General features: G+C 38.3%; 1 protein-coding gene across 8 annotated transcripts; it reads left to right on the forward strand.

Annotated features, from left to right (window-relative positions):
* Window positions 1-9,017: 9,017 nt before the first annotated feature.
* On the forward strand, window positions 9,018-110,323 carry SYBU (syntabulin). 8 transcript variants are annotated; one of them, XM_043980945.1, is made up of 8 exons: window positions 9,018-9,169; window positions 13,157-13,238; window positions 15,304-15,508; window positions 42,627-42,824; window positions 91,062-91,170; window positions 102,472-102,672; window positions 104,689-104,838; window positions 107,883-110,323. In XM_043980945.1, exons 2-8 carry the CDS (start codon window positions 13,215-13,217, stop codon window positions 108,994-108,996), a joined length of 2,001 nt encoding a protein of 666 aa, XP_043836880.1. In that variant the 5' UTR covers window positions 9,018-9,169; window positions 13,157-13,214; the 3' UTR covers window positions 108,997-110,323. The 8 variants fall into 8 exon arrangements, with proteins under 8 accessions (XP_043836880.1, XP_043836893.1, XP_043836889.1 ...); XM_043980958.1 differs by having other exon boundaries at window positions 15,307-15,508; XM_043980954.1 differs by lacking the exon at window positions 9,018-9,169 and adding an exon at window positions 12,485-12,823.
* The last annotated feature ends 12,165 nt before the right edge of the window (window positions 110,324-122,488 follow it).

Consider the following 122,488-nt stretch of genomic DNA (forward strand, 5'->3'; position numbering starts at 1 on the left):
ATGGATACTATCCAGCCTATTGCCAATAGGACACCATGCAATAGATTGCAAGAGTTTATTTAGAGTTTAAACAAAGACAGGTAAGGAATTGGGAGGAAAAGTGGGCTTATAAAGGCCTACCCCCAAAGGAAGTGTGTGAGTAATTCCAGGGGTGGAGGATGTGGCCTTTGATACACAAATCAGAAGGCATTCTTGGTTATTGGCAGTTCAGTTCAAGGTCTTGAAAAGGAGATATCTTCAAAAAGAAAAAGTACTATAGCTGAAGATAAGGTCCATATCCATAGGCATATGCTGCAGTCAGATAAGTCTTTGATTGGCTTCAGAGTTATTGAATGTCCAGCTAGGTTTACTCTTCTTCACTTGTTGGTGTGTTAGCCAAAGAAGCCAGTACTTATACAGTTGTTCTGCTTACTGGGATAACTAGGGGCAGGGGGCTCACGCAAATCAAGGTACCCATTTTCACAATGTACATCCCATAGCTTATACTATCAAAGTTGATTTTTTGAAAGCCATTTTGACTAGTTATTTATTATTAAATTTCATCTTTTTAAATCAAATGACCATGAGACAGAATTTGTAAAAAGCTTAGCACAGTGCATGGTACATAGTAGTTGCTTAATAAACATTTGTCCCTTTTCCTCTTCCCTTCCTTTTTCCCTTATATTACTAAGCCCAAGGTTCTAATCTGTTGAGATCTGGGGGCAAGTTTTTTGGGAGACCCTTACTCCATTCAATTCAATACAACATATATTTGTCAAGTACTTTCTATGAGTAACATGCTATGCTAGGCACTGGAGATACAAAGACAAAAAGAAAAGTACCTACCCTCTGGGAGCTTATATTTTACTAGAGGAATGAGATATTTAAAAAAAAAAAAGTAGGGGCAGCTGGGTGGCACAGTAGATAAAGCACCATCCCTGGATTCAGGAGGATCTGAGTTCAAATCCAGCCTCAGACACTTGACTAGTCATGTGACCCTGGGCAAGACACTTAACCCTGACTGCCTCATCAAAAAAAGAAAAAAGTAACTATGAAGTAATATCACTAATGATTTTACAACAGTACTACAAATACTTATTCCTGTCAGTGATGGACAATTTAGTCTCTTATGTATGTATCTTCTTTTTTTCACAGAAGCCAAGGGAAGACAGAATTTGAGGTGGGATTGAAAGCAACAAAAACTGCTGAGAAGTTGCATAGACTGAATTTAGAGAATGTATGTTGGATTTTGCAGTTAAGAGATTGTTGGTATAAATGGCATAAAGCAGTTTCAGTGTATAAGTGGAAAGGGTTGAGAAGTGAAGAAATGGAAGTAATAAATGTTGACAAACAACCCTTTCTCAGGTATTGGTTGTGAAAGGGGGAAGAGTTACATGACAATAGCCTAAGGAGAAGGGGTACCTCTTCCTTATAGCCTAGAGGAAAAAAGAAAGGAACAGGAGAATGAATACATGGCTTTTGGGATAGAGGGCATGAGAGGATTTATAATGAATAACCTTTTTCTCAATAAAGAATGACTTGCAGTCCTTTACTGAGAGGGAGGAGGTGAGTGCAATATACAGAGCTTAAGGGGGAAAAGAATTGGAAGAGCAGCCATGAAGAATGTGATAATCAAACATTGAATAAAAAAGTGCTATTCAAGAGTGGGAGCTAGTCTCCATAATTATATAACTTTTCTACTAGCACACAAGTAGGAGAGAGAAAGCAAATGGTAAGATATTCCAGGGATGGAATTTTGTAGGGTGTGACAGACATGAGGATAAGGGACACGGTATTCAAAGAAATAAAGGGTGTATAGGGTTAAATTGGGCCCCACCTGAGAAGGAAGAAAAGTGAGGCCAGAAGAATAGTGACTGAATGTGGGAACAAGGAGGAGTAGAGACACAATAGGTAGCAATAAAGATGTAGAATAGTGTAGTACTCCTTCCAAGGCTACTTCCCCAATTGCCACTCAAATTGGTGATTTGGGTTCCCCAAAGTGGCTGACTACCTCTAGAGGTACCCCTGAGAGGATGAATTTTCTAGTACTTTTGCTCCTGGGCCCCATCAATATGCTTCCCATTGATTATCAGTTAGAGACTTAATTAGGTTTTAGAAAAGATATTTGCTAAGCAAGTATAGGAAGGACAATTGTTATAACAATCCCCACAAACCAGAGATATACTCTCTCTTTTCACACAGAAGGTCCCTGGGCTCAAATTTGTGGGGAAATGGGGAGAAACACATGTAGGGAACCATCAAACAGAGGGGTAACAGTTCCTGGAAATTATTTTCACTCTTCTTAGAGTCCTCAGGAAGTTCTCTTTAAAAGTCACTCTATTCTGTTCCAAGGATTGTGCCTGTGTAGAATCCATACCCTGGACTTCTCTCTGTCCCAAAGGGTCATACTACATGAAGCTGCCATCACCGTGTCTAGTTTTAATCTGTTCCCAACACAGATGCTGCCAGGAGCCAGCATCCATTTTGAGGGCATTGTTACCTACCAATAGGAACTGCAATTGTTATAACCCTTTGAAGGTTAGCACCTTCAGATTAGTATGGGTGGAGAAGAGAAAGAAGTTATTTCCTTTCCCCCAGCCTTCCCACAAAAGAAATTCCTTTGTAGGAGTCCTTCACTGCTGCTTTTGACCATGACCATGTTTCCAAACTATCTGTTTTTTTCTGGTTGACAGTGCAAATCACTGGCTGATTCTTTCACATTTCATCCTTAGTGCTGGGTGGGGGGGATGTTTTTAAAAATTATTATTACTATTGTATTTTATAAATTGCTTGTTATTTGTATATTAATTGCTGTTACACCAAGTTTTGGTAGTAAACACTTATTATTAATTAATATTGTATATCAGTAAAGTATTGACAGCATGTCTCCCTAACATCTCATGATCTCAGGCCTTCAGACCTACATTGTCCTATGAGGAAAAATGCACACCAAGCCAGAGAGAGGGGCAAGAGGGGGCAAAGAGGGGGATGATCCTGGCATGGATGGTCATTATACATTGATCACAGCTAATTGGTTAGCATCATTCAGTTCTATTGGTTGGCATGACTTGAGGGTGGTCTAAATTAAAATGAACTCTACTGATGAGGGAAGAGTATGTAAAAGTCCAACATCTAAGTGTGGTTTGATCCCATCAGTTCACTGAGATAGACAAAAGAATCAAACTCCATTTTTTTGTTCCCTTAGAAAATAATTATTAATAATGAATTTCTTGGCAGGACCCAGAGATCAGTTTCAGTCCTTTTCTCACAGGGGGAAGAGGGAGAAAGGGAGGAAGTATAGAGTACTTTATTTTTTTCAAATTGATTAAGGACTTATTCACATCCAGTTCACACTTTTGACTGGTTCAATCTAATTGCTGGGGTATTCTCTGATTAATGGCATTGGGGTAGAAACAGAAACATACATAAAAATTTAGAAGTAAGGTAGAGGGAGAGATGGAAGGTCAGGGAAAGGAATTTCCGAAATCTGGACCTAAGAGTACTGAATTTAAAGTTAGAGAATTTGGATTCAAGTTCTAGCTCTACTTGCTCCCTGTGTGACCTTGAGACAAAACTCCATGAACCTCAGTTTTCTCATTTGAAATATATGGAGGTTGGATTAGATGACCTCTAAGGTACCCTCCAGTTTTATGCTTCTGATTATATTATCTTATAAAGTAGTTGTTATGAGTGATGGTCATCTCAATGCCTTGACTATTCCTATGGATTGACTAAAGTGGAGTGAAGATGTCAGTTTCAGAATTGACTTTAATGAATTGGGAGGTAAGGTAGTTCAAGGGAACACCAATATGACTGCTGAACTCCTTGACAAGGAAAGAACTAGCTGGAAGCTGAAATGAGACTCTGACGAGGCTATGAACCATCAAAGACTAATGGAGTAAACCTTAAAAACAGAGAGGTTGCTGAGAAGTGGCTGTAAAGAAATGGTCTAGAAGTGGCAGTGAGGAACAAGAACCATGCATATTTCATCATCCTAGTCCAATGTATCAGGGAGCAAAATAGCAGGACCCAGTACTGGTGAGGGTGTCTACATATTCAGTGTCTTCCAGAGAAACAGATACTTATTAATGCAAATACACACACATATGTATGTGTGTATGTATACACACGTACACACACACATCCATACAAATACACACATATACATGCATGTGTGTATATGTATAGTCAAGTGAAAAAAATCCAAGATGTCATGTTGAGGGAGAGGGGGGATGTTACTAAAAAGAGTTAACTGGTTCCAGAGGAAACAGTGGAGTAGGAAGTTAATGGAAGATATGGATTGTAGAGCAGTAGGGCCATACTTGATACAGTTGAGATTATGGAAGAGGTAGCAATGGAGAAAGGATTTTTGTAGGGTTAAGGTGAGCAGGATCTAAGCATTTGAACATCATTGCATGGGAGAATAACTGTAAAGAATTAATTGTTATTTGAGGTTTTTATGCCTTGGCGCGCACTGGCCTGGTGCTCCACAAACCGCAAGGTGCTCCACCCACTGGTTGTAGCTGTTGCCAGGGCTCTGGCACCTCAAGTCATCACCACTTGCCAAGGCCTACATGGGCCTGGCAAAATTATGATGATTGGAAGCCTAGTGAGGGCAGTCATGTGACTGGCAGAGCAGCCATCCCATTGGCTGGGGCTTTGTGGGGTGTTTCTAGGTTTGGGGGAGGAGAATTGAGCATTCTAGGTGGAAGCTGGAAAGCAACGGGCATTCTGCTGCATATTTTCAGCTGATTCCTGGGCGGTGGTATCTTTTCAGGTATTATAATTTCCCTTTCCCCATTTTATTTCCTTTCCCTTGATCCTACTGATCCTGTTTGTGTTTTGTTTTGTTTTTTAAGTTCGTTCTTGTTAAAATAAATCTTGTTCTGTTTTGAGGAAGGCTGCCGGTCTCCTTCCTTGCCCCAATATTGTGGCGAGCCACTTAGCTAGCAGTCCCCAATTAAAAATTGGTCCCCACATAACCAAACGATGAGGGTCCTTACCTTCAAAGTACTGTGGTGACTGAGAAAAAAAGTCTCTGATTGAGTAACCACTTCCTCACAAGATTGCCAATATTTCTATCCCAATAATCAATGATTCATGATTGGTGAGAATCATATCTGATACAAAAAATTCCATCGTGCTTCAAAAAAAAATTTGTGTTATTCTGAACTTAAGAAATAAAATAAGCATTTCCATAACACAGAATAAAGAATATGATTGTATGTGAAACTGCAAATCTATTGTGTACAATTTGCTATTTCTTTTAAATATATATTAAAATTACCATGTAACTTTCTCTTTCCCTTTTTTTCTTCCCTCCCCAAAATGGCTACCATTAAATACAAATATGTGTCTATGTGTCTATACACACACGTGTGTATATATATATGCGTATACACACGTGTGTGTATGTATATATATACATATACACACATGTATATGTAAACTCATTTTATACATACTTATATTTATCAGATCTTTATCTGGATGCAGATAGCATCTTCCTGGTCCTTTGTAGTTAATTTGGGTATTTATAATATTCAAAATGACTAAGTCTCTCAAAGTTGTTCTTTTTTTTTTTTTGGCAGGGCAATGAAGGTTAAGTTGCTTGCCCAGGGTCACACAGCTAGTGTCAAGTGTCAGAGGTCGCATTTGAACTCAGGTCCTCCTGAATGCAGGGGCAGTGCTTTATCCACTGTGCCACCTAGCTGCCCACAAAGTTGTTCTTAAAACAATATTACTCTCACTATCACCCTAACAAGAGCTACCCTTCTTCGTTGGCAGTATTGTCCAATCAACTGTCCAATTGTCAATTAAGTGTGAAGTACCCCAATTCTCCCAATGAGAAATGCTATCTAAAACTGATCATCTACAAAGATGTAGGGCTCATTCTTAAAGATCAATTAATAATGAAAAAAAATTTTCCTGAATGATAAAGGTGCTTACAGAATAAGGGGAGTAGCACTGCTGATTTGCTGCTGGAAGAACCATTGTATTCATCTGTAAAGGTCATTCTAGATGCCACATTACAAGGACAGTTCTTATAATTGTTACCCCAACCTAGAATACCTTTCCACGGGTAAGTAGAAAAGGGGGAAGAGAACATTATCAACACTTATGTCTTTGCTATAATTTATGAGAAAGATTCTCATCGCTAGACTAAGTTCAAGTGTGAAGGATCATATGTGTGACCCTACAGGATTTATCATTTTCCTTTTAGTTATACATTGATTTCTTGCTTCCAAACAGTACAAGGACTTGGGTAAAAAAGATAGACAAGGAAATATAAAAACACCTCATAAGATGGTCCCCTGACTACCTTCCTTGGGAAGTTGGCAGTCAAGTCCATTCATCACAACACTGTGGGATGTGGTAAAGCAAACCCCAATTTATCACAGTCAACCTCACTCAATTCTTTGCAATATGACTTCTCTACCATTCTATTTAAATTGTTCTGTTAAAAGTCACCAATGCTCTACTAAATGATCCCATCTAATGGCATTTTCCAAGCCCTCGTTCTTTTTATCTCTTTGTAAGAGATGATACTGCTGACCACCTCTTTCTTCTGGTTATTCTCTCTTCTCTTGGCTTTTACTCCCACATTTCTCCTCTTAAGAATCTCACCACACCTCTATTTCCTTTGCCAGTACCTTTGTCTTCTTCCCTAACCCCTTAAGGTAGGTGTTTTTAAAATTCTGTCTATGCTTTTTTTCTCTCCTCCATACTTTCTTTCACAGCAATCTTATTCACTCCCACAGTTTCAACTCTCACAAGTATGTATCTATATCTCACCAATAGCCTTTCTTTCAGTCACTAGATCCTTATCTTCAAATTTCTGTGGATATACTACATGACATCAGACACAACAAGAGGTCCTAAACTGAATTAGGTTTTTTTTCCTTCAAACCTGCTCTTCTGTCTAGTCTAATCTTACTATTTCTCTGTGTGATACTACCACCATTCATTTGATTTCCCATTTTTCAAAACAAAACAAAAAAACAACTTGGCATTTATCTTTGATTCTGCTCTCTCTCACACCTCTTAGGCCCACATACTACAACAGCTTGGGAGATAAGAAATAAAATCCCCATTCACCAAAATGTAGCCATAGCAAGCTCATCTGAGCCTAGGCAGCTATTTTGCTATTTTTTCCCACATTATATGCATGTTAAGAAGTCCTCTGGATTCCACCTGCATGTCTTGCATTCATCTACTCATCTCTGTTCCTACTACCACCACCCCTAATGTTCACCCACCTGGACTATTGAAATAGATTCCATAAAAGTCTTTTTGACTGGACGTCCTTCTTGCTCCAAACCATCCTTCACACTGCTGCCAGATCTAACATTCTTACATGTAAATCTAGTTATTTTGTGTATTTTCTAGTGTTGTGGGCATGCAGGAAGAGAAGAAAGATGAGCTTTTCTTACTCATGAATGGAAGATTCCTTGGCACTGATGAAATATAGAGTTGCTACCATATAACAGAGAACTTCAATAGAGCAGGATTTCAGGCAGACAAAGAATGAGCTGTTGGAAAACAATGTCTCTGCCCCAACATGGACCTGAAAAATGGCCTGCAAACATGTATCAACCTAGTCCTCTGACAGAGCTGGGATTGCTGACTCCAAAGCCCATGCTCTTTCCACTGTACCCTATTGTCCCTCTTTTAACAGATGAGGAAACTGAGACCCAGAGCGGTTGAAAGATTTTCCTAATGCAATAAAAGAGCAGAGCTGGAATTAAAACCCAGCCTTCTGATTCCCAAGAAATGTCTTTTATTTATTTATTTATTTTTGTGGGGCAATGGGGAAGAAATGTCTTTTAAAATGACCTTTCCATTCATCCACATTGTAACTCCATGGTACAATTTACTTTTCAGTTGCATCCTGTACTTCTCCCTTCTATGAGCCCTGTGCTCCAGCCACATAGAAGTTTGTGCCCACTTCTAATGCACTTTTTCTTCTTTATTCAAGATGGTCTAGCTATAGCAAGTAAAATTATATGCGGTCGCCTTATTTTTGTCCCAAGTTTGGGAAAAATTAACTGGGGCTTCTAATATATTTGCCACTTATAAATTAGAAGCTTTAGCACCAGTTTTGGGCATTAAGCATTTCTTAAAACATACCAAGTATTAGTAAAAAGAGAACACCTGGTCAGAAAGTTAAGAAAAGGCCTATCTAACCTAGAGCTCAGCCTGGTCTTCTTCTTCCTCCAAGTCCTCCTGACAGTAGAAGCTTCCTCTGGATCCGGAGGAGAGGCAGGCCTTACACACTGCTCAAAGCTAATTGGCTAGCATCATTTAAGTCTATAGGTTTACTAAACTTGAGGGTGGTCCAAGAGCAGAACTGTGCTGAGGTCAGAGTTCATAGAACACACCCCCAAAGGGGGAGGCCCTCTGGGCATCTCAAAACCCATTATTTTCTCAGAAATCTATGTATCTAGAATTCCCCCCCCCCATTCACTTGTTGAATACCTATATATTCTTTTTTTCTTGTTTTGGTTTTTTTTTTTTTTTTGGCAGAGCAGTGAGGGTTAAGTGACTTCCCCAGGGTCACACAGCTAGTAAGTGTCAAGTATCTGAGGTCCAATTTGAACTCAGGTCCTCCTGAATCCAGGGCTGGTGCTTTATCCATTGTGCCACCTAGCTGCCCCCACCTATGTATTCTTTAAAGCCCAATTCAAATAGTGCCATTTCCTCCAAGATTCCCCCCTTATCCTCTCAATCTTAGCAGCTTCATACCCTTCTTGTATCACTGCCTGTTTGCACTTCTCTTACATTTATGGATTGTATTTTGTAATAGCCACTGTATCTATTCCTAGCTGTAGCTCCAAAGGAATAGGGACTATATCTTATCTAAACCACAACCACTATGGCCCCCAAGACTCTGCATACAGTTGGTGATTAATAAATATTTATTGCACTGACTAGCAAAAGAGCGACACTTATGAAGAGCCTAGTAAGAAAGTAGGAAAAACTCAAATCTATGACAAAGAAAAAAAAATCTAGCATGGCTTAGATTGCAATACTTTTCATGTCGATGATGTAAGCCCTGTCAGCTGATCTGTGCTGCTGTGCCAACAGCAGGTTAAATACAGAGACAGTACACACACACACACACACACACACACAGTGCCAGTGTTTCATCAGGGTCTGAGAGAGTCCAGGAAGAGACCAGCATAAGCAGGTAAGATTTGATGGGGAAATATTTGTGCTTGGGTGGGGCAGGGAGGAAGAAGGGGGAGGAAGGATACAGTTAAGTTTTATGATGTGCAGGTTTTATCTTTGTTTTATGGCACATTTTGTATTCTTTATTCTAGAAAGTCAGGGTTCTGAAGGTATTTTATCAATAATAGCCTTGCCTAACTCAATTGGCTTCAAGATGCCTTAAAACGGAGTTATTGTAAAGATTAAATAAAATGCTGAATATAAAAAAAGTGCTATGTATATACAAGGGATGTGCTATTAAGATTGATTGACTGACAGATCGACTGCTATCTACAAATGCAATACAGATGATCCTAGGATCTAGAGCTGCATTTTATTTGTCACGCCCAAGTCCCAAGATTCTACATCCCCTAAACCTTCCCAGGATTTGATTTTACCTATTTTTTCTCTTTTGCAAAATTTATGGGAGCTATTCTGCTGCAGCAGCTGCTCTTTTGTATTTCTTAAGATGAGAAATTAATCTGGTTTAAAAGTGATTCTTAAAATCATAACTTGTACTGTAAAAACAACCATTGCAGAAAGAACAATTCTAGACAAGATTCTTCTTAAAGACTTACAGAAAAGATGAATCTGATATTCAATAATAGATTATACTTTTTATGATTATAGTTCTAATGACTGTTGGACATTTTATCTAGTGACATAAGGAATACATGAATGAGGACAAAGACCAAAATGCTATTATCATTTGTCCAATTTATACTTTAGGAAAAGCAGGTATAGGTTCCCAAACTACAGCAGTAAGAATCCTCTGACTACTGAATCATGTCCCTTTTCCTTGGCAGTGTTGCTATGGTGACAAACCCGCTGCTGCAAAGCTTCTCTGATGCCTGCACTTCTGCAGTAAAAGCTTCCACTGAACATGATATTTACTAGGCACACACGCCCCATCGTCAAATAGAAAGGCATATATGATTCATCTTCAAAATGGAAATTAAGCCTGTGTGCTTTACCATGCCAATAGTGTCCTCGGTTCTTCCTTCTTAGATTTTTTACATTTAGAGGATTTACTATATTTAACCTCTGGGGAAATTTCACATTTCTAAATTTTTACATTTTGTTTTAAAACTCTCCAAATAGTCAAAGTAACTGTTAATGTCTCTCTCCATAGATTATTAGAATTAGAAGTGACCTTAGTGATCATCTATCCTATTCTCTGCCCTGACACTGTTCTCCCCATTTCACAGATAAATAAACTGAGAATATTCTGATAAGGTAGAAAGAACACCATATTTAGGGTCTGATGACTTGGATTTGAATCCTGGGTCTGCTTCTTACTATCTGTGTGACCTTAAATAAGTCACTGTATATACATGACCTCTAAGGTCCCTTCCAACCCTAAATCTAATATCCCATTATTATTGTTGTTACTTTTAATTCCAGTTCCCTAGTACCTCTCAACTTCAGATGCTATTTTGATATTCCTCAAAAATGTTTATGTCACTGTTCTCACTAACTCCACCTTGGAGACTTCTCAATTTTATAGTAATTAACTCCAGGATAGGTAGAAGCACTATTGTATAGTAGATAGAGTCAGTCTTGGAAGGAAGGAAATAAGAATTTAAGTGCCTACTATGTTCCAGGAACTGCACTATGCATTTTACAAAAACTACTGTACATCATTTTATTCTTGGGAGATAGGTGCTCTTATCATCCCCATTTTGCAGTAGAAGAAACTGACACAGAAGTTAAATGACTTGCCCAAATTCACACAGTTAGTAAGTTTCTGATGATGGATTTGAACTCAGTCTGGGACTATAAATTATAGAGTTGTTATCTGAATTAGTGATGAAATCATAGTAAAAAAAACAAAAATGTATAGGTTATCATTTTTGGAAATACTGAATTATATGATTCATAATGGGCCACCATTTTTCTTAAATCATTTTCTGAGATAGCATTGTTATACCAAGCATGTACTATACCAATGAGAAAAATCCTAGATCACTAGTAAGTCATAGATTTAGATTTCAAAGAGTGTTTAAAGATTATTTAATCTGATGCCTTCTTTTTACAGATGAGCAATGAGGCCTCAAAAGATTAGCTGTGCCACTATCTTTGTAACTGTCCAAATCTCTAACTTCTCAGGGTCTCGGTTTCCTATTCCATAAAATAAGGAGATGGGACTGGATAATCACTAAAGTCCAAATAAAAGGGACAGTAGAAACACATTGAAGAGGGTTTGTGGGAAGAATTGGACAGGGGAGTTCCCTTTCATTAGCTTTATTATTTTTCTCTCCTTTCCCTTTTCCTTCTCTGTTTTTCCCACAACAAATCTATTGTCCTAGTTGGACACTTAACTGAAAGTGGGGAGAAACATAATTTTTCCTGGGACATATAGAAAAGCTGCAATACTTCCATGGACAAAAGGAAGTTAAAGACCAGATAACATGTCTGTCCACCGATCACTAACAAAAGTCACCTGAAACTCCCAAACTATACACCAAAACAAGAATAACCAAGCCCATCCAAAAATAATGATGATGATGATGATTAAGGAGTTTGGTAAGAGTAGAACATGTGACACCTTTCTCCTGCACACCTCACACACATCTCCCCCTCCCCTATCCCACTGTCATTTCTGGGAAAGAATTCATTAACAAAAATCTACCACAACCAAACCATTAAAGGATCCACAGAACTTCATCCAGTATCTCATACCTCCCTTGTACTTCTGACCTCAGGACACTGGCTTGGAAAGGGAAATGATGGTCTTATGCTTACCTCTACTTTACCCACTTTAAAAAAATAACAGCTAAACCAAAGTTCCTGGAGTACAATTTAACAGCTACATTGATGTAGAAAAGGTCTAGGCCTTGCTACTGGTAATGTAGATGGACCACATAGCTGTACATTTCAAAGGAAAAAGCCACCTAACCTGCCCCTTCTTCTAGCCTTGCTTTCTCATTCCTAGAAATTACTAGCATTTTTTCAGGACATAATGCCAAGAAACTAAGAGCCACTTGGTTCAAAAGGGATTTGTGGAGATAAGGGAATTGAGCTGTGGTCAAGTATGCAGCACAGATTTGGATGGGAGGAGGCTCTGGACAGGGAGAAAGATTGCTTACCCTCTCTTGGATGAAGAGATCAGAGTAGATAAACAGCAAAAGTAGGGGGTGGGGGAGTTAGAAAAAAGAAGGGAGAAAAGAGGGAAGAGATTGGAAAAAAGATAGAAATGGCAAAGGAGGAGAAAGAGGAAAGAGCAGAGAACAGAGGAGGAGGGAGAAAAGGACAGAGTGGAGAACAGACCATTTGAATCTCTCCCTTTCTACAGTAGAACTGAGTATTGCTGCAGCATTTATCTGCCCCTCCTACTTTCACCCATCTTTCTCCTTCTCCCCCCAAAAGAAGCACTGAGAGATGGTAGCGAGTGAGAATAATGCCTCTTCTTAAGAGCTATCCTTAGCCATCACACCTCCCATTTCCACTTCGGCACCGACCCCAGAGGGAGAGGGAGAGAGAGAGAGAGAGAGAGAGAGAGAGAGAGAGAGGGCAGCTCGAGTAGCCTGGCGGTGCCAAATCCCCGAATCTGGCAGCGGTGCTGGGAGGGGGAGCGAGAAAGTTCCCTCGCCCTGTAAGCAGCTTTACGGAGGAGCGCCAAGCGCCCAGCCAGGTGGGGAAGATGCTCCGCGCTGCCCTGGGAGCTGCTCAGTCCTGGGTCCCCAGGCGGCAGTGGTGACGAAAGCTGCAGCTGCGGCTCACGAGGAGCCGCGGTGCCTTCGATGGGTGACGGTGGCGGCCTCCGGCAGTGGCAACGGCGGCACCACGTGTCCGAGCCGGGGCGGGCTGGCGGGGGTGGGAACGGGCAGGGCTCTCACTCACTCGCAGGGTGAGCTAGAAGAGCGGCGGGCACCCGCCGCCGAGTCGTCTGCCGCAGCCTCAGTCGCCGTACCCCGTGCCCCTTGCCAGTCTCAGCGTGGCGTCTTCTCTTCTCTGATGTCCGCAGGTGTCTTCTCCTTGGCCGCAGAGATATAAGAGCCAGGTCAGGCAGTGACGGCGGCGGGATGGGGCCCCTTCGGGAGACCAAGGTAGGAGACATCCGAGAGAGGGGGGTTCCGGGGGGAGGGGAGTGGGCGCTGAGCCTGGGGCCACCTGGCAGGACAGGTGGGCGGAGGCCCAGGTGGGGCTCTGCAGAGTAAGGGGCGGGGTTTGGGGGAAGGGGCGGATAGGGAAGGTTGAGAGGCAGTGAGGAATGGTCCGAGGCAGTAGGGTTAAAGTGGAATTAAAAGAGATTGTTCAGGTGATGAAACTTAAGGAGGTGTGGTAGAGACTGATAATATTAAGGAAGATTTATTGGTGGTCCAAAAACAGGGATTTTCGAAGCCAGTAGATATTCATTTCTAATGGATTTTTCGGAAGATCTTTCTGTATCTGAATAAAAGAAATGAGATAGATAAATTTCTGGGGAATCGGGATTTAGAACATTATTGACATTTCACGTTTATTGAGTAAACTAGGCATCCTGCAGAAAGCAAAAACACTAATTGTTAAGGTGATTTGGAGCACTGATCCAGAGACTACAGAGTCTCAGGAATGGGTGCTTTGGCACAGTATAGGATGGCATGGGTGGGAGGGGTCAGGAGCTTATTGAGGCCTGGGACTTTCCTTTGAATTCTGACTTTGTATAAAGCTCCCAAGGCTGCCCCTTGTTTATCTTGGCATTGACCCTAGTTAGCCCATGTTGGAAATAAGCAGGAGGTCATGTTGTGAAATGCTGTTGATTTCCTAATCTGATTTGTTTTGTTTTAGGGTGGTTGGTTTTTTTGTTTGTTTTGTTTTGTTCTGGGTTTTTTGTTGTTGTTTTTGGCCTTTCAATGGAATGATTGAAGGAAATCAGTGGAGTTCCCTTAACAAAAAATCTTTATAGGACCATTGGGCCAGAGATGGTTGCAGGAATTTTGTCCAAATGAGGCCTCAGAAATATGGTGCACATAAAAATGGGCTATCTCACAAGTAACTGGGGGAGAATCCAGCTGGTGCCTCAGCAACCCCAAATGGGGACAGTGCTCCCAAATACCCCAGTCTAGTTATGGTCCTGTTTAAGGTATTTGTAAAGAAATTCAGCTTTTAGAATTAATGTTTTTGAGTGATCTGTAGCTATGTATTTGATCCTGTAAAGAAAGCAGTGGAGAAATTCACTCCTCATGAGCATAATATGAAGAAAATCCAAAAATCTAAGATGAAAAGCTAAAGTAATCTCCCTGGGTATTGGATTTTTGTTTTATTTTGTTTTCGTCTTGGCCCAGAGCCTTGAATACTAGCGTATCATGTATAACTTATTTTGAATTGCTCGAGTTCTTGTGGGTGGGGGGTGGGAATGGAGGGAGGAAGAGAAGTTGGAACACAAAGTTTTAAAAAATTGATGTTAAAATGTGTTTTTACATATATTTTGGAAAATAAAATTATATTCAAAGCAAAAAAAAAAAAATCGAAAGGCTAGCCAGAAGAAAGGGGATTTGAAAGCTAATGTTGCATTATAGATCAGGTGAGGGAGGTAAGTGGAGGGGGTACAGTTCTGGAAAATATGTACAGAGAAAATTGAGAAGGGAGAAAGCAGATGACCCAACTAAGGCAAGGAAAGCAAAATGAGAGGAAACTGAAATGATAAATCAATGTAAAGAGTCTAAGAAGAGGGAAAAGCTTGCATTGCATATAAAAAGCCAAAATGGGAAGAGGAAGAAGGCCTTCTTAGCAAGATGAAACAATGGAATCCTTGAAGTTAGGAGGGATGGCTGGTTGTTGGTGCTGGAGTAAGTAGAAGTGGATGTTTTTCTTGAGTAACTAATATAAGAAGGAATGACCACCTTTTTCAGATGATTCCTTATTCAGAAATGCCACTTCTAAAAAGGGACAAGAGGGGCAGCTAGGTGGCACAATGGATAAAGCACTGGCCCTGGATTCAGGAAGACCTGAGTTCAAATTTGACTTTAGGCACTTGACACTTAGTAGCAGTGTGACACTGGGCAAGTCACTTAACCCCAATTGCCTCACCAAAAAAAAAAAAAGAATCCCCAAATCAAAAGGGACAAAAACTGTGTGGGGGGAGGGGAGGACTGTCTTCTTTTTGTTTTCATTCTTATGTCCAATTTTGAGAAGGTGCACAGAGCGCAGCATCATGAGAAGGAGATTTCCCGAAGTCGAATTCCCCGTTTGATTCTTCGGCCTCACCTGCCCCAGCAGCAGCAAAAAGTGTCTCCAGCATCTGAATCTCCCTTCTCTGAGGAGGAGAGCAGAGAATTCAATCCCAGCAGCTCTGGGCGTTCAGGAAGGACCATTAGCAGCAACAGCTTCTGCTCAGGTACCCATTTGATTTTCCCTCACACCCTACCAAAGCAGATATGTGTGCAATAAACACAGACTAAATGGGCTATGAATTAGCTTGAGATATTATTAACTCCCTTTTTTTCTTCAAACTAATTTTCCACCTGAATTCTGCTTTTGCTTTAGTATGATTTTCTATCCATGACAACATACTTTGGAATTTTAGAGTTATTTTATTGTTTCTTCTATAAATACTTGAATAAATGCTTTGCAGGAGTTTCCCTTCGCTATGCCTTGGGAATGACGTTAGCCAGAAATCCCTATAATTTTGTGTGCTCCAAAAATTGAGGAAAACCCTAAATCAAGGAATCCACGTTCATTGAGGTCAAGATTCTGGAAGGAGACATTATGACATGTGTTAATGTTAAACCTGATGAAGAAAATTGGTTTTTTAATAATTATGAAAACCACTTGAAGTTATTTTATTGTAGTTCCCTGATACAGGGGAAAGATTGTCGGATGTGGGGTCAGTGTCCCTTTTTTCAGATCTTGGCTCTGTGACTTACAACCTGTATAATCTTAGGCAAATTAATCTCTCTGGGCCTCACTTTCCTCATTTGTAAAATGAACAAGTTAGTATAGGTGACCTCTGAGGTCCCTTATGACTTTAAGTCTGTGATTCCATGATTTGATTTTTACCCATGAAGTATCTTAAGGACTATAACATCTTTGTAGAGAAACACTGTACTGTGTAAGAATCAAAGAAGTGACTTCTATATGATCCATCTCTTATCTAAGAGGAATGTTTCATTGTAATTCATTTATTAGGACTTATTTGGGGGAAACCAAATTGAGAAGATGGGCCTCTGTTGAGAAGTCATGTGAATCAATACTGTATATCAAGTGTACAGCCTTAATCCTTTTAACAGGATTCAAAAACGACTTCAAAGAAGCATTTATTAAGCACCTGTTAAACATTCAAGGCACCATACTAGTCTTCCAAATTACAAGAATGAATGAGACCTAGTCCCTGACCAATAGAAACTTAAAATAAGTTAAATAACTATCACACAAATTAGAGCATAATAAATGTATAGAAAAGAGGCAAACCAAGTGATAGGAAGATCCAGAGGAGGGAGAATGTAAAATTATATTCCACTTGGGGCAGCTAAGTGGCACAGTGGATAAAGCAGCAGCCCTGGATTCAGGAGGACTTGAGTTCAAATCCAGCCTCAGACACTTGACACTTACTAGCTGCATGACCTTGAACAAGTCACTTAACCCTCATTGCCTCGTTAAAAAGGTTTTTTTTAATTAAAAAAATTTTTTTAATTCTATTCACAGTAATGTTTGGCATCCATTTGGATTTGGCAAAATGCTTTATAGAATTGCTCTCATATGATCCTCACAACAATCCTATGGGGTAGATACTAATATTTATCACCATTTTACTATTCATAAAATAATAATATCATAGAGCTTTAATGAACTTCATAATATATATAATTTATAATATAATATATAATATTTATAATAATGTATAGATAAAGTAACTGAGGCTCGGAGAGCTTTAGAGACTTGCCCAGTGTTATGGAGTTAGTACGGATCTGAAGAATGGTAGGAACCCAGGTCTTCCTAACTCCAAGTTCAGTATTCTGTCCCATGTAGCAGGTTAGCTTTGTCTCTCCTGATGTGTCCCTCCTTCAACTCTACCCTCCTATATTCATATAATGAAAATCATTTAAAAGAAGTTTGGGTGGGAGATTTTGCTGATATAGCATTCAGTTGATAACAGAATCATCTGAAATCTTTCTCTGCTCTTCATAAAAAATGCTATATGCTTTATTTTCCTTATTATTTAAAGTATGTTACTGAACATATTCAGATTCTTGGCTTCATTCTAAAAATATTTACTTTCTGAAGATTGCTTTTCTTACTTGAATATGTCTGAATTGAGATCAAAAGGAAAACCTCCTGCTCAATTGACATGATGTCCCCACAGTGGGAAGGAGAAAACAAGTTTCCTGGGGCCTGGGTTGTATTTGTAGAATGTTAGTGTTTACTTTAACTGTGTTTTGGTCTTCAGCATTCTGACTGTGTGTGAAAGAACTCTGGAATCATCGCTCCAAATTGGCAGAATGAGCCCTCTTTTACTATGACTTTGTTTATATGACTAAAGCATTGGAGTGAAATTCTAAATTTATTCATGATATATACTCCAAATAAGTCACTTCCACTAGACTAGACTTCAGACCTACCTTCAGCTTGAAAAGTCAGCTACATTTGCAAAAATTTTTAAAAAGGCAAACCCATAAAATAGTGAATATCATTTATGAATCATTCTACCCAAGACCCATTTCCAGAAGTACCACTCCCTCTGTAGGCATTTGTCTTCCACTAACATTGCAATCTTGTAGAGAAAAGCCAAAAGGAGTTGATCCTTCTGCTATTAACTAGCTGAGAATGGAATGACAGGAGCTTATAATTATTAGCCTTGGCAAACCCATTTCTCTATCTTTAGCCTTGTCTCTGTCTTCTTTATCAGATTTTGTCTAATGTCTCCAAGTAGAATTACTTCCCATCTCCAGGCCCCAATATGTCTGGATCTCTCACATTGATTCCCCAAGGTTTGAGTCTTATGCATTTTTCTTGTTCTCCTTGCCTATCCCCTCTTCTGATATGACCCAAGAAGGCTATCAGTGCCTTTCTTATGAAAACTGTCAGGAACATCACATATTGGAGAATTGTTAATAATGCTTAAGGAGGTCAGATGGTGCAGAGAAAGTAAATAGGTTGATTGCAATGAGGAGCTGCAGGCAGTGAAGTAGAGAATATAAAATATATCCACAGCAAAGGGAAAAACAGTAGCTTAAAAACAATCCTTCTACCTCAACATAGAGAAGGTAGATAATGTCCTCTTCACTCAATCATGATAATTCAGTCAGAAAACATGGTACATAAAAATGAGTATAGGAAGCAGCTAGGTGGTGCAGTGGATAAAGCACTGGCCCTGGTTCAGGAGGACCTGAGTTTGAATCCGGTCTCAGACACTTGACACTAACTAGCTGCGTGACCATGGGCAAGTCACTTAACCCTCACTGCCCTGCAAAAACAAAAAAACACAAACACAAACTTGGGTATAGCAGTCACTACTTATGAAACAACAACATTACAATTTACAAATCACATTGCCTCATCACTTAGTCTACTTTTTATGTTGCAACATGAACGTTCTGCACTGACAAATTATTGAATTCACTTAAAAAAAAGTGACTTGGCTATGTTGGGGGCTGTTTGGGGGCATTACAGAGCTCTTTTTCTACCCGATTTTTCCTCTGTTCTAGGTCCTATTTGATTTGGGCCACAGGCTCCAGAATCATACTGTATGACATCTAGCATCATAGTTTGCTCCTTAAATATCCCTTGGCCATATGTTTGTGGTTTTAACTAAGTGTATGCTAGCATGCGCTTGTGTGTGGGTGCTGAGCTCACAGTGAACTTCCACACTGGTGGAAGGCACCATTCCCAAATGTTAACCTACAGAAATATATTGCTTAACAATAAGGGTTCCCAGGGGACAGCTAGGTGGTGCAGTGGATAAAGCACCAGCCCTGGATTCAGGAGGACCTGAGTTTGAATCTGGTCTCAGACCCTTGACACTTACTAGCTGTGTGACCCTGGGAAAGTCACTTAATCCTCATTGCCCCACAAAAAAAAGAAAAGAAAAGAAAAGAAAAGAAGAGAAAAAGAAAAGAAGAGAAGAGAAGAGAAGAGAAGAGAAAAGAAAAGAAAAAAAAAGAAAAACAATAAGGGTTCTGGAAGAGTAGCTGGTTGAATACTTTCTTGTATTTGCATCTAAGATAGTCACTGTCAAGCATATGATAGCATATGACCCATAGAGCTTTTTTTTTTTTTTAGGTTTATTGATATATCCTATACCATATTGATTTCTTTGTTTTCTCTGTGGTACCCACTACTTATTCTATTTTTCTTCTTTCCCCATTGCTTTCTTCAGGCTTAAAAGAGGTTGTCTTGTTATTATATTCTTTTCTGAGTTCTGTATCATTCTCAGCTTTATTTTTTGCTTTTTTTTTCTAAAGCACTTTCTAAGCTATTTCTAAGCTCATTTTGTGTGCATCCCTGAAGAGTTTTCTTTTAAAAGCTTTCAATGTACCAAGGAGGTCCTTGTTCATTCCATTAATTTATTTGGTGTCTTTTGCACTTTGGCCTCATTCCATCTTGAAATGATTTTGTCCTTTACAATGTATATTCTGCATGCAATTACTGAGATACTAACGGCAGTGCAGAAATAATGATTATCTGCTCAGAAAGAGACATTTAAATTTGTGTTGATTTGGAGGCCTTTGTTGTGCGACTCAGAAAGTGTGCACATAGCACCTAATGCATTGTCAGCACTTAGCACGTGACAAATAAATGCTTTGGGGACCAAAGATTCTCAATGATTAATAAAAAGAGGAACAACTGCCTCAGTACTAAGTGGTTTTACAGGTTTGGGTGTTTTTTTTTTTATTTTAATGTATTCATGCTTTTAAAATTCCAATTTTTCTGGATAAAGTATTTTTACTCTTTAAAAAAAATATTCCTGCATTTAATATATCTGTGAGAAGTGATGATATTATTTTGGGGGTTGACTTTATAACCTATAGTATATGGGGTTCTGACCCTCATTTATTAAGGGGCATTTTCTGTTTAAATTTCTTTATTGCCCTGTCTTTAGGATAGCTACACATTATGGAAGCTGATGACCTGTTTGCATTTGGAGGATATATGTCATCATTCATCTGATACAATTTACAGCACGCTGTGCATTCCTCTCTCCTTAGTGTGGAGAATAATTATACCTTAGAACAATGAGGCATGTGGATTGTTGGGTATTAGCTAGTTCTCCTTGGGGGTGCTTTGTAAACATGGCAGGTGAAACAAATCTATAATGGACATTGGTTTTCTTGTGAGAGATGAGTTGAAAGGAATATTTAGGCTTTATTGGTAAATTCTTGTCTTTCACAGATTAATTTGTTTTACTTTCAGGACCTTAATGGCAAAAGAGATAAAGATGCTAAGTATCCTTACATTCCTGACAGGTCCATACAGGGGTCTAACGTCACTGTTGTTGTTGTTATTATTGTTATTGTTGTTGTTGTGTTAGGTTCTTCTTGACCGCATTTAGAGTTTTCTTGGCAAAGATACTGAAGTAGTTTGCCATTTCTTTCTTCAGGTCATTTTACAGATGAAGAGACTGAGGCAAATAGAGTTAAGTGACTTGCCTAGGGTCACACAGCTAATGTGTCTGAGGCCAAATTTGAACTCAGGAAGACAAGTCTACCTGACTTCAGGCCTGGCATTCTATTCACTGCACCACCCTGCTGCCCCCAAGATCACCAGATTGGGAGTTTGAGAACCAGGTTCTAATACTGGCTCTGCCACTAAATAGCTGTGTGACCTTGAGCTTAACCTCTCCAACCCTCAGTTTCCTCTTCTGTAAAATGGAGATAATAATGCCGCCTCACCTACCTCATAGTGTTTATATGAGGAACAAATGAGATAATGTACATGAAAGCACTCTGTAAGCAAATAAAGAATAGTGCAAATGGAAGCTCTTAGTATTCTGGCAATATTGAATGCTTTTAAAAATGGCACCAAATCAATAAAGAGAATCTAAAGCAGTTGAGATTCCTTGAGGTTAGTCTCATCAAAGGCTTGATGTGGCATGATTTCAGGGAGTATTTTGATTTTTATATTGTATGTTTAATGTCAGGAAAGAATTGTTTTTCCCCCTTCTGTTTGTGCCAGCACCCAGGAGGGAAGGCCAATTAAAGGAAATTAAAACTTGATTGGTGACCTGCCATGACATGATGATGCTTACAAAATTTTGCCATGCACATACCCACCAAAAGTATTCCTGGTATGCTTTTCCTTTTTCCAGTTGAGGAAGTTGGACATTGGATTGTAGTAAGCATCTGGATGTAATGTTAGAATTGAGCTAAACAACTAAAAGTGAACTACATGGCAGGATTCCACTGTAATTAAAAGAATGGAAGGGGTGGGTAGGCAAAGAATTGTTTTTGCTACATACAGCTTTTGTACTATTTTTAGACAATGATATCTATACACTATTACCAAATGTCTAATGTGTATGTGTGTGTGAACAGATATCACAATCATAGAAATATCTATTTAACGAAAAAAGTCATAAATAAATAAGACCTGTGAAAACAAGTAGGATGTGCATGCAGAATATTTGTAGAAATGTGGCAACAACAGAGAGACAAGAATAATTTTAATTAAGGTCATTTTTTTTACCTGATCTATGATTTCATCCCCATAAGAAATATCCTCATAACCCTTTCTGCAACTTAATTGTCTAAGATAGTTGTCTAGAAGTAATCATCTTCTTAGATCCACGTCACAGACAGAAAAGGTGGTTAAAATAAGATGTGGCCATATCATAGCTGACATTTCCTTTGGTCTGTAAGTAGCGAGATTGTGTGTTCATATTTGTGTGTAAAGAGATAAGATAGAGATGTAAAACATAATCCCTTCACTCAAGAAGCTTACATTTTATTGAGGAGGATACCACATTCCTTAGATAAGTAAATACAAGACATATACAAAATTAAGTTATTTGAGAGTGGTGACTCTCAACTTGGGAAATAAGGAAAACCCTCATGAAGGAAGTGGTACTTAAGCTGGACCTTGAGGAAAAAGAAATGAGGAGTTCCAAAAGATGGAAGAGAGGAAAGAGAGCATTCTAAACAAGGAAGACAGCTTGTTCAAAGAAATAGGATGGTGTTTGAGGAATAACAAGTAGGCCAGTTTGGTTATGAGCAATCAGCCTAGAGATGTAGGCCAGAACCAGATTGTGAAGATTTCTAAATGTCAGAAGAAGTGTATTTTATCTTAAAAGCAAAAGGGAGCAAGTGAAGTTTCTTGAGTAAGAGAGTGACATGGTCAGATCTGTGCCTTAAGAATATCAATTTGGCAGCTATTTGGAGGATAAATGAAAGAGGAGAAGGATTGCTATTCCAATTTACCACTCCAGTTAAGAGGTGATGACAGTCTGAAGTGTAGGATAACTATAATGTGGGTAGAAAAGAGATAGATACGAGAGATGTTAAGAAATAGGAATCAACAATACTTAGCAAATAATTGATTGTGGAGGTAAGGGTGATTGAGAGAGAAGAATGAATCCTAGATTCTGAACCTCAGTGGCTTGAAGAATAGTGATGCCTTTAACAGAAATAGAGACATTAGGAGGAGGGGTAAAAGGTGATTTGATCTTTGGGCATTTTAAATTTGAGATGCCTATGGGATATCCAGGTGGAGATGTCCAGTAGGCAATCAGAATGCAGGATTAGGTCTCAGTAGAGATTTGAAAGCTTTCTATGTAGATTCTTAAATCATCTGCACAACCGTGATAATTGAATCCATGGGAGAGAATGTAGTATAGAGACAGGAGAGAAAAAGGTACAGTAGGGACCCCCTGAGTATGCTCATGGATGGGGTTGGGACATGGCTGGTGATCCTGCAAAAGAGATTAGAAAGGATCAGTCAGACAGGTAGGAGGACCAGAAGAAATGAGTGTCATGAAAACCCATGAAGGAGAGGAGAGAATTGTAGAGGGAGAGGATTATCAACGGGGTCAAATAGTTCAGAGAGGTCAGAAAAGAAAGAGGAATGAGAAGAGTGATTGGATTTTTCATTGTTCATTGTTGACTTTGGAAAGAGAAGATTAATGGAGGAGTGAAAACAAGTCACATTTCAAGGGGCTGAGAAGTGAGTGGCTGATGTTGGAGTGAAGGCAACAATAAAGACAAGCTTTTTTTCTATGAGTTGTGCTATGAAAGGAATAAAAGATAACAGTATTTGTTGGGTACTTACTATGTACCAGGTACTAAGATAAGTGCTAAGGATATTAAAACAAGCAAAAAGAAAGAAAGCCTCTGCCCTCAAGGAACTTACATTCTAATAGAGGAAGGTGACAAATAGGCAGCATACATTCTAATAGAGGAAGGCAGTTTGTAGGAAGGGAGCGGAAAAAGGCGGAACTACTCAGGGGGATAGTGGCAAAGTCAATCTGGGCTGATGTCCAAAATGGAGGAATTCACCCATGGGAAGAGAGGACCAACATGAGGGAAGGATATTGCATGGTTAAAAGGCCCCACATGCTGAGGGAAGTTCCAGGGTGAGAGGGCAGGTAAATCTAAAGAAACATAGGATAATAAATTAAGGACATAGTAAAATCAGGTCATGGGCATGTTTATATGTGGCAGGAAAGCAACTAGTAGATAAAGAGAGATTGAACATTACAGAGTTGTTTTTCCTCAGTCCCTTTTCTTTTCTAATTTCCCTTTCCATGGTGCCCTCTGGAGTCGCCACACATTTAATAAACTACCCCTTCATCCTTGATCTCTTTTCACAAACTCTTTGTACCTTCCACTCATGAAGACCTAACTTTCTTCAGAAGATAGTGCCTCTCTAGATACCTTTCCCATTGTTAGTTGTGCTTTCTCTCATGTCTTCTAAAACACTGGTCTAAAAGACAGAGTAGACATTTGTACTTCCTCATGGCCACCTCCTGTTCCTTTCCTGGCTACTATCAGTCTGCAACCTCTTCTCTCTTTATGGGTTCTCTCAGTCTTTCTATTTCATTCAATCTTTATCTTTGTTGCATGATCTACCAGGCTGCCGGCCATTTTCATTTCTTTTCTGTTAGTTCTTTCCTTTCTGCCTACAAACATACTTAGTTCCACTCAGTCCTTAAATCTTCAATTTACCCTGCCATCTGCTCAAGTTTTCCTTCAATATGTACCCTTTTTTTTTAATGTCAAACTCGTAAAAAGATCCGGCTGAACTCACTGCCCCACTTCCTCAACATCCACTCCTCAAGCCCTTGCAATCTTACTTCTAACTTAAGCACTTAATGGAAACTCTTCTTCTGTTCAAGGTAACCTAGGAGGTCACTACAAAATTCTATGACCTTTCCTCAATTCTCAGCCTCTTTGGCTTTTCTGCACATTTTGATACCAATGACTAGTCCTTCCCTCCTAAATACTCTGCCCTCCCTGGCTTCTATGACAGCTCTTTCCTAGTTTTCTTCTTAGCTGTCTGACTAGTCCTCAGCCTCCTTTACTGTATCATTTTCTACCTCCTGCCCCTAATCCTGGGTGTCTAAAGGCTCTATTGTGGGCTCTCTCCTCCTATCCTCTACCCTTCTTTTCCATCTTTTATCCTCTCTCCCTTTATTTCTCAGGTTCAAATATTTTCATTGTATAGATGATTCATAAATCTGTAGGATAGCCCTAATCTCTCTTTAACTCCAGCCTCATGTGACCAACTGCCCAATGGCTCAGCTCCACCTGGATGGATGTCCTATAGGCATCTCATTCAACATATTCAAAAACAGAACTTATCTTCCCCACAAAGCCCATCCTTCCTCCAAACTTCCTTATTCCTGTTGAGTGGTATACCATTCTTCCATTAATCTAGTTGTATAACCTCAGAATAAAATTTAGCCCTTTTTTTTCTTTCACTTGTCATATCTAATTAAGCACCATAGGGCCACCATGCTAGCAGGCCTTTATCATGTCTCACCTGCACTACTGTAATACCCTTCTAATTCATCTCCTTGTTTCCAGTCCAATCTTTCCCCTATCCAATCCTTCCACCACTTGGCTGCCAAAGCCATCTTCCTTGGGCATGACTGACCACATCACTTCCCTGCTCAAAAACCATCACTCCAGGTTGCATAGAGAACAAAAATGTAAATTCCTGCAGTATTTCTGGCCCTCCTCAATCTGGCTCCCAATTAATTATCTTTACAATTTTATTTTGTATTTCTTCCCCTTGTGAGTGTTGTATACTGTTGCTTTTCATTCCAGTCAAAATGCACTACTAGTTATTACCTGGATTTGACATTCTAACTTGTGCTATCACACAAGCCTTCCATGCTTGGAATTTATTCTTTCCTCCTTGATGTGTCTTAGAATCCTTACTTTCCTTCAAAGTTGTATCCCAGGGCTAGCACATAATAATATCCCAGGCCTTACATATAATAGGTCCTTTTTTTTAACTTGTAAAATTGAAAACAAGGAAATAATAAATCAGCATAAAAAGGTAGGACAACTAATCAGTATAGTATGAGTGAGTCTATTAGGTGTTTGTTTTAGCTTAATGTTTTACTTGTAGCCTTTGGCACCTGTCTTTAATGCCAGATTCTCCTTAATTTTACTTTCCTTTCTCTAAAGCACTTCCTTGCCTTTTACTGGCTGGCACTATAAGCAGTGATACAAGGGAAAACTCTCCCTTTTTTAGTAGGGAAGGGATATTTTCTCATTTGTTTCATGGTTGTTAAAAATGGTTATCACTTTTCATACTAGTTTTAAAAGACAGGGCTTTGTGTTCTAAGAAAAAGCATTGGACTTTGGTAATTTCTTCTACATATTTATGGGGTTTTTTCAAAGACCCCAAATTTTAAGTCATGTTTTCATGTTGATATAGTACTATTTCCTGCAAAGAACCAAAATTTTGATATAACATTAAAAGAGCAATAATGCATATGTGTTATTTATATAAATACATATTCACATACATAAGCATTTTCAGGGATTTACAGTTACAAGGTATTTTATATATATTGTAATATAATTTTTGGAACTGGTCAATGCTTATGTAACTACAGCTCATAAATGGTGGAGCTAGGATTTGAACCCAAGCCACTTCAGTCCATTGATCACATGATTCACATTCTTAGTTGTTTTCTTACCTTTATTCACCTTTTATCTTAATTCTATCCTCACCTTCTTCAGATGTTGAGTTTAAGGAAAAAGGAAGCAATGTATCCATATGGGATGTCACTATGTGATAGATATCAAGGACAATGAAAATAGAACTGACCTTGGCTAAGAAGAACTCGGTTCAAAATCCATCTTTTTTGCTTACTCTGTGTGTGACCTAAGGAAAGTCACTTCCACTTTCTGGACCATAAGTTAATTACTGTAAAATGAGAAGTTTGGATTACGTTCCCTAAGGTCCCTTCCTGCCCTAGTTCCTGTGGTGCTATGTACATTTTCCAGAGGAAGAAATAAGGCAAATGAGGACTTGGAGACTTATCTAACCTCACTTACAATTTTTTTTTTATTGAATCTTAGCTTAATGACATGAAACCAAGCATAGAAAGCCTAGAATAAAATTCAGAAAGTACAAGTATGTATATGGAGATGATTATCTCTTCTTCAAGGACCAAGTTAGTCATCCACCAAAAAATTGTTTAATTATACATCACTGGTGTAAACACACCTCAGAATTTAGAATAATGAGAATTAAGTCCCCATACTTCAGTTTTGTTTATTGTTTTCATAATTCTATAATTATAACTGCTATAGGGCCTTGTCAGAGGACCAAAGATTTAGAGCAGGAAATGATCTCAGAGACCACCAAGGTCAACACCCTCATTTTGCATTTGATGGCACTGAGACCCTAGAGCTTAAATGTTTAAGGACACACAGGGAGTATGTAGCAAAGCTAAGATTCAAATCCAAGTCCTCCATCCCTAGATCCACCTCACTTTCCACTATGATTATCAGTTTGTGACTTTTCATTGTTGAAAACATAGATGATGCATTTGGGTGGGAAGGCATTAGCTAAGAATTTTTCCAGTAATGTGCAAGAATCCAAAGGTGTCAGAATGGTGAACATTTTATAACTACAGATGTTGACTTAGGAGTATGAATGGATAAAGAAAGGGCTGGAAACTAAATTGCTGAAAGATTTTCCTCTTTCAAAATGTTTATAATTTCCTCAAGGGCTTCTTTTGATGGTTTTAAATTTTGGAGTTTCAAAATGGTTTCTGCTTCCTGTTTTGTTGAGCAACTAGCCAAGATATTTTAGGAGGTTTGTAGTGGTGCTCTAGGAGTTAGAAAGGAGCCCCATACATCAGATTAACCTTTTCATTTGGCTGCTGGGTCTTTTCCTTTTCCCAGTGGATGGCAGCCATCATTAGCCTCCAGGGTGCATATATCTAGGGTAGCATGAGTATAGTCCTCATGCAGCAACTGTCTGCACTGAATGTTCCAACAACAGCTCAGCTGACATAAATGAGAGCCAGTGAACTTCAAATGAAGCATGGTTTTTGCACATGTACATACATGCCAAGTTATGCTTTTGCTAAAATGGTTTTGAATGTTCAGCCCTGGTTTGTTTTGGGGGTTTTTTAACCAAGTATTCAAGATAAAGCCATAACTGAGTGTTTCAAGATTTTCTAGAAGAGAAAAAAAAAGTCTTTTTCCTCATATCTATGTGCTATGGAGCATTGAGAGTGAATTCTGTTGTTATTACCTTGTTCCCATCCTTAATATGATCTTATGAAAAACCAGCTAAACTCTTAGGGTTGGCATGTGAGTTTTATTTATCTGTATACGTAGGTTTCTGGAGAAATGTGAAGCAATTTTTTTTTTAAAAGTCTAATATATTATTAAATGGCTACATAGGTAGACAAAAAGAGCATCACATTATAAAACTAACTAAAAGAAACAGGGTCCACTGTTACTATAGGACAGTTTGGTACCCAGGAAGTTCAACAAATGTATATCATTTCAAACAACTTTCATGTTTATTTGATAGCTAGAATTTATATAGCAATTTAAGGTTTGCAAAGGGCTTTACATATTACTATCTCATTTGATGAGGAAATAGATCCATGGAGATTTAATGACTTGCCCCAGGTTTAGTAACCATCTGCACACCATGTGATACACCATGTGTATAATAACTATACTACCAAGCAGAGTACAAACATGCAGTAATAGAGAGACCCAGTGCAAAGGGAGCTCTGAAGAGGAAGGAGGTAATTCTTGTCTTGAATCAAGGAAGGCTTCACAGAGGAAATGCTGTTTGAATTGGAACCTGAAAAATGGGTAAGAGTTGGAAAAGTGTGGGGAGGTCAGAGGAAGGAGGATTTTTTTTTTATGGCAGAAATAGCTGAAGCAGAAAAGCCCAGGGTGTGTCCTGGAAACAGCAAGTAATCTGTTTGGGCTAAAGCTTAATGTTTATAAAGGGCAGTAGTGGAAGATAATGCTAGAAATGTAAGTTGGGACCAAATTATAAAGTGCCTTAAATGACAGAGGAGAGAGTTTAGCTTTAATTCCAAATATAAAAACAAATTTTTTGTTTTGATTTGTTTTTTTTTTAATAAGAGAGTGACATAATCTTTCTTTAAAAAGATTAAACTATCTAGGGTAGATTGAAAACTGGTCAGAGTAGGAAACAGACCAGTTGGGGAACTATTACAATAGTCCAAGTGAGGGGTCGAAAGATTAGGACATATGGGACAACTATTTTAGAGGAAGGAGCAACACTACTTAGAGACTTGTTAAATGTAGCATGGGGTGGGGTGGGGAAAGAGTAGTCAAAGTTGATTATGAAGCTTCAAGGAAGGGAAAGTGAGAAGGAAAGAGTGGTGTTATGGCCAGAAACAAGTTGATTTTTTTTTTTTGGTGGGGCAATGAGGGTTAAATGACTTGCCCAGGGTCACACAGCTACTAAGTGTCAAGTGTTAGAGGTCGGATTTGAACTCAGGTCCTCCTGAATCCAGGGCTCGTGATTTATCTACTGTGCCACCTAGCTGCCCCCAACAATTTTTGAGGGAAAATAATAATAAATTCAGTTTTGAAAATGGTGATCTTGATGATAGTGGAGGCATCCATGTAGACATAAAAAGGGATAATTGAAATAGCTAGCTTTCAGGAGAGTGGTCAGTGCTAAAGATTTAAATTTGATATAGAAATCCAAGTTCAAGCTATGGGAATAGATGAGTTCCACAAAGAAAAAAACAGAGAAAGGAAGGAAAAAACAACATTTGCAAAGTTGAAAGAGTAGCCAGTTAGGGAGATCTAATGGGGCAATGGGGAAAGGGGTGGGGGGAGCTTTTCTAAGGGGATAAGCAAATAACTACATAACTATATTAGTTCTAAATATTTGTAATAGATTTAAGTACAGTAAAATAAAATGATTTATTAAAAGGATGATTCTTTACTTTTAAAAAATATTTGTTGTGAAGCAGTAGAGATATTTGTGGAGAAACTGTCACTGAACCACTATTGACAAAGCTATTTTGTGGTCTCCAGTATTAAGGGCATCCAGGGAAAGCAGGAGTAGAACAAGCATATCCTGGTATTCTGGAAGCCAAGAGAAGAGAAAGTCTAGGAAAAGAAGGGTGGGAGTAGGTTGCTCAGCACTTTAGATACTGAAGGGGGGTCATGTAGAATAAGGGATAAGAAAAGGCCACTAAATTTAGAGGTCATTGATGACCATTTGAGAAACCATTTTCAATGGACTTAAAAGATCTGAAATCAGTTGGCAAAGGAGTGACCGAATAGAAGGAAAATAGATGCAATGAATTCATAGAACTTTTAGGAAGTTTAGCAATAGGTAAGATAGAGAAAGACAATAGTGGTGTAAGGGAAAAACAATTTTAGTGTAGGTGAGACCTGAGCATGTTTTTTTGTAGGCAGAAGGTCAAAGGTCAGTCAAAACTTGGAGATGCAAGAGAGGACAATAGTTTCTCTTCACTGATCTAGCTATGGGAGGGTCCTTAAGGTTTCTGGGCTTTGTGTGGGGGAAGCCCATAGGTATGTCTGTTATATATACATTATATATATATATACGTGTGTGTTTATATGTATCTACATATGTCTATATATGCACACATACAAACATTTATTGAGAGATAGAGAGTGAAAGAAAGACAGAGAGGGACAGAAGCAGAGAGAAACAGCAAAGTGTAATCAGTAAATAGCTGGCCTGGGCATCAGAAAGAGTTAATTTCAAGTTCAGTCTCCTTCAAATACTGGCCATGTGACAATGGGCAAGTCTGTTAACCTCTCAATGCCTCAGGCAACTCTCAAAGCAGATGCAGTTTTCTTTGGTTAAGAAGGTTTCCTCACTAGAACCCTGAGCAAGTGAACCTCTCAGGCAACTGCCCTGAATTGTCTAAGTAAATTTCCTCACCCAGCCGATCTCCATACCAATGAAATCACAGGTTCAGGCCTTGACTGTGTCTAAAGTAGACCAAGGCCTCTGGAGACACTCTTACACACACCATCCCCCTACCCCAGTCTATTCTAGCCTTTGTTCTTTTTTTCTTTTCTGTAATCTCATTTAATTTATGACTGATTTTATAAACCTAGAATAATAAAAATCAGAGACTATTAGAGGTGAAAGGTTCTTAGAGCTATCACCTAGTTCAATTCTCCCATTTTATAGATGAGGAAACTGAGGCCCAAAGCAGTGATATGATTTGCCATAGGTCACATATCCAGTTAGTGGCCAAAATGAACCTTGGACTCAAATCCGTCCTGACTCTGGTCCTTTTTACAGCTCTTCTGCTATCTATGCCAAACTTTACTGATTACCAAGAAGGAAGAGAAAAATTCCTGAAAGGAGATAGAAAGGCTGATTTATAGAAGGTAGTGAATATCAAACCTCTCACCTACAAGAGTTGACCTTTGGGAAAAGGTTATTTTTTAAATGAATTTTGTTATAACCTAGCTCTTGCTGGGTGCTGGCCTCATTGCAACTACCCAGGGCTAGAAAGAAGAAAGGATTCTAATATGGTCAGAGCATCAAATCCTTGGCCCAGGAAGGAGCACATGCTTACTTTCAAGTGGATTGCACCAAGCAACATTCTTCAAAACATTTAGAGGTTGGGAATGTAACCAGCCACAGAATCAGTTAGCTTGTTTGATGGGGGTAGGGAAGGGGAAGGTGGAGAGAAGGACCCAATTGCTTTTGTTTTATTTTGTTTTAATCCCACCGTTTCTCCTAAGAATAAAATGAAATCAGTCTGTAGCAAACCACTTAGTGCCCTTGCCAGAAGAAAAAGAGCTATAAATATAACTTTTATGGCAGGAAAATCCTTAGTTTTGTGAGTTTTTTTTTTAAAGAAACTACCCTCCCTTTCCTTTATACTGACAAGTCCCACACGCCCTTTTCCTTACATCTTGGAAACTCTCCTTATGTCAAATTCAGCCTGAAATTTATGTTTCCAAGAATTCCTCTAGAAATTAGAAGTATCACACCCATTTTTTGTTCTTTAAACTAAAACTTTCCAAGTTCCTATGGCATTTTGGTATCTCTGCCATTTTCTGATTAGGTTTCCTCACAGTGCCATTAAAATGATGTCTTCTTGGCATTTGTTCAAAACATGACCTGTTAAAAACTAGAATTGCACGAATTGGGGTAATAAATCTGACAGGGTTTTGCAGGTTTTTATTTTTTTAATGTTATGAAGTTCTTCAATCCAGTCAAAACTAATTCTTGTGGAGGGAAATAAATCACAAAATATCACAGCAGTGAGCAGAATGTTTTCATGAATGGTGTGTGCTGCATGGGTTTTAGGACCACAAGGTTTAAGGTCTCCCTGGATAATTTTTTCAGGTGACAAGTTATGCAGAATGATGCAGCTTCATAAAGAATTGTTGGCATTTAAATCTCACACCTGCATGTTTAAGATTCTGTGAATAGACCATATATATATATATATATATATATATATATATATATATATATATATATATATATATATATATATATATATATATATAAAACATTATATTATTATATAATGTTATGTATACTATATTACTACTATATACTACTATACTATATACTACTATATTATATACTACTATATTAGACAGATATATAATATGTCTTTTTAAATCTGAATTTTCTATGGAAATAATTTAAATGTGGGAGAATCCTACTAGAGCATTTTTCTTCTCTATTAAAAAGGGGGAACTTCAAAAAGCAATAGCTTTGAAATGTGCCCCCTCTTTTTGGTGTAGGGGAAAAAACTGGCACTTGCTTATAGCCAAAGATGCCTGGGGAAGATTCCATTGAGAGGGGAGGTAGTAAGGAGGGAAGGAAACAGAGGACAATCTACTTCAATCTGGCCTCAGACACTGTAGTACCACTGATGATCCCTAATTCCAAGGATGAGAGAATAGTGGGAGAGGCAACAAGTAAGGGACCTGGAGGTGAGGGAGGTGAGGGAAGGTATCAGAAGAGGAAGGTAAGACAAGGTGCATACTTAACAGAAGCGTGCAACAGAAACAAGCATAGTCCTTAGATGCTGATGCCCTTGGGCCCCAAACTCCTTTCTCCACCCTATTTATGGCTCTGTTTTTAACCATTATTTTCAGTTAAGATGTAGTGAGTGGTTGTTTTCTTCACAGCAAGTTAGAATGACAGTAAAGCATTTTTGTCCCAAAAGTATAAGAACATAAATCCTGTATTCCTATATTATACTGGTTAAAAGTTCTCCATGGTTAGTTTACAGGATAATTAGAATATGTGAGATTTCATGCAATCTGTGAAGACCTTGTCATTTGTCCATGGGCTATTTGACATGGCATCAGATTACTTGTGGTTAACCTAAACTGCCTCAGTACTCCAGAGAGCCATTCCAGCATCAGCATAACCTGAGGACGTTTCATGTAAGGTTTCAAAGCCCCAGAGACTGTGCCATATTGAATCAGAACACTCTCTGGTCCATCTGGTCTGACATGCTGCTTCCAGCAATAGTACCGGATGCTGAAGAAAAGCCAACTGACAGGCAAAGCCCAACTCAGCCAATTGTTCAAAACTGCGCAGAAGGAAGCCACACCAAACACACGACTGGGTGACACCCCATTGAGATTGGCCTCTTTCCCCTCGCTGTGGCTTTAGCTTGCATACTCAGATATTCTCCCAGTAGAGGGAAAACTAGCATCTTTGCTATTTCTGGATCTGGATTGCTTTTTGCAGTTGAGCTGTGGCCAAAACAGGCAAATGTCACAAGGCTCTGTGAGTAATGATCTTGACAGATCCTCTTTGGCAAGCAACATGCTACCATGCCATCATTGTTGGCATGGTGGTGACGGTTGACCTAAGGATTGAATCACAAAGCCAGTGAATCACTAGACCCTTTTTTGTGGTCCATTCCCTCCTTTACCCCCTCCCCAGCATCTGGGTACTGTATAGTCATAGGCATCTCTTAGGTACTCAATAAATGATTAATTCAAAATGGATTGATTTGACATAAAGAAGTCCCAACATTAATTTAGCATGATGGGGCATTAGTGTGACCCTGGGCAAGTCACTTAATCCTCATTGCCCTGCAAAAAAAAAAAAATTAGCATGACTTCCCTGCTGATGATAGGTAGTGTGAAACAAAGATAAAAGACCTTTGGAAAAAGTTACTACTGAACCTCTATAGACGAGAAAGCATTTTTGTTGTGCTTTGAGTCTTCTGTTTGGGGGGCCATCATTCAAAGATGATTTTTCCCTAAATGTATATGTAAATGACTAAATTAGGTCTAAAGAGGTGATGGCATTTTACTTTCCCATAGAAAAGTTATATTCTATTGAAGAAATAACAGGGAATAATAAGCTCCAAAACAGGTGTGCAGAAGTGGACCTGTTTATTTTTCATTGTATAGAGGAATATGGAAGAAAAATCTAGAGATTGAGATTTGTCTTATTTCCACCACTGTCCTTTATGGGGCCTTAGACAATTTGATTAATTCTTATCTTTGCTGGGTCAAGAGGAAGTAGATAGAGTGCTTAGGCCTGGAGTTAGAAAGCAATGTGTTCACATGCAGCCTACTTATTAGCTGTGTAACCTTGAGCAAGTCACTTAACCTTCCTGCCTCAGTTTCCTCAACTGTAAAATTAGATGATGAAAGTACCTACTTCCCAGAGCTGTTGTGAGGATAAAAGATAAATAAGATATTTGTAAAGCACTTACCATACTACCTGGCAAATAGAAGACACTTAATAAATGCTTGTTTGTTTCTTTCTTTGAAGTAGTTTATAAGAATAATCATAGTGAAGGGGCAGCTAGGTGGCACAGTGGATAAAGCATTGGCCCTGGATTCAGGAGGACCTGAGTTCAAAATCTGGACTCAGACACTTGAAACTTACTAGTTGTGTGACCCTGGGCAAGTCACTTATCCCTCATTTCCCTGAAGGAAAAAAAAAAGAATAATCAGAGTGAAAACAATAAGCCATTCATTTTCTACAATTGATTGTAGATTTGTTATTTACTAATGGGTCTAAAGGGATTTTTAAAAAAAAGAATTAGTAGGAAAGTTCCTTTTATATTGGTGTCAAGGTCACCTTGTTCCCATAATAAATGTTCCATAACAGCAAATTAAACCAATGAATCAATAATAAACCTTTATTTAAATGGATTCTTATTATTCCTGTACTTTTGTTAATCCATGATTTCACTAAGTAAGAATTCCCATTTATCCTTTGAAATTTTTATTTGTTATTGTTGTCAATTTTAAAACCACAACTACTCTGTAGAGCAACTACCTATTACATCCTATAGATTTTCCTCTTTTTAAAAAAAAGAGTAATGAGGTACTGCAGTACTACTAGGGCTTGTCCCTCTGTTTAACAGGAATGTCAAAGATGATAAATAACTAACCTACTTCCTTTTCCAATCATCTACACTCTCAATACTGGCTTTTATGCCACTTCTCACATTCATGTCAATGTTACACATTGTAGTCTACCATGTGACAATACTTTGAGCCATTTGTAATTTTAATTCTTCTTCGATTATGATGTTCTATGATTCATAGTCATATAGTATCACTAGAATAGTGCCATTAAATAAATGAGGGTGTTTTTTTTTTCCAGTAGAGAGCTATTTGGAATCTTTTAAAACTGCACAATTTGCTATCAAGCAAACTGTCAGAGTGATGTATTTTCATTTGTGTTTACCAGTTATGATAGCTTTCTTGCAATAACAATCTTTAAAAAAATCAAGAAAAAGTGAAGTTTTTTCTTTGGATGATAAGGTTATTCCAATGTTTTCTCTTCCCAGATTATATGCCATACAAGTTAATAAAACACTTCAACATCTCCTTAGTGAAATCCACTAAAATTTGAAATAGATTGGGTTCACCATCCATATGGGAAAAACAAAAGGGATGACAGCATTTATGCTTCCAACTAGGCAGATAGCTCATTGCCTTTTGTATAATTATGTGTATGTGAGAGACTGAGAGACAGAGAATGAGAATTTGAATGACAGGTTGATTGATTAGTTCTACCCACACTTTCAAAATGTTCCCTTACTGACAACTATAACCACCCTTGGACTCATTCTCTTGCTCTCTAGGGCTATCTTGAGATCTGTTCCTTCCTTAACTGGCTGAGTGGAGTGAATCTCATTGTTTGGCCACCAGGTGACACTCCAACTATCTTTGAGTAGTTTCCTTCCTCCCCACCCCCACCAAGCCAGTGACTGATCTAGCTCTGAAGTTCAATGGGAGTCTAGAAGGTATAGTCTGAAATATACTCAAAATTATTCCACAAGCAAAATTCCCTCATCAACTTCCTTTTAAAAATTTCCCATAGACTGAATTCATCTCCTTAGTCATTATCTCCAATAGGATTTGAAAAGTCACCATTAATGGCCATGAGCTCACGATATGAAAGAAACAAAACAGATTAAAAAAAATAAAGTTTGGCTTGATAGAAAGGCCTAGAAGTCCTAAAAGGGCAGTTATAATGCAGATGACAAGGCTCAGGCATCCTTAGGTTACATCCCTGGTCCGGTTGCAGTGCCAGGGGGCTGTAGGACATAGAAGAAGACTCTGGGAAATTACCCTAGTCTTTCTGGATGGTCCTGTTACCACCAGAGAGAGAGAGAGAAACACACACATATATATTAATATAAATAAAGAGATATACTTTAAGATTTGCAAAGTGCTTTGTAAATATCTCATTTTAACCTCACAATGACTCTGGGAGGTAAGTGCTATTATTATCCCCATTTTACAGATGAGGAGACTGAGGTAGACAGGTGAAGTGATTTTCCAAGGGTCACACAGCTGGTAAGTGTCTGAGACTAGATTTGAACTCAGACCTTCTTGACTCCAGGGTGTGTGTGTGTGTGTGTGTGTGTGTGTGTGTGTGTGTGTGTGTGTGTGTGTGAGAGAGAGAGAGAGAGAGAGAGAGAGAGAGAGAGAGAGAGAGAGAGAGAGAGAGAAAGAGAGAGAGAGAGAAAGGGGGGGCAGGCTATTATTGTAGATAAATCTCAAATAGGCATTACAGTTAGAAAATCAGCTCAGTACTAAGTAAGAATATGACATCAGAATGGATCACATTTAGGAAATTGTGATTTTTTAAATCACCATTATAAATAGAATTATTTTCATTCTGGTTGATTTTTGGTTTTATGATTTTCACAAATAAAATTATTTAACCTCAATATTTAAAAAAATAATTCTTTATTAGTAGATCTTAACTTTTAAAGAGTATTTAACACTCAGTTATTAAAGCCATGACTTCTTATTTGTCTCAAGATTCTATGTAACCTGAATATAAGAAACAAGTAATATAAGTTTTCTTTCCTGTATAACTTTTTAAAATGAAATTCTAATAATCATCTGAAATAGTTGAACTTTGTTTCATCCTTTGGAGCTACAGTAAAAGTTTTTTAAGGAGAAAAAATGAGTGGAGAAAATTAGAATGTAAAAGGGAGGCTGGAGGGGGCAGCTAGGTGGCACAGTGGATAAACACCAGCCCTGGATTCAGGAGGAACTGAGTTCAAATCCGGCCTCAGACACTTGACACTTACTAGCTGTGTGACCCTGGGCAGGTCACTTAACTCCCATTGCCCCATAAAAAAAAAGAAAGAAAAAGAAAAGAAAAGGGAGGCTGGAAAGCTAGCTTGGAAATGTTGTGGAAAACCTTGAATGCTATGCTCAGATATTTGAATTTTAGTAGACAATGAGGACTCAATCATAATATTTGGACAGGGCAGTACGAAGAGCTATGTATTGAACAGATTAATCTGGTGTAGTAGAATGGAATGGAATAGGGAGAGAAAGAAGGTAGGAAGATCACCTAAAAGGCTACTGTAATAGTCCTGTTAAGTTGTAATTAGGAAATTACTTATGGACTGCACCATAGAAATGGAAAGAAAAGAGAATCTACAAGAGTTAGTATTTTGAGTGAAACAGATAGGGAGAAGTTGAGGATGACATGGAGGTTTCTGAATTTTTAGTTAGAAGGAATAAAATATTAATCTTGTTTCAGATATCTACTAGCTGTATGAGCATAAGAAGTCACTTAACTTTTCAGCCTTAGTTTCCTCATCTGTGAAACATGACTAAAAACACTTATTTCACAAGGTCGGTATGATAATCAAATAAGATAATATGTGTAATGTACTCTGCAAACCTTAAGGGTCTATATAAATGTTAGCTATTATTGTTGCTGGGGGGAGGGGGGAGGGGGAGCATTATTGGAAATGGAAAGTTAGGAGTCACCCTAAATCTAAGATCCTAAGTATTTTGATTATAACTATGCCTTTGTTATTACTATATTTTTTAAAGGAATTTTAGGTACTTAAATCAAATCTTAGTGTACATGTTAATATATCATGTTTATAATTTCTACCAAATCAGTTCATGGACCAATAGTTATACATTATACATTCAAGATATTACAACATGAAAGAAACTTACTTGGCATATTTGTATACTTACTATATCAAGTATACTTGTTTACTTGATAAGCTTGATATATTTACTGCATTTTCCCATCAGTAAGAACAATATTCATACAAAGATAGAACAATAGTTTTTAAGAGCTGGAAGGGATCTTGGAGAAAATCTAACCCAATCCTTTTATTGAGACCTATGGGGGGGGGGGTAGTTAGGTGGCACAGTGAATAAAGCACTGGCCCTGGATTCAGGAGGACCTGAGTTCAAATCCAGTCTCAGACACTTGACACTTACTAGCTGTGTGACCCTGGGCAAGTCACTTGAGCCTCATTACCCTACCAAAGAGAGAGAGAGAGAGAGAGAGAGAGAGAGAGAGAGAGAGAGAGAGACCTATAGAGATATTTGAAACATTTTCTAAGACATTTTGCTTTTTGCTTTACAACAATGAATCATGCATTTTGAAAATGTCTGATGGGTCATAATTTTTCAAAAAGGTTCATATGCTATAAATTATACTTTAAAATAATAAGGCTTTTACAACATGTAAAAAGATAAAAATGTTCTTTAGTCTACGAGTACAAAATTCAGATATAATCATAAAAAAATGACAGTATAGAACTTGAAGCTTTTGTTGTAATATACCTCACACAAAGGGAAATCAATTAGACTGAACTATAGTAAATATTTGGCAGAGGACCAATCAAAATGAATAATGCATAATTTGAGCTTTTACGGTATTATTTTTTAAATATTAAATATACATTTATCTCATGTTTTATGCTGGTAGTTTCAAACCTTTTTCAGTATGAAGACCCCTGTTTCTCATGCCCACTGATGGTACATAGATGGCACTTAATAAATGCTTGTTGATTAATTGATTGATTGGTTGGTCGATAGAATGATTTTCTCTGCCCTTACATGGTAATAGAATGAAAAAAACAGATTTCTGGAACTCGTGCAGAATAACTTTAGTAGCTCAGGTGTACACAGCCTGCAGGTCAGGAGCTACTATTTTATACAGTAGTGGTGTGATCAAATTGAAGATACTTAAGGTAAATATTCTATTAAGTCCACTATAAGAACTCAGTGTTTGAAAAAATCCTGTAGAATAAATAGCCTTGTGTAGAGTAAACAATCTTTTTCTAATATAAGTAGCCATTCTCCAATTGTCTGTTGTATAAGTTATTTTAAAATACCCTGCTTTATCAAACAGATAGGGAGAAGTTGAGGATGACATGGAGGTTTCTGAATTTTTAGTTAGAAGGAATAAAATATTAATCTTGTTTCAGATATCTACTAGCTGTATGAGCATGAGAAGTTACTTAACTTTTTAAAATGAAATTCTAATAATCATCTGAAATAGTTGAACTTTGTTTCATCCTTTGGAGCTACATCACAAATACATAGTTAGTTGAGTAACCTAGGTAGAAGGCATTTATAGGACACAAATGTAATCCTCCTTTTGACTTTGCTTGTGTTTGAAGAGGTCTTTACTCATTATATGCATTAATTTCCAATCATGAATGTGGTAATAACATGCAACTGAGAAAATAAGAAAAGCTTTTTAGTTGAATATAAGCTTGATCATGCTTATTTATTCCAGATGGCACTGTGCCTGGCTGTGTGTGTGTACATATGCATGAGGCAGACACAGGGATACTTTTTCTTATAAGCAAATGAGGCAGCTGCCTTGTGCTCTACAGAGGATTTAGAATGCTTGGTCTAAAACAGAGCAGGGGATTTAAAGACAATGCCTTTCAAGCACTAATAGCAAACAGATGATCAAATCTTCTGCTACTTCACCTGGCTTGACTGAGGTGATTAGGTGGTATGGCGGACAGAGACCTTCACTTGGTCTCAGGAAAACTGGCGTTCAGGGTCTTCCTCTAGTCACTTATGTAATCTCAAGTAAGTCTCTCATTCTCAGTTTCCTCATCTGTAAAAAAAAAAAAATAGGCATAACTATAGCATCTCTGTCTTAGGAGGTTAAGTCAGGAAATGTTAAGTGCTTACTATTCACCAGGTATACAAAGAAGGGCAAAAGACGTACCTGCCCTCCCAGAGCTCACTGTCTAAAGGTCAAAAGGATTAAAAGAAAGAACCTAAATTACCTTAAAGTATTATATAAATGTGATCTATTATAGTGAATATTTGAGTAACTTCTAACATAGAAACTTCTCTAAAGACCTGTCAAAAATTGCTCTAGGTTACTTTAAAACAAAATCAAAAAAACTTCAACAAGCATGTATTAAGCACTTATTTTTGTGCCAGGAACTGTTCTAGGTGATGAGTTTTCGTTTTCCGGGGAGAGAAAACATGTATACAAAATAAGTACAAGGGAATCTGTGGAGGAGTGGTGGGGAAAAGGCACCAGCAGTCAATCAGTTAATGAATATGTATTAAAAACCTGCTGTGTACAATTGATGCTGAGTGAAATGAGCAGAACCAAGAGAACATTGTAAACGGTATCAACAACATTTTGTGGTGATCAATTTTGATAGACTTGACTTAACTCTGCTCAGCAATACAAAGATCCAAGACAATGCCAAAAGACTTATGGTGGAAAATGTTCTCCACATTCAGAAAAAGAACTATGGAGTCAGAATGCAGACTGAAGGATACTATTTTCACTTTTGTTGTTCCTTTTTTGTTATTGTCTTTGTTTATTCTTTCTTGCATTCCCCCCCCCCCTTTGGTTCTGCTTAATGTGGAAATATGTTTAACATGATAGTAATATATAACCTATATCAAATTGCTTGCTGGCCTTGGGAGGGGGGAGAAACATTTGGAACTCAAAAATATCTTTACATGTAATTGAGAAAAATTTAAATTTAAATTAAATAACACAAAAAAACCCTACTGTGTGCTAGGTATTATGCTAATAGCTAGAGGTGTGGAATGGAGAGATGGGGAAGGTGCCCTCTTCACATACGCAGGCCTTCATTTCCCACCTAGCCAAACATCTTTGGAATTCATCATATCCCCAAGAAATTAGTCTTCCTCTAACATCTCACAAAACCTTTGATACTCATACCTCCTTGGTACCATCTGCTTGGAGGGCAGCACTTCCATTAAAGGAGGGCTCTCAAGTCAGCCGTCACTTCATTTCCTACCCAGCTGCACTTCATTGTCCTTCTCTATCTTGACTATGGGCTAGTTTCCTTCCTCCCCATCCCTTTTCACAACTTCCATTCATGTGTTCCTTCCCTCATTAGATTGTAAGACTCTTGAGGTCAGGGGTTTTCTTTTTCTTTTTGTATTCCCAGCCCTTAACACAATGCCTAGCACATAGGTACATAAATAGGTACTACAGTATTAAACATTTATTGATTGACTAAATGAATTAATATAGAAGGTTGCACCTTAACAGAGTTTTCAGGGAAACCAAGGTTTCTAAGAGACTGAGGTGAGGAGAAAAGTATATTGAAGGCATAGGGGGACAGCTTGTGGCATAAAAGAGCATCACAAATTTACAAAAGAGAAATTAACCCAAGTGGTCTCAGAGATCATCTGATGAGGGCTGAAATCAGAGGTATGTTGCTATTGTTGTTGTTTAGTCATTTTCAGTCATGTTGGACTCTTCATTAACCCCTTTTTGGGTTTTCTTGGCAAAGATTCTGGAGTGGTTTGCCATTACCTTCTCTGGCTCATTTTATAGATAAGGAAACTAAAGCAAACTGGGTTAAGTGACTTGCCCAAGGTCACACAGTTAGTGTCTGTGGCCAGATTTGATTTTAGGTCTTCCTTACTCCAGGTCCTCCAGTCTATCTACTGTGATACCTAGTTTCCCTAAAGGGTGTGTTGGTAAATGTTTAATAACTGCCTCCCCCAACTCCCCCCGCCCAAAAAAGGGCACCAATACATTTCAATTTAATCTGAATTATTAACATTTTCTTCATTACTTTCTTAAGTATAAACTCTAGCTTCTTAAACTGTGGGTTGCAACCCCATATGGGATCATGTAACTGAACATGGGAGTCGCAAAAAATTTGCCAACAGTAAAAGATTATAGATATAGATATATTTTATAAACGTGTATACCCAGGGTCATGTAAAAATTTCTAGGTCGAGAAGGGGTTGCGAGTGAGAAAAATTTAAGAAGGCCTGCTACAGACAATCAACAAAGCAATTAGTAATTTCCAAGGTATAAATAATCAAGCTCGGACCAGCACATCTCTGACCGAAGGAAATACATGAAGAGCTTTACTGTATAGAATAATTAATTATCTGTAAGCCAAGAAGCCCAGAAAGAATTTCTTTCAAATACTTTTTAATAATAGTATACATTTTCTTTCTAACTTTGATGGGACTTTCTTATTGCCTATTGACATACCTTTCTGCATAACCACTGTTCCAAATCTTTTCTTGTCTCCTTCCCTCCCCGTGTACTACCTTGCCTCCTACTTTAAATACTCACAGTTATTTAATGGTCTAAAGTTTTCATGGAAAGCAGAGAAGAAAATATTGAAAAGAAAAACAAAACAAAACTGGGCATTCTACAAAATTTTCCCAGGGCTACAATGAGACTGGGTGCATTCACTCATGTTTGTCTATACCTCATCTCATTGTTTACTGTTTCCATTGTATTCCTTTTAATTAACTGTCCACACATTTTTTGTGTTCTTGTAGATGACACTGGCTGCCCAAGTAGTCAGTCAGTATCTCCTGTGAAGACTCCTTCAGATACTGGAAACAGTCCAGTCGGCTTCTGTCCTGGAAGTGATGAAGATTTTACCAGAAAGAAATTTAATATTGGAATGGTTATTGAAGGAAATACCCAGTCATCCCGCTATAAGAAGGAGCCAAAGACATGTACCACTAAGCCAGGTATGTGTACACGATATTATAGTACATACAAATATAACACATATGTATGTTCTATATGTGTGTATATGTATGTATGCATTGCATACATGTGTGCATTTCACTGTCCAGGCTAGGCAATTAATTTTAATTAAGCAGTGAACACACATTCTTCTCTTAGGTAATATAAAACATGTAGAGCTAATAAATGACTTCTTTTTGCTAAGAGAAGGAAAATTCATTGTTATATTTCCATACTTGGTCCCTGCAGCAAAGAAAGTAAACTCCCATGGTGGGGTGGAGAGAATTGGGGGAGGAAGGCAGAAGGGAAGCAAACTCAGCAATAGAAGAATACAATAAAGTGACTTAATGCCACTAGATGCAGACTTAAGTACACTAAGGTACCTCGTGGCACCATGTAAAGTTGATATAATCAGTTTTTTTGGATGTATATCAGTGGATGAGGGTGTACTTGCTATCCGGTTCTTTTCCCTGTTCTTTAAAGTTACAAGATTGTGCTGGGAAGAGGGGAGAATTCAGAAGATGAGATGCAGTAACTACTCCCCAAAAGCCAATTGTCTGCAAGTTATTTTGATTTCATTAATTAATAATGTACAGAATGTAAAAACATATAATCTAATTTAAAGGTCATGGGTCTTAATGTTAGGATTCAGAGGAGTAGATCAAATAGTTTAGACATCATTTCTTTGGTGTCCAAAATGACATGAATTACTGATTTGCTTCTCAACCAGAAAAAGTTGATCTATGACTTTCACGCATCTTCATCAGTTATCTACCGTCTCCTGATTCCTGGTTAATGATGATGTTACTGTCTCTGATTATACCTATTTGTGGTTTAAACTCCAAGCATCTTTATTATTTTAGGGCCAAAGCAAAATATTATCTGTGGCTCTATAGTCTCTGCTGTCTGCTTTGGTCGTTACTAAATAATTGATGTCTATGCTACACTGATTTTCAATTCACCTTCAAAATCTTTTTTGGTTACTCAGAAAAGAAAGTAACTTAGTATCAGGTATGAAAATAGTTCTTTCAATATTTGGATGAAGGCAATTGTTGAAAAAAAATGTGCAACTTGTAGCACAGAGATACATATACTTTAAGGGAGGACCCAGTAAATGTTGATTGAGAAGAAGTGATTACAATTTGATGTTTGTAGAGAAATTAAAGGAAAAGGGATATTTGGATAGTAGATGGTTTAAAAAGAAAAGAATATGGGGCTGCTAGGTGGCGCAGTGGATAAAGCACTGGCCCTAGATTCAGGAGGACCTGAGTTCAAATCCGACCTCAGACACTTGACACTAGCTGCGTGAACTTGGCCAAGTCACTTAGCCCTCAGTGCCCTACAAAAAAAAGAAAAGAATAAAATTGTGAGAGAAGGACTATTGGTTAAAACAGTTTATGAAGCTTATAATCCTCTGGTAGAACAGTAGGAATGAAACAGGGAGGCACATGAAATAATTGCAAAAAGGAAAAAAGTGTCATTATATTGGGGGAGGGGAGGGGAGTTTGTGTTCAATGAAGAAATAAAGGTAGATTACCTAAAAGGAGTTGAATGTTACTACTCACATCATTACTAAGAAATCTTCAGTGGCTCCCAGTCGAATATTAAATAAGGTTCAAACTCCTTTGTCTGACATTGGAGACCCTCCACAATCTGCTAATACCCCACATTTCTATCTCTATCTCAAATTATGCCCCTCTGGCTTTCTATACTCCACCAAAACTGAAATATTCTCTGCCCCTGGAATATTCATTGTACTCTCATACCTCTAAGCCTTTGCTCAAACTGTTTCCTGAGCCTGAAATCCTTTCCACTTTTGTAAAACAATGTTTTATAATGGAAAGAACAGTGGATTAGAATCAGAAGAACTGGGGCAGCTAGGTGGCGCAGTGGATAAAGCACTGGACCTGGATTCAGGAGTACCTGAATTCAAATCCAGCCTCAGACACTTGACACTAGCTGTGTGACCCTGGGCAAGTCACTTAACCCCCATTGCCCCACAGAAGAAGAAGAAGAAGAAGAAGAAGAAGAAGAAGAAGAAGAAGAAGAAGAAGAAGAAGAAGAAGAAGAAGAAGAAGAAGAAGAAGAAGAAGAAGAAATATGAGTCAAATTCTCTACTTTTTCACTTTCTGAATGTGGGCATGTCATTTAACCTTGGTTAATTTCAGTTTCCTTGTATATAAAATAAGTAGGTTAGGACTAAAAAAATCTATAAGGTCCTTTCCATATCTGGAGGAAATAATTGGAAGATAAAGGATTTAACACAAAAAGTAGAAAAACAGACTCCATTTAAAAAATAATAGAGCAAATTAAATTCAATGACTTCCTCAGACAACAAGAAAGACTAGAATAAGATCAAAAGGTTGGAAAAACAGAAGAGAATGTAAGGTATCTACCATTGATAATAAGAAACAAATTAAGAATCACTGGACTTCCTGAAAAGTATGACCATTCCAGAGGGCAGCTGGGTGTCACAATGGATAGAGCACCAGCCCTGGATTCAGGAGGACCTGAGTTCATATTTTACCTTGGATACTTAACACTGACTAGTTGTGTGACCCTGGGCAAGTCACTTAACCCCAATTGCCTCACCAAAAAAGAAAGAAAAAAAAGTATGACCATTCCACATAGTGAATATTAGCTTTCAAGAAGTCATAAATGAAAACTTCCTACTTCTATTAACAACAAAGTAAAAATAATAGTCCACCAATCCCCTCCTGAAAGCAACCCTAAAATGGGGAAGAGAAAGGGAGGAATAAACATTTATACAGTGCCTGTTATATTCCAGGCATTGTGCTACGTGTTTTACAAATATTTCTTATTTAGTTTTCATAACAATCCTGGGAGGTAAGTATTGTTATTACCCATATTTTACAGTCGAGGAGACTAAGGCAGACAAAGATTTAATGATTTACCCAGGATCCATAGTTAGATCAAATCTGAAGTCAGATCTACTCCAGGCCCATGGCTCTATATACTGCACCACCTAGCTGCCTAATGAATGAAATTCAATAAATGAAAAACTCCCCGGAATTTTACAGCCAAAATTTAGAGCTTCCAAGTCAAAGAAAAATACTAAAAGCAGCCAGATAGAGTTCAAATACCAAGGAAACACAGTCAGCATCACATAAGACTTGGCAACTACTCTAATGAAAGATAGAAAACCTTGGGATACAGAATTTTAAAAAGTAAAAGATAACAGCTTACAGCCAAGAATATCTTACACTGCCAAACAGAATATAATCCTACAAATGGAACTTTCATCATTAGAGGGCTTTTAAACTTTCTTGAAGAAAATACCAAATTTGAATAGAAATTGTGAAATGCAAACAGAAATCAAGAGAAAATGGGAAAGTTAAATAAATTTGAACAATTAGAAGGTGCTAAATGATATCAAAAAACTTTCTAATTGGAAGAAAACAGACAAGTGTCCCTTCAGAATTCTGAATGATTTGAATGATCACAGAGAAAAATTAACTAAGACAAACTGAGGGTCCTGGTATATTTTCTTTCTCTTTTAATGATCTGAGAAAAGGAAAGGAAAAAAGGAAAGAAAAAAAGAAAAATGAATAAACTATGGAAGAAATGAGGAAAGAGGGAATGGAACTATTTCTTATAATTGAGGCACATTTGTAGAAAAGCATAGAAATATGGAGGAAGGAGTGGAGGAATAGCCATCAAATAAATCTTAAGTTTATCTGAACTCAAAAAAGGATGAGTGCTGAAATACATTAAATTGACCAGGGAAAACAACAGGCAATGGAAGATGGGAGCTTAAGAGGAAGGATTGAGTCAAGCAAGAAATACTCAAAAGTAAATCCAGGGGGCAGCTAGGTGGTGCAGTAGACAAAACACTGGCCCTGGATTCAGGAGGACCTGAGTTCAAATCCAGCCTCAGACACTTGACACTTACTAGCTGTGTGACCCTGGGCAAGTCACTTAACCCTCATTGCCCTGAAGAAGAAAAAAAAAGTAAATTGCCCACATTAAAAAAAAAGAGAGAGAGAGAGAGAAAGAAAGAAAGAAAGAAAGAAAGAAAGAAAGAAAGAAAGAAAGGAAGGAAGGAAGAAAGGAAGGAAGAAAGAGAAAGAAAGAAAATTTACAACAAATGGAGAGGAAATAAAGCAAGTTATTAGAAACTATTTGTCGAATTGTGTGGCCACAAAATCAATAATTAAATGAAATCAAATAATATTTACCAAAATAATATAGCCAGATTATCAGAATAAGACTAAGAAATAGAGAATTTGTATAATACAGTCTCAAAAACCCACACCAAATTACAAGTTGATCCTATCATGCATTCAAGAAAAATAATTAATTCCAGTATTACAAAAACTGTTTGCAAAAATAGGAAAAGAAGAGATAAAAAAAAATTCCTTCTGCAACGCAAATATGATCTTAATGTTTAAGGCAGAGAAAGCCAAAGTAGGCACTTTTTGTAGGATGAGAGAGGTTATGTGATGGGAATGGAGATAGGGACTAGACCTCTGATTTCATTAATATCAGGAATTCACATATAAGAGATTCTTTGTATTAATGAAGTTTGGTATCTTTTCTACAATTTATAGTCTTAGGAAAGATCTTGCAGTGCTGAGATGTTACATAAGTCATCTTGGGTCACACAGTCTATACCTACCCATGTTTTCCTGACTTTATTTTTTTTATTTTTTTATTTTTTTTTTGTAATTAGCAAAAAAAATGGTAATACTTAATTTTTTACTTAGGAAGCTCAAGTGTCAAATAGTTTCCCTTTTGAAAAATGTAACACTTTGAAAGGAAGCTATTGGTATTTTGGGAAAATGTGCATATTGACCTGTAGTTCTCTAAAAGTTCAATAGAATGAATCAGTCGAGTTTATCACATGGGGTAGGGGAAATCACGGAAGTAGGGCATGCAAAGGATGCTGGGACAGAGGCAACTGAGAGGTCAATCATTCAATTCCAGGAAAAAAACAGAAATCTCTATCCGTAGCTTTCTGCCTCTCCTGACCAAGAGCCAAAATGGCTACATGTAGTGGGCCTTCAATCTCAGCTAAAAATTAACCTTCTGTTGACCAGGTTTTGTTCATTTTTTTTGAAGAAAATACTGTATATAATAATCAGCATTAGTTCCCTGTAAAATCATATAGTTAGAATTCCCTAAATATCTAGATGTCTTATGTCTCATTAATATAAACATTAGATAATTCTAAATCTATCTTATTAAAACTTTTTTTTTTCAGGACATTGTATTCTGAATGGATGTGAAAGTAGTCTAACAGTGTTTGGATCTTTAGATGGAGGCATGAGGGTGGCACAGTGTAATGTGTTGTCAGGAAGACAGGAGTTCAAATTTAGCCTCAGACATTTACTAGCTATATGACTCTGAGCAAGTCATTTAACCTCTGTCTGCCTCAGGTCTCTCATCTATAAAATGGGGATAATAATAGCACCTACCTCCCACTGTTATTTTGAGGACAAAAACTTTGTAAAGGATTTTGTAAAGCTTAAAGCATTGTATAAATCAAAGCTTCTTAAACTGTGGGTCCTGACCCAGTATGGAGCGATGAAAAATTTGGCAACAGCAAAAGGTTATGAACAGGGGCAGCTAGATGGCGCAGTGGATAGAGCACTGGCCCTGAGTCAGGAGTACCTGAGTTCAAATCCGGCCTCAGACACTTAACACGTACTAGCTGTGTGACCCTGGGCAAGTCACTTAACCCCAATTGCCTCACCAAAAAAAAAAAAAAAAAAGATTATGTATACCTATATATCCGGGGTTGCATAAAAATTTCTTAGACGAAAAAGGATTGTGAGTGGAAAAAGTTTAAGAAGCCCTGATATAAATGAGTTATTAAAAAAACACTATTATTATCTACAGGTTCTGTAGTCCAACAAAAAAATTACTTCACTTTGTTGATCACGTATTGTTGTTGTTTATCCTTCATTCTGGAAGAGAACCATGACATACAGAGGTGATGTCATGCAGGCACTGAATTGGATTTAAGTGAGGGAGAGCTGTACAGGGTCACCAACCTCACTCTCTCCTCCAGAGCTATTTGGGTCCAGTGGCAAGATAGATAGATAGATAGATAGATAGATAGATAGATAGATAGATAGATATGTATATATGTGCATATGTATATATCAAGATGACTGGAGATGACGCTGGATGTTTAAGGTAATTGGAGTTAAGTGACTTGCTCAGGGTCACACAGCTAATAAGTGTCTTAGGTGAGATTTGCACTCTGGTCCTCTCCAACTTCAGGGCCAGCCTCTATCCACTGTGCCATCTAGCTGTCCCTTGTTCATCCTGCATAGAATAAGAAAGCAAGCTTTTTGTTTTTTGTGGGGTGTGTCAAATGTTGTGAGCTGATGCTAAAATATGCACCATGCCAGCTATACAGAGGTCACACTTTAGGATTTCCTCTCCCACCTGTCTACACACACACAGCCCTCCTGCCCCTCTGATAAGCCTTCTGAAATTTTGGTGTCCATAATTTTGGCATCTTCTAGATTTAATAAAAACAATCATACCCAAAACAAAGATGCAAACAATTTTGCAGTCCTCTAATGTTTGCATATTTTCTGTCTATTATCCTTCTTTCCCAAAACTCCTGCTTGGCTTATAGTGAGATTACAGATCTGTTTTCATGATGAATTTTTCAAAATATAGAAATGAATATTCTGACTGCATTGCTACTTTAGTACATTAAATAATATTCCAGTGGCCTAACAGTGTTAGGCTTCCCTAAGCAACTACTTATTACACAGGAGTATCTTATCCCCAGAGACCCTAAAACTCAATACAGTTTAACAAATACATGTATTATATCAGATATCTGCTGGCTCAGTTACACAGAGATGTGGAAGCAGGCACAAGTGTTAAGAAACAAATATTTAGGAAATGTGGGAAGAAAACAGGTGAAAAGTAAGTAGTTTTTCTTAGTCCCACTGTAATTTAAAACAGTTTTTTTTAAAGAACATTCAGAAACAAATGTTGAAATCTCCATTTAAATGGCAATATTCTAACTCTTTACCATTTAAGCTAAGTCTGTATTTCCCTGTCATCAGATACCACTGCTCTTACTGAAATTGGAGACAGTGCCTAGCCCAACAACACCTAGCTTACAACAATAGCTCCAGATATAATCCTTTCACGTTATTTCCCACGTTTCATGGGGCCTTTGCAAGAAGCCTCAGAAAATCCTAACTAGTGCTGTGATTCATCAACCCCATTTCCTTAAATAGATACAAGCAATTTCACACACTGAAAAAAATGAGCAAGTGATCCTAGTGCCCATATGCCAGGCTTCTATCACTCACATCTTTGCTACTTCAGTCAGGGCTGATCCATGTGAAATAAAAGTAATGATGCTTCACTTAATGCAGATGCCACTTATCCAGCAACTTTAGCTATTGAGAACAGAGCATGTTGAACAAACCAAAAAGACTTCTAAACAACTAAATTGGAAGTCATGTATTTTATTCATGAGAGGGACCCCTCAACCCCCACCCACCCCCCAGAGCTTTGTTATGCTTTTATTAAACCTAATTCAGCCAAACTTGGTTATCTGGCTCCTCAGGCCACAGTACCTCAGAAGTAAAATCTGAATAAAGAAGAGGACTGTGGGAGGCTGAGGTCAATCTCACTGACAAGGAGCCAAGAAGAGAGAACTAGATTTCATTCTGAAAAGAAATAAGGATAAACAAACAAAAAACCTTAGAAGTCATTGTACAAAGGTCTTATTGATTTGTATCCCCAGAACCTACCATAGTTTTTTTCCATATGACATACATATAATAAATTTTTGTTGAACTGAATTGAAAAGCAAACATCATAATTCAAAATGCTGAATACTCAAGTGCCATTTAGTGTCTTACTGCCTTTGGCAGCCCAATAGATCTCAGCTGCCACTGAAGATAACATGGTCTTAAAAGCACCTATCTGACCATGATTATTATAAGCCTGGGCTAAAAGGTTCCATACTTTTACTGTAGTCATCCATTAGTCAACAAGCATTTATTAAGTACTTAACTATGTGCTAGGAGGCTAAGCATGACAATCTACATCTACTGCTCTGCCAGTTTCAATTCCACAAATCATCTTCAGTCTGGGTATCACTTATTTTCCCCCTTCCCCACTTTTCTGCTTTTTTTCATGTGTTGTCTCCCTCCCATTAGATTGTAAGCTCCTTGAGGGCAGGGACTGTCTTTTTTATTCACTATATCCCCAACACTTAGCATAGTGCATAGCACATAGTAGGTACTTAATTAAAGTTTATTGGATTGGATAGAAAGACAAAAATACAATTTCTGCCTCAAGGAGGTCATATTCTCATGGGGTAGAGGAGAGAACACAAGCACTTGAGCACTGTCTGGGTAGAGGAACCAGAAAATTAAGCTCGCTCAAATCGAATCCATTTATTAATCCATTAATTTATTTCTTTATCTATTTGTTCATTTCTTTATCTTTTAGTTAATTAATTTGTTTATTATTTTTTCCCAAATACATGTAAATATATTTTTTTGCGTTCCACATTTTTCTCCCCCCCCCTCCCTTTTGTCCCCCTCCTGAGGCCAGCAAACAATCTGATACATTATACATTACAATCATATTAAACATATTTCTACATTAGTCATATTGTAAAAGAAGGATGAGAACAAAAAGAAAAAAACACAAGAAAGAATAAACAGGAACAATAACAAAAAAGCAACAACAAAAATGAAAATAATATGCTTCAATCTGCATTCAGAGCTTGAATTGGATTTAATAAAAATAATCGGGTTCTCTGTGAGAGCTTGAGGGATTTGTGTATGTGTGTATGTACATATATATATATATATATATATATATATATATATATATATATATATATATATATATATAGTATAAACATTTATATTAAAGAAAGACAGTGATATCAGAGGGACTGGAGAGGGGAATCCCAAAAAACCTCCAGTAGAAGGTAGAATTTGAGATGTGTCTTGAAGTAAGCCAGGAAGATTAGGTGTCCAAGGTGATGAGGGAGAACATTCTAGGTATACGGGACAGCAAGAGAAAATGCACAGGGGGCAGCTAGGTGGCGCAGTGGATAGAGCACCAGCCCTGGAGTCAGGATTACCTGAGTTCAAATCCGGCCTCAGACACTTAACGTTTACTAGCTGTGTGACCCTGGGCAAGTCACTTAACCCCAATTGCCTCACTAAAAAAAAAAAAAAAAAAAGAGAGAGAGAGAGAGAAAACGTACAATCAGGGGCTGCTTTGTGAGGAACAGTAAGTCAGCCAGTGTCACTTGATCATAGAGTGCATGAAGGGGAAAACAGGATATTGTGGAATACATCTTTAAAATATTTCCACCAAAAGTAACAAAAGTAAAGTCTTGATGCCTAAAGGGATAAATTTCACTTATCTGGGCAGTTCACTTATACAAAATACCATATTCCCCTAATGAAGCTGGATAAATGGGGGTATTGCTGTATTTGCACTTATTATTGGTTGTGAGTATCTAGTTCGTTATAAAAATATAGGCAATTGTGTGCCTACATTAGCACAGTGCCTGAAACAGTAGTCACTTAATAATTACGTTTAATTGTAATTGTATTATGTAGTATTTACTTTGGACATGAAAAAAGTGATGAAAATATTTGTCAAGCTGTATTCCAGTGTGTATTTATAGGAAGCTACTGGTAGACCTAGATAAAAGACTGAAATCTAATATTAATAAGCATTTCCTCATTGTAATTAGCAGTTATGGCCCATTTCCAAAGAAGAAATTTATAGTCCCCAAGGGAAACTATGACAGTTGAGAAAGAATAATTTATATAACAGGCCTTCTCATTTTTTGTTTGGAGAGTATAGTGTGTCCCAAGATTTATTATAAAACTGATGGCATCCGTATCTGAGTTGCTTGCATGCTTCTGACTATGCTATGCTATTAGATCCCACATATTACAGAAAATTAGGACTGCATGATTTTGGACACAAAACAGCAGCATTACTTGAGCCCAGTTGATTTGGGGGTGTAGGGGAATAATTGGCCAGAACTCTGGTGTTTTTAGTCAGCCAATCAACAAACATTTATTAAGGTCTTACTATGTGCCAGGTACGATGTTAAGTGCTAGGGATATGAGGGCAAAATATGGGTCCAGGTTTCAAGGAATTCATAATCTAATAGGGGAAGACATGGAAGAAAATGCTTATAAAACATATACAGTACAAATGGATGGTACTGGGCTTAGGAGACTAGAAAGGGTCTCCATGAGAAGGAAATAAAGCAAACCAGGACGTAGAGATGAGTTGGGAGAACATTATAGGTATGAACATGTACTCTAGGCAGTAAAAATCACAGAGCACCTGAGATGGCATATAGTGTTCAAGGGATGGCCACTGCTGCTAGATCCTACAGTATAGGGGAGGAAGTAAAGTGTAAGAATAAGACTGGAGAGATCGGTAAAGGCCAATTTGTGAAGAGCTTTAAAACTTAAACAGAGGATTTTATATATCATTCTGGAAGTCATAGGAAGCCACTGTAATATGTGGGGGGGAGGTGGGGATTGAAGTGGAATGGGCAGACCTGAGCTTTCAGAAAATCAGGATAGTAGCTGAGTCAATAGTGGCTGGGAGCTTGGAGAACATTGAAGCAGAGAGAAAATTATCACACAGTAATTTTTCTGTTCATTTTCTGTTTTGGTCCAAAGGAATTTTGTATGCTTTTGATACATATTGGTATGTATCTTTGACATAGGCTCATTATGCATTTTTACTATAAATGTTAAGGAGTAGTTTTATATTCCCACTTATATTAATCTCTAAAACTTCAGTGCTTTTCTTCTGAGGCATGAAAGAGAGGGAGTGGTTACTCATTTAATAATTTTCTCCAGTAGTTTACTTTATAATTTATCACTTGTCCATAAATCTAGGAAATAAGGAGCAATTATGGTAGAGACCAAATCTACAAATTAAAGGGCAATTATGATTTGTGGAATATGGATCAGCTTGCAGACTTTTCAATGTTTGATCTCAAGCCATTTTTCTTGTTCCTGTAAAGTTCCCAATCAATTTAATGGGTACAAAATATAATGTAATAGCCTTTACATAGGAACAAGCATTTTTCTATTCTCATGTTCCTAGAAGTAGACATCTTTAAAATTCCAGAACTTTGGGGCTATATTACATAAATTCTAAAGCACCAAGGTGGAGACCTGTCAAATGCTTGAAAAGGAAATTAATGTTTAAGGACTGAGTAGTATAGGCTGCTTGTATATAAATCAAGCAGAGGTGTACTACATTCAGAAATAATCCAATGGATTTAGCTACTGTCAGCGCCATAGATTATCCTGAAAGGGCCCAAGTCTGCACTTTTACACACCACTCATTTCTAAATACCTATTATTAGCAATAGTGTTGTGAAGTTGCATTTTTGTAGGTCATATAGTTTGGAGGAAAGGTTCTTTTAGGAATTTTTTTGCAAATGCTCTTATTTTGGGAATGCCAAGTTCTTCCAGAAGGAAAGAACGGGATCTGTTCTATAGTTTCTGACACAGCAAAATAAATAGTTACTTAATGAGGTAATTCTCCCCAGTGTCTTTTAAGCGACTACCTGTGAGCATTAGGCATCTTTGCAAGTCATGGTAATTCAGGTTGCTGTTTATTAAGTTATGCTTTAAGTATACATGGTTCTTGTTCCCAGTGATTTGCCTTTATGTAATTGATGCTATTTTCCATGACCCTACAGAATTTGCTAATATAGCCCCAAAAGGTTCTGACATTCAAACAGAGTTATTTGGATTCCAGAAGAATATAGCTAGCTCAGCAAAAGAAACAGAGGCTAGAGTTCTTCATTTGGAGTCATGGAACCTGGGTTCAGCTCCTGGCTCTGCTAGTTAGTACACAAGTGACCTTGGACAGGTAACTTCTTCTCTCTGAACCTTAGTTTCCTTATCTGTAAACTGTGTATAGAAAGGTGGGTTAGATGACTTCTTTTTAAAATTAATTTTATTTAATTTTCAATATTTATTTTCTCCCTCTCCTACCCCAATGTGCCATTAGAAAAAAAAAAAAGAAAGGACAACCATCATAACACATGCACATAGTTAAGCAAAACAAATTCCCCCATCGGCCATGTCCAAAAATGTCTGTCTCATTCTTCATCTTGTGTTTTTCACCTCTCTGTAAGATGAGTAGTATGCTTTGTTACTGGTTCTCTGAAATTGTGGTTGATCACTGTGTTGATGTGTTCTTAAGTCTTGCAGAATTATTTGTCTTTACAATGGTGTTATGGTACTAATTTTTCTCCTGGTTCTTGTTTTACTTCCCATCAGGTCTTATAAGTCATCCCAGATTTCTCTGAGACTATCCCTTTCAGCATTTCTTATGGCACAATAATATTTTATTATTGTGGTGTGTGTGTGTATGTATATATATATATATATATATATATATATATATATATATATATATATACCAACCATAATTTGTTCAGCCATTTCCCCAATTCATGAGCATCCCCTTTCCTACAAGAAAAAGAACTTCTTTAAGTATTTTTGTATATATGGGTCCTTTAACTATTTCTTTGCTAGACCAGATGACTTCTAAGATCACTTTTTGTTATAAATCTATCATTTAATATTTGATAATTAAAGTCAAATTAATATTTGATAATTAAACACATTATTTTATCCACCTGTTTACGTTTGCCTAATTAAACAAGTTGACTTAGCCAATTAGATAAAGCCAAAAGGTCACATATGGGAATAATAAGAAATCAGGAATTAGGTGATGAGGTACTAGACAGTTATTGGTGATTGTGAGAATGGAAAGAATAGGATGATGCTGAGAGATGATGTGATGGAAGAATTTGTAGTACACAGGGTAAATTCAGTGTAAGGATTAAAAGAAAAATGAAATTAAAAGTTAACTTGAAGGTTTAGAAAAGTTCATGGTATTGCCAGTGATGGTAATGTGAAAGGTGTTGGGATAGGGGTTGTACATATATACTGATCACTTTTTGTTTTTGACCCTGGCTCAATTTTTGTTTCTGTGTCATTTTTCTTATTTGTTACTCTACATGCATATGTTCTTTATAAGCAAGATGACTACTATATGTAGATATCTGGAGGTGGTAGAATCATTTTTGAACATCTAATGATATTTGGAGAGTTAAGAGAGTAAGCTCCTTGCGGGCAGGGACTGTTTTTTATATTGTCTTTGTACCCTCAGGGCCAGGCACATAATAGGTGCCTAATAAGGGCTTATTGATTAATAAATTAGTTTTCTGTACTGTTTAGGTTTTAGCATGTATGCCACTGAAGCAAAAATATCTGCAAACCACAAGTGGTACTGATCATGCTGCTGGGCAGGAGTAATTAGGATCTAGTCATGTATCATAAGTAATTAATCAACAAATATTTTAAATGCCTGGTATATGTTGGGAACTGTACTAGGTCCTGCAACATAAACGCAAAGAATAAGACAATTCCTACTCTCAAAAAACTCCTGAGCTATTAAGTGACCTTAATGGCCATCCATATGTGATGAAATGGCCAATTGGGAAAGACTTCTTGCCTGATCTTACCATATCTTTCTTGTGACACATGGTCAATACATACATGAAAGAATCTTCTCTATCATATGTTTGATATGATCATCCAACCTCTGTTAAGATACTTCTAATGAGGCTGGGTGTGGGGGTGGGGGCACTGTTAGGAAAAGGTCTACTGCCTCCCTACACAGGCCTTTCCACTTTCATATAGCTGTTATTGTTAGCAATTTTTTTCTCTAACATTAAGCCTAAATTTGCCTCTGAAATATGATAGTTAACTGTAAATAAGCATGTATTAAAGTGCTTATTATATGCTAAGCACTGGGAGTACAAATATAAGCTGAAAGTCATTTCCTGCCTTTATGGAGCTTACATTCTAATTAGGGAAGACAGTTTCTGAAAGGAAGTCCTTTTCAGCAGGATGAAGTTGGAAGAGGGAGAAATGAAGACTCTCTGTCATAAGGACATTGTAGAGAAAGTCCAGAGAATCAGGGACACAATTAGGAAGAATTAAGACATGGTTGACCTGGGCATTATCCTTAATATGGAAGTTTGGGCAGGACCCAGTCCATCAAAGTAAAGGTTGCTGAGTTGAGAGTATATCTAACGTGTAAATGGGACAGCATGAACTTCCAGAATAGAAGTTTTTATAGCATAGTAAAGAAAGTTCAGAGTCAGAAATGCATCCTAGAAAGGAATGAACATGAACAAGTTCCTATCTTTTAGTGCAGTAGCAGAAAGAAACTATTCATTTTGTCTAAGAGATTCCTCTGATATTTGTTATATCCCTTAAAATTTACCCATCTCCCTTTCTTGGACCATAACTAACCACCTGAATTCAAGCCTTCCTTACCTCTTATCAGGATTACAATAGCAATCATTTCCTTGCCTCTAATATGACAGTGCTTCTGTGAATTCTACATTTTTTTTGTTGGAGTACATCAGTGGTTTCATTAGTGTGAGAGACCTCTCAGTGTGGGAACTCCCTTTACAAAAACAAATTGGCAACTTCTCTGTAATTAAGGGTATTAGAGAGCAATCGAGGCACTTAGAGGTTGCTTCTAGTTCTAAATCTATAATCCTGTGACCATCTTGCATAATAGTGTCAGACTAGTTTCCCCAGGGCATAGCTCTTATAGCATAACTCCTCTGCTCTAAAAACTTGAATAGCTCACTATAGTGTCTGTCTACTGAATAAAGTCCAACCTCCTAAGATTGGTATTCAAGGCCTGCCATTGTCTCACTAGTGGATCCTAACAGCCTCATTTCACACTACTCTCCTTTAATATACCTGACATCCTACTCCAAACATACTTTTCTTCCTCAGCAGCTTGGGTTTAATGCCTAGAATTGTCTCTCCCATATCACTCAATTGAAATCCTAACCATGCTTTGGGACTCAGCTGAAATGCTACCTCTAACCCTGAAGTTTTCTCTGATTCTCCCAGCCAGAAATCACCATTCTCCCTTCTGAGTTCTGATCCCACTGTTTCTTTTGTACTTAGGACATTGTTTTGTATTATGTTTATTTGTAGACATATATTATCTCTCTTTAGCATGACTCTCCTCTTTTCTCCCCCATTATAGGCTCCTTGAGGTAAGGGATCATATCTTTTTTAGTTTTTTACTTCCCTTAGAGCCAAGGATAGTATTTTACGTATAGTGGACGCTTGATAAATGCTTATCCAGTGAATCAATCAGCCTTTTCTAGTCTTTAATTGAGATTCTTTAAGGATAGGAATGATGAAAATCATTATGTGAACTAAGAAATGACATTATAAATGCAACAAACTTTAGATAAGGATTTCAAAGGTTTTTGTTTTTTAGTGTCGTACTCTTACCCATGTTTATTGTGACTTCTGCTCTAGCTGTCAGGTTGGGGAAACATCCTGCCCAAATCCTGAAAAATGTTTGTCCCTTTCTTTGCCAATGCAGCATTTGCTTTCTAGCACTTTGTTAGAAAATGGCTGGTCTCCATTCATGAAAGCAAGCATTTCATACAGAATGCTGCATTCTCCTGGGCGGGTGGGAGAGAATATACTTTTTACTGATAGGCCCGATCTTACTCTGCCTCCTGTTGCTATGGTGCCGGGCAGATTTGCTTACTTGACCTGCAAATGCAAGGAGGCTCTGTCTCCATGGATACACCACTATGAAACTCCATTCCACTGAGAGATGAAAATGCACATGGTCTATCCCTGCCAAAGACAAAGCACCAGAGGTGGCCACAAGGACTGGTTTGCAGTGACCATGTTTGCATTGACAGTCTCTGAAGCTCATCTTTTAAGTAAGTAATGATGTTTGTCACAGAGTATTCATTTCTGTGGGCAACGTCATGGGTTAAAATCCATACCTGGTAGGGGAAGAATAGAGTTTACAAAGGCAGTTTCTGACCTGTCTTTCGGGAAAGCCTTTTAGTAAGATTCCATACCCAACTTTAAAAGGAAGTGGGCTTTTTTTTTTAACCACGTGGGAATATCTTTTGTGCAATCCTAATTCTTTTTTTTTTAAAGGAAAGTTTATGAGTGCTTAACATTTTCTAACTCTGTTCCTGAGAACTGTACCTCATGTGTTTGTAAAACCAAAGCCAGCCATCACCCAGTGGTATGCGTGCCATGGGGACTATGTGAGCAAGCCATAATAAGGAATTCTGTTTGGAATTATGTATGCAAATAGTTCACCTAGGGGAAATGGGCCCCTGGGTGGGCTGAGACACAGTACACCCATTATTAGAGAGTAGCCAAGTCATGTGATGGGGAGTGGGAATTAACATGGTTTTCAGTTCCGTAGGAAAATTATTCAAAACAAAATTTTTCTGACATCTTTTTGGCTGATTTTAATTCTAAGGTCCTGCCAATCTTCTGATGCGGCCAGTAGAATTCATGAAAGTCTTTTATGGCCCATGGGATTCACTTACTGATTTGATATATTGCATTCAACAGCACACTTCCTCTTTGACTATTCACTTTTCTGGCCTGGCTCTTTCAAATGTGTGAGGTTGGATTGCAAATGTTGTCTAAAACAAATGAGTCATCATAAAAAGTGTTTTTCATCTGCTAGGCAAATGTTGAGTCCCAGAGGCATTCAAATTCATCATTAGAAACAAAAGAAAAGACTGATGTCCTAGCCTGCTAATCTACTTTAGGATTTTATGATAAAATGTTTGGATTTAGTTTATCTGTGGCAGATACTTAGTATCTCATAGTAAATCAATAAAATATGCAGTATCTTTCCTGGTATTTTATACTAGACTGTAGGCTGTATGAGGGCAGGAACCATGCATTACCTAAAGTCCATCTCCCTTAGTGCCTAGTCCAACAGAGTTCTTCACTCAGTAGGAGCCCTTTAATTGTTTGTTGAATTGAATGGTATGTGAGAGAACATTATTTCAGTAGCATTGGCAGAAACTAGGAATGGAACTGTTTTTCAGACTGAATTTTCTAAAAAAAATGTGCATAGTCACAGCCATATAAAAGGGGATAGGATTACAGCATGATTTCATCTTTTACCCCTCTCCATTAATTTTCTGCACTGAAGAAAAGGAAGAAGACTTTGATTTTGACAATATCGATAATCAACCTGATTCTGACTTGGTAAAAGGTAGGATGGCCTTCTTGTTGTTCAATTGTTTTTCAGTTGTGCCCCACTTTTCATGACCCCATTTTGGGTTTTCTTGGCAGAGATACTGGAGTTATGTAATTTCCTTCTCTAGCTCATTTTACAGATGACAAAACTGAGGCAAAAAGAGTTAAGTGACTTGACCAGATTCATACAGCTAGTAAGTGTCCAAGTCTAGATTTGAACTCAGGAAAATGAGTCTTCCTGACTCCAGGCCTGGTACTCTATCCACTGTGCCACCTAGTTGCCCTCTATGACCTAGTAGATAGAATTCTGGAATTGAAGTCAGGAAGACCTGAATTTTACAACCTCAGATGCTTACTAGCTATGTAACTTTGGGCAATTCCCTTAACTCTGTTAGCCTCAGTTTCCTTATGATAATGATGATACCAATCACCCTTACCTCAAAAGGTTGTTGTGTGGAACCAATGAGATAATGTATGTGTATGTGTGTGTTGCGTGTATATGTGTGTATGTAAGTATTATGCATACTGCTGCAAACCTTAAAGCACTATATAAATGTTATGTTGCGATAGGCTTTAGGAAAGCAGCTTAAAAATGCAGTATTGTCTGGGGCAGCTGGGTGGCACAGTGGATAAAGCACCAGCCCTGTATTCAGAAGGACCTGAGTTCAAATTCGACCCCAGACACTTGACTCTTACTAGCTGTGTGACCTTGGGCAAGTCACTTAACCCTCATTGCCCTGGGGGAAAAAATGCAGTATTGTCTGTACAAGTGATAGTGTGACAGAAAGAGTGCTAAGCCTGGAATCAGGAAGGGTTTGGGTTCCAATCCTGCCTCTCTTAATAGTGTAAGCCTGAGGAAAATACATCTCAGAGCCTCAGGTTCCTCATCTCTAAAATGAAGATAATAATGCCTGTAGTGCCTGTCCTGTTGTGAGGATCAAGTGATATTATGTATTATACATAGATACTTATACATAACACATATACTCTGTAATTCTTAAATTAATATGTTATTATTGTTCAGTCGTGTCCAAGTCTTCATGACCCCATTAGGGGCTTCTTTTGCAAAGATACTGGAGTGGGTTTGCCATTTCCTACTCCAGCTCATTTTACAAATGAGGAAACTGAGGCAAACAGGGTAAAGTGACTTGTTTAGAGTCACACAACTAGTAAGTGACTGAGGCAGGAATTGAACTCATGAAGATGGGCCTTCCTGACTCCCTATCCAGTGTTCTATCTATTGCACCACCTTGCTGCCCCCACGTACTATATTAACTGCCAGGTTGATTATCGATATGATCCAATTGGAAAAATAAAAGTTTTCTTGCAGGAAATTAATGGGCAAGTGTGAAGATGGCATCATGTTATAATCCTGTCCCCTTTTGTATGGCTGTGACTATACACATTTTTTAAAAATTCAGTCTGAAAAATAGCTCCCTTCCTAGTTTCTACCAGTGCTACTGAAATAATGTTCTCACGGGGGCAGCTAGATGGCGCAGTGGTTAAAGCGCTGGCCCTGGATTCAGGAGTACCTGAGTTCAAATCCAGCCTCAGACACTTAACACTTACTAGCTGTGTGACCCCGGGCAAGTCACTTAACCCCCATTGCCCTGCAAAAAACAAAAAAAACAAAAACAAAAAAAAACAAAAAAAAAAAAAAAGAAATAATGTTCTCACATGCAACTCAATTCAACAGTAATAATCAGAACTTTCAATGATAGGTGAATAGGAAAAGGAAGGAGGGAGCCTCTCTCTCTTCCACATGGGGCTTAAACTTACAGGCCCAGGAACCTTGTTAGTAGACTTTTGTAGTGTTCCTTGCCTATTTCCCTAATATGTTCCATGGTAGTGTTTAACATCTCCTATATTGTTATGTCCTAAGAAGATTGAATTTCATCTGGGTACTAACAGATAAACTGAGCCAAAAGAGATTTTCTTGAGAAGAAAAACAGCATTTAACGATGCCTTCGTGACCCGGCAGTTTGGTGTAGTGGAAAGAATTGTAGACTTGGAGAGACACACATCCTGGATTCAAATCCTGGCTCCACAACATACTTACTACATGACTTCAGACAGATCATTTACTTTACCAATGCTCAGTTTCCTTACCTGCAAAATGGATATAAGACTAAAAACAGAATACAGAGTTATTGCAAGGAACGAATGGAGTTATGAATCTAAAGTGCTTTGTAATCACAGAATACTACATAAATAGGAGTTATTGTGACTTTTTCACTTATAGAAGCATAACTGCAACCCCTAAAGTTGGTTTAGCAGCTCACTTCACCAAAACATTTTCCCCTGCTATTCAGTTGTTTTCAGTCATGTCTAACTCTTTTTTTTTTTTTTTTTAGTGAGGCAATTGGGGTTAAGTGACTTGCCCAGAGTCACACAGCTAATAAGTGTTACGTGTCTGAGGCTGGATTTGAACTCAGGTACTCCTAACTCCAGGGCCGGTGCTCTATCCACTGGACCACCTAGCTGCCCCCATGTCTAACTCTTCATGACCCCATTTGGAGATTTCTTGACAGATACTTGAGTAGTTTGCCATTTCCTTCTCCAATTCATTTTACAGGTGAGAAAACTGAGGCAAACAGGGTTAAGTGACTTGTTCAGGGTCACATGGCTAGTAAGTATCTGAAGTCAAATTTGAACTCAGGAAGATGAGTCTTACGTGACTTCAGGCTCGGCTTACATGAACAGGCACAGCTTGTGATATGTCTTTCTTTCCCCTCATTTGTGTGACTTCATGCCTTGGTAAATATCCCCTTAATACATTGATCCTGCAAGTGTAATCCACATTTAATAAAATGTTTTCCCTTATATGATCATCCTAGAATGATCTTTCAGTGGATTAAAAAAAAAGATAAAAGGGGGTTTATGTCATAACATAACATGTGGCTAATGTTATTAACTTGCCCTCACAATGTGACAGCTGGATTCTTAGCTACACTTTTAAGCTTATGTCCTCTCCAGAAAGGATTTCTGATATCAGACATAGTGAAAGGCATGTTATAAAGAGTGCTGATTTACTTAAGCAAAAAGTCTGTGAGACAATAGGAGATGAAGAAGGTGAAGGGGAGATGATTATCGATTGGTGAAACACCATGGCCTCATACAGCCACCCCCTGCCTTTGCATCCATCCAGGATGACATCTGATCCCAGAAAAATATGAAATCCACACCATATGCACAGAGCCTGCTGGTGTGGGTTTAAAAATGCATGAATAGTTGACCTAGATTATCTTTTGCAATTTTTTTTCAAACTTCATTTCCATTTCCCATCTCTCCCTCCTGGCATCATCTGTGCCTTCCATCTGCCTGCCTTGGGATGAGGAACACAGAGCTTGAAGTATCCAGGGCTACGTTGGCTCTGAGGCACCAAAGGCATTTTAGCAGTGTGGTTTAAATTAAAGCCCTACAGCTTGGAAACTTGGATGAGTTTTTTTCTACACACAAGCTATTTCTCATCTATCTGTCATCTGTCTACAAATATGTAGCTAGAGGTACCTATATCTAGATACAAACATATATCTATAGATACCTGCATGTATGTGTGTACATACATATATGTATGTATATTTTCTGCTAAGCATAGTTACATATGAAAAATGACTGTCAAATCACCTAGTTTGAATAAAGCCACTGTAATATTTTAGGAAAAAAGCTTAAACATGCATCACATTCCTTCCATGGCACCTTGACTTATGTAGCTCATCCAACAAGTTTGTGACTAAGTACAACTCAATCTTTTCTGCATTGTAATTAATCTTGCATATATGTATGTTGTCGGTGATGTAATTGGTTATGTGTCATTTTCCACATGCTTGTAATAATTTTGGTGTTGCTATTAAGTGGTATTTGTCCTGTCCTTTGTGATGTTGCGTAGGCACAATTTTGAGGAATCAATAAATGGCTTTACTGGCAATCAGCTCTTATCACTTGGAGGAATTGGCAGCTACTGTAGTAGGTAGGGTCACCCTTCTTACATTGTTAACAGAGGCATTGTGCTGGGAAACTGGGTCATCTCTTTTGGCACCTTCTGCACAGTTGTGTGAGTGAGCAATCTAGGAAGTAAAAGACAAGTTGGGTGGAGCAGGTAGGCACTGGTTACTGCACAGGCCACAGATGTGGTAGCCTCTTTTGCAGCATAGACTGAAGACCTGTACATCAGGTGACTTGAATCCACCTGCTGACCCTGTGCCTAGTTTATGGTCTGATATTGGAAACTAACTATGCTGTAAGATATATTCTTTCATATATTGGGTATTCTGTAGGGAGACTATGTTTGAAGAATGTCTGGGGCTCAATGACCTGAGATCCTACCCCATCTTGATTTTTTTTTTTGATCTTGTGATTCTTATTAGAAATTGTGGGAGGAGGAAGCAAAAGTATGTGTCACAGCCTTAAAATACAAGTTTATAAAAGTGACTGCACTACAGTCACTTCTGTACTACAGAAATCTTTGTACAATGGAAAGAGTACAAGACTTGAAATCAGGAGAGAACTGGTTTCAGATACTAGTGCTGGTACTTAAATAAGCATCTAGGTGACCCTAGAAATCCTTTAGGCTTCTTGTCATTCATTTTCCTTTTTTGTAAAATAGGGATCATCTTGCACTTCTGTCTTGCTTTGTAAGTTTTTAAGTGATATATAAATGTGAGCTATTATCTCATCATCATTATTAATTGAGGATGACCCGCAGGGATTTGTATGGCAATTTTGAGGTTGCTAAGGGATCACATTACTTAGTTTCTCCATCCCTCCAATACTCTTAGCCTCAGCCATTAATAGGTATGAACACAACTTAAAGCAATAACCCAAGGGATTTAGCCTCGTCATTTCTATCAGCCCCTGCTCAAAAGAAGGCCCAGGTAACTGAAGGGTCTACTAAAATGGGTGTAAGTGGAAGAACATGGCAGATGCCTAATATGTTTATATTAAAATTTTAAGATATCCCATTTCAGTTTTCTGTTGTCTTTTGGATTTCATGAGGGAAGTTGGACCAAAATATATCTCAGATTCCTTTGATCTCTTAAGATTCTGTAATTCGGTGGAATCTGTATTTAGCTGAGGTTGGACTGGGAAATTAAATTAAAACTTTGTGTGTATGTGTGTATGTGTGTGTGTTTTACAGGTAGATTGGACCATTCTCTTCATTTGGTGATATGAGAAACATGAAAATCAGAGTGGCTAATATAGGGTAATGTGAAAAAATAGATATGTGGAAGGAACAAAAACAAGCAATTATTAAGTGCCTACTATGTGCCAGGCACTATGCTAAGCACTCTAAAAATAATATGTCATTTGATCTTTGCAAAAACCCTGGGAGATAGGCACTATTTTTTCAATCCTCATTTTACAGGAAACAGAGGTAGACAGATATTAAATGATCCTCCCAGGTCACATAGTAAATGCTTAAGGCTGGATTTTAACTCAGGTCTTGCTGACTGCATGTTCTATCTACTGAGCTACCTACTTGCATCTATATAGAAGAATGTTGTGGACCTAATATGTTCATTAGTATATATTTAACAGTGGGGCGGCTAGGTGGCGCAGTGAATAAAGCACCGGCCCTGGATTCAGGAGTACCTGAGTTCAAATCTGGCCTCAGACACTTGGCACTTACTAGCTGTGTGACCCTGGGCAAGTCACTTAACCCCCATTGCCCCGAAAAAAAAAAAAAGTATATATGTAACATTTGAGATGCATTGTAGTATACTATGTAGAAATCTGAACTTGAAGGCAAGAAGATCTGGGTTCCAATTTTGCCTCAAATACTTACTACTGGCTGTGGGGTGCAGAGCAGGACACTTAACTTTTCTGTCCCAGTTTCCTTATCCATGAAATGAGGGAGATTGGACTACATGATCTCTAATGTCCCTTTGGGATCTAAGTATGACCATATTTATGATGATTATGATTTAATGCTATAATTAGGGTTGAATTAGATGAAGCACCTTCTAATCCCCAAATTCTGTGACTCCTTATACTTTCTGGCAAGCTTCCCTGGATAAGATACTTGGCCCTAGATGAAAAAATTCCATGGAAGAGCAAAGTATTATTCATTTTAGCTGTACTTAGATAGACATAAATGGCATGTTTATCGCATGTGTGGATGGGACCACCATGCTTTTAGTCATCCACGTTTGGCTATCTCCCAGACTTGGCACAGTCTCTCTCTCTTCATATCTGCATTTTGATGTCACTGCCTACCCTCACTACTCAGTTCAAGGTCCCCCTCTTTCTTGACACCCAATTGTCAACCCTCCCCCACCTCCAATTACTTTGTATTATTTGCACAAGTCCTGTATTTATCTGTGAGTGAATGTGTCTCTCTCCAGTAGGATGTAAGTTTCTTAAGGGTTGGCAGCATGAGGGGCAGCTAAGTGGTACAGTGGCTAGAGTGCTGGTTCTGGAGTCAGGAAAACCTGAGTTCAAATTTGGCTTCAGACACTTACTAGTTGTGTGGCCCTGGCCAAGTCACTTAACCCCTATTTACCTCAGTTTCCTTATCTGTAAAATGGCAATGATAATAATAGTACCCACCTTCCAAGGTTATTGTGAGGCTCAAATGAGATAATAATTGTAAAGCACTTAGGACAGTGCTTGGCAAATTTGTTAGTTACTTTTGCTTTTGTATTCTTATACCTAACAGGACAATGCCTGTCACAAAATAGGTGATTAATAAATGTTTATTGATTAATGTTATTTAGTGTTTTACAGTAACAAAATTCTGTACATATTTTATCCTATTTGAGTCTCACGACAACCCTGTGAGGCAAGCAAGGTGAAGTAGATAGAGTGCTTGCCCTGGAGGCAGGAATCCCTGTATTCAAATTAGACTGGCTTCAGATACTTACTAGCTATTTCTGCCTCAGTTTCCTTATTTGTAAAATAGGTATAATAATATCACCTACCTCTCAATATTTTTGTGAAGATAAAATGAAATAATCTTTTTAATGCACTTTGCAAACCTTAAGGTGCTTTATAAAAGCCACCTATTATTATTTAGGGTGGTATTAACCTCTTTTTATGGAAATTGAGGCTCAGAGGGGTTGTAACTTCCTTAAGATCACAGAACTTGTATGTGGAACAATGAACCACATTTATCAAGCTAAAGTGAGATAAAATTAACTTCCTAAATATGATACCATCAACAAGCATTTATTATATTTAAGTTATATATCCTATATGATATATTCATTATATATTATATGTGTATTATACATGTATTGTATATAATAGATACATATTACAACATAACTACATCAATAAAGAATTGAATACACATAATACAATATACCAATATATGTATTATTGTATATTAAATTATAATATGGTATACATATTTAGTATATAGGGGAGACTTTATAGTATGTTAGAGTTAGATGGGATCTTAGAGATCATCTGATCAATCCCTTTGTTTTTTTTGTTTTGTTTTGTTTTTTTGTTTTTGTTTTTTTAGTGAGGCAATTGGGGTTAAGTGACTTGCCCAGGGTCACACAGCTAGTAAGTGTTAAGTGTCTGAGGCCAGATTTGAACTCAGGTACTCCTGACTCCAGGGCTGGTGCTCTATCCACTGCGCCACCTAGCTGCCCCTCAATCCCTTTGTTTTATAAATAAAGAAACTGAGAAACCCGGAGAAACCACAACCAGAAAGTAGCAAAGCTGCATTTTGAACTGAGGTCTTTCAACTTTAAGTCCAGTTTGCACTATGCCATGCTTCCTCTCAAATACTGGAAAATGGCCTGGCAAATAGAGTACACATTTAACATTATGAAACTGAATAGGGGAAAATGTAATAGTGTACCTGGACAAATACTACTTAAGAAAGATACTTGTCAAGACAACACTTCGTGTGACAAGAGACAGATTTTGGTTGAACATTAAGCTCGTTGTATCAACAGTGTGGCTTGGCCACCAAAAAGCCAAAACAAACAAAAAACATGATACTTGTATAGACTATTTTATTCAAAGTTTACCTCCAGAACAATAAAGGTGATATTCTCACTGTGCTCAAAACTGATCAGACTTCATCTGGAATACTGTGTGCAGTCCTGTAGTGCATGTTTTAAGAAGCATATTCACAATCTATAATCATCCAGAGCACAATGACTGGGATGATAAGAACCTTGTATCACGAATCACTGAAGTACCATGGATCATTCATGAAATTTGTTATAGCACCTGGGTTCAAATTCTGGCACTACTATACCTACATGACTTAACTGAGATCATATAACTTTTCAGGCTCTCAGTTTCTTGGTTTTTTTATTTTTATTTTTATTTTTGTGGGGCAATTGGGGTTCAGTGACTTTCCCAGGGTCACACAGCTAGTAAGTGTTAAGTGTCTGAGGCCGGATTTGAACTCAGGTCCTCCTGAATCCAGGGCCGGTGCTCTATCCACTGCGCCACCTATCTGCCCACAGTTTCTTGTATCTAAAGTGAATGGTGGGGCAGCTAGGTAGCACAGTGGATAGAGCACCGGTCCTGGATTCAGGAGGACCTGAGTTCAAATCCGGCCTCAGACACTTAACACTTACTAGCTGTGTGACCCTGGGAAAGTCATTTAGCACTCATTACCTTGCAAAACATAAAATAAAATAACCAGTACAACTATAGTTATCACCCTTTTAAAGGGGCAGCTAGGTGGTGCAGTGGATAAAGCACTGGCCCTAGATTCAGGAGGACCTGAGTTCAAATCTGGTCAAATCTGACACTTACTAGCTGTGTGACCCTGAGCAAGTCACTTTAACCCCAATTGCCTCATTCCCAACCCCCCCAAAAATATAAAGTGAATGAGTTGGAGTAGGAAGCTTCTAAGATCCTTCTTCTAGTTTTAAACTATTTTCCTATAAGGGGAATGCTTACTCTGTAGAATTGGTCTGGAAAAACTCATGCTGAAATAACCTGGCTGGGGCGGGGGAGAGAATATTTTTTTTAAATATGTAGAATAGAGATTAGATATATTCTTTATAGCTTCAAAGGAAAGAATTGGGAGCTTTGTGGAAATTACATGCAGGCAGATTTTGTTTCAATATAAGGAATAATTCCTAAATAAAGCAGCTAAGAAAGGGAATTTTCCACCTTGTCAGTTAGTGAGTTTCCTATCACTAGAGGCTTAGGATTTAGATAACCATGTGTGGCCTCTCAGGTCTTTTCCATTGCAAAGATTTTTTGATTTCTTGACATTTTTAATAATTATACCTCAATGCCAAGGACAAACTTTATTTTTCCATTAGGGGAAAAAACCCTAATCTTTTTGCTTTTTCAATTTAGAATTTGAAGAGGGTCAAAATGATAGAAGTGAGATTTGAGATGAAGAGATTAAAAAAAAAAAATTATGACCAAAGTTGTAGGGCAAAAAACCCTTGCTGAATTCCAGCCATTCTTGTCTATCTTCAAACATTCCATTCACTCCAGTCCCCCAGTCAGCCCTGCCACCCACCCCTGCCACAATCCTACTTATACTCATAACAGTGTTCCAGGTGAACAATCTGCTGCGTTCTGTCTGTGCTTTCCCTCTCTCGTACATAATGTTCCAAATTAGACATTATGCCACAGTACAATATATATATTGTTTTACAACTGCTTTCCTGGGAGTTGAACACTTGATCAAACACTTCATGTTGCTGGGCTACCTGGCATTTTTGTTGTTGAGCGTTTTACCTGATATTGTTCTCCTATCCTTTTGTAGCTCAATTCCCCTGAATGTATATCTGAATGAAAACATATCAGTTTAATTCAATTCAACAAGTCTTTCTAAAGTTTCTTTTATGAGCAAGACACTATATTGGCACTGGAAACATAAAGACAGAAACAAAAGCAATCCCTATGCCGATCCCCCCATTAGATATTCCTTCTCTCCTGCATGCCCCAAATACTTTTAATTTCTTTTATATATACTTATAGATGTACCCTCTCCCCATAGAAAGTAATCTCCTTAAGTCTAGGGAGTGTTTGTTCCATTTTTTCTTGGATTCCCAAGTGCCTACTACAGTATCTGGCAATCAGTCGGTACTTAATAAATGCTTGTTGACTGATTTAACTTTTCCATACTGTTGGTCCTGTGCTTTTGGGGATTTTTATCTGTCACTAGATGAAGGCATAGGTAGCATGCTTATCAAATTTGCAGATGGGAAAAAACTCAGGCATACATCTAAAGACACTGTCACTCAAGTCTGAGACAGGATCATAGATTTAGAACTGGAAGGGATCTTGAAGATCTTTTAGTTCTCTTATGACAGATGAAGAGAGAAATTTAGCAGTGGTGTCAAGACAAGAAAATGGAAGTGAAATGGACTATCTTAGGAGAGAACCTGATCTCTGCCTCACTAGAGGGGTATTTTAAATAAAGGCTCATTTATAGGCAGTCATAGGGACATAAATCATTGATTTAGAGCTGGAAAGAATCTTAGAGATCATCTAAGCCAATGAGGGGGGGCAGCTAGGTGGCGCAGTGGATAGAGCACCAACCCTGGAGTCAGGAGTACCTGAGTTCAAATCCGGCCTCAGACACTTAACACTTACTAGCTGTGTGACCCTGGGCAAGTCACTTAACCCCAATTGCCTCACTAAAAAAAAAAAAAAAAGAATGAGGAATTAAGGTTAAGTGATTTGTCCAAGTTCATACAAATGATAAGCAATTGAGACAAGATTTGAACCTAGGTCTTCCATTCCCAAATCCCGAATTCTTTTTACTGTGCCCATGTTGCAGGAGCACTTCTTATTTGGGTAAAGGTTGGATTTGGTGCCCTCTCAGGCCACATATCCTCTGACTCTATCATCCCGTTTTCTATTTTTCTGATTTGTCAAAATAGGTTTAATATGTACCATGTAAATCCTGAAGAATGAGAAGATTGTCAAATTTATTCAAAGTATCTGTGATTTTTGTGAAGGGCAAACGATGTGATGGGCATGAGAAGGCTTCAGCGTTATCACAGATGAGGAATTGTTACACAGAAGTGGTGGAAAACATTACTGGAGAAATGTGGGACAAAAATCTAAAAAGTAGAGCAGCCGTGTAACTAGAGCTAGTTTGTGTGGAGCTTCTGTATGTACTCCATTGGTATCCTCATAAGGTGAGGACCATCATTATTCACAATAATCATAATAGTAATAATGATGATTATGCTTAGCAGTTATATAGAAACTACTATGTGCCAGGCACTGTGCTAATCAATCACCTTTGAAATATTATTTCATTATCTCATATCTCATGAGAATGCAATTTTGGACATACCATTCCCTTCCCTCCATCACAAATTTAGTGAAGGACATGAATGAGAATTGTATAGATTAGGTAACATGGATTGATTATGTTCCTGAGTAATGGAGGGAATTCCCACAGATCCTTGGATGACAGTCCGTTGGGAGCTCCACATTCAAAGCCTTTCTAGCTAAGTGTAAACAAGACATTTGTAAAGTACATAGTAGCTGCTTAATAAATATCCCCTCCCTTCCCTTCTGTAGATGACAACTACTCTGAGAGAATTTTGAAATTTTTATACAAAAAGTAATGCTAAGAACAGTAATCCTTCATTGTGGGGGATTTTTACCTGGAATAAGAGAAAGCCCAACTTTAGACACTACGTCAGAGGAGAAGAAGATACAGAAAAGAGGACAAGAAGGGAGGGGATGGGATTACAGCAAGATCATCTTCATCCAAAAGATAAGGATATATCTTTGGGGAGCATCCAGGTCTTGGGTGTGATGATCATGAGGCCACAAATGAAAAATCAATTATTAATTATGTAATATGTACAAAGGACTGGAGATATAGATAGAAAGACAAGATAGTTCCTATTTGCAAGGACCAAACATTCTAATAATGGAAACAGAACACATAACAGAGTTCAGCTACAGAGCAAGTGGAAACTCTTGATGGTCCATAGGGAACAACAGCAAGGCAAATGTGTGTGTGTGTGTGTGTGTGTGTGTGTGTTTGTGTATACTGGATTGCTTGTATTACACATATATGTGTATATATACACACACAATATATTACTTGTATTACACATGTGCATATGTTTGTGTGTATCCATTTCTAATATTGAACCGTTTGCTGGTAATGAGAAATTTGATACTAAGAATTTTTTATCTCTTGGCCCTTGAGGCCTACAGAAAAAGCCTCTGCACATCCCTATATGCACTGAGGTGATTTTCCCAGATGATAGTAGTAGAATCCACATGGCTTGGGTGGCATTACTATTCATCAGTAATTTATGCGTGGGATCCTAGACAATTCCCTCTGCTTAGCAGGCTTGCCTGCTAGATAGATGGTTACATTTAGAGAACAGTTGGTGTTGGCAGTGATAATTCCAGTGATGCTACCAGTGTCCACATTGGGACAAAGACTGCAGGGAGGATGGATCTGAAGTCAAGACCAGTGCTATTTAAAGGGCCCTTGGACTCAAGATCCTGAGCAGCTACTTCTAATGGGGCAGGACATGATGGGAGACAATTGTGGTGGTAGTCTTGTTGATCTTGCTCAGGATATGACAGAGAGAGGAAGATCATAGATCTGGAGGTAGAAGAGACTTCAGAAATGATCCAGTCCAATCTCCTGATTTTGCACATGAGGAAACTGAGACCCAGTGAGATAGTGATTTACCAAAGTCATTAAAATGTTAAATGGAAGAGCTGGAATTTGAATTCATTGAGATGTAAACTCTGGACCTGATGCCCAGGTTCTTCCAGGTTCTTCTAAATCCACATATGAGCCTGTGTTAACCTGGCTCATGACTACATAACAGTCACTGAAGAATGAAAAAGACCAGTTTCCTACCTCTTGTATAACAGGCACTAATTAGCCAAGAAGATGAAATTTCTAACAAGGTAAATTCTAGATATGAGGAATTCCACCAAAAGATCAAGCAGGGCTGAGGTACCAGGTAGGAGAAGATACTTGTCTACAGCTAGGCCCTTAAACCAAAGGTTTTTCTGGACTTCCTCAAGTAAGTTTATGCTATATCTAGAATTTAATTTATCTGGAATTTAATTCATTCAGAAAAGTATATTCTGAGGGGGAAGTGTGCCTTATTTATGAAGCTATATCACAACTGTTTCAGAATTTGCGGCTTAAATTCATGTATGGATAGACAGAGGAATTTCTCAACTTGAGATAGTTGTCACAAAGTAGACAGATACCCCTAATGTATAGTTATAACTAAAACTCAAGGCCTATCTAATATTAAGTAGTTTATAATAACATCTCTTCTTTGAAATGTAGCCAACATTAAACTTTTCATTCAAGAATTTAAATTGTAATCAATCAATTAGCCAGTATTTATTAAGTGCCAGGTTCTGTGCTATGTGCTAAGGATATAGGGACAAAGAATGAATTCCTTATTCTCAACAATTCCTTATTCTCGGGGGCAGCTAGGTGGTGCAGTGGATAAAGCACTGGCCCTGGATTCAGGAAGACCTGAGTTCAAATTCAGCCTCTGACACTTGGCACTTACTAGCTGTGTGACCCTGGGCAAGTCACTTAACCCTCATTGCCCCACCCCCCCAAAAAAAATTCCTTATTCTCAAGGAGTTATTCTTTTCTCTCATGCTACTGGTATAACTTAGATCCTTGGGCTTCTACTTTACTAGAATGGTCTTCTCATCTCATTTATGAATATGCATTAATTGGGTAATATTTTAAACAGCAACAAAATAAGAAATAGTAATCTACTTGTAGCTACTTCTGAAACTTGATTAAAAGTGGTTTTTTAGTGATTTCAGAATGCCTTTTGCAAGAGCATGACAGTAAAATCTCTGGGGAAAATGAAAATGTTGTTTTCCCACATCCTTGGAATTCAATGCTGGCTTAGTTTATTTGCTTCTAAGATGTATTACCCATTGTAGGCCTTTTTATCCATCTTATTTACTGAAATAAATCATGGACATTATAATCATAACTTGTTCATGTTATTAATATATAGCCATTTGATAAAGTTTTGTTTTTTAACATATTTAGTACCTATTGTCTTCAAACTAGGGTATGCCCAATTCTTTAAGTTTTCATACTTGAAATGTAAACAGCATAGGATATTTGGTTTGATCTCCACAGGATCATAGATTTAAAGCTGAATATTTTATTCTAAACCCATCCTTTTATAGATGAGGCAGCTGAGGTTCAGAGAGATTAAATGACTCCATAGAATTTGTTGTTTTTAATTAGTTAGGTATTTATCCAGGCCCTGCTATGTTCAGGGCACATATGTACTGGGAACTAGACGTACAAAAAGAAAGAATAAAACAATTCCTCCCCTCAGTGAGTTTATATGTTATCCTGAGAGACAAAGTATAAAAGTATATAGGATAAATATAAGGCAGTTAAATACAAGGTAATCGGAGAGGGGCAGGTAGGGCATTCCTTGAAAGTAGGAATTTCTTTTTATTTTGTTTATAATGATGTCTAACGATGGCAAATGACAGGTAGTTAATAAATTCTTATTGAGTGTTTGGCCTAGATATTATCATAGATAATAGATCATTGAGAAAAGAGTTGAACCCAGGTCCTCTGATTCAAAATCCAGTTTTTCTTTCCATTGGACTGTGGTGCCTTTCTATCTCCATCTGAAATATCTTGATTTATAAATTTACCACCAAAGGACTATTCCGATGTTTTATTGTGGAGTGAAGCTAACCCTAATGAAAGGTCTAGAAGGTCCTTCCAAGCTGGAAAGGCTTCCAATATGGACCCAATAATGGTTCATGTTTATTTTTCAAGAACTAACCCAATTAAGTATGGAAGGGCTAATCCCCAAAGGAATGAGTACCCACTGTTGATTTTGTTTTTTCAGCCACAGCTGCTCATGAAAATTGTTAAGACATGGAAAGGTTCCACTTAGCATCAGACAGGGTGGGCGTATGCCACTAAAGTCTGGAGCCTTGGAATATCAAAATATCAATTCTCTAAAAGTTCATAGTGTTGGACACATCATACATAGACTGATTTTCTTACTGCATTAAGATTTACTTGGAATGTCCACACATTGAGGGCAAGGATTGTTTGAGTTTTGCCTTTTTATATCCCTACAATCTCCCACTATGCCTTTCACAAGGGATGGAGAGAAGTGGAGAAGTGTTAAATAAATGTTAATTGAATTGAATTTGGATGTCCCTTCTTGGTTAGCTAATAAAAGACAACTTGTATGACTTGATTTTAAAAATTCCTTAAAATTTCATAATTCACACTTTAAATCTCTTTAAAATAGAGCCTCCTCTATTGTAATTACCTATTCAGTAGTGGTCTGATATCTGACATTCCAGAGGCAAAGATGATGATTAGGTGCTTTGAGGAGTATTATTACATGAAAAATCATGATTAATATTTCACCTAGTATTATGCTCTATAAATTAAACAGAGAACTCTACTTTCCATTTGAAATATACCAATTGAGACTCAGGCATTTAGAAGGTATTCTATAATGTGTGTCTCTGTATTTCTGATTATATTCAAGCCAAACAGTATTGAGGTCTGAAAGGCAGCAGGCCATGAAGCCACTGAGTTGGGCCTTTGGGTCAGACTATCAAAGATGAGTGAGAACATGGGATGGTAAATTTAGGAAGCAAAGAGACATCATAAACTAGCTCGCGGTGGCATTTTGACCTGAGCTGTATTGCTCCACTTCTCAGCCTCTGGTTGAAGTGAAAAAGTCAACTCTAAAATAAATGTTTTCACAGAAGTCATAAAAACACCTACTTTTCTTTTTATTTCACACTGTCTCTAGACAAGGACTTTTTCATTGTCAGATTCTTCAGATGTAGCAGGCACATACTTTAGGATTCAGCTTATTTCCTTCACTCTTTAGACCAAGCCTGTATTTTAATCTTGGGAGTAATAGATGAGATTGAAGATGGGAAGTGGGAATACAACCTATAGGTCACCAAGCCCAGCCACTGCATTTTACAAATGAGATAACTGATAAATAATAGACAACATTTATGTATTATCTACTATGGGCCAGGCACTGTGCAAACTGCTTTACAATTATTATCTCATTTGATCCTCACAATAACCCTGAGAAGTAGGTACTATTATTATCCCCATTTTACAGATGAGGAAACTGAGGGGGGAAACAGGGGCTAAGTGATTTGCCCAGGGTCACACAGCTAGTAAGTATCTGAGGGCAGATTTGAATTCAGGGGTTCCTGACTCAGGTCTAGTACTCTATCCACTGAGCAACCTAGCTGTCTCCATAGCTGACTTCTGAACTGAAGTGAGCATTCTTACACTGAGCCCACTTAGAAACCACCTTTATTTTGGTCCCTTTTTTCTTGAACAGTTTACTTAACCTTCTCTGAGATTCAATTTCCTCATCTATAAAATGGAAATAACATTTGTGCTACCTATCTCCTAGGGTTGCTGTTTATTTGTGTTTATATTCTTATTTCTCTGAGGTTGGTTTTCAATTTTGTTTTTGCACTGCTTTCCTTAGTGTAGGACATGGCTGATGGAAGAAACTCTCACTGCCAAATGCAGATCTTTACCTGCTTTACAATTTATAGTCTTAGAGGGTTTCCAGGGGGCACCCAGAGGATAAGACACTTGTCAGGATCACATAGTCAGTATGTGTTAGAGGCAGGATGGAATCTTTCTGACTCTCTGGGCTCCTTCTGCAGCGATTATCATCTCCCCCCTCCCTCCCTAAAACTTCCCCTGCAAATGTAGCACAGCGATCTCCATGTAAAATGTGCTAAATGCTTTTTGAAGAGGAAGGCAATTCTGGGGTGTGATGGGCAGCAGGGCATTAATGGTACGAAATTTAAAACTTCACTGAAAATATTTTCTGACTGTTCCCTTGGATCATAAATCATCAAGCGAATCCTAGGAAAATCCTTTCATTGGTGTTGCATAAAGTTTCCAACCTAGTCCGAAGGCCCTGAAGTATACAAAAGAACAGACTGCCAGGAAAGAAAAGCACAAATGTCAGCAGTTTCTTTTGTGTAAAAGTTGGGGGCTGGGGGTGGGGGGTTGGTAGGAGAACAGTTGGGAGATACACTTCCAAGAAAATCAGGGGAAACTTGAGAAAATATCTCTTTGGGTTATAGAAGGGCTCTGTTTCTCTTGACTGAAGAAATGAGTTCATGGTGGACTTAGCATATTGTAATAATATGCTTCTAAAACTATTCTTGAAAACTGATGCCTGGTTACAAATAGTAGCACTCTAAGGATTTTGCTCTCTCTTACTCCTAAGATAGGGGATTTTAACCTTTTTGTATGTCCTAGATCCCTTTGGCAATCTGATGAAACCTTCTGGATCTCTTCTCAGAATAATGCAAATAAAATTAAATACATAAGATTACAGAGAAACCAATTAGACTGAAATGCAGTTATTAAAAAAAAAATTTTAACAAGTTTATGTACTAAAATGACCTAGTGAAAGTTCAATATTAGATAAAACCATGAATTTCCTCTAGCCTAAGATTTTAAACTTGCCAATTTTTTGCCTTAAAATAGTTATATTTCCTTTTCTCTGCTATGGATTATTCTGACAAAAATCTGGTGCCTAGGTAAACAGAGATAAATGTATAGTTAGGTTAGGAGAATCTTTTACATTGATATTCATGAAGTTTTGAAGCATGGGCCTGGAAGGGGCTTTGAACTAGCATTTAACCTGCAGCTCTTATCCACATGGAAATCATATTTACCAAAGTGAGAGCTCTTCTTTGTCTGAGACTCACAAAGCCCCCAAGGTAAATTTTAGATATCCAGTGCCTATTATTTAATATACCTCAGGGTCTTCCCGCTGAGTTGGGAATTTTATGTGATATCAATCAATAAGCATGCTAAGGATTTACTTGCTCATATATATTCCAAAGGGACTGAGGGGAAAATTTACCACCTCTTCTCCAAGATATTCTGTACTCAAAGTTTGAACATGATAACTAGTTCTTTGATGTGGCCGAGGCATATCTGCCATTTTTGTCTGCTGCTGGATATTGGTTCTGTTTTCTTTTCCAGTCCTAAACATGTTTTGGTTTTGTTGGATGCCTGACTTGACTGGAGAATTTCCCTCACTGCCTTAGAATAAGGCGATAGTCTGAGAGCCTTTGTCAATTAGCATGTTATTTCATTAATATTTTATGAATTCATTCATTTGTTTGACAAATATTTATTGAGCATCTACACCACACAGGGCACTACGTTAAGTGCAGCAGGCAGTACAAAGGTTTATAAAAGTCTTTATCCTTGAGACCCTTACAATCTAACACGGGAGAAAAGACCTGTCCCCTAGTAACAACAAATTCAAGGCAAAATGGGATAAAGTCCCATACTTTTATACAACAGGGCTTCAGAGGAAAGAGGGAGCACTTCTAGATGACTTCTAAATGATCAAGGAAGACGTGATGGAGAAAAGTAACATTTGAACTGGGTCTTGAATTACAGGCAGATTTTAATATGTGGAGGTAGTAAGAAAGAGAGAAAAGGAATTCTTGGAGGAGAGAACAACATAACCAAAGGCAAGGAAGTGGAGAAAAGCAGAGTGCTTTGGAAAACAAGTATTTTATTTTCCCCAGATAATTGAGAGGTAAAACTAAGCTTGGGTGCAAGAGGTCTCAAATGCCACTGTACTTTATTTGGTAGGCAATAGGAAGCTATTAAAGTCTTCTGAGCAGAGGAGTGATAATAATCAAAGGAGAGCTTTAAGAAGAATGAACTGTGTGTAGGATGGATGTAGTATGTGTTAGGGTGGGGAGGAGTCTGGAGGCAAGGGGGACTTTTAGGAGGCTGGTATAATCATTTAGGCTTGAGTCAGTGAGAATTGGACTAGAACAGTAGCAGTGGGGGAGGTAAGAAAGAATCTTACATGTTGAAAGTAAAGATCTTGGTGGTCATCTAGTCCAACAGAGCTCACTCCCTTAGAAAATAGTCCATTCTGGGATTGCTGGTTGTTAGAATTTCATTATTTTGTTTCCATTGGTCCTAGTTGTGATCTCCTGAATTGTACAGAATAAATCTAGTCCTTCCCTAAATTCATCCACATTTTAAAAGACTTCTATCATTCACTTCCTCCTTCTCTCTCTCTCTCTCTCTCTCTCTCTCTCTCTCTCTCTCTCTCTCTCTCTCTCTCTCTCTCTCTCTTTCTCTCTCTCTCTCTCTCTGACTTCCTCCCCTCTCTGCTCCCCAAACACAAAAAAAAAGTCTTATATTTCTTCAATCCCAATATCCCAGTTCCTTCAAGCTCCTCATATGACCTGGTCTCCTTCACTTCCCCTGGCTATATTCCAGTTTGTCATTGTTCCTTTTAAAGGGTAGAGCCTAGCATAAAGCTCAGAACTCCAGACTTTGTCTGACCAGTGAAGGGTACATTGAGAAGTACTACAGTTCTCAGAGGAGGCTGGGCTATGTTTAGGCAGAGAGAAAGAGGCCAGTGGAGGAGCAATGGAAGATGCCAGAGAAGGAAAATACAAATGATGGGAAAAGGTCAGGGGTAAGCAGCAGGGAAAGGGTTAAAGAACAGAGGTGAAAGAGTTAGCCTTGGAAAGAGAATGGATACTTCTTCCACCGTTCTTCTTTATTCCAAAAGCCTTTCCGTGACCCTGCAGCTTCTTGAAGCTATTGTCCCAGAGCAGCTGTAGAAAGGTAGGAAGTGCTGTATGACAATTTCCATTTCTAAATTAAGCTGAATGCCTTAACAGCCTTTTTTGCCCCCATGTCTGCATCCTGAAACTCGATAAATACTGGGGAGAGAATTAGGCGTATTCTTTTGTAAATTCAAGTCCTCCTTACAAAATTTACCATTATATAAATTAATACTTTCAATCTTTGATCATTTGGGGTTTGCCTAGTTTGTCAGTCAACCAAGCCTTGTTGTTTTTTTTTTCTTTATGTCACTTTTGGCCCTGAATCTTTACACTTTACATGTGTGTATGTGGTATGTGTGTGTGTGTGTCTGCGTGTTTGTTCTTTGGAAGAAAAGCCAAATCTTTTTTTTAAGATTAGAGATTTGATTTTAAGAAAAGCAGACAACAAAAGTTTCTAATGTTCCATCTGGTCAGTATATGCTGAACCTCACTCCTATGTCTTTTACTTTTATATTTATATGGTATTATATGATGAGATTTAATGTTCAAAATTATTCTGAGTCAGCCCAGAAAGATAAGATTAAATTATGTTCTTCATAAAGTATATGTATTTGGGAAACTGAGGGACATCATGAAGAAAAACAAAATCAGTGCAATGGCTGTCTAAAAACATTTCAATGACTCCAAAGGAGTTAGAGATCCCTTTGGGATTATTGCAGAGGAAAGGAGGATGACCTGGGCATTGGGAAATCTAGTCCCCACTTTGCCATTACTTGTCTGTGAGATCATAGGCAAATCCCCTCTCCTCTGCCTGCCTCATTTCCTCCATATGTAAAGTGAGGAGTCAAAACCAAATTCTCTTTGAGGACCCTTCCAATCCCCAAATTCTCTTCTTCTGTCCAATTGGTCAGGGATATCCACCTTCTACAAACAATAATTAGAAGTTACTTCTTTTTTAAAATTGTTAGGTGTAAATATCCACAACAACAAATCAAATAAGCATAAGGAGTAATAAAGTAAAAACAAATGAGTTAATAGATAACAAACAAAATAGCTTTACTGTGTCCCATTCTAAGTCTATTTCAAGTACCAATATTATCTTTAGTTTGCTTTTTTTATATATATATGGTTGTAGCAGCTCTTGCAAACATCTACAAGGGCCTTTACTTTAGTTGTATGATGAATAAAATTATATGTTGTCACCTTATTTCTGTCCCAAGTTTGAGGAAAATTAGCTGGGGTTTCTAATATATTCATTACTTATAAATTAGAAGCTTGAGCACCAGTTTGGGGCATTAAGCATTTTTTAAAGCATATTAGGTATTAGTAAAGATAGAGCACATTTCCCTGAAAAGTAGGAAAGCCTAGCTAGGATCTAGGGGAGAAGAGAGAAAAAGGGGCTGCCACCTATGAGTCTCAGGCCAAAAAAGGAAGTTCCTAAACAGGTGGCCCCTACATGCCACTCCAAACTAATTGGTCAGCATCACCCAAATCCATTGGTTCACTAAACTTGAAGACAGTCCATGAACAGAACATGCAGAGGTCAGAGCTCAGAGAACACACCCTGTGAGGGCCAGGCCCTCTGGTAGGCATAGTTTCAACAAAGTCAACATCAAGTGAGTTAATCAGAAAAGTCAATCCAATCAATCTCAAATCAAATCCTTTCATGCCTCTGGGCATCCCAAAACCCATTATTTTATTTCTTTTTAGTTTTTGCAGGGCAATGAGGGTCACACGGCTAGTAAGTATCAAGTGTCTGAGCCCAGATTTGAACTAAGGTCCTCCGAAATCCAGGGCTGGTGCTTTATCCACTGCACCACCCAGGTACCCTAAAAACCCATTATTTTCTCACAGTTGCCAGTTTGTGTATAGTTCTAGTTCTGTTGATCCCACTTTGTATTCAGTAGAATATTAGCCCCTTGAGGGCAGGAACTGTCTCACTTTTTTATTTATATCCCCAGTGCCTTGCACAGTACCTGATAAATAGTAGGCACTTAATAAATGATTGTTGATTGATTGACTTCATGTAGATTGATTTCCATATTTCCATGTATTCTTCATATTTTATCATTCTTATAGCACCATATATCCCAGTGTAGTTAGAGAGTCATAAGCCAGGAGCACCTGGGAGCAAGTCACTTAATTTCTTAATGCTTTAGTCCAGGCAACTCTAGAAACCTCTTGAGTTGCAGAGAAGGTGCTGACATTGGTAGTTGGAGTCCTCACTGTTATTAAAATCAAAGGTCCAAATCCAGCCTCAGACACTTAACACTTACTAGCTGTGTGACTCTGGGCAAGTCACTTAACCCTAATTGCCTCACTAAAAAACAAACAAACAAACAAAAAAACAAAAGTCCAGTTCCTATCTTAATATTCTAATATATCCATGTACTATTGTACCTTTATCTATTTTTCACTTATTGGACATATAAACAGTTATCTTGTAAAACATGGAAAACAATTATTATAAAGTGATATGTGCTTAATCTACTTTCACTGGGCAAGGAAAAAGCTAGGAAATTGATTGTACATATTAGTTTAGGGATAGTTATTTGCATTTATTTTAAAAACCACCTTTAAATACTTGAAATAGGATGTACTCATTTGTTTTCAAGGGACTCTCCAGAGAAACTTTAAGCTAATGGATTTATAGCCTCCATCAATTAAACATCAATTCAATCCAACAGAGTTTTATTAAACTCCTATTTCAAGGAGATTTGTAAATGAATAAAAGAGTTTCTGTTTTCAAGAAATTTATACTTTGGAAAAGGAGATCAGAAAAAGTAGCCTGGCACAGGGAATGAAAAACCCATTTCCAAGTTAGGATAATTTGGATTCAAGTTCTGTCTGTGATTTCAAGTCCCTTCTCTAACATATACTGGTTGTATATGTTATTTTAATTTGTATAACTTCTCTAATTTCCATTTGCTGTTAAATGAATTCAATAGCTATTCACTCTTCTGGTCTTTTATGTCAGGGCTTCTTAAACTTTTTCTACTAGCAACCCCTTTTTGCCCTAGAAGTTTTTATGTGACCCCAGGTATATAGGTACTCCTACTAGAATGGTTTGCCATTTCCTTCTCCAGCTCATTTTATAGATGCAGTTGAGTACACAGACAGCTTCTCAGGGCTTTGGGAAATGCTCTAACACTATAGGTTAGCTGCAGAGGTCCAGTGTTTGTGTGTGTGTAACAAATAGAAACAGAGAGCAAGCCACACAGAGACTGACAGAGTCAGAGGATAAACACAAGTAATTTTAATATAAAGTAGAGTAGGGGCAGCTAGGTGGCGCAGTGGATAAAGCACTGGCCCTGATTTCAGGAGGACCTGAGTTCAAATTTTACCTCAGACACTTGACACTTACTAGCTGTGTGACCTTGGGCAAGTCACTTAACCCTCATTGTCCTGCCAAAAAATAAATAAATAAATAATAAAGTATAATTAGGTCATGGGTGAAATACAAAGTTCTGTGTGTCCAAGCAAGGGAAAGGCCAGGTAGGTGGTACAATTGATAGAGTGGTAGACCTGGTATCATCTTCCAGAGTTCAAATTTGGCCTCTGACACTTTTTTAAGCTATGTGACCCTGGGTAAGTCACTTAAACTTGTTTGGCCCAGTTTCTTCATCTGTAAAGTGAACTGGAGGAGGAAATGGCAAACCACTCAGTATCTTTGCTAAAAAAATCCTCAAATGGGGTCATGAAGAGTCAGACACAATTGAAAACAAGTAAACAACAACAAAAGGAAGGAAAAAAAATGATTTCTGACTGGTAGGAACAAGGAAAGCTTCCTAAAGATATTATCTGTGCCAAAGCTTGAAACATGGGTAGGATTTCATCAAGTGGAGATATGGGGAGGTAGGAAGAGCCTCTTGGGCATGAAGAAAGGAAAGTTGAGGATTTATAGGAGGATTAGGGAGGAGCAATGTGAACTATCTAATATGCTCATATAAATGGAAGGAAAATATTTAGATATGCACGCAGTTTTTCAGAAAGGTGGTATATATCTGTTCCATAGAGCAAAGTATACCTCTGTGCCTTTATTTAATGATCTCACTCTTTTCCTACTTCCACTGATGTTTTGTTCAAATATTCCCTTTCAAGTCTATCCATAAAGAGAGAGTTCAGTGAGAGAATTTGCAAATAACAGCTCTTTATGCTGTGAAACATTAATCAGAATATCAGAATGCTACCCAGAAGCCTTTGTAGCTAAGAGTGACTATTGAATCTACATTAAAGCCAAATCATTTTAGCAGCATCCACTGATAATTACGAGTCTGACCACCACTCCAGCTGCTCCTTAATGGTTATTTTTGCCTCCTTCAATGCAAATGGGTCCTCTCTCCTCCCTAGAGGCCTTTAAATAAGTATCAGAAGAAAACTGGGTTGTTTTATGTTCTTTCTTCTTGAAGTTGTATGGCTAGCCTAGATGAATTTGATGGCCTTACTAAGACCTTGGGAAAGGAAGGGCTTAGAATGTTTTTAAAAAGGCTTATAAAGTACCTTAATTACTTAGGAGATTGATGAACAAGATTCAGGTTCTTCTGTTCTGTAGAATATAAAGTGGCAGTTGAGTACACAGACTAAATAATATCCAGATACAAACAGATATGATAATATTCTCATGGAGAAGTCTCTCCAACCTACAAATTGAATTTATAGTTCGTGTGTTACTTTTCTTACCTAATGTACCAAATAATAAGCATTTATTAAGTACCTACTATGTGTCAGACACTGCACTGCACATAGCATACAGTGTTTGATATGCTAATATCATTTTATTTATTTGTTTGATGTGGGGAGTTCAAGAGAAAAAGAAGGCCACGAGGAGTAAAATGCAATTTGATGGACAACCCACAGAATTGTTCCTTATATCTTGGGTACATTTTTTGTTTTTGTTGTTTAATCTTTTCAGTAATGTCCAATTCTTCATGACCCCATTTTGGGGGTTTTCTTGGCAAAGATACTAGAATGGTTTGCCATTTCCTTCTCCAGCTCATTTTATAGATGCAGAACTGAGGCAAACAGGGGTAAGTGACTTGAGCAGGGTCACTGAAATCAGATTTGAACTAAGGAAGATTAGTCTTCCTGTCTCCAGGCCCAGGGTTCTATCCACTATGTCACCTAGATTATGTAAAATAGGTGTGTCCCATGGATTATCTAAATATGTGGAAATAGTTCTTGGGTGGCACATATAGTTAGATATCTCTGGACTCTGGTCCACTCCTCTCCAAAGGAGACTGTAATTTGCATATTGAGAATCATGTGAAAGACTATAGTTGGGTACTTGCTCTTTCCTTCACCTATCTCTGAAAGGAGGATCAGGTCAAGAATTTATCTGTCTGCCTCCTCAAATATTGCTCATCTAGTCTAGGGATATGAGTCTGATTCAGAAGGTAAACTACTTCCCTGGTTAATCTTAAGGTTAAAGGTAGATTATATCCTTCAGCTTAGTTCTTTTTCACCAAATTCTTGTTAGATAAAACAAAGCTTCTTAAACTGTGGGTCATGAATACATATGGGGGTCACATAACTGAATGTGGGGGTTGCAAAAAAATTGGCAGTAAATGTTTGATTTGTATACCTATTTTATATACCTATATACCTGGGGTCACATAAAAACTTCTAGGGCAAAAAGGGGTTGCTAGTAGAAAAAGTTTAAGAAGCCCTGACATAAAAGACCAGAAGAGTGAATAGCCATTGAATTCATTTAACAGCAAATGGAAATTAGAGAAGTTATACAAATTAAAATAAACCAAGATTATACAAGACTGAATGATCATTTTAACTAGGAGGAAGATGAGATCAAGGTCAAACCAAGAGAGAGAGAGCAAGAGCCAACTCTCTCAAGGGAGTCCATACAGTCTGGTAGGGGGCAGAGGGATGAGAACTGGAAGGCCTGTTGAGGAGCCTGTTACCCCTATCTGTCCACCACTCCACCTGCTCCTTAATAGCCATGCTTGGCTCCTTTGATGCAAATGGGTTCTCTCTCCTCCCTAGATATCTTTAAATAAGAGATCAGCAGAGAACTGGATTGTTTCAAGTTCTTTCTTCCTGAAGTTGTGCGACTAACCTAGATCGATTTGATGCCTGCATCTTCTTTCTCCATGTAGATCTTGGCTAAAAAGTCTTTAGAACTACATGTCTTGCCTAGGATCCTCTGACACTCACTGCATCCCTCACACAGATACAGAGTCACATTGCATTCAGCATTCTCTCTTTCAGTCCAGAGTCATGTCTTCTTCTGTGTGTGTAGTGGCACACCAAATTCTTCAGGCTTGGTTGAAAGCCTGCTTACCTATTCTTTTTTGGTACAAGGGAATAAAAGACTAGATTTGGAGCCAGAGGATCTGTGTTCATATCCTAGTTTTGCTACTTATTACCTATGTGACCATGAATAAATCACTTACCTCTCTGTGCCTCAGCTTCCTCAAATGGAAAATGAAGATGTTGGAAGAGACTCTCAGGTCCCTTACAACTCAAAAGTTAGGATTCTATAATACTACATGGCATCAAGCCTTGGAATGCCACATTTCCAAAAGAATTAAAGCTGAGGGTCATCCAGAGGGCAATGGAAAGGTGCATGGTAAGAGTAAGAATGCTATAATACACTGCTAATGAAGAATTGTGCAAAAGAAATGAAAGAATGTCATTAGACATGACCAGAAATATAAATGGATCAGTGTGGAAAGAATGAGGCATAACTGATGTGGATGGCCTGTATGCTATATTGATAAACATGAAAAGCCAAGAGATCTAAAGAAAGGCCCCCAACACTTTTCAGTGTGGCATATCTGCAAGAAGACATAGGCAAGAATTATACAGGTTGGACAGAAATGGAGGGGTTGCACACTATACTGTTGGAGGGAAAATACATCAATGAGATCATAGGTCCATCAAAGTAAGGTTTTAAATGTAAAGACTTTCATTATTAAAAATTGTATGGAACCGTTAAATTAGTTACACACTGGTACTGATCCACAGTCCAATAATTGGGAGAGGAAAAAAAAAACAACTAACATAGTCAACTTTCCCTGATAATGCAGGAATCACCTGCATAAATGCCTGATAATTTGGTAGGCAGGCTACTCAGTAGTAGCTGGGGAAATGGGCAAAGGCCTAATGTAGCAAATGAATGCAAATTCACTGTGGTACCATTCTTGTGTTTTACTCATTCACAGACAAATAGGGAAATGTTGCTCACTTAGTTGATTATTTTGTTTAGTAAATCAAGATAGTGAATTAGTTGCCATCTTAAAATATTCTTTCCAGTGTTCTTTTTAAATGAGTATATGAAATGCAGGGCAGAGAGGCAATATAGAAGATGCAGTATAGTCTGCCGCAGCATATGCTGCTTTAAGTATAGGTTGTCTCTAGAAGGTCTGAGTGACTTTGGACAACTCATTGAATCTCTCCACTTCATTTCCTTCATTTGTACAGTGGGGATAACAATACCTGCCCTACCCCAACTTATGGAATTGTTTTGAGGATCAAGTGAGATAACACTTGTGATATTAAGGGTGCTTTGTAAACTATCAGGTGCTATGGAAATGTAAAGAATTAGTATCATCTGAACTGGAAATGTTTCACCTGTTCTAATAGAAGAGGCTAAAGTAGCTTAAAATTAGCATAATTTCTCCCCACCCTTTTACCAACTACAGCAAAATTAGTTGCTGGTCTATTGACTGATTCTTGTTACAAATCTCTTTCAGATGTGCTGAGGATAAACTAGAAAAGTACTAGTACATAATGATCTTGGACCCAGAAAATACATGAGGCTATGTTGAGCTCCAGTAATAATATAGCTATAGAGCCAATTTATACCCTCAGGGCTTGCAATTGATGGCAGATCGAGGGCATGATGAGGTAATAATGGATTTTCAGGACTTGTCTATTCCTGTGCTGGGTTTCTCATTTTCTTGCAGACAGTTAAATTATGGGATTTGGGCTTCTGTTTACTTACTTTAAAGATGTAAGCAATGTTCAGGCCCTGATTAGCTCTCATCCTGAACTGTTCCCTCCTTACCAGGCTTTCCCTTCTTCCAGTGACACATTCCTCCAATTCATTGTCCAAGCCCCACAAATGAACCTTCCTGACACATAGCTCTGATCATATTACTCCACTGCTCAGAAACTTATCATGGCCTGAGATTGTCTACTGAATAAAAATTAATTTGGCATTCAAGGCCTTCCAGATGCCTTCCTTTTCAGCCTCATCTTTCATTATCCATCCTTACCACATACTACATATATTGGCAGCTGGATGGCACAGTGGATAGAGCATGGGCCCTGAATTTGGGAAGACCTGAGTTCAAATGTCACCTCAGATACTTACTAGCTGTGTGACCCTGGGCAAGTCACTTAACCCCAATTGCCTCAGACATCTGGGTCCATCTCTAGTCATCCTGATATATATCTTGTCACTGACCCCAAATGGCTCTGGAGGAGAGAGTTAGGTTGGTAACCTTGCACAGCCCTCCCTCACTTAAATCCAATTCAGTGCAAGTCATGACATCACCTCCGGATATCATGGTCTTCTTGGAGGATGAAGGACAAACAACAACAACATATACTATTACCAAGAGGTGTCAAACTCACTACCATGGGCTCATGCGCCTGCAAAATTCCTGAGTGCAAGTGCTGCCCCAGAACCAAATTAAAATGTAAGCGAGAAATGTTTAGCAAAATAAAGTACAGTAAAATAGAGATAATGTTAATTTGTGATTTTCTGAGAGATCCTTATGTACCTTTTAGTGACCCCTTTTCTATTTAAGTTTGACACCACTGATCTAGCCAAACCAGAAGGCTCATACTTTCCCACTCTATGCTGACATCCATTCTTATGTTTTTCCCCTTCCCTATCTACCTTTTGATATCTTACTTACTGTTCATTAAGCCTTTCCTGATCCTCCTCCACTTTTATCCCTTCCTTTCCCCACCAGTAGTGGTCCCTCTTTCTCTTCTAAACACATAGCACTCCTCTTTATTTCTCTAATGGACTTATCATATTTCTATTTGTATTATAGTTACTTGTGTCCTTGTTTTTTTCTTGCCTATTATATTGTGAATTTTTTGAGGGCAGGAACCCATGAATTTATCTTTGTTACTGTCCTAGGTCTAACATAGCAGACTATACATAACTGAACATTAGTAAATGTTTGTCAAATGACGAATGCTGTTTATCTCTTAATCAACATGCTTAAAAAACAGTGACAAGGACCCTGTTATACCTACAGAATTTGCTTTAGGCAAATAGGCCGATACTTCTTAGTTAATAAATCCATTTAGTAACAGGATCTGAGACATGGCAGATTTAGTTAGGTTATTCAGAGGAGTCCATTGCTGGATTTCTGTCAGTGCTATAAATCTGAAGTCACTTGAATTGTAAGATTTTCCACTTTTGCCAAGGTATCACTCATAGGTGAATAATAAATGAAGTCTCCATCTTATCTACTTATCTCAACTTCAAGCATATTCTCAAGATCAAGGCCCTGGCAAGACACTTTACAAAACCAGAGCAGACATGGTCTTTGGGAGATAAGGTGAATGTGTCTTTGTAATCCCTCACTTTGGTCTTCTCCCTTATAAGGTATGAGAGGAGAGTTTATGAGTGTCATCTCGATGTGGTAGGGGGAAATATATTGGACTTGGTATCCCAGTATCATAGATCTATAGATGAAGTGGTCCATTTGATCTGACCTTTCAAATGAGACCCAAATAGTAATCCAAGTTCACACAGGTAGCGGGCATCAGAGGCCTATCAGCTGCACTCAGAAAACATAAGTTCAGGACCTGTTCTGATCCTTCCTAACAAGTCACTTAAACTATGCAAGCCACATATTCCTGACCTGTAAATGAGGCTAATAATCTTCGAACTTCCTACTTCCCAGGATTGATGAGACAAAAAGAGCTTTGTCAACCTGAAAGCATCAACAAAATGTGAGCTGTTATTATTACTTTAGCCTCTGCTTAGTTTTGCTCTTGATCTTTTTCCCCACAGCGTGTTTGGACCTCCCAAGAGGAACAATCTCTCTTTCTCCTGCCTTAGTGAAGTTTTTGGTTTTCGGAGTTGATAAAAGATAGCTCTAGAGCTTTGGGCTAGTCTAGCTATAACTTGTCCCTGCCCAACTCTTGGATAAGTCAGGAGCTGGTTAGTTATTTTTTGGATTATCAGACCATCATTCTTTGTTTCTCTCTCTCTTCTTGCCTAATTTCCCACTGACCCTCTTTATAGCCCCACAGATTGTATAGTGGAGTACAGCACTTTAAAGTTTGCAGAAAACACCTCACATATATTATGACATTGGTTACAACAACCAGATGTGAGGTAGGTGGTACTATCATTACTGCTATTTTTCAGAAAAGGAAACTGAGGCCCAGATAGTAAAAAAAAAAAAAGTTACATTAGCTCAGTATCATGAGTATGTCAGTTGATCTACCTTTGAAAGAGACACATAAGGTATAGAGGCTTCATTATTTTTGTATGTCTTGGCAATTAGATTTGCTACCTAGCATGCTTCTGCATCTGTTCCCTGCCTCTTAACCAGAGAGATTTTCTATTAAAAATTATTATAATGATTTCAAAAAATTACATTGTTTTACATAGACTCTAAATTTTCCTTATTGTACCACACAGCTTGTTTCCTTCACAAGAAGACAACCCTAATCCTATCTAGCTCAGTGCTTAGAGAAAGATTATAATGTAATTTTTAAACTAAAAAAAAAAAATCAAAACAAAAGACCAACCAATTAACCTTTACCCTCAGCTGCCTTAAAACTGCCCCTCTACCCCAACACTACCACCACTTTTATTTTATGGGCTCATTTATACCAGTTCTAAACTTTACATTCATTCTAGTTGGTTGGGATAAATAGCAACAGTTTTCCTTTAAAGAATTGAACCCAGGGGAAAAAAAAAAAAGACACTACCAGTCAGGGAAAGTCATAATCAGATAGTGCTGTCTGTCTCAGGACTAACAACAGAGGAGCTATCTGGAGTCCAGGCATTGTTACTGGCTTGCTTTATAACTATTTGCATTGCATCCAAATCCCAATGTTCCAGATTAAAATATGGCCCGGTGGCTATAACAGCCTGAAGAGAACCTCTCTTGTGGGGGGAGCTCTTACTCTTTGACTGATAAGTATGTTTTTCATTTTAGCTAAAGGGAGAGGAGGAGGCAATTCATTGCTGGCAGCCAGAGAGATTCTAACACTTGGTGGGGAGGATGGAGGGTGGTAAAAGAAGGAAATTCTCATTTCAGTGCAGAGAGTGTTGGAAGATTGATATGTTCAGGACACGAGTTGAACGGTCTTCTTTTAAACTATGCCTTATGTAGTGAAATCTTCCTGTGCCCGCTTCTTGACTTGTCTGCTTTCTACAGAATGCTGAAAGACTGGAAGAGGTTGGATTCTTGCCACTTGCCTGTGTTTGCACTTTGAAAACACAGGGAAACAGAAACGGGGAAAGAAAGAAAGGACTGACGGACTGCCCATTGACAGGCCTCGGGAGAGGCAGCCCTGGGGAGTTGTTTCTTTGGCCAAGCCCAGCCTGAGCGTGCTCACATTGCAATTTCCTTCATATTCCCCCTGTTCCCTTTTGTTTTTCAGGTAGCGAGGCTGACTTTAGTTCTTCAGGCAGCACTGGCAGCATCTCGGCTCCGGAGGTCCATATGTCCTCCTCCACTGCTGGAAACAAGAGAGCGTCTTTTCCACGCAAGTAGGCACCATCCCTTGCTTCTCTCTGTCACTAAATGGCTGTATCCAGTTTGCTCACCTGTAGCAGTCGTCTCAAGCTATAGGATAATTTTCTTCTTGCAATTTTGGCTTTTTTCCCGCCCTTCCTTCTGTTCACTGAAGTTTCTGGGGGCTTTTGGAAAATAATAAATGCATTGCATTTCACCCTGTGATTCCTTACTCAGTCCTTCCTATCTATGGACTGTAACTGTCTTCCATCCACTTACTCAGTGGCTGTTTGCCATGTAGTCCTGTGTTCTTTCTCTCGGGTGTTTCTCTACTTAACTCCAGCCAGTAACTCATCCATTGTCTCCCACCCACTTTGTTTACGTCATGGATCCAATTTTTCAGTCTCTTCATATGCTTCATTTCCTTTAGTCCCTAATTGGAATTTCCTGTCTCAAGCTTTCACCTATATAGCTTTGTTAGGGGGTGGGGGTGGGGGTGGGGAGGGAAGAGGGAAGTAGGGGGAAGGTTATGAGTGTGTGAATAAGGATATCAGTGTTGACCACATGTAAAGGGATCAGGTAAGTAGTCTGCTCACTTTTCACATTTATTTGGGAGAGCGGATGAGGGAGAGGCTCTTGACTACTTATTAGAGGCAACCAGGTGGCACAGTGAATAGAGCACTGGGCCTGGAGTCAGGAAGACCTGAGTTCAAATATAGCCTCAGACACTTAGTAGCTATGTAACCCTGAGCCTGTCTCAGTTTCCTCATCTATAAAATGGAGATGATAATAATAACACTTACCTTGCTGGGTTGTTAATGAGGATCAAATGACATCACATTTTTAAAGTCCCTAGCACATTGCTTGGTACATAGATGGTGCTTAAAAAATGTTTGTTCTCTTCCCTTATTCCTCTTCCCAAACTAGTTGGGGACATTTTAGAGTGTGGATTTTATTTTATTATTATTATTATTTTTTTGGCAGAGCAACAAGGGTTAAGTGACTTGCCCAGGGTCACACAGCTAGTAAGTGTCAAGTGTCAGAGGCTAGATTTGAACTTAGGTCCTCCTGAATCCAGGGCCAGTGCTTCATCCACTGAGCCATCTAGCTTTCCCTAGAAAGTGGGTTTAAAAAATTCTTTCATGTCATGAATTCCCCTGGCAGTCTGGCGAAATCTATGCATCACTTCTCAGAATAATATTTTAAGAATTCACAAACAAAATACAAAGGATTAAGTCTAAAGTCAAGTCAAAAAGGATTTATTAAGCTCCATCTATGTGCCATGTATTGTGTTATGGGATTCGTAGAAAGGCAAAAATAGTCCCTGCTTTCAAGGAGCTCACAGTCTAATGGGGGAGACAACAGACAAATACATATACATATACATATACATATACATATACATATACATATACATATACATATACATATACATATACATATACATATACATACACACATTTGTATGCAAATATATGTATACACACAAGATATAGTAAATCAGAAAGAAATTGGAGATGATTTCAGAGGAAAGACACTCGCTTTGAGGGCACATCTTATTGCAGAAGGTGGGATTTTAATAAAGAGTTGAAAGAAGCCAGGAGGCAGAATCAAGGAGAAGGAACATTCTAGGCATGAGAGACAGACAGCCAGTGAAAAGGTAGGGAATCTGGAAATGGAGTGTTGTGTGCGAGGTCAATCAATAAGCATTTATTAAACACCTACTATGATCTAGGCACTGTGCAAAGCACTGGGAATACAAAGAAAGGAAAAGACAACCCCTGCCCTCCTAATCTTAGGGAATCAGGCAGGGATGACAACAGGTGAACAACAATGTACAACAAACAAACTAGGTAAAAGATGAATAGGGAATAATCAAAAGAGACAAAGCACTAGAATTAAGAGGGATTGAAAAATCTAGAATGTGGAATTTTATCTGGGATCTGAAGGAAACCAGGACAGCCAGGAAGGAGACAGAGATAAGAAGGAGAAGTGTTCTAGGCATAAGGGACAGACAGTGAGTGGAAGATGAAGTATCTTATTCAAGGAAGATCAAGGAGGCCAGTGTTGCTAGATCTACAGTTATGTGGAAGAGAGCTGTGTAAGATAACTGGAAAGGTAGAAGGGATCAAGAATTTTACATCTGGGGCAGCTAGGTGGTGCAGTGGATAGAGCACCAGCCCTGGAGTCAGGAGGACCTGAGTTCAAATCGGGCCTCAGACACTTTAACACTTACTAGCTGTGTGACCCTGGGCAAGTCACTTAACCCCAATTGCCTCACCAAAAAAAAAAAAAAAGAATTTTACATCTGGTCGTAGTGTTAATAAGGAGCCACTGGAGTTTATTGAGTAGGAATAATGTGATATGGTTGGACCTGTGCTTTAGGAAGATCACTTTGACAACACAATGGAGGATAAACTAGAGAAGGGGTGAAAGAGAGTTAGGATTATACCTAGGTTTTGATTTTATGTGGCAGGTGGTGCCTTCTGTAGACATAGGAAAGATGGGAGTTCAGTTTTGGACGTGTTGAGTTTAAGATGTCCAATAGACAGTTGGAGATAACTTAGGACTTGTTAAATAGGTCTCAGAATCATTTCATTGAAATGATAATTGAAGAAATCACAATGTGAGATAATATATAGGGAGAAAAGGGTCTAGGCTAAAGCCTTAAGGAATACCCACAGTCAGTGGTGATGACCTGGATGAAGATGCCTAGAGAAACAAGAGATCAAGAAGAGGGTGATGAGCAGGGTCTAAGGCTTCAAAGAGGTCAAGAAAGATGAAGATCAAGAAAAGGCCATTAGACCTGGAAGTTAAGAGATCTATGGTAACTTTGGAGAGAGCAGTTTCAGTTGAACAATAAGGTCAGAAGCCAGACTGCAGAGGGTTTAGGAGAGAGTAAAAGGAGAAAAGATGGAATTGCTAACTGACTATAGACAACTTTCTTGAGGAGTTTAGGAACAAAAGGGAGGAAATATATAGGATGCCAGTTAGTGGGAATGGACATACCAAGTTTTTAAGGATAAGTGGAGACATGGGTATGTTTGGGGGAAACAGCTTTTAAACAGGAAGAGTTTGAAGATTAGTGAGAGAGTGAGAATGGTAGGAGGAGCAATTTGTTGGAGAAGCTGGGATAGAATGACATTAAGGTTTAGAGAAGAGCCATCTCTTGGTGTGAGATAAGAGTGAAGGAGCTGGTGAGGGAAGACATCTGAGTCATGTGAGATGAGGAGAGGAGAAGAGGAAGTTCTTGGTGAACAGACTAAATTTTTCAGTGAAGTATGTGGGTGGTAAGGTTCTCAGCTGAGAGAGTTGGTGAAGGGGGGTGCCATGGGAGGCTTGAGGAGGGACAAAAAGGTTTGGAAAAGCTATTGTAGTGAGTGGAAGGTATAAAAAAATTGCCTTGCTGCAGTGAGGGTTTAGTTGAAATTATTTAACAAATTTGTGGTAGACATAATCAACACAGTCTCTTTGTTCAACAGTTTATGGATAAAAGCAAAGGCAGTGAGTGGATGGTGGGAGTAATCCAAGGCTGGGGCTTGGCAAGGCATAGTGACACAATGGGGAGAAGTGGGGGACAACGGATTAAAGTGTAGAGTTGAAAAGGTTCGCCAAGCAGTTAAGATAGGAAAGGGAGGAGAATGCAGCCAATGATGGCAGTGAGGACTTGGAAAAGGTATGGGGGTACTATGTTACAAAGGAAACCAATCCTACTGAAATAAATAAATGAATGTATATATAGAGAGAGAGAGACAGAGAGACAGAGACACAGAGAGACACAGAGAGACACAGAGAAATAGATCCCCCCCATCCAAATTCAAGTACCTATCAAGGGTCTATACACCCAAGGGTAAAAATGCATGTTGTAGAGATAATTCATGCCTTGTGTTGGAACTGAACTAAATGTTTTCCAACATCCCTTCCAATTCTTGGATTTTCTGATTGTAGAGAATAGATATGACTCAGTAGTCACCATGGTCATCACCATGACTTGGGTTTGGAGGCCTGAAGAAAATTATGAAGTAATGAATGGAGATAAATAGGAACTTGTCCCAGGGTTATTTGTGGGATATATAAAGAGAGAAGCATTATAGTGTAAAAAAAATCCTATCTGGGAGCCAGATCTGGATTTGCCATTAACTAGCTGTGTGAGCTTAAACTTATTCCCTTTGAGATTTAGTGTTCTCTATGTAATAATGATGTCAGTAATAATAATGGTAATTAATAATAGTAATATTAATAGGAAAGGGACTAGACCTGTGATTTCATTGGTAACCGGAATTTTTAAGATGAAGAAATGTCCTCTACCACTACAGGTTGGTACCTTCTGTGTAAATCATGGTCTTAAAGAGTTGCCTAGAACAGTGAGAGATTAAGTTATGTGTCCAAGATCAAACAAGTCAGTTAGGCAAGAATTAGTTCTAATATTCAGTGATTCTAGATCTGAAGCCTTAGAAACATAAAGACATCATCTTTAGCCAACTCAGCAGTCCAGAGGAAGTGGACCACCAGAAAGAATGAGATGGTAATACCCTGTAGAAACAAGCACCAGACTAAAGGGATAATGGGGGGTTGGGGGTGATACCAAAGCAACAATGACTTTACCATGAATATCATATTCCAAGAGGAACTGTCATATAGAAGAACTTGAAGGTTTTTCTTCCAGCCCTGGGTTTCTGTGACTGTTGTCCTAATGTTTCTAATTAATGTTGAGAAATGATCAGACTTCTCAGAACCTCAGTTTCCAGTGTCCAACAAGAAAATTTTATCTGTTATTTTCCAATGGTGATTATGAAATTTAGTTAATTTTTTTAAAAGGGAGTTGAGATCCCAAGTGCAGTGTATTATTGTTCAAAACAAAGCTGGAAACAAACAAAACCTGTAACAGGAGAAGAGAACATTATCTCACTACCCCAAACACCCTATGCTTTTGAAATAGAGTGCTTCCAAGGTCACAGGACAGGAATATAAACTTTACTGTGGGTCACTTACAAATCGGGCTTATTCTTAGACCATAGCACTTAACTTTAACCTGTTTTAGAACTTAATACATATCCACGAGACCAGAAACACAGAGAAAGCAGTTAATAAATATTATTTCCTTCTCTTACTTCATTTACTGTTTTTGTTGTTGCTACTATTTTTCTTGCAAATGAATTTGTGTTTTGGATTGAATGTCAGAGTTAAAGCAGTCAAAGCATCCATGGGATTGTCTTAATCGCCAAATTCTGTTCTGATTCACTTCATCTCCCAATTCTGAGCATCTAGACTGGTTGCTTCCCAAACCAGGAATGCTCTCTGGCTTTATCTCCACCTAGTTTTCCTGGCTTCCTTTAGGTCTCAGCTACTTACTCTCATTTTCTGGAAGAAGCCTCTCCCAGACCTCTTTAATCTTATGAGACTACTCAATTTATCCTGTACGAACATAATTGTTTGAACATAATTATTTGCATGCTGTCTCCAACATTAGACAATGAACCCCTTGAGAGCACAGACTGGTTTTTGCCTTTATAAATCCAGGACTGGGGAGCAGCTAGGTGGCGCAGTGGATTCAGGAGGACCTGAGTTCAAATCCAGTCTCAGACACTTACTAGCTGTGTGACCTTGGGCAGGTCACTTAATCCTCATTGCCCTGCCCCCCCCAAAAAAATCCAGGACTTAGCACAATGCCTGACACATAGTACATACTTATTAAATATTAATTGACTAACCTACTGATTGACTGATTTTTTATGGTTAGGTAATTAAAATACAGCTGAATATTATGGATAATTCATCTTTCTTGGACTAGGGCTGGGGGAAGAGTTTGCTAGGAGGTAAATGGAGCAGAAAGAAGGGAAAATGATAAATAGAGGTAGGATCAATAAGGATATTTTAGGAAAGATTTTTTTTTTGAACTGGCATATACCTCTTTCTCTATGTAAGCTACATCTTCAAACATCTATCATAAGAGCATAGCTTTAGAGCCAAATGGGACTTCAGAGGTTATCATATCTAACTCTCACATTTTGCAGATGTGGAAACTGATGCACAGAGAAGTTAAGTGACTTACCTAGGGTCACACGGCTAGTAAGTGTCAGATGAAGGTTTCAGACTTGAGTCTTCCCAACTCCCAAGTGCAGTGTTCTATTGCTTATGCCACTCTACTACCTCTATGGAGATCTTTCCCAACTTTCAGTAATAGTACTTGTGTGCCCTCAGGCTGTGTGTGTGTGTGTGTGTGTGTGTATGTATATATATAAGTATATGTATGTTTTCCCCCTGAGGGCAAATAGAAAATCTGATATGAATACCAGATTTTTAACAATAGAATTGGGGATTCCAGAAAGCATAATGCAAAGGTACAATGGACTGGCATAGGATCACTCAGGAAGCAGAGTTGACATAGATGGTAGGAGAGAGTGGAGAGTGGTATCCAGAGAAGCATCATCCTATCAGGAGCTCAAGTATTGAAGTATGTATACAAATGACTATAAAAGATATAGAAGAGCAGATAAAAGAAAAAGCACTTCAGGAGAACAGGCAGGGTGAGGTGGGAGGGTAGGAATACATTGCAGGTGTGAGGGACTATATAAGCAAATGGACAGAGGTGGGCCCTTCTCAGTCCTCATTCTTCTTGACCTCTCTATAGGATTTGATCCTGTTAACTACCCCTTCCTCCCATGCATTTGTTTTTCTCCTCTTCCATTTCTCCTTCCAGTTGTCTTATGGTTTGCTTCCTGCCTGCCCACTCTTTTTCTGCTTCCTTTGCTAGATCAAACTACATGTCCCACCCCAAACCACAAGTTAGGGTGGGGCCTGGCCACTACCTGGGGCCCTCTTGTTTTCACACTGTATAGGTCTCTTACTTGATGACCTTATCAGTTCCTCTAGGTTCAGTTATCACCTCTATGCACTAAGTCCTAAATCTGTATATATCTTGCTCTAGTCTTTCTCCTAAGAGAAGTTAAAAGAACTGAATGAATTTGAAAGATGAAAAGTTAGAATTGATGGGTAGGCAAATAATTGTTCCTACAGAATGAAGAGGGAATAAAATAAGTGTTCTCTCTCTCTTCCCCTATATATATATATATATATATATATATATATATATATATATATATATATATATATATACAGAGAGACTTATATACATACATGTATAAATCAAAAAGTTAACATAATATAGGAGGAATAAAAATACAGATTTTTAGTGTACTTATTTGAAGACAAGTGGTAAAAGTGGCATTTTTAAATTACCTAATTGCCTCCACCAGTCATTACAAATAGCATGTAGTGATGATTCTTGAAATTTGTATCAAGGCTGTTAGGTGGTATAATCATAACAAATTGGATTTGGAATCAGAAAGTCCTGAATTCAAATCTAACTGTAGATGCTTGTTAACTATTTGACCCTGGGTAAGTCAAGAGTCATAACCTTAATCTCTTTGCCTCAGTTTCCTCATCTGTAATGTGGAAATAATAATAGCACCTACCTCCTACGGTTATGGTAAAGATTTTTTGAAATGAGATATTTGTAGAGCACTTTGCAAACCTTAAAGGGCTATATAAATGCAAGCTATTATTGTCAAACTACAGGAGATATAGCTCTATAACATGGAAAAATTTCATTTTGTTTACACAAGATGTATTCCTAATAAGTTGTTTATCATTGTTCAGTCATGTCCAAATTTTTGTGGCCCATTGACCATACTGCCCAATGATTCAAGCTATCCAGAAATGGAAAGGGCTAAATCAGAAAGCCAAACATTCCTTCTCATCTCATTGAATGTTTTCAAGTAAAGGGTAGATAACCATGTATCAGATAGAATGATAACAGAAGTTAACATTAAGGTTAGCCAAGTGCTTTACACTCATTATCTCATTTGATCCTCACAACAACCCTCTGAGATAGAAGATACAATTAACTCTGTGAGGATATGAGGAAACTGAAGATTGGAGTAGTTGAGTAACTTGCCCAGGGTTTCAGCGTCTGAGGTGGGATTTTAGGAAGGGCATACAACCCAGGTCTTCTTAGCTAAGTCTAGTGTTCTGTCTATAGATTTGTTTTTTCTACGATAAGTTGAAATAGATGTTTGTTCATTTCTCTCCCAACTCTGAAATTCATGTTTCCACTTCATTATGATCCTTTAGTGATGGCATTTACCATTTCTATAATAAGCCCCTAACTTACCTGTTTAACTCAGGACAATGTCTGCATCTTCTATTTGGCTTAACAGTTGTATTGCCCAGTCCCCAAAATCACAGTCGTTATCAGCTTTCTTTCCTAACTTGAAAAGATTTTGCCTGGAAACTTGTCCTATTTGTGTTGGGAAAGAGCTGGGCTTATTTATGCCAAATTATAACTGAAATAGGGATAATAACCTAAGCCAGAGTGTGCTTTCCTTTTCCTCTCTGCTACTTATAAAGAGCCCTTCCCACCACTGGACTTTAAGTCAGTTTGTAAAAAAGCCATCAAGCCATCTGTTACAGATAAAGTGTCCCTTCTCAGGAGAGGGAGGGGCATACTCAGGCTGATTTCAAGACAGAGCTTTTCTTGTTTTCCTTTTTAGTAACGTTTCCATTTATGTGTATTGCTGTGCACTACTAGCTAGTTGAATATGTTATTGGGTTGGTTTTTTTGCTTTTTAACAAGTTTATTTCTGGGCTTGCACAGAAGCCACGTTATGAATAGAGGAAAATTTGTGATCAAGATGGAAAAGAGGATTGTGAAACAGCAAGCTAAACTGAAATTTCTATTCTGCCTTTGAATCTACTTTAACTTCCTCGTCCACATGATACCATCTTGGAGAGTCAGTGCTATAAAAAGTTGTTGGTACTTAATGCAGTGCAAATGGTAGTGTGATGGGGGCAGCTAGGTGGAGCAGTGGATAAAGCACTGGCCCTGGATTCAGGAGTTCCTGAGTTCAAATTGGGCCTCAGACACTTGACACTTACTGGCTGTGTGACCCTGGGCAAGTCACTTAACCCCCATTGCCCCACCAAAAAAACCAAAACAAAACAAAACAAACAAAACAAACAAACAAACAAGCAAATGGTAGTGTGTATGGAGTTAGAAACCCTGAGTTCAAACCTGCCACATTATTATCTGGATGACTGTGGGCAAGTAGTTTGAACTCTCTGATGCTCAGGCTTTTCACCTATAGAACAAGAGAGTTGAACTACTTTGGTGGTCCCCAACTACTTTTAGTACTTGAAATCCTTTCTTACAAAAACAAACAAACAAAAAACCTCACATTCCCTTCTTCCCCATCTCTCACATACATTTTAGTAGTTACACTATTACTATATACTGATTTAAAAAATTGGTAATGAAAAAAAACTTATAAATTTAGTAATATTTTAAATGAACTTAATTTTTTAAAATCACATTATCTCTATCCTCTAAGAGACCATAAGTTATAGAGAAACTGTCAGTCTGAATTGTTAGATGGAGTCTCTACACTAGGAATTCCCCATATCAATGAAATCATAGGTTTGGACCAAGAAAATCTACAAACATCTGCTTATCCAATCCACCCAAAACATGTTCCATTATTTATAGATTTGTGTATGGATTCATGGAACCCTTTTCAAGAATTCAGGTGTCCCATAGGCCCATAGATTGGGAACCAGTGGACAAGGTGGTCTCTCTATAAGGTCCCTTCCAACCTTCTGTGGTCTGGGAATGTTTTCCAGAAGAGATTCTTATAATTTCAACATTATGAAAAAGACCACAGTGGTTAGCATGAATTGCTGGTGATGGAATAAAAGGATACCAATTGGTTTACCTTCTGAGATTAACACATTAGAAGATTAGTAAAAGCCAAATTAGAGTGTTGGGTACTAAAAACTATACTCGCTGGATCGATACAGATATGTTCTGGAACTCCTAGAGCTCATTTAACCAAATGGTATCTACAGAGGAATATATCAACATGTGCTTTGTCTTATGAGTTAATAAAGAACTCTCATTTTATCCAAAGCTTTGCTGTCAACCAAGTTATAATGGCACCAACTGCCTACCACTATTCTCCCAACCCCCTCTTCACTGCTCCTTGCTGTTTCTGAAGGAGACTTATAAAGGTGGGGCACAATCCTATTTTAAAAAGAAAGATTAGCAAATTTAGCAGTCTTCCTTGGCCAGGGGGGCAGTCTGAAACCGCCAGGTGTTAAAGAGAGATTAGCAGCTAATAGAGGCTCTCTCCCTGATTATCATAGGAATTGGAAGATTATTGCAAAAGGGATAGCTTTGGGGAGAAATGTAAGCAGCTGCCCTAAGTATTTTGTGCAGGAATAAATCCCACTTTATGCATAAGTCTTTATCATATGGACAGTGTTTTCAAATTTCCTTATTCAGGGAGAGCTCTGACTATAAACCACATGAATGTGGAGAATATCCTTTATACCATTATACTTAGTTTTGAGAGATACAAAGAATGGATATTTTAAAGAAAATAAAAACAAGAGAGACACAGTTGTCTTAAATCTTTGTCTATAAATAAATAGGAAGTTGAAAAGATAGGTGATTCAGGATTTGTGCAGGGAGTTGAACAAAATTATGACCCCTAAACCAAAATGAATCCCATTAATTTTCCAAATCTTAAACTGAGCCATCCCAAATATAAATTGTTTATTTTTACTGAAACCACTGAATTGAAATAAAATCTCAATATCAATATACTCTCCAGATGAAACCATTACATTTCCTTTTGTTATAGTCTCTGAATTGGGGGGAAGGGTACATTTCAGAGTTTCTTGGAGGTAGCAGAATTTAGGCCACTATTTCACAGATTTATAGATGGGAGGTATCTTCAAGGTTATTTAGCTCCACCCCCTCATTTTACAGTTAAAAAAAAAAAACAGAGGTGCTGAGGAGTAACCATATTTCACATTAGTTAAAGTGCTGGAGCCAGGATTTGAACTAAGGTCCTTTTGATGTGGGATGGAATTAGGGTCAAATCTAGCACTTTCCCTAGACTATGATTTTTTTTTGGGGGGGGGGGGTTTGAGGCAATTGGGGTTAAGTGACTTGCCCAGGGTCACACAGCTAGTAAGTGTTAAGTGTCTGAGGTCGGATTTGAACTCAGGTCCTCCTGACTTCAGGGCCAGTGCTCTATCCACTGTGCCACCTAACTGCCCCCCTATCTTAAGGAGGTTTAGACAGTAGTAACTTGACTCAAAGAGAAAGAATAAAGGGAAAAGAAACCCTGAGAAGGCCATTTTGTATTGACAGATATATATCCCCTATCCATTGTTAGCAGTTGTTTTTCCTAGTGGTGAACACCTTACTGGAATGATTAAACAACAGAATTTCATTCAAATAATTTGACATTTTTCATCATTGTTCTTTGTAGCCGTGGTCCACACGGACGGAATAATGGATCTTCATCTTACAAATCTGGCAACAGCCCACCTTCACGTGAGAAAGACCTTCTGTCTATGTTGTGCAGGAATCAACAGAGCCCAGTTAATGTCCATCCAAATTATGGACCTTCATCCCCCAGTAGCAGTAACTCTGGCTCATATAAAGGAAGTGATAGCAGCCCCATCATGAGGTGAGCTCTTTTGTCTTTATTCTAATTCTTACTTTGTCCTATTTAGTGAACTATTTTTCTTTTTTAAAGATACCCTATATTAACGAAACAGCTACATAATCATAATTCATACCTTCTCCATGATTAAATATGTGGTGGGAATCAGCCAATGAAAACCAATACATGGGTAGCGATGGTCAACAGGAACATAACGAAAAAGGGAGAACAAGTGAAGGTAGGGATTGGGAAAGTCAATCAATTTTTTTTTTTTTTTTAGTGAGGCAATTGGGGTTAAGTGACTTGCCTAGGGTCACACAGCTAGTAAGTGTTAAGTGTCTGAGGCCGGATTTGAACTCAGGTACTCCTGACTCCAGGGCCGGTGCTCTATCCACTGTGCCATCTAGCTGCCCCAGAAAGTCAATCAATTTTAACAAACAATTATCAGGCACCTAATATGTGCCAAGCACTGTGCTGAGTGCTAGGAATACAAAGAATGAAGCAATCCTAATCTCAAGGGGTTTACACTCTAATAGAAAAGAAAAGAAATAACATATAAAAGTATATATGGAAAGAAAAGATATACAAAGTAGTTGAGTAAAATGTAGTTTGGAAGGGAGGGGACTAGTGGTTGAGAAAATCAGGAAAGGCTTCATGTGAAAGGGCATGTTAGAGTCAGTCAGTAGTCAATAAGCATTTATTAAGCACCTGCTATATACCAGGCACAGTGCTAAGTGCTTGAGTTGTGTCTTGAAGGAAGACAGATTCTGTGAAGCAGAGGTAAGAGTATATTCCAGGGATACACAGGCAATCAGCTGGTACAAAAGTACAGAAAAGGGAGCATCATGAGTTGAAGAACCGAGAGAAGGTCAGATTGGCTGGATCATACAGAGAGTGTTAGAGTGAGGAGTAATGTCCAGAGAGGCTAGAAAGTTAGGTTGGGACCAGGTAATGAAGGCTTTAAAAGAGAAACAGAAAAGTTTACATTTTATTGTAGAAAAATAGGGTACCACTGGAATTAATTAGGCAAAGGGGTGATAAGGTCAGATCTGTACTTAAGGAAAATTCTTCTGGCAGTCATATATAGAAAAAGGACTGGAGTGAGGAAATACTTTGAGGCAGGGAAACTTTACAGTAATCCAGATGAATCCCACTCCTTTCTGTCAAAGTAAAGTAACCTGTACCTACTTGCCTCCCAGAAGTAGAATGGGTAGGATCCAAGAGCCAACATGTTTCTCTCCCTCTGAGATTCCCAGTTCTTATCAGTGGACTTTCTGGTCACAAAGGAAATATTCAGCTTTGTGCTGGTTCTGGGATGTAGGCCCTGAATTCACCCACGGCTGTCCCACAAGTCAGTGGTGAGGAAAGGAACAGAGTTGAGGGCTCTTGGCTTTCTGTCCAGAGATGCATCATAGGACACTCCATGCCTCCCTTTTAAAATCAAACCATTGTTAGAGAGAAATAGCATTTCTGTCTTTCAGAATAAAGGGACTTTCACATGGTGGAAGGGGGGGAAAAATCATTTCTAGCAGAAACCAGTTCTGACCACAGCATGTACCCAGCCCAAGGAATAGTTTCTGAGTAATTTGAATTTAGTTCATTACAATTAGGATCTTTAAGTAGTGACACTTTGCACAAGGACTTAGATCACTCCCCCATCCTCCTTTCTAAACCCCTCTTCTTCTATATCTCATTGTCTTCTTACTATAATGGCATGCTACTTAGCACAACTGATACTGCTGGCATGGAGACAATTGTACATTATTTTGGATGAGATCATTTCTTTGTATTAGCAAAGCCTATCTTTGCTCCTTAAACCTTAATTTAGTGGATACTGACCAAGGAAGTAGAAAGATTTATTGTCCCAAGACTTATAAATGCCTAAACTGTAGACCACCTTTCCAATTGAAGTCATCCATCATTACAAAAGGCAAACATAGTAAATCTGTTTTCTTCAAGCTCACATTTTATGTTAATTTTTTTTTTTTACAGGAAAGTAAATAGGACAAAGCTAACATTTTTTTACTTGATTTGTTTCAGGCGGCCTGGGAGGTATATGTCTTGTGGTGAAAATCATGGTGTTAAACCCCCAAACCCAGAGCAATATTTGACTCCCCTGCAGCAGAAAGAGGTTACAGTGAGACACCTCAAAACCAAATTGAAAGAATCTGAGAGCCGACTGCAAGAAAGGTATAGTAGAAGCATCATCTGTTTTGCAAAGTGTTAGATAGTCATTAATTTTCCTTTAAGACAAATGTCAAACATAAAAATAAAAGAAAGCCATTTTTTCTTTTATTAAAGTATCAAAATTAGCTTTAATTTCTTCATTATTTATTTCAAAAATAAGTTATTGCATAATTTATATGATTCCACTTTTAGGAGTTGTTTATTAGAGGAAAATCCTCAGTTTTTTCTGGGTATGTACAACCGAGTATTATTGCCAAACCTCAAATGATAGGTTAGCATAAAGCTATTTTTAAAGTGAATGAACACAGCAGAGAACAACCCTGTATTAGGAAAGAAACAGGCTGAGCATATGATGGTCCAACTCAAGCCCTGTTCCCATCTCTAGGGGACTCCCCAGTGGGGATTTGTATATAATTTGGAGAAATAATTTCTTTCTCTGATTTATCTATTAAAGGGTAGAAGCTCATTATTTTTGACCCAGCTTCTGATTTTAAAAATACTAAGATTCTAAGAGAGTTAAAAAAAAAAAGACCTTTGACATGTTAGACCAGTTTTCCCACTTGCATAAATATTTTTTCCCTGAAACACTTGGGAAAAGACTTAGTAGAACTGTGGGCCAGAGAGGCATTTTGGAGTTAAGGTCATTTTAAACTAGATTCAAGGGCCTAAGTCAGTTTTTAACTTTGAGGATACTACCTCTTTCCCCATTATGAAGAAGATCTAAACACCTTAATTGTATTTGGAATGACTTTAATGATATGAAAGTTGTTCCATCTTGGGCTAGATTTTCTACTAAGTTGCCTCAATGTAGCCCCCAGAAAACTCACTCTGAATTTCTTAAAATCTTGATTCTGGGGGCAGCTAGGTGGCACTGTGGATAAAGCACCAGCCCTGAATTCAGGAGGACCTGAGTTCAAATCCAGCCTCAGACACTTGACACATACTAGCTGTGTGATCCTGGACAAGTCACTTAACCTTCATCGCCTCACCCACCCCCCCCCCAAAAAAAAAGAAGAAGAAGAAGAAGAAACCAGCATAATTGAGGAGGTAGTTCTGTGCAGTTGGAAGAGCACTTGGCTCTAGAGTCAGAGGCTTTTGGTTCAACTCCTACATTTGACATGGTCTTCATGACCTCGAGCAAGTCACTTAAACTCCCTGGGCTTTGGTTTTCTCTCCTATAAAATGAGGATATAGGAGTAGATGGCCTCCAAGAACCCTTCCAACTCTAGACTTTTGATCCTAAGGAGGAAAACTGTGCTATCTCCTGCTCTGAAATTAACATATGCCAGTACTGCAAGAATCTGTGATTTTAATGGTATGACACCCCACCTGCCCAGCCTAGACAGATCCCAATTCTTCTGTACTGCACTGGATCTCTGGAAGTTACTATATCCCCAAAATTCATGACAACTAACTTTGTGCTAAGCCTCTCTGAATTTGGCCAGGTTGGTCCTCATCCAGTGGACATATATCCATCACTGGGACTCTACTCAAAGCCTTTCTACCTTGGTAAGCCATTAAGAATCTCTGTGATTAATCAGTGCAGCCGGACTTTGGTGGAGGTTGCTATATTGGGGTGAATATAGGTTATACTTTGCTAAATCTATTTCATATAAAACCTTAGTTCAGAGTATAATTTTTCATTGCATGCCTTTGTTCTTGAAAGGGACCTCTTGAGGATTGGTGAGCAGAAAAAAGTTTTTTTTTAGCTATTGCCTCAATGAAGCCTGCCCACCCAGGCAGGGAAGGATTTGCAATCTGTATCAATGAAGGGAGGGTCCATTCTGATGGAATCACAGATCTTTGTGTAATATAAAAGAACCTGCATTCTTGATTCTCATGTGTCAAAGGGATTAGATTTGTTCTTTTTGGTGATGGAGGATGGATTTAGCAATAGTAGGTGCTAATTTATATTAAATATAAAAGGGAAAAAAACATACCTAGAGCTGTTCGAAATTGGAATGTGCTGCCCAGGAAGGCCATAAGTTCTCTATCATTGGAGATCTTCAATCAGAGATGTTGGAAGATCACTTGGCAGGGATGTTGAAGAAAGGATTCATGCTTTGGGCAGGGTTTTGATTCAGTAGTTTCTTTAGACCTCTTCAGTTCTGCATTTCTACGATATTCTTTTTTCCTTTTAAAAAGATCTCATTTTGGAAGCATGGCCTACTTATTCAGACCAATTTGTTATAGAGAAAAAAAGAGAGTTTCCCATACTTTAAATGGCATTCTGCCTAAGAGTTTGGAAGATGAAATAAGTAACCTCTAATACTCCTGTTTCTTCAGGTTCTAGATACTCGATCTCAACATCTTGTAATCATTTTTAAAGTACATTAATAATTTTTCAGTGAGAATTGTAATTTTTTAAAGGAAACCTAAAAGTATTAGTCATTGTGTGAATAAAGGGATGGTAACAGGCTAAGAGAGTATGTCAGAAATAAAAATACTGGACTTCCCTTTTGGTGAATATATGAAGGCTTTATTACATTCTTGCAAGAATGAGCACACACTATAGAAGAGTAGTGCACTTTGCCACAGCAAACTTCCCTTTTTATCCCTAAATCTAATGCAAAGTCCCTCCCCTCTTCCTCTCATTGGTTAAGGACTAAGAAGTGTGCAATCTTCCCAGAACACCTCTACATGTTTCCCCATAACATGTCCCCCCTCCCGTCACATATATCACATGTTTGAAAATGACAGCAGTCTCTGCCTTTGGGGTGTTGGCAGTTAATATGTATAAGCTAATTAAACAAGCACAGTACAGACTAGTTTTAACCTTTGGCACACTTGTACTAGCTAGACTACTGGCCTTGAAGCTCTCTTCTATATCTACTTTTAGTCACCTACAAGACTCTCTCAGCCTTGAGATCTCCTTTCCGTAATGCTCCTTCCTTACCCAGACTCCCTCCCTGTCTTCTTTTTATGAGATGATAACATTTTTCTGGTGTGACATTATTTCATTTCTTTTAAGCATAACACTTAAGCAGTCAAAATTCAGATATTTGATTTCAACTTGTTGATTTGTTGTTGTTTTTACTCTTGAATAGGGAAACAGAAATTGCGGAGCTCAAATCTCAGTTGGCTCGCATGCGAGAGGACTGGATTGAGGAGGAGTGCCATCGGGTAGAAGCTCAGTTGGCCTTAAAGGAGGCAAGAAAAGAGATTAAGCAGCTAAAGCAGGTCATTGAGACCATGAGGAGCAGCCTAGCAGATAAAGACAAGGGAATACAGAAGTACTTTGTAGACATAAACATCCAAAATAAGAAATTGGAATCCTTACTTCAGAGTATGGAGATGGCCCAGAACGGATCTCAGAGGGATGAACAATGTCTAGACTATCTCTGTGATTCCCCAGAGAAACGTTTACCGCCCAGCACCGCCTATGGAAAAATGGCAGATGCACAAGCTTTGGAAGACCAGACCATAGAGGAAGGAGCTGAGAGTGAGTTACTGGCAATTGAAAGCATAGAGAATAGCACAGAGTTGTTTGAAGAGATTATGGTGGCCACTACTACGGAGGCTGGTGACCTGTCCCTCTTACAGTCCACATCCATTTCCTCACCACTTAAAACGAAGGCATTTGAAATGGTCCCAGTCAGTCAGGAGGAAGGCAGTGTGGTGACGGAACAAGCCATTCAGACTGATGTGGTGCCATATAGTCCTGATGTAGAGCAGCTCATTCAGAATATGCTCAAGTTACAAGACCCCCGCCCTTCAAGCCCTTCATCCCTGGATGAGTCTGAGGCTGACCTGATAGAAAGCTTGCCGGAGGCCTCGTCTGCTTTAATGGTTGATCTCACACCAAGCGATCCAAACTCTGCCATTCTTTTGTCTCCTATGGAGACACCATACGGCAAGATGGAAGTTGGAAGTCATGAAAACCGGGTCATGAGGGAACTGGATTTCATGGCCTACCCTGAAGAAAAGTTTGGCAACGTCATTCACCTCTCTCAGGCAGGAATCGTGAAGCAGTACTGGAGCAACAATTTCCTGGTGGATCTTTTGGCCGTAGCGGCTCCCATCATCCCCACTGTGATGTGGGCCTTTAGTACTCAAAGAGGCGGCATTGATCCAGTCTACAATATTGGAGCGTTACTCCGGGGCTGTTGTCTGGTGGCCCTGCATTCTCTCCGCCGAACCCCATTCCATATTCAAACCTAAACAAAGGTTGCCATCATCTTGTGCCAGTTTGTTTTGTGTGGTGTTGTGCCAGGTAGAAGAGCAGCATTCCTTGTGATGCTCTGTCCAAGAATGTGTCTTATCTAATGACAGTCTCTGTCCTGTCGATTGCTTCTTGGTATTTGATTTGCACTATATATAGTTGAATGCCTATTCACTGTTTAAAAACCGGAGGTATCTTCAAAAGGCATGGAGACCTGACCTGGTTTAAGTCAATGTCCCTTAACTGTGGTATGGAAAGCATGCTAATGATCCTGCGGTGTTGTCTGAGGTACCAGCTCTTATACTAGTGGTTCAGGAAGAGGAAAAATAAATAAAGGTTTGCACTTTCAAGGCAGCTTACATAAGGCTGGCATGTGTCTCCTCGCTTTGCTTTGTGCCGTTTTAAAGTGTGTGATTGTCCCAGCATTTCAGTGGTCTTGTGCATAGCAGGGGATTGTAACCAAAAATAAAACTGCATTCTTGTAATTGGTTTTGAGAAGTCTTGATAGTTTTTTTTGGTGTTTTACTTAGATTTGAGAAGGTATGAGTGTTGGACAAAGTTTATATTAAATGTAGTTCCAGAGTCTTAAATGAACTGTTTGTTCTTAAACCTGTTGATTAATGAAGTTGTACTCAAATTTACCATGTATTAACTTATTTTTTGCTTATTATATAGTGTTTTACTGGAAATTATGTTTGTTAATCACAAATTAAAAGCATGTTGAAAATGCAAATTAGCGTTTTAATTGAGTAAGATGTCTTTCCTCCTTATCCACTTAGGAGGGTAGTAAGAATGTCCTACACAGATCTTATATAGCTTATGAGATGTAACTGCTAAGGTCAGCAGAAAACAGGCTGAATTCATGGTGTTTTCCTCCATTGGAGGATATCTTTGCTCACAGAATTCCCTAAAATAGCAACTCATGTCTTAAAGCAAACTTGCAAGCAGCTTGAATGAGAATAATGATGGCTGACATTTATATAGCACTTTAAGGTTTGCAAAGCAGTTTTGTTCTCTTTCTTCTACCTGGAATTCTCCCACTCCTCATCTCTGCTTCCTCACTACCTTGCCTGCCTCCACGACACAACTCTGCTCAAATCCCATCCTCTGCAGGAGGCCTCTTCCACCCTCATCCCCTGTGCCTTCCCTTTGAGATTCCATTCTATTTTTTACTGTATATGTCTTGTGTATAATAGGTATTTGCATATCATCTTCCCCATTAAAATGTGAGCTTCTTGAAGGCAAGGACCATGTTTTTGCCTTTCTGTGTATACCCAGCACTTAACAGAGTGCCTGGAACAGAGTAAAAGCCTAATAAATGCTTGTTGACTGAATGACTTGTACTTCCTCCCTTGTGTGCTACCCCTTCTCTGAAACCCCATATCTGGACACTAACATATTTGACACATTCCAGGTTAAATTGGTGTCTCCTTTCCTAAGACTTCAGGGAACAGAAAACTAATTAGGAGGAGTCCTGCTCAGGAAGACCTGCCCCTTTCTATAAAAATACATGTCTCTGATATGATATTGGATCAGTCCTGATCTAAGAGTTGCCATGATTCCTCAATAGCTGTGACCCCTGGGCTATGCTGAAGGATAAACCAAGGAGTCCCTGAATGTGGAGGCCTCCCTCTTCCTGCCATGTCCTGGAGACTGTATTCCCTGAGGCTACCTTGCACATTCCCATTTGCATCTCTTCCCTTCCCAGTCCTACTTTGACTCATCCTGATCCCAATGAGACAGAATTTGATGGTTTGCCCTATTTAGGAGGTGTCAAATGTGGCTCCATTATAATGTAGAGATTAGTGAGTTGCCCTACTTCCTTCTTTCTTCCTCTTACTTCTTTGGGTGTCTGAAGTAAGCCACATGGACTCCCCTTAAACATACATAAAAACACAAACAAAAAGAAATTCTTCCATGAAGTTCTTTTGTTCCCAGCAAAGGACTCTGACAGGTTTACATACTGTCCTTTACCTTATTTAATCCTCACAACTTTGGGAAGAAGGCGCTATTATTGTTCCCATGTTCAGATAAAGAGACAGAATCTCAGAAAAGTGAAGTGTCTTGCCTAGGATCACACAGAGCTAGTAACTCTTGGAAAAAGAAGTCACACCCATATCTTCCTGATACTAAGTTAAGCATTTTATCCACGTTAAATTCCCTCACATTTTTCTCTTTAAAACTGCCTGTGCCCTTGTGAGAGAAGTTGGTTGGTTTTTGGTTTTGTTTTTGTTTTTTATGTGGGCTCACTAATTTTCTAGACATAATTGCAAGGCATCAAAAGAAAGCCATTCCACAAGTGAAAAGGAAAGAATGATTATTAGAGAAGCAACATGGACCAGTGGCCAATCCACTTAGATGCTTGGCCAAGAACTCTAGATAAAGAAATAGGTTAAATAGATTTCCCAAAATATTTTTATCAAAACATGCCCTTATCTTGAGCAAGTCAATCAGATTAATAATCAATGGAAGTGACAATCATTTGGGGACTACAAATATCATAGAAATATAAACCACTAAAAGTTTGGAACCTGCAAAAGGAAAATGCTTTGAATTCAGTAACAAAGAATAGGAATAGTGAATCCATTGTTGAACACCTACATAATGAAAAGTACACTATTGGGTTTATTAATTTAACTGAACAGTTCATTACCTTCCAACCAACTGGTTATAAGTCTATCTGAATTTAGCTGGCATTCAGATGACAGACTCCAGACATGTCATTGGGTCTGTACTTGAGGTTTCTTCAAGCAGGACCTGCTGTAGCTTGTGCTAAACTGACATTGCCTATGAGAACCCAGGGTCACCTTCATGCCTCAGTATGGTATAAACAGGGTAACTACACTTTGATAAAAGGTACTGTGAGAACCAGGGGCCCTGCCCCCTGCCGAGAAAGCATTAGACCTTTCTAAGGTCGAATTGGCGTCCTGGAAGTTGCCTCACAATTCATGGAGCGCCTTTAAGTCATGTCAATCAACAGATTTGAGTGCTACCAGCCAGTTAGCTTGGAATTGTGTGTGGGAACCGCCCCTCTTCCTGTTCCACAGGGAGCTTCTGGTAGAACTGACTGCGATTCAGTCTCTTTGATAGTATGACCTGCTAAGTGGAGGCTGCTTTCCCTCTCTCTCTCTCTCTCTCTCTCTCTCTCTCCCTCATAGATTTAAGCTGGAGTTTTCTATTCTTTCAGAGACATGTGCTCTCTCTTTGCTAACCCCTAATACACTTTAATAAAAGCTTAAAGCCTAAACTGTTGCTGAAGCTCCTAATTTATAAGTAATTCCTAGCTAGTTTCCCCCCCCACACTGGGGGGGAAGGGCAAGTAAGGTGATTTAGTTTTACCATCATCACAGTTTCCTTAAATTTATAATTTTTTTTAAAAAAGAATTTATTTAAAACCATCAGCAAGTATTATTTGTAATGGGAATAAACTAGAAGCTTTCCCAGTAAGATGAAGCAAGGATGCCTGCTGTCATCAATATTTTTCAATATTGTATTAGAAATCCTAGCAATAAGAAAAATAAATAGAAGGAATGAGAATAGGGAATGAGGTAATAAAAATATCTCTTTTTGCAGATGATATGATATTCTTAGAAAATCCCAAAGACTCAACTAAAAGGTTAGCTGAAACAATAAGTAGCAAAGTAGCAGGTTACAAAGTAAATCCATATAGTTATTAGCATTCCTACAAATTACAAACAAAACCTTGAAAGAAGAGATAGCTAGAGAGACCCCATTTAAAATAACTAAGCAGGGAGCAGCTAGGTGGTGCAGGACATAAGGCACTGGTGGTGGATTCAGGAGGACCTGAGTTCAAATTTGACCTCAGACACCTGACACGTACGAGCTGTGTGACCCTGGGCAAGTCACTTAACCCTCATTGCCCTACCCCCCCCAAAAAAATTCTAATTAAAATAACTCTAAGCAGTATAAATACCTTAGAATAAACCTGTCAAAAAAAAAAACAACCTCAGGAACTATATAAACAAATTATTTTTAAAAATTTATACAAGTAAAATCATTTAAATAATTGGAGATATATTAAGTGTTTGTGAGTAGGTGGGCCAATATAATAAAAATGACAATTTTACCTAAACTAATTTATATATTCAATGCCATCCCAATTAAATTACCAAAAATACATTTTACTGACTGAGAAAAAATAATAACAAAATTAATTTGGAAGAACAAAAAGTCAAGAATAGAAAATGAATGAGTTAAAAAAGTGTAAAGGAAGAAAGTTTATCAGTACCAGATCTTAAACTATTTTATAAGGCAGTAATTATCAAAACTATCTGGTACTGGCTAAGAAATAGAAAGGCAGATCAATGGAACAGAGTAAGCATACAATTTACAGCAGCAAATAAATGTAGTAACCTTGTATTTGACAAGTATAAAGACTTGGGATAAGAATTTGTTATTTGGCAAAAAAATTTTAGGAAAACTGGCACACATTATGGCAAAAATTGGGTATAGACCAATATCTTAAAGCATTCACCAAAATAAGGTCAAAATAGATACATGACCTAGATATGAAGAAAGATATTACAAGAAAATTGGAAGAACATGGAACATATTACTTACTAGACTTATGGAGAGGCAATTTATGAATAAACAAGACAGAGAGCAGAGTGAGGTATAAAATGGATAATTTTGATTACATCTAATTTAAAAGTTTTTGTAGAAATAAAACAAATATAATCAAGATCATAGGGAAAGTAGAAAATCGGGAAAATTTTATAGACAGTTTCTCAGATAAAAGTCTCATATCTCAAATATATAAAGAACTCTGTAAAATCTATAAGAATGTGAGTCATTCGCTAAATGATAGATGGCCAAAGGATATAAACAGGCAGTTTTCAGATGAAGAAATCAAAACAATCTATAGTCATGGAAAAATGCTCTAAATCATTGGTTAGAAAAATACAAATTAAAACAACCTTGAGATATCATTTTATACCTATCAGATCGGCTAAAATGATTGAAGGGGAAAGCAACACATGTCAGAGGAGATGTGGAAAAATTGGGACATTAATTCACTGTTGGTCAAATATGCCCAAAGAGTTATTAAACTACTTATACCCTTTGACCCAGCTATACCACTACTAGGTCTGTTTCCAAAGATGATTAGAGAAAAAGGAAAAGAACCTATATGTTCTAAAATGTTTATAGCACCTCTCATTGTGGTGCTAAAGAACTAGAAATTGCAAGGATGTCCATCAATTGGGGAATTGCTGAAGAAGTTGTGGCATATGATTGTGATATAAAAAAAAAAAAAGAGATGAGCTTGATGATCTTAGGAAAACATGGATACATTTGCATGAAATAATGAAGAGTTAAATGAGCAGAACCAAGAAAATGCTGCATACGGTAACAGCAATATTGTTTTAAGAATAACTTTGAGGGGGCAGCTAGGTGGTGCAGTGGATAAAGCACCAGCCCTGAATTCAGAAGAACCTGAGTTCAAATCCGACCTCAGACACTTGTCACTTACCAGCTGTGTGACCTGGGGCAAGTCACTTAATCCCCATTGCCCTGCAAAAAAAAAAAAAGAATAACTTTGAGCAAATAAGTAATTTTGACTATTATAAATATCCTAATTAACTACAAAAGACACATGAAGGAAGACTTCCAATTCAATATTCTGACAGTGGAGAGTGGAGATATGTTATCATCCACTTACCAACATCCAAGTTTAGAATGTCCCTTATATCTCCAACATAAAAATGGCAGGAGAAGCCTGACTATTGATTTATTGTTTCTTTCTTTTTTTTTTTAATTGGGGGAAGAAGTGGGTAGAAGTTAAGGAAAGCAGGGCAGCTAGGTGGCGCAGTAGATAGAGCACCCACCCTGGATTCAGGAGGACCTGAGTTCAAATCCTGGCTCAGACACTTGACACTTAATAGCTGTGACTAGCAAGTCACTTAACCCTCATTGCCCCCCCCCCCAAAAGGAGAAGTTAAGGAAAGGGAAAGGAATGGTTCTTGCCCTATTCCTTTGCCCCCTTAGACCAAGAGGTCCAAAATACTCTAGATGTCTGCCTCTTCCTACCCAAGCAGAGTCTCCCTAGTTTCATGTTTAAGAAGTGGTTCATACCACTAAATGTAGTGTACCAAACATAAAATTAGAAGATCAAAGGACTGTCTACTTAAGCACTACTGGCAGTTTAGAGGATTCCATCTCCACCCTGCCTTCTGGCCTAACTTGCATTGAAACATACTGGGACTACCCTGCCCTAAAGCTGTCCTTGCCACTGGAAGTAATATTTAAGGTTCTTTCTTTAGCTAGAAGCCCCAAAGAATTTACCTTTATTGGAAGATAAAGCATTAGCTTCCCAGTAGCATTAGGCTATATGAAAACACATTAAAACTGGCCCGGGGGTGGTGGGCAGCTAGGTGGCACAGTGGATAAAGCATTGGCCCTGGATTCAGGAGGATCTGAGTTCAAATCTGGTCTCAGACACTTGACACTTACTAGCTGGGTGACCCTGGGCAAGTCACTTTGATGTGGGTTGGATGGCATTAGGGGTCAAATTGATTGAGTCATCCCAAAAGAATTACAAGACTCAGTGCCTCAGTTTCTCAAGTTTTATGGCAATACCATGGGTGACCACAGGGAGAGAACCAGAATATTGGAAAGACATCTCTCAAATAAGGAAAGGAAAAACAGTTATATTTATAGTATGGATAAATTGATTATCAGTTTCATTGTAATAATCTCCACCTTAGGGAGGTACAGGGGAGTGCCTGTCCTACTCATTATAATATTCTCCACCTTGGGGAGGTACAGGGGAGGGCTCATCCTAATTTGGAGTTCCTGGGGTCCTAAGCCAACCCCCAGGTGGATACCTTTTTCTGTGGAGGTGTGTTTTGGGGGTTTACCATCCTAAGGTAAATCTGGGGACAAATTTGGCCTTTTCTGCACATGTCTCTTTCTGATTCCCATGGCTAGTTTAAAAACATTTTCATTTTTCATTAGAATTTCTATACCCTGTCTTGTGTCTTATTGTTATATGACCTGACCCTTTATGGTCCCGTTATGGGTACTGATCACTGTGGGTATGATAACCTAGCATCCTGGCTTGTAAATTATCCATTAACTGGGGTCTGAATCCCTCTTAGAGCTCATATCTGAATTAGAGCTTGGACCTTAGGTTTTTCTATTAACCCCTTTTTGCCTCCTACATCAACTTAACCTTCATTGCCCTGCAAAATAAATAAACAAACAAACAACCTGCTCTGGAAATTAATTTTTCCTACATGAAGAGTTTTGCACTGAGTCCACCCATGCCAATGAAATTTTGAGTCTAGATCTCCCCCAAATGTAATTATATTTCAAATCAGCCAGTGAAGAACTGAATCTTCAGATGGGAAAGAGACAAAAGGGGAAAGCTGTGAATGGGGATTGCCACAAATTCCAGGGCTCCTCCAGCCGGGCCAGAAGTTCTGGGGTTTCCTGCTGTACATTGGTTGTTACTATTTGAGAGAAAGAGTGTTTCTTTTTTTTTTTTTTTTTTGCAGGGCAATGGGGGTTAAGTGACTTGCCCAGGGTCACACAGCTAGTAAATGTCAAGTGTCTGAGGCCAGATTTGAACTCGGGTCCTCCTGAATCTAGGGCCAGTGCTTTATCCACTGCATCACCTAGCCACCCCCAAAAGAGTGTTTCTTGGAGGGTTTAGTATTTCTCTTTTCAAAATTCAGTTCAGTGGCTCTGAGCAAGAAGGAAAAGACCTGAACAGTCACTGTGTCGGGACTTGTACAACTAAAGCATGAATCCCAAATGGCCATCCAAGTTCTATTTGAATTTCTCCAGTGACCCGTAACTTTCTTTCCCAATACAGCACACTCCCTACATAGACCATGCTAATTGCCAGGAAGCTTCCCTCTCCTCATATATTGAAATTGATCTCTCTAAAACATTCCACTCATTGATTCTAATTCTGTGCTCTTAGCACAAGCAGAAATAAGCCAGTTCCTCATGACAATTGTTCAATTATTTCAATAGAGTGAACATCTCATCTTTACCCCGAAACTTTCCTGTCTCTTCAATGAATCCTCATATAGCATGGTGTCTGGTCTTCTCACCATCCTAGTTTCCCTACTCTGGGTATGCCCAAGCTTGCCATTGTCCTTAGATTCTGACAAATCTTTTGATTTACAAAAAGTTAGTGTCATAATACAAATAGTATCAGGAACATACTCGCTCACATCTTGTTAGAATCTGGACTTCACAGATGGTTAGCTCAGCTTTTCCTGGAATACCTGCCTAGGAACTATGATTTCAAATAAGCCCAACTCTGTTCACATACATATGTTTACACTTCTACCACTCATGACACAGATTTAACCTAGAGAACTGTAATTAGACCAAGGCAATAAGGTATTTTGTCCCAGTGCGCTGACATGGGGGATGTGGTGGGGAGGTGTTCTTCCATCAGAATACCTTTCCCATTCCTTCCTCCTCCCCCATAAAGGGTTCTATCGCTATGGCACTCTTTCCTGGGGGCATCCTCCCTTTTCCAACCCCATGGAGTCAAAGGCTGGGCTATGGATGGGTTGCCCTCCCACAAAATGACTCTACCTGTAGGGATTCCCTCTAAGCCTATTGAGTTGTTTTTGCCTCCAGGAAAAAGAATTGTTAGTTATGGTTCTGATAGCTAGCTTTGGAGGGAATTGTCTCTTTACAGGAGGCTTATTGGTGTCAGCCTGTAATTCCATAAAACTGGGAGGTTCTGGGAATATCCCAAGAATGAGTCACTCTTCTTCCTAAAGAAAGAATAATACCTGGATCTACAAAGAGGTACCTAATGTACTGTTCTTCACATTTCCTCTAGTGAATTTATTTTTAGCCAATTCTGAATCAAAATTCTTTTTTTTTTTGACTAAGACTTCTATTTAGCAATATAGTATGGGAACCATTGTAAGCATCCATATTGAGAAGTGATCCATACTGGCTCAATCTGAAAAGGAAGATGGGATCTTATGGGGAAGAATTCTCCATAAATCACTATGTACTGGTTATCTGTTGTTGTTGTTGTTGTTGTTGTTGGTTTTTGGTGAGGCAATTGGGGTTAAGTGACTTGCCCAGGGTCACACAGCTACTAAGTGTCAAGTGTCTGAGGCCGGATTTAAACTGAGGTCCTCCTGACTCCAGGGCTGGTGCTCTATCCATTGTGCCATCTAGCTGCCCTATGTACTGGTTATCAAAGGGGATGCAGCCAATTATGAAAGGCCCAGATTTTTTTTTCTCCTAATGCCTTGCAACCTTCTTGATGTAAACAGATGGAAACAAATCAGCTTCACAACGTATGCATCTTATACTCAAAACTATACAAAGGTAAGAAGTCATGATATATCGGACTAGTTATCACTCCTCCTTACTTGGGGCTTCACAGATTCTATTACGGTACTTGGAAAACTAAAGCTTTGAGTCAGAACAAAGGCTGCTATAAATAAATCCCATGGAGGAAATAAGGAATGGAACACAGATTTTCCTTCCTTCAAAGCTCAAGGCGTTGGCTGGTTTTGACAAGATGATCTGGTTCTTCTGACAGCACTCTTCTCTGGTTGTCCTCTCACAGATTTCAGCACTGGTAAAGTGCAAATAGGCAAGAGGGTATAAAATATCGAATCCAGTACTACTTAAATATCTGTCACCCCATCAAAAAGAAAGGATATTTTAAACATTTCCTGGGCTGTATGTGTGTAAACATTCTAATTTATAAGTGAGTTTTCCCAAAGGGATGTGCTGACCTTTCCACATTGAGCTGCTTGGGGGGTGGGGAGGGGAGGCAAAACCCCCAGCAATCCACTCAGATGCCAAACGTTTCTGACATTTGAAGGCAGGGAGGGGAAGGGAGATTGGGGGAGGTGAGGGGAAAATCTGTGATTTACATCTATCACATGCCCAGACTAAGTAGCACTTGGATATGTTCCTCTTTCTGTCTTGTGGATTTTCATTTAGAAAGATTTGGAATCATTTCTAAGGCCTTTTTAAGGCAGGAATATTTTCCCCGGTATTCATTTCTTGAGGCTTTTAAAAGAACAATTGCATACTGAGTCAGAGCAGCCTCAATGATGAAAGCAACAATAGACTAAAGGATTTGACTGCTACAGCCACTGACTGGGCAAACAAATCAGAGTTCCCATTTACCCAGAATACAAACAACTGGAAAGGTTGGTTGGCCTGTTTTGTTTTGTTTTGTTTTGATCTATACTGGTTTTAAGGAGAGACAAATGAATAGAATATCAGAAAGTTGTATTTTAAAAAGCTGCTTTGGGGATATGCCCTGGGCTCAGAACCTGTTCTACCCTATCTCCTACACCCTTGACATCTACAATCTACATTATGATATTCATAATGATGCTGCTGAAGCACTGAAAGATCCCCAAGGACCTTCTGGCTCACTGAAAGATTAAATTATGTTCAATGCAGTTTTAGTGTTAAATGATGGACATATAGTACCTTCTGGCTATGAAATTCCATGATTCAAAGTACATTTTATTGTATTTTTAGTTCTTTGAATATTGGCAGTTCATGGATGGTACACATAGTGATTAGAATGTTCAATTAATCAGAAAACCACATTCTCCAACCACCATTCCAGATAAATGGAAATATGTTGTGGTTACTCCCTAGTCCTTTTGTATGAAAATCTATTTCCTCATGCTTTATTGTTATACAAAATGCATCCATGAGAGCAGAGATTCTTAACTTTTTTGGTGTCATGGATGTCATTGGTAGTCTGGTGAAGTCTGTGGATGGACCTCTTCTCAGAATAATGTGTTTAAATGTAGAAAATAAAATACATAGAATTACAAAGAAATTAAATTTTGTTGAAATACTGTTTTCAGTATTTCAACAAAATTATTGGAAAAAGAAAGAGAACTCCTGGGTATACTAGAGGTATACTAAAGCTTGCATCCTTTATAGTCTTCATTTCTACCAAAATATCATACATATATACTTTGTAGTTTACAAAGTGCTTTATCTATATATCTCATTTGATCCTCACAACATTTTGATTTAGATAGTAAATCAATCAATCTATTCAATTTATTTAATCAACAAGTATTTGTGCCAGGCACTGTTCTAGGTGCTCATGATTAAGTACAGAGAATGAGACAATTTCCAATAGAAAGGTTACAAATATATAGAAATTAGTTAAATACCAGGTTGTTTGGGGGTGGATGGTACTAGCAGTTGGGGGAATCAGGAAAGGTTTAATGCAGAAGATGGTGCCTAACTTGCATCTTAAAGGAAGAGAGAAAAAGAAAGTGCTTTCTAGTTATAGGGAATAGCTAATGCACAGAGATGAGATGGAATACCATGTTTGAAAAGCAGAGATAACAACATTAACTGGATCATTCCACAAGTGCAGAAAGGGGATAGTTTATTTAGGGTTTTAAAGTCTAAACAGAGTATTATATATACATATACATTTATATATATGTGTATGTATATGTATATGTATGTATGTGTGTGTGTGTGTGTGTGTGTATATATATATTAATCCTAGAGTCAATAGGAAGTCAAGAAGGCAACTCACATAGTCAGAGTTGGCTTAAGAGAAAATTCTTTTGGCTGTAAGAGTATAGGATGCCCTAGAGTGGTGAGAGATATGAGTTGGGGAGACCAATTAGGAGGCTGTTGCAATAATTTAGCTGAGGGGTGATGAGAGCCTGAATGAGGGTGGTAGTTATGTGAATAGAATAAAGATCAGATGGGAGAGATCATGTGAAAGGCAGAAATGTCAAGATTATTCTTATTCATGAAAGGAAGGAAACAAGTGCCTACTGTGTGCTAACTGCTTTACAAATATCTCATTTGATCCTCATAGCAGCCTTGTGCTGTAGGTGCTATCATTATGTCATGGGGTGCAGAGCACCCCAGAAGTTCTCTGGGGCACATCAAGGAATCTTCTCTTTGAGAAACTAAACCAGAGGACACATACACCTAGAGAGATAAGCAGAACCAAATCAGACTGAGCTGGCTTTGGATTCCCACCTTTCATTCCGGTCTCCCTTAGCCTGGGGAGATAAATTTGGGTGTGGCTTCGGCCTTTGTGTCCTGAAGAGGGATCCTTAGCCACCCCTCACCCAATTCTTCTAGTCACTGCCAGTGGGGGATGGTCCTCCCTCACTAAAGGAACTTTCCACAAGCAGATGGTCCACCCCCATCAGTCCCCTATAAAAGTACCTTCCAGTCTCCTGCTCGAGGAGATTGGTACCTCTGAGCCACATGCTTTTTACCTATCTCCCCATGAGAAGTCCAAGGATTTCTGTCATGGTTTCCCTCCCCCTCCCCCTTCCCTTCCCTTGGCCCTAAATAAACTACCACCTTATTCTAACTGCTTTTGTGTGCAAGAGGGTGTAATTCTTTAAAGAGGAATTCCTAAGAACCCCAACCCTGTACCCCATTTCCCCCATTACAATTATTCCCATTACTGTTCAGAAAACTGAGTCAGAGGTTGTGACTTGCTTAATGTCACTCAGCTAGGAAGTATCTGAGGCTGAATTTGAACTCAGATCTTTCTAACTGTAGGCCCAGAGCTCTATCTATTGAAGCACTTAGCTAGGTGAAAGATATGATAGATATGAAAGATAGATCACAAGCCCAGATCTTCTGGTCCTAGATTCAGGGCAAAATTCCTCTGTCAATTCTATAGCAAACCTGAGAATTTACCTTATTCAAAAAATTAACATCCTAATCCTTTGGTCAATCAAAATTGTCCTCAAAGGTCCTTGGTAACACTTCCTCACTGAAAAATATAGAACTGCCCTAATAAGATATGCTTCTTTCCTAATCTTTGGTATGTTCCAGAAGGTCCTGGTGTGTGAATACTTGACAATAGATTTCAAAGTTCCTGATGTGGGCTGGAATTTGGGGTCAAATTGATTGTGAGTCATCCCAAAAGAATTATAAGACTCAGTGACTCAGTTTCCCAAGTTTTATTGCAATGAATCACAGTGATCACAGGGAGAGAACCAGAATATTGGAAAGGTATCTCTCAAATAAGGAAAGGAAAGACAGCTATATTTATAGTATGGATAAATTGATTATCAGTCTCATTAGAATAATCTCCACTTTGGGAAGGGCCTATCCTTCTCATTATAATATTCTCCACCCAGGGGTATTTCAGGGGAGGGCTTATCCTAATTTGGAATTCCTGGGATCCTAAGCCAACCCCTGAGGTGGTACCTTTTTCAGTGGAGGTGTGTTTTGGGGGTTTACACTTCGTAAGGTGAATCTGGGGACAAATTTGGCCTTTTCTGGGCATGTCTCTTTCTGATTCCCATGGCTAGTTTCAAAATATAATCATTTTTCATTAGAATTTCTATAGCCTTGTCATTTTAGTCTAAGGTCATCATGGCCTCTCTCCCTCTGTTCCCGTTATGGACACTGATTTCTGTGGGTACAAGAACCTAGTATAAGTTATCCATTAACTGGGGTCTGACTCCCTTTTAGAGCTAATATCTAAATTAGAGCTTGGGT

Source organism: Dromiciops gliroides, chromosome 1, assembly GCF_019393635.1.
Source record: "Dromiciops gliroides isolate mDroGli1 chromosome 1, mDroGli1.pri, whole genome shotgun sequence".
Classification (NCBI taxonomy): Eukaryota; Metazoa; Chordata; class Mammalia; order Microbiotheria; family Microbiotheriidae; genus Dromiciops; species Dromiciops gliroides.

Excerpts from the sequence above, each read along its gene's own strand:
- SYBU (XM_043980945.1), top strand. The coding sequence starts at position 13,215 with ATGGGGCCCCTTCGGGAGACCAAG. Across the intron at positions 15,509-42,626 it reads CAGCAACAGCTTCTGCTCAG|ATGACACTGGCTGCCCAAGT; the intron begins GTACCCATTTGA and ends GTGTTCTTGTAG. Across the intron at positions 104,839-107,882 it reads GAGAGCCGACTGCAAGAAAG|GGAAACAGAAATTGCGGAGC; the intron begins GTATAGTAGAAG and ends ACTCTTGAATAG.